Genomic DNA, 144179 nt, shown 5'->3' with positions numbered 1-144179 from the left:
TAAACCTAACAAATGTAACAATGACTTATGACAAGTAACAAATAAAACGATCGCAACAACAACAAGGAAAAAACTCGTAGCCACGTGTTGCGTAATCTTCACGTAGCTTGCTTGATGTTACGCGAGTATCATGCTTGTGACAAAAACAATCATTTTCTTCGCAATACTGTATTGGTTCACCTCTTGCTTTACGTTGACTTGAAGCGAAAACCAATGATCAAAAAAAGATTTAAACGTCCGTTCAAATTACATTTATTTGCAGTAAGTAATGTAACCTAAACGGGGTGGCTGCCATAGAGGTTATGGGGTGGTGTGGCTGGCCACCCCGTAAGTCGGCGCCAGTGGATGCATTAGACATTTGCATTTTTGTAATGATTTTCAAGCGAAACAGAAGTGTTTTGTTAGTTGTTCGAGTGTGTTATTGTTCAAAATACATGTAAAAACTTACATACGAGTTATTAATTAGAGATTAGCATAAATTTGATGCTTTAAAACAAAGTCATATATTATCATATATTTCAAAAAATAAAGTCATATTTTTCAATTTTTTAGGTAAAAAAAATGGCCCTAGTAATAAGTATTAGCACAACGTCACTATTAAAGCAGTTGTAATTATTAGGGTAGGCCAGTCCGTGGTGCATTCCCAGGTCCAACGTCAATGCAGGTGAACAATGGTTGCGATTATTACAATTCAAGTACTTGACATTTCTTGGCACATTTTCTCAAATGATCAAAATATAGTCATCATAACACACATTATTACCTGATTTGTTGCCACACAAGTGTGGATGCGAGCCTTGCATTTCTCATCACGTCGGGAACAACGCCAGTATTTCTTAAGCCCGTCTGGACTATATTGAGCTAGTTGAAACATGTAGCAATCATGTAGAAAAACCTCACCTTTGCGCTGCATACTAATCGATTCCTCTGCCATGATCAAGTAACATCAACTGAGAGTCTAACGAAGGAACTAACCAAAGGAATTTCAGGTCATGTAACGCCGAAACCCAGGTTTACTCTAAACTGCCACTTAGGTTTTAACTTCATCTTTTATGGCAAACGCTATTTGGCAACTGTCTTTTTTTCGTTGACACGTTTTGGCTGAGACTTCATCTCATTAACCTCTATTGGTAATCATGAAAACTGTTATTTTCATGTAAAACACATATTTTGAACGAACCCAGACATCAAAACTCGTCATTTTTACATTGATTCAACGTCTGCAGACGTTGAATGAATGTAAAAATGACGGATTTTGCCGTCTGGGAAAGCACTCAAAGGTAAACACTGGATAAAATGCAAGAATGCAAAAGATACCATATTGTCGAGTTAAACTACAAAATCCTCTAAATAAACAGAAGAACCGGACATACATTTCTCTGTTATCATTTTTAATGTAAAAATTCCTTTTGTGGTCCCTTTGTCTGAAACAAATAAAAACTGTGCTGTTGAAATTTCCGATTGTAGTTTTGGTCTCAATCTCATCAACATGATTCGGAGTGAGCTGTTTGTTACGTAATTCACAAGGCTAATTGTTCTGTGGAGTGACCATTCTGTTGCTCCGGTTTTTTTTGGTAAAGTTATGAATATGGAACGTACCATATCACTGGGGATGTAACCGGTGTCATAAATATGATTTATGATCTCAGTGGTTAGGTCTTGACTCCACTCATCTAAAGCTTCGAGATCAACTATTGTGGAATAAAATACAAAATTCTCTACTGCAAATAAACAGAAGGCGTCGTTGGATTTAGAATTTTGTAATAGTTGAGGATTCTAATATATTCTAAGTTTGCATGCAGACGGCGATGCATGATACACGTCAATTTTATCTGAGCAAACATTGATAGTTCAAAAATAAATTTAATTCGTTTTATAGTTTTAAGATCTCAATGGTTAGGTCTAAACCCCACTCATCTAAAGCTTCGATGATTTCAACTATAAAAGAAGCGATATTACAACATTCTCTAAATAAACAGAAGACGTCGTTGTCCATTTTATGTGAGCAAACAGTTAAATTTAATAGTTCAAACATTTTTCGCTAAATTTCATTTCAATTTGTTTTTCTTTGTCGGAATGCAAAAGAAACGATGTTGGATTACAGAAGGATTATCGTTGGATTTTCAAAAAAATTGCCGAATAGGGAACTAACCGCTAAAGACTGTAGCCCAATAGGGAACTAGCCGAATCGGATCAGCCAAATCGGACTAGCCGAATCGGACTGTAGCCGAAAAGGGTAATAGCCGAATCGGACCAGCCCAATCGGACTAGCCGAATAGTAGCAGACCCACGTTTTAGAAGGCTTTTTAAAATTTCAGCGATGACACTCTGAAAGGCTTTCATCAGACCAATGACGTGCGCTTGAAGAGTCAAATTGCCGTGTAGCTGCTTAATACGCCGCATAGCTAATTAACTTACACCGAACGAGGTTGTGTGGCTTCTTGTGTCACAATGCTCTGGGAACGAGTCGGAAAACTTCTACAGTAACGCTACTAGTTTCTGCTGTGCAAAGTTTCACTACGCTTCTTTTTTCAGGTTTATTTTGCGTGTCATGTGAGCGAATGTGTCGAAGAGCAAGTAGGTTCATCGCCCTCATTCTCACTTTCAGAATTTTCCCTGGGCCTTTTCTTTCTTAGTGTAATACCAAAACTTAACAAATTTTGCTGCATCTTGCTGTAATATCCTACTGGTATCATCTAAATTTTGTAACCAACCTTGCCATCAATATTACTTGGAAATCAAAGTCAGACATTGTGACGTAAGACGTGAACTAACTTGCGCGTGATTAGTGTGGAAGTACCGATACTCCCATCAATTCTTAGCGAAAAATTCACCTTTATTACGCTGATTCAATGTCATCCATCGTTGAAGCAACGTAAAAATCGAAAGTTTCTTGCTTGAATGGAAGCTAAGGGATACACTTTATCCCTTAGCTTCCATTATCACTGTATCCCTACACTGTATGTATCTGATACAGTATTAACATTTTGTAGATGCGTGGGAATTATATTCTCACAACAATTGTTCGTGCCATGCAATGACGATTTGTATCGCTAGTTCCTGCGTTATTTTTCGGCGGACAAATATGACCGATCTAGATGGTACTTCCCGCGGACATCACATACTGTGACGGCGGACATGTCCGCCGTGAATTTCGAGGCCTGCTTAGTACGTAAATGGTTATGCAGTTATGCACGTACCCGCACGCAAACACAGTAAGGAGCGAAATATGCAAGTTAAAGGCGAGAAACATGGCGAAGATAAAGCGAAAAACGAACCGCAGATAAAAGAAAACGGAATGATACTACAATAATATGAAACAACGCAGTAATGTTACAGCATTTAAGGTGTACCAAGATAGCAAACAAATCTCTTCGTACAACATTGCAACAAACTAAATGCAATCACGTAAAGTAACGAATTAATTAATAACACTAACAGTGAAAGGAACGAAAATTAGTAACAACACAAGTATTAATGCCAGGCAGGTCTTACAACTCGTGTTTTTTTCCGGCAGCCATCGTGGCCTACCGAGAGCTCCTTCTCGGCGGCCAAATCTGCATGCTTGGAGGCCAAAATACAATAACGATAGCACAAGTAAATAGCATTAAACTTGCAACAATGTTAAAATGATCACTTAGCGTTGTTGAAGTCTGGGCGACGTCCTGCAATAGAATCGTTGTACCACGCATTAAATGCTTTATCGGGATTGTAATCCGGTTTTGCGGGACCATCTAACGACCCTAAATTGTTTTAACTACTCGCGGCTCAGTAAATTGTTTCAACTGCATACCGCATTTCATAAAACCTGACCATTTTTCCGTTATGATGTTACTATTGAGGGTGTGAAGTCAATAACCCACAGCGTTCTCAACTATTAAGACACGTGTTTTACCCACGGATGTCAACTTTAACCTAGTTCTCCTTTTTAACAATGATTCAATATCCGACAACATTGAATCGATATAAAAACGACAATATTGCCAGCCGATGTAAATTAGCACTTCGGATTAACACTTCATTAAAATAAACATCGGGAATTGCAAACAAGACTTACAGCGCTGGTGATCGCAGCTGGATATATTCAATACAACAGTGACTATGATGCGCTGACCTAATTCTGCGTCACTCTTTGATACTACATATTTTCGACATTTAATCCACGATCATTCTATTGCAAAATTAAATAATTGGCTAGAAGAAACTGGCGGCCAAACTTGTCCGACGTGGAGGTAGCACAGGCGGTCATTCAAGCACTACTGAGCGGCCATGGCCGCGATGGCCGCCGGCTGCTTTAAGGCTTGCCAAGGTATGCTTGCTGCTAGATCTTGATTTTGCTGCCTCTGTGTGACTTTAGACCGGAGATTTGCGGTACATTTTTTTGAACATAAAATTGCCAACCATTTAGGAACAGGCAGTCAAGTGCTTTCACAACAATGGTTTCACCAGTGCAATCGGTGGGCCGCACATGCCAACCAATAGTCATCTTGAATAGCTTCGTCAGACAGCTGCCTTAAAGGGGCAGTAAACCCCTGTGGTCATAGGCATCGAAATAGGGTGGGCAGGGTGGGCGACGCCCACCCTGCCGTGAAACGAGGGTGGGCAAAATATGTTTCGCCCACCCTGTTTTCATGACACTTATGAAGTGTCTGTTACAATTATTTTCGTTTTTCTTAAACGCTGGATTATCCAACCAACAGCAGCGCAACTTTTTGTTTTATGCTATGTCTCTCGCTAAGTATCCGACAGAACAAAGCAATTCCGCAACAACACTGCGTGGAAAAAAAGGGGTAGCCTACTCACTGCATTGTTGTTGTTACGGCAACTGCCACAGCTGGCAATTCCTAGTGAGAGAAAGCCACGTTTGATCTTTTTCCGAATGGTCTCACTTTCGTTACGTCACAATCAAACTTCAGTTCCCGGTCAGCGTAAGGGAATGTGAATATGACATCATAATGAACATGACAATAAAATAACCGATACAAACTAAAGACGTACTGAAACAATTGCTTTTACAAATCAAAATGCGGCAAATCCGAAGGCGCCACTTTAAAGATAACAGGTCACGAGTCACGCGCTTTTTAGGTCGCAAAGGAAAAATAATAGAAGTTTGTTTAGTTTAGCAGCGCTCATAAGATCGCAAGATGCAAGAAAGAAAACATCCAACCTATTAAAGCTTAGCCTAATTGCTGCAGCGACGCTAAACGCAGTCTTTGTGAGAAAGACTAACCAGTAAACCACACTCTTCGAAATTACCGTCGGCAATTGCCGAGGTGGTTGTAAGGACCACAAGATTACAAGAAAAAACTAATTTTTTTAGACTACACCAGACTAGGATGTTGATTCAATCTTACTACTGCTGGATGTTTTATTTGGGTTACTTCCTACTTCACCGGCGCTTAGACACGTGCCCAGCTGGGAAAATCTTTTATAGAAATATCACCCTATTTGCATTGATTTCTACGTCAAATTATTGTAAGCATCTACTTCTTGTTGCGCCTCGCTTTCTGTTATCTCGTCCAGCTGATACAGCATCTGATGATACCGATTCTGACTAGTTTATCAAACAGACTTTGTGTTGCTCGCACTGTCCCAATTGTGCCGAAATTATGTTGGCTTACAAACTTACGTAAATCGAGGCAATCTTCTCGCAGGGAGCTCTTGATATGTTACCTGTACCTGGTTGAGTAATTAACGTTATTTTATGATAATTCAACGATACTAGATGTCGAATTAATGTAAAGCAAGCGTAAATTTCTTATTGGGCATTGTTGTTACGCAATACGCAATATAACCCGCCAGGAAAATTAAATCGATTTGTGCTGACTCGAATGTTGAATCAACCCAAAATTAACTTACTTTCCTCCTCCCCGTGAGTTTTTTAACGTGAATTACCGTAACAGCGTGCGTATCGCGTTACTCGCTTTATCACTACTTTTGGTATTATTACATCACAACAAATCAAACAATGCGTTTGTGATAGACTACTCTAGTATATTTTTCGCTTCTCGTTTTACATGTTTTAGTATAAACTTTTCCTACTAAGTGTTCACAGCAATTGCCGAGGCAATTTCAACTTTTGCGTTTGGCATCTATAGGCAACTTTTTTACCGAAGTAAAAATATGCTAATTTCGAAGACTGAACCATTGCGAATTTGCAAACATATACAAAACACATTCAATGAAATCTGTTTGAAAACTCTCGCCCACCCAGAATTCCTCTTTTCTAAGAAAAAATCGACGCTTATGCCTGTGGTGTAGCGCGTGTCGTCACGCACCACATCCCTCTTGCCGACAGCGCAGTGTGGGTTTGCCGATTGCCTGACTTGGCTTCTCTTGGTTTCTTTCGTGTTGGTTCATTCTCTAGTTTTCAGTTAACAGTGTAGCAGTGCAATCGGCAGTTTAAGTAGAGTCTTGTTTTAGTTTGTCATTTAATACTTTCTGTTAACATTCTTTAAAGCTAGTTTTCAATTGCAGGATATTCACGTTTTAAGTTTATTAAAGCCTACTTTACTGAAATGAGTTTGTTGGTTTCAATGTAGGTCATGTCAATTTAATAAACTTATTTAAGCAAGAATCAGAAAGATGGACAGACATATTCCTCGTCCTAAAGACCTTTCAGTTGATCCTAACTCCGCTGACGTTCCTACTATTTTCAAGTTCTGGTTTCAGACTGTCACTGACTACATCGCTACACTTGAAGAGGTTCACCAGGAAGGAACTCCTAATATCAACAAAACTAGAATAATACGTAGCTTCTTGTCCCCAGAGGTATACCTCTATGTCGAGGAAGTTGACGACTATGATGCAATTGTAGATACTCTCAAGAGAACATACGTAAAGAAGAAGAACAATGTCTACGCCAGGCATTTACTAATCAGCCGAAAGCAAGCCAGTGGAGAAACGGTCTTGGAATACCTTAGAGCGCTGAAACTACTCTCTAAGGACTGCGCTTTTGACGACGTTTCTGCTCAAACATATAAAGAGCAGCTTATTCGGGATTTTTTCATAAATGGCTTACAGTCTCCTGTCATCCGCCAACGTCTTTTGGAAGAGAATTACATAGACCTTCAATGTGCTTCGGAACTGAGCGACAGTATAGAAAGAGCACAACAACAATCTTGCATCATGGGGAGAGCTGCAAACACTTCGATAGCCTCAACGACAAATTATGAGCGAGAAGGTAACAACATGCGTCCAAAGCACAAGGATCACGACGTTTCTGCAGCCACTTCCAAGTCCAAGGTACAAACCAGAAAATCATGTTACTTTTGTAACGGACCACTCCATGACCGTTGGTCCTGTCCAGCACACAAACAGAAATGCTACAATTGTGGAAAACTAGGGCATTTTTCCAAGGTCTGTCGCAGTAAAAGTTCATCAGTATCTTTGGTTTCTGCTGCAGAAAACCTAGTTGCTAACGCGGATTCTCTTAATTACTCGTCAACGCCTTCCAGGCACAGAGGCCCGTTATATTTTGCTGGAGCTCCTAACTGCCTACATCGCACAGTGGTGGACGCTTTGGTAAATGGACATCCAGTTAAAGCCTTGCTGGATTCAGGTGCCTCGGATAACTTTATTGATAGAAAATTGGTAAACAAGCTGAAGGTAAACCTTACGAAACAACCTCACACTGTGACCATGGCGTTGACCCATCACTAGGGTGGATAAAAAAAAATGAATTTTTGAGTTCAGCTTAGTGCATCTGCCAAAAGTTGCAGTTTGGGCTATCTTTTGCATTGGTACTTGAAAAAACATTTTTTGACCTCGTTTGACCCCTATCCAAGAGCTCTCTAGTGGCCGCCGAACCAAAATTCCTTAAATTGGCTATAATTTTTTTTTCTACTGGGTGCAGGCTAGTGGTTTTGGTGTCTATCCCCACTAAATCAAGTCTTGTGAAGTCATTTCTGCAATCTAAAATCATCTATGGGCTAGCAAAATGACATCAGAGCCCTTTTTCAGCAAAAATGCTTAAAAAGCTGGAAATTTATGGAGGTTTTTTTAGAAAAGGGCAAAGAAAAACAAATTCATAATGCTGCTAAAGGCATTTCTGTTAGTATAATACACTGAAACAAACATACAAAGCAAACAATTACCATATGAAGTTTTTCAAAAATGCTGCCTTTGATTTGTGCATCCAATTATCCATAGCACAAAATGCATGACAACGGGTTTAGGCAAGATCAATTTGTGAGTGTTTTGTTGCTCAGTTCACCAACTTATGGCAATTATGGCATGCATAACTTTTTTTGTAGAAAAGAGCAGAGAAAAAAGCAGATAACTGTGCCAATCCAAGCTTCTGCTACCTGTAGTGATGAGCAGATGCAAAGAATAATAGAGTTAGCAGTATTTCTTTGCATTTTCTACTTTAAGCCATGGTTCACTGCTCCTTTGACGTTAGTCTCCCAGCAGTGATTTAATGTTGATGATGGATCGTAACACGAGCAAGTGTCCTAAATTGTTTAAATCATTGGCGCAGTTGTTCCAGGTTAAGCTTGACAACCATATTTGGTACTTGGCAGAGAGACTTGTAGTCTTTAGCTTGTTTAGCCAAGAAGTTTCCATAACTGAAAAAAAAAATCTGCTGCGCAAATCATGGTTAAGTATCAATGGAGTCAGCATCAATGAACTCGAACAACCTCCCAATCCAAAGAGTTCATCATCATTTTCAGCCTGTGAGAGCCCACTGCAGAGCGTAAGCCTTCCCCTTTTCATGCCAATTTACATGATTATGTGCTAGTTGGTGCCAATTGGTTGTATTGCATTGTTTGTCAATGTCGTCCCTCCATCTTACTTTTGGTTTTCCTTTCTTTCTTTTGGTTTCTCGTGGTGTCCATGTTGTTAATTTTTTAGTCAATCTATTGTCCTGATATCTTGCTATATGACCTGCCCAGGACCATTTTAGTTTCTTGATTGTGCTCAATATATCTCGTAATTTCGTTTGATTTCTGATCCATTCGGCAGTCTTTTTGTCTTGCCATGTTAAACCCATCATGATTCGTTCATGTGCTCTCTGCATAGTTCTTAGTTTAAGTGTTAATTTCTTTGTAAGGTTCCAAGTTTCTGCACCATATGTAGCGGTTGGAAGGATGCATTGATCGTAGACTTGTTTCTTGAGAGAAAGAGGCAGTTTTGACTTAAATATCGAACTTGCTCTTCCGAAGGCTTGCCATCCAAGTGATATTCTTCTTTTGATTTCATCTTCTTTATTGGAGTTGGTTGTAATTTTTTGGCCAAGATATATATAGTGATCAACTTTTTCGATATTTGCTCCGTCCAAAAGAATAGAGTTACTTAAGCCTAATCCAAAGAGTTACTTAAGCCTATTATACAGCCACAGACGCAACTAAAAGATTTGTTTGGTCCAGATTCATTTACTTTATTTTGCCTCTTGGAGGCCCTCCCCGACTTTTTGCACTTTCCTTCAAGGCTATTGGAACAAAATGAAAGTTTTACTTCTATCAAGCAGAAACTCAGCTTCTTCCGTGTCACAAACGATGCAGATAAGCGAGCGTTGGGAATGGTAACAAATTATCACTCCGGTAAAGTAACCAAGTCTGAAGAAAAAAAAGGCCATGTGTACAGAGTTGTACAAGATCTACACAAGCAACAAACCATGCTGGCTGGGAGTTCTGCACAAGATAAATGTACAAAAAAAGTTATGCATGCCATAAGTTGGTGAACTGAGCAACAAAATAGTAACAGACTGATTTTACCTGAACTCGTTGTCATGCATTTTGTGTCCATTATTGTAATGCTATCGATAATTGGATGTACAAATTAAAGGCAGCATTTTTGAAAAACTTCATATGGTAATTGTTTGCTTTTATATGTTTGCTTCAGTTTATTATACTAACAGAAATGCCTTTAGCAGCATTATGAATTTGTTTTTCTTTGCCCTTTTTCTAAAAACCTCCATAAATTTCCAACTTTTTTAAGCATTTTTGCTGAAAAAGGGCTCTGATGTCATTTTGCTAGCCCATAGATGATTTTAGATTGCAGAAATGACTTCACAAGACTTGCTTTAGTGGGGATAGACACCAAAACCACTAGCCTGCACCCAGTAGAAAAAAAAATTATAGCCAATTTAAGGAATTTTGGTTCGGCGGCCACTAGAGAGCTCTTGGATAGGGGTTAAACGAGGTCAAAAAATGTTTTTTCAAGTACCAATGCAAAAGATAGCCCAAACTGCAACTTTTGGCAGATGCACTAAGCTGAACTCAAAAATTCATTTTTTTTTGATCCACCCTACCCATCACTTGGTCAAGACCGATGGCTGCGCTTGTTTGCATCTTGAACTCCTCGATAGAACTTATCCAAAGATTTGTTTCGATGTCATTCCAAACTCTTGTGCTGATGTGATTTTAGGCCAAAATTTCTTTCAAAAACACAACCTTTCAGTTTTGTGGCCCCGAAAAACCGCTTGTAATTTCCGCAGCAACACCGAAGCTCGTAGCACTTACCTCAGCTCGCGTGGATCCACTGGACTTTGAATCCAACGGTTGCAAAGTTGTTGAAATGTATTTGTTTGGGAAAAATTGAAGGGCATGCATTAAAGTTTAAATTGAGACTTTTGGCATGACCCATGTCAAATTGAAAAAGATTTTGAAAATCTGTTTCCTTGAAATGGAGCGCCATATTGTGCTGGACTCTGTTGATCCTGGCCACACTCTTGTGGTGTTTACAGACTTGTTCCATTTCTTTTTTATGGTACGATTTTATGGAAAATGGAACAAAGAAATTTTATCAGTAGTCTAGAAGAACTGCCAGATGAACAGTTATATACGGTGCAACACACCGATTTGGCATGATGAGTACCAAATTGTTACAGGTTTAGCTTAGTTTACTCACACAGCACTGGGGAAGAATGCATATTGAGATACCGGTATAGGCCTACTTGTCTAGCCAATACACAATCACAAGTTATTTTCACCTCTGATATTTGCTATTGTGGTTGACGTTGTAACTGAAGGAGTGAGGGAGGGCTTATTGAGTGAAATTTTGTATGTAGACGACCTGGTTTTGACAAGTAATAGTATGGAGGGACTGGAGAGAAAGTTTGAGAAATGGAAAGAAGCATTTGAAACCAAGGGTATGAAGGTGAATCTTGAAAAAACAAAAGTGATGGTGAGTGGAGCAGAAGGAACAGTTGTTGAGAACAAAGTAGATCCCTGTGGAATATGTGGCAAGTGAGTGATGAGAAATTCAATGCAATGCAAGGAATGTGGAAAGTGGGTACATGCAAGATGTGCTAATGTCAAGAGAGCCGCAACAAGATTGGCGAAGTGTTTTGTTTGTGGGAAATGCAGTAAAGGAAGGAATGAAGTGGAAGGCCATGATGATGAGTTCTGCCATGGCATCGAAACAGTGACAGACTTCTGTTATCTGGGTGATCGGATAAATGGAAGTGGTGGATGTGAAGCAGCGGTGACAACAAGGGCAAGATTGGGCTGGGCAAAGTTCAGGGAATGTGGGGAAATGTTGCATGGCAGAAAATTTTCACTAAGGATGAAAGGAAAAGTATATCGGAGCTGTGTGCGGCCTGCAATGCTATATGGTAGCGAGACATGGGTATTGAGAGAGAGAGTGAACTGGCAATCCTGAGAAGAATGGAAAGGTCAATGGTGAGAGCAATGTATGGGGTGAAAACGAGAAGGGAAAAAAGGACTGAAGAATTGTTGGATATGCTAGAGATGAGAGCAGGGGTCCCACTCGGCATAAAATCATAAAAAATCATAAAATTTTGCTTGATATGGTAAAAATCATAAAATAGCATAAAATTTAGACACAATCATAAAAAATCATAAAGTTTAGTTGTGATGGAGAACTGAGCATGTAAAAATCAAAAAATTTATATAGTGTAATGTGTAACAGTTCCAACCATGATAACAGAATAATTATTGTGCAACGATTGTGACGCCGTCTGTTGAATGCACTGATTTAGGATAACATGTGGTTGCGTAATCATGTCCAGCGTTGCCTGTGGAGCTGGAATTAGAAAAGGATCGTAGCTAGATACTTTCATTGCATGTTTTAAACGTCATTAGACATAGGCTAGACAAGTAGACGCTGACAAGATTTCAAGACATTGCAGTTATTGTGGGAGAATGGTGAAAGGATAATTTGACAGCAATGTTTTGGGAAAAAGCGTAGGGTTAGGCAAGGAAACTATTGAGGCCATTTGCAAGCAATGTGTTACTCAGGCCTCGAAATTCATGGCGGACATGTCCTTAAATCTTGAATGGGACTTCTGACATTATTTCCTGCAGTTTTTGCCTCAGCAAAAAAACTTCAAGTCAAACATTGCATCCACCCAGAGATACAAAAGGATTTCAGAAGCATTAAAAGATCCTTTGATTGAATATATTTCATTTGTATCATTTGCTTCTGGTGACTTTGAACAGTTTTTAGTCCTATTCCAATGTGAAGAGCCACTGATTCACATTCTTTACTCAGCAATCTGCTATCTGATCACGGCTTTGTTTAGTAAATTTATCAACAACAAAAAAAACATCATCCACAGAGTCAGAAAATCTTTTGCTTGATGTCACAAAGAACTTCAGAAGCCGTTGAACTTGATTGATGCTGGAACACGAGCAAAAATTTTAGTCAGTGATATTGCAGTCCTTACTGAAGCTGACAAGAAATTTAAATCTGACTGTCTGAACTTTTTTGTGGTTGCTACAAGTTACCTTTTACATCATTTGTCATTCCATTCATCTGTTCTTAAGCAGGCACAATTTTTGGGATGCAATCTCGATCTTTTCAGGAGGAAAATTTTTAAATTGCCGATACTGCGATCAGCCACTTCGGCTTTTTTTTTTATTTTTTCTCTTGATCTTTTCAGGGTACGAAATGAGGGTACGAAGTGTTTAGAGTACGAATTAGGTTGCACCCAATTTTTGTACCCAGAAAAATGAAATAATGTTGGAGCTACAACTTCTATCGTCAATCTAACTTGGACAGTCTCCAATTGCCTTAAAAAGTGTCCTGCAAATGCTTTTGCAATTGATGTACATCTGTTTTAAGAGAAGAGCTTTATGACAAGGCAAGACTGCAGTGGTTATGGTATCAATCTAAGGATATTCTAGATGATTTTTACAAAAAGACTGATCTTGAAAGTAACAAATAGCTACACCAATTCCCAATCTTCTTACTGGACTCAAGCACTAATCAAATATGGTTTAACAGTAACACCCCTACCAAAAGTGTCTTCCTACAAGAGAATTGACTATTATTGGACAAAAATTGGAGGCCTGTTAGATGATGCTGGGATAAAAAAATATCCGCAACTATTTTGTCTTGCAAAATATGTTCTAACATTAAGTCATGGTAATGCCAGTCCTGAAAGAAGTTTCTCCATTAATAAACATTTGATTGATTCACATAGAAGTTCTCTTAAAGAAATCACAATTGTTGCACTGAGAATGGTGAAAGGTGAACTAAATCGGTATGATGATGAGGTAAACTTTCCCATTAACAGAACACTAGTTTCAGAACTAAAAGGGTGCTCATACAAAGTATATGGCTGACCTTGAGCAGGAAAGAAGTCTTGAAGAAAAATTGAGAAAAGAGAAAGAAAGTGCTCAGGCTACTGTTGAAGCCAACAATATGGCAGAAAAACAAAAGGAAATCGAAAAAATTGAAGATGAAATTAAAAAAAACTGAAGCAAGCATTAAAGCTGCTGATGAAATTATTGGAGATGGGCATGCAAAGCTTCAGGAGGCATTGTCAAACAAAGCGTTGGATCGAAAAGTTTTTCAAGCAGCTGAAGCAAGAATTGACATCGCCGTAATCGTAAAAGAAAATGTGAGAAAGTGCTTGCTAATGCTATAGGCTCCAAACTGAAATTAAAAAGAAAAGATCGTAAAAGGGAATTCTTTACCAATTAACTTTGTCTCAACAAGTTAAGTTGACTTTGAAATTGAACGAACGCCATTTTCAGTCTTATTTCTTTTATTTCTATTTTGTTCGTGTTTCAACTGCCTTGCTGTGAGTGTGAAGTAGCCTAAATTATGCTGACTTGCAATCGGTATCTCTCTTAGTTTTTGTTTGCATTTTCTTGATCTAGTATGGCTTAGGTTTTTTGTACTTCAGAATCAGAAATTTTATCATCATCATCCTATCAGAAATTTTATCATCATTATCCTATCATTTTTCAATTCAGTGTTGTGAAGAGGCTGCACTATACTATGAATGGCCGCTATAGTTTTTCATAGGGTCACTTTGGCCACTAGTCGAGTAAGGATCATTGGTTATGATACCTATGGAGGTTTATTTTAAGTTTAGAGTTAAGCCTGAACTTATTTAAAGTAAGGTCATGACTCGGTTCGAGATCTGAAATAGGGCTAGATCAGCTTTGGGTTGCATTAACCATATATAGTGGCCACTCGTATTTTAGAAAAGCCCCTATTAGTGTTAAAATATAGGTCTGTAGCTATTTGAAACTAGGTATTCTACTGTTCTTGCATTTAATTAAGTGACATAGTAGCCAACTAGCCATGTTCTACACCATACGCGCCGACTTCCGGGGGGGCCGGGGGGCGGCGCCCCCCGTAAATTTATGGTTGAGGGGCAACAGAAATGGCTATTACAAGTGGTGTTTCAAAGATAAAATACTTCGCGAAAGATTTAGATCATTTAAACGGACTTAAAGAATACCGAAAACGAAAAACAGCCTGCGTTGCTCTTGCCCGCAAAACAGCAGCTGATCGCATGGCTTTCTCTGAAACGTGAAGTACAGAAGTACTACTGAGATGCGCACAGCACGCACGCTCACAGTCACACACTGCTTACCTTCCCGCGTGTGAGATGCAACTTCAAAGTCAAAACGCGTGGTAGCGAAAAAGCGAATGCGAGGTTGAATAATTATTCTAATTTTACGAGTTATCCAATCGTACGTTAGATTTTTTGTGACTTCAAACATGAAATCGATTTTAGCAAACTTTATCGAGTTGAAACTACGACACACCGAACAATTACGTGAATACAGCTTGGAAATCATACCGTATGGAAATTTCAAAGTAGATGATAGAGTAACTTACGCTGCTAGAATAGTCACATAACTATTCACTGCACTATTACGTAAACCAGCTAAATTAGACGCGCTGTTTTTAACGAGGTCTTCCCGCTGTGAGATCAATTATGATTCAACAGAACGCATTGTTTTGTTCGCAATGTGTGAGAATTAAATCGAAAACCGATAAAAGAAAAGGTGTTTAATGGTCTTGGTCGCAGATATTGCCTGCATTAACGACGTCTCTTACCGCTATTATCACCTAGCTAACCTGACATCATTGTTTTATGCGGCCGCTAAGGTTTGACATCGACCTCAACGATCATGGAATGTTACGTACCGGTAATAACAACGATTATATCTTCCACGCAAAATTAAAAAAATTGATCTCTTAAAATAGCTCTTTCTGCTGTTTTGTCTAGTGAGCTTTGCATATTGCTCAACAAGTGCATAAAGTTTAGAATTGACAAGAAATCATTAAATTTGAAAATTCAGTTTGAATCTTTGCAAATAAACGTATTCAAAACTTTTACTTCGGCCGACAACATTTCACACTCCATAATCTACGTCGGCAATGATTTTGCCGCAGCAAAAATGCGCTAATTTTGAAAACTGCCGAGCTGGTGACAACAGCTTGTCCCGTGTGTAAGTTGAACCTGTCTTTTTGAGGTGAAAATCACTTGCGAAAATCTCGATCTATAGTCAAGTATATACGGTATTCGATAAAAGACTATAAAGACTTTCGATAAAAAACATAAGAGAAAACACTTCGCCGTTGGTAAAGCTTTGAAGGTAAGTAATTAGCAAAACGAGCGAAACGAGGTTAATAAAACTGATAGGGGTATCGGGTTTCCACTCTGCTTGAGATCATGATTTTTTGCGTTTTATTTCGATAACTTCACTGTCTTGATCGTTGTTATTCACTCGCACGAAAAGGAAATGAATCGGCTTGTTTTCCAACTGTTAACAATATCAAAATTTTTACGACTAGGCGTGCTGCATGCGTAAAACTAATCGTTTCAAGCAGCGGTTCTAATAAATTCGGTTTGCGACCTAGGTGTCAATATAAACAAGACGGTAAGCTTAATCAAAGACTATTTCGATTGAGTAAAATAGCGTTATGGTTATGACGTCATCACCTTTCTCGCCCCCCAAGGTTTTTTGAAAAGTCGGCGCCTATGTTCTACACTATGGTATTGCAGCTTCCTGAACAGTTGTTTCGTTTATTGTAAAGCACTATTGCATCACATATTTCACTTTCTTCACACATTACATATTCATTTTCTTTATTTTTTAGGCTGGTTGTAGTAAGAGTATAATAATATAATAACTGATTTACGGCACTCAGCAAAGCAGGGTGATCTAGACATTCAGTTTGACCATTTGAGTACCGGTAATGTTACTAAAAAGTTGGTTTACATGAGCCATGCTAGAAAGATCAAGCCACAGCAAATACTGATTAACAGGTCTGTTCCAAAGGAATTATGATAAGTTAGATTTTTGCAGAACCTAGAAGTAGCCTACTGGTTATTCCCAATGTCTTCGCAAGTCTGTTGTTGCGTTGATTTGATTTTAAAGTGCAGCTTGCTCTGAACTGAGCTAAACAATTTAACCATATTGAAATAATGTAAAGAATAACAAGCTTACAGTATATTATTATATGTTTTGTACTTCCACTCAAAAGCTGTAGCCTATGTTGGGTTTGACGTGATGACTTGCATTGATTGTTTTTCCGTAATCGCTTTTTATCCTTAAATTGTAAAAAGAAATACTTTAAAAAATTGAATATAACAAAACATCGAGCTCTGATGTAAAATCATAAAAAAAGCATAAAATTTTGATGAAAAATCATAAAAAAATCATAAAATAACCAAAAAAATTCATAAAAAATCATAAAATTTTTGACTTTTTTGGCATAAAATCATAAAAAAAATAGGAAACTTTTGAGTGGGACCCCTGTGAGAGAGACCATAGACCAACTGGCAAGGGCAAATGGAGTAAGATGGTATGGACATGTGATAAGAAGGGAGGAAGGAAGTTTTCTTAGAAAGGCACTAGATCTAAAGGTGGATGGGAAGAGGAAACGCGGTCGTCCAAGAAGAACGTGGAAACAACAAGTGAAGGATGAATTTAAAAAAGTCGGACTGAAGGAGGAAGATGCAAGGGACAGGGTGAAATGGAGAAAAGGGATTAAAACAATTGCTGCGCGGAAACAATCGGCCACCCCCACTAGTGGGGAACAAACCGACGATGGACTATGATGATGATGATGAAATTGAAATACATGAGTAAATACTGAGACTGGTAGGTAGGCCCATCGTGCACACAGCACAGGATGCAGCACTGACTAATCATGAAGTAAAAAATAAATGCAAATCTCTGCAACCCTTGACTGTCTGAAACTCTTGCTGTTAAATACCATCAAAACTATACACTACAGTATACGGTACTGTGGCACTGAGGGAAAATAATGGCATTTGTTTGTTTCCTGCTGTTTCCTATCGTGCACACAGCACTGACTAATCAAGAAGTAAAAAATAAATGTAAATCTCTGCAACCCTTGACTGTCTAAACCTCCTGCTGTTAAATACCATCAAATCTATGCAAACACTGCAAGGTCTAGCCCAAAATGTTTAGGTTAAACGTCCAATAAAAACTTTAGTGTAGTCTGTAAAATGATGTAAGCTAGCACCAAGGCTACAATAAACTAAATCTGAACTTCAATTGTAACTTGGAATAATCTTATCCACTGCTGCAAACGCATGCCACACCTCAAACAAGCCAAATATTTGTCCAGCAGTACTCGCATGACGTCACCCGAGAAAATTTTTTATTTCGACAACAGTTCGTGCGGTGTGTGTTCGAATTACAAAACCAAAACTTTGTTTTAAGATTGCGTGAGAACAAATGAGTATTTTTTCATAAAAACAAGTGCAACATGTTTTTGAATATTTCTTTTATGTATTTCAACTCTCAATTTGCATTTGAAAATGGAGTTGTCTGCCCCTTTAATCGCGTGTCGTGCACTGACGTGCAGTGCGTAGCTGGAGCAGAAAGACTCGACAATACATGCGTTGCAACAGCGCACCAGGTACTTCAAGAAGAAGTGCATAAGCTCACTTAAATCCTCGTAAAAATTTCCTTTGTGAGGACGTTGGACGTTTGTGAGGACGTTGGACGTTTGTGAGGACATATCGAACAGGACCACAAACTTTCAATTGAAGGAAACGGCTTTTCAGATGCTAGGCGCTCATGAAGCATGTGGTAGCCTACAACGAAATGAGGCGTTCCTGGTTAACATCCGCACCCGCGGACTCTAGAAGATGACAAAAACCAGAGAGCTCATCACTTGTAGGAGTTGCTGTTGCAATAAGTATCTCATTGAGTCAATTTTGTTAATTGGCTCATAGTGCGAAATACAAACTGGCATAAACGTTGACAACTAAAAGTAGCCTACTTCGGTTATTTTATCTTTAAAAGAAACCCGTTGTGTCGAATAGCACAAAACGTGTGTGGCGAAATGTTTGATGCCAGGCGTTAGAACTTTGATCAAACTATTTTATCGCAGTGTTCAATCCATAAACATAGCAGTTTTTTTTATCTGTTTCTGAACATCTAGTCGGAACATCTGGCTGTTTTCTAGACGTGAAAAACTTTTGTAACAAGTATCGAACAGAGTCAATTTAGCAGAGCAATATTCTTAATTAGCTCATACGACGAAATACAAACTGGCGTAGACGTTGACTGCTAAAGGTTGCCTAGGTTATTGCATCTAAAAAAGAAACCCGTTGTGTCGAATAGCACGAAACGTGTGTGGCGAAATGTTTGATGGCAGGCGTTAGAACTTTGGTACACGAAATCTGGGCAAGCCCACTTGGGCGATACCATCTGGGCGACGACCCAAGTGGACGACGTGGGCGACGGTAGCAAAAGTTTAGCCGTTCGGAACGGTGGTGAATGGCCAAAAAGTGGTTGACAATTGACATAAGTTATGAATGCTCCTTAACCATTACACTGGCCGACACAATTTTTGGTGCCGGCAGTTTTTGAACTGATTTAGACTAACTTTGGGGCGCTGATTCCGAAAATGCAATCAGTTTTTCTCCTTCAGGTGAACTTTTTAAGTTACAGTGATTTTGACTTTTTTGCAATTGCCCTACAAAGTAGCACAAATACAATAGTTTTAATGCTGTCATTATGGGATTACAACCTTTATTATTACTCTTGCACTACATTCTAAAACAAATAATGAAAGCAGACAATGCCAAGACAGTTGTTTTCTGTGTTAAATGCTAGTAGGTGCAAATAAATACAGCATAATGGTTCTTTCTTTTTTTGGGGGGGAATCTAGCGCGCTTATGGCTACAACATCTAGAAGACGTTGTCTCAATAACACTAATAGTTTCTGCTACATCTGTGGTGATTACACAGTACACTCTAGACTTAGAGCCTAACAGAAAACCAATCAATGATTTTTTAAAGCGTGCTTAATGCTTATCTTGTTCACTTTAAAGTGAAGTTGGGGGATCAAGACTTGGGCTCTCCACATTGTTTGCAAAACTTGCAAAGAACATTTACGTCAATAGACGAACAAAAGAAGAAAGGGATTAAGGTTTGCTATTCCAATGGTGTGGCGTGAACCAAAAGATCATAATAGCGACTACTATTTTTGTGCAGTAAACATAAAAGGCATAAACAGGAAAAATAGGACTTCCTTGCAATATCCAAACTAAGCTTCAGCAATCAGGCCAGAGCTACACAGAGAAAAACTTCCTGTTCCTGGATTTGAAGGGTTGCCACAATTGTATTTATTTCCTGACAGCGAAGACGAGCAAGCTTCCACTGACAGCGATTCCACCTTTGCTGAAATCGAATTTCCTCCTTTGCTGAAATCGAATTTCCTCCTGCTTTTTTACCTTGTCAACTTTTTCTCAGGAAGAACTCAATGACTTGGCTAGGGATTTAAATTTATCAAATGAATCTTCTGAGTTACTGGCTTCAAGACTCAAAGAACAAAAAATGTTTTTGAACCAGGTACTGTAATCACTTTCTATCGGAAACGCCATGTCGAATTTTTGCTCTATTTTTCTCAGGAAAATGATATTGCATACTGTAGACTACTGATGAGGAAGGTCTTGAAAAGTTTGGTGTAGTTATACAATCCTCAAGATTGGCGACTTTTTATTGACAGCTGTAGACGAAGTGTAAAATGTGTTTTACTGCATAATGGAAATGTTTATGGATCTATAACCTACCACTTGGACATTCAACAACTCTCAAAGAAAAGTATAACGAAGTCAAATCTGTTTTGGAAAAAAATTCATATTATGAACACAATTGGACTTTTGCGTTGATTTGAAAATGGTTGGGTTTCTGCTTGGAATGCAAGGTGGATACACAAAGTTTCCTTGTTTTCTCTGTTTGTGGAACAGCAGGGAAAGAGATCAACATTAGAAAGGGAAACATTGGCCTATGAGAAGTGAAATGATTCCTGGCGAGAAAAATGTTCAAGCTCAGTCTTTGGTGGAACGATCAAAAATTGTGTTACCTCCTCTTCACATTAATATAACAATAATGATGGTGTTGCAAGCACAGTAATGCTTTTTCACCTTCATGATATTGATAACTTTTGTAGCAAAGTTGGGTATAATGAAGCAATTTGTAAAAGCACTCAATAAAGATGGAAATTGTTTCAGATATACTGTATTTGCACAAAATTTCCAGGATTAACAATTAAAAGGTTAAAAGCCGGCATATTTGATGGGCCTCAAATCAGAAAATTAATCAATGATCCAAACTTTTTTTTTGTTTCATTTTTGTTTTATTATCTTTATCCTGCGTTGCGGAAAGCGGACTTGAGCGCTATGTATCGGTGTACGCCTTCCGACGTAACCTGACCCACGCTGCAGCCGACTGCAATGTCTGTTTCCGGTTGTCTACTTTACTTATGAGTTAAATTTGGTACTACCCATTACTCGAAATCGATCACTGGGTAGAGGCAATTATCGTAAAGTTTCTTGCCCAGAGAAACAACAGCAAGTTCGGGTGGCTGGAGTCGAACATGCAGGTTCTCGACTGCGAGCCCGACGCGCTAACCACTCGGCCACTGTTTCCCCTCTTCTATGAATGAAAAAGAAATGAGTACCTGGGATGCTTTTGTGAAAGTTGTTGGAACTTTTTGGGAAATAAAACGGCATCCAATTACAAAGAGCTTGTGTCTAACTTACTCAGAAGACTCAAGGATTGATGTTAACATGAGAATCAAACTTCATTTTCTGCGCAATCATCTAGACTACTTTCCTGATAATCTTGGCGATTTGAGTGACGAGCAAGGGGAGCGATTTCATCAAGACATTAGTGAGATGGAAGTCAAATATCAAGGGAGATGGAATGCTACCATGCTAGCTGACTATTGCTGGTCTATTAAACGCGACGATGCTTTTGCAATTCACTTTCGTAGATCTCTTAAGCGCAAGTTTATGGCAGACACTAAAGCAAGGTGAAGAATAAAAAGCTACCATACCTATTAATCCTATGTTTGTGTGTACGTTTTTAAGTTCTTTGTTGGCTTGCTGAAATTGATCTATGGTTTTAACAATATATTTGACTCGTGAATAGATTTTACGTGAGCAATTATGCATAAGTGCACTCATGCAGTGGAATCACCGTAACTAGAAAACTAGACCTGATAGACAAAAACTGACTGCATTTTCGAAATCAGCGACCCCAAGTTAGCTAAAAACAGTTGAAATATCTTTGGCACCAAAAAGAAATTGTTTTTTTTATCTGCTAGTGTTATCGAAACTTGTCAGTCGCAATACCGAATACCGATGCTGATGGTGCATTCTGTTGAAACTTTTCGGTATAAGCGACAGGCTGCAGAATCATACGTCAACCACTGCGAAGTTTTGATTCCGTGTGACTTCAAGTGTTAAAATGTAATTAAAAAAGAGGGGGGTTTGCAACACTTTTTAACCTTGAATAAATATCTTAAAATTTATTCAAATATTTTTTTCATTAAAATGTAATGACTGTCAGTCACAATGTGTTCAGTAAACTGCTAAGTGCTGAACTGCTGATGCGCCTACGCAGCACGCAGCGACTAGAGCATTCGGATTAAAAAAACATCAGTTGACTTTCAGTAGCACAACGACCCAACATTGTGACTGACATTCATTAGATTTTAAGATTTTGTACTGTTTTCGTAACATGTAGTTACAAATAGTTACATTACATTAAATGCTACTGCAGAACATCTTATATTATTTCAATTTTTACTGCTAAGTTTGGGTGTACCAGTATTAAACTACAGTTTAAATGAATATTCAAAGTATGCTGTTCATAACTTATATTTTACTTTTCAAGCTCATTCTTGGTAGTTTTGCATGCTTACAGGGTTGCTCTATTGGTGCAAGTCTATTTGTTGGACGTGCTTACTGCTTATAAGTTATTTTCCAAAAAAATACTATGCATCCAACCTTTTGAAGATTTAAACCTACGATTGTGCAACATTGAAGACCATTTAAGTTCACTAACTTGATGTCGTTAACACGGCTGTGTAGCCGAGTGGTGAAAACGTCTGCGCGACGTTCAAAAGGACGTGGGTTCGACACCGCTCCAGAGCACGCGGCTGTGTCTCGGCGAAAGACACTTAAAGGCAAGCCAAAATAAGGGGAGCAGCTGACTCGAAGACTATATGTCACTTCGCTGCTTCCTGTCGTCTGTTGTATCGCAGCTGTGATCGCAGTGTACTGTATGTTATCGCAATAGGCGCAAATAAAAGCATGATTAGTATTATTATTATTATTATCGTTGTGATTTTCAGCACTGTACTGATATCATGTCGAAGTCACGTCATCCAAAGTTTGGCCGAGCTTGTTCGGTGGTCTGACAAAATGCTTTTAAATGGAGATCTAAATGCTTGTGATATTCAAAACGATAATCCTTGCAATACTGTTTCTGAAATTATTAGTGAGTATTGAATTTCCAAACAATATTCACAAAGTTTTGTCATTTCTTGAGGTGAAAGTTATATGAACTCACGAAAGTGATACGTTTTGTTTATATGAAAATAATAATGTGTTTATATAGCGCTGCATTCATCACAGATGGCTAATTTAAAGAAACTATGTAACAGCATTGTCTAAAACAATATAGCAACATTGCAACAATATCGAAGACTAAAATAATTAGTATATTACTATTAACCGGTTGTATGCTGTTTGACTTAGCCAAACTTACAGTACTGTACATTTTCATTAAAATTAGAATTAAAATTTCATTGTTTTGAACGCATCATTATCTTGATTTTTTTTTCGTGAATTTTCTTACCTAGTACGCTTGTAATTGTATGGATGTTTCTAAGCAGCCTTTGCCAAGCCAAAGAATGCATCTGGTCGACCACTCAACTTCTGAATATTTTATATGTTTGGAAGCATTTATTTGATTGCTATCCAACAGCTATCTGTCACCCGCTCGTTATATCGAGTTTTTTAATTTTACCTTTTTATCTTAGTTGGCCCAATTTTTCGAACGTTACACCCAATCAGGTCGCTATGCACCCGAAACTGTTATTTTAAGCTATTTAGAGTATGAGACTAGTGGTAAGCAACCTTTTTCGGTATGTGACTTTATGCCGCGGTCCGAATGACGCGATCCCTAGGCCGCCAGGCACGAATGACGTAAGGCCCGAATGACGCAAAACATGAATGCCGCAATGCATAAATGACGCAAGGCTCAAATATCATAATGCAATCACTTGGTTATTCTTCACTGTTTTTAAAACCATTGTTTTTTTTTGTTATCTTAATACGATAGTAATTTCATCTGCCACGGGAGCAATTTCAATATTTCCACTTAATAAAATAAAGATGAAGCTATACCATACTCTTTCGTGCCATTTTTCATTTATTTTGCCTTTGGTTGTTAGTCTTTTCCATCAATTCTTTAACGTAGCAATTGAGTGAAACGTTTTTCATTCTTTCACTTGTTCATTTATGCATATCAGTTTGTATTCTTGTGGAATGTGGATCCTTCTCTTGTATCATGAACCAATCCTATTCCTATAGATGTTGCTGATACGGGTCTGCTACTATTCGGTGAGTCCGATTCGGTGAGTTCCTAACCTCTAACCCTAAAACGGCAATGATAATTAGGCTACGGTACCCGATAATTCAAAAAAAAAAAATCCCCCGTTGAGGGATCGGACTCACCGAAACGGGCCATTCCGTGCAGGTACACCCCTTCATTTTCTTTCAATGTGAGAAAGCCTTAGTTTTACCACTACTACTATTTACTACGGTACTTCTACTATGCAAATGAAACTACTACTACCGATATAAAAAGTAAAACACAATTGGTTTAACAGAGAAATAGCCAAGTCTCATCTTTATTGTGTTAAACCATAGAGTAGAAAAAAATTTAGTACGAAATAATAAAATCTCGCGTCATTCATGCATTGCGGCGTTGGGACTTTGCGGCATGCGAGCCTTACGGCCTAGTGATGGTGTCATTCGTGTTTGCGTTATTCGAACCGTGGCATAAAATCATGCATCCAACCTTTTTACATGCACGGACCTAATGAAGTAATGATAATGCAGAGGTGGGTTGCAACGATGCTCATGCAGTAATATAAGAGTAGGCGGACTTAACTCAAGTACATTTGAACTTGTATACGTGTTCAAATGTTCAATATGAAACTTATTCTTATATCAGACGTATGCTTATGTAATTATAGTCAAAGAATGCCACAAGTGCGTTTCTGTACTGTTTATTCTAAGGACAACTTGAATTTACTGAACGAATTAATTATGACGTAACATGGCGACACAGCCAATACATAAACTAGCACAAAAGCACGGAAAATTGTGAATAGGCCAAAATAGCATAAATTGCATCATCCAGCTACCATAAAAGCACCTATTTTTAATGTGTCACGGGCCGGATGCAAAGAGCAGTTGTGAAGGTTGTCGCGGGCCGCACAAAATCTACGCACGACTTGGTCCGATCTGCGAGCCGTAGGTTGCCCAATGCCTTTCCTTGATTTAGACGGAATGGCCCGTTTCGGCGAGTCCGTTTCGGCGAGTCCGATTCGGCTAGTCCGATTCGGCGAGTTCCTTATTTGCCGATTTTTTGAAATTTTCGTTTTAACGTCGCTAAACGTTGAAACCGTGCAGAAAAAATAAAATGTCATTCGTCATGTTTATGTCTATTAGTTAGTACTCTTGAATATTTAAAATGATAAGTTTAGACCAGCAAAAATTTGTTCCAAGAACCCAGCTAGCCTAACACAGGGGTTCTTAATCTGGGGTCCGTGGACCCCCAAGGAGTCCGCGGACTAGTTTTAGGGGGTCCAAAAAGGCCCAATGGAAATCTTAGTGTATATTTTCAAAAATGGAATAAATTTTTCAAAAGAAAAGAGATTAAGTTTTAATAACGTTGATGATTTTCCTCAGGTCATCGTTACTCATTGCTTTTTATATTGCCATGCATTAGCATCGAAATCTCTCCCAACAAACTAGAAAGAAATTTTGTCTGGTAGTGTGAAAATCGTTAATTTTATCAGAGCTTGTGCTTTGCACCATCGAATATACAAGAGATTATGTCAAGAAATGGGAGCGGAACATGAAGTTCTCCTCTATCTTGCAGAAGTCTGCTGGCTGTCAAGGGGACAAGTTTTGAAGCGCTTATTTGAACTTCAAATGAAGTTTCTTTTTTTCTAGGAGACAAAAATATTGAACTCTCAAAGCAGTTTAAAAGTGAAGAGTTCATTCAAGGGTTATAACTTTTGGCGATGATTTTACTCATATGAATGAGGTAAATCGTTCGATTCAAGGCCCTGCCGTTATTACTATGCACGCTTCTGAAAAACTTAAAGCTTTTCATGACAAGTTATCTCTGTGGAAAAGGAGATTGGAGACTAACTATTCTAATGTTTCAACTTTGGAAGAATTGATGTTTCAAAATGGAACTGCAGTTTGTAATGCTCTATACCATCTTCTCTGCTCACAGACATGTGCAGTCATTTGGAAGCTTTGCAAAACTCTTTCTGAGGTTACTGCTTAGCCGCAAAGGATATTAAAAATACAGCATGGATACGTTACTTTTTCCTCGTTTAACTGGAATCTATCAGTGATGAGGAGGACCTTGCAAAAGATGAGTTCATTGAACTAAGGGCAATGAAACCATTAGGAATGTTCTTCAATTCGAAAAGTATTGGCGATTTTTGGAGTTTGTTGACGCAAGCATATCCTCTTTTGGTAAAGAAAGCCATGGCTGCTATACATAATCCCTTTTGCGACTACATAGGCTATTTATGTGAGTCAGAATTTTCATCCTTGGTAACTATCAAAACAAGGAGTCGAAACCGGTTGGATGCAAAGGATGACATGCGTGTTGCCCTATCAAAGACGAAGTCACAATTTGATGTTCTTGTTTAACACAAACAGCAGCATCCTTCACATTGATGAAATTAAATCGAAGATATTGAAAAACAATCTGCATTCGCTATTTCAAAACATAAATTTTGTTACCAATTCATTTTAATTTTATTGCGTTATGTCCAATTCATGCTGATCAAAAAAGTTTCTCGGACGAGGCTACAAAGGGGGTCCACGCAAACCAATTTTTTTTTAAGGGGTCCGCGTTAAAAAAAGTTTAAGAATCCCTGGCCTAACAGTTCATTTTTACATTGTAGTAACAGAATGAAAAGGCTAACCAAATGTGTGGCTTACAGCTTGGATTTAAAGGAAATTATCGTGTACCGTAGCCTAGTTATTCCGATCAGCAGAAATTGCCGTTTTTACATCGTTTTAACATCGCCAAACATTGAAATCGTGTAGAAAATGCACAGCCACCAAACCTAGAAAAAAAAGAGAAAAAAGAAAACTTTGATTTCGTCAATTGTAAAATAGACTTACAATTAACACTTGCAAGAGCAACAAGGGCGATTTCACACAAAAGAAATTCAAAAAGTGACAAGTTTCTCGAAGTTTTTACTTTGAGATTATCGCATTCAAAAAATTGGTTGTAATGTCATAAAAGACTCAGAAAAATAAACATTGCAGGAAACCGGCTCAGTGTGACCATGCGGATTCAGAAAAAAGTAAATAACAATAGAGATATAATTAAATGTAATAAAATACAGACGTACTTCTGTTCAAATAAACTTTGTTCAATCAATTTCACTTTCCAAAAGTTTTACAAAAGTTATAAGTGAAATAATTTTATGGCGATTTAAATGCAATTATACTGTATTTTCATCAAAAAGGTAGTGATAAAATGCAAAAAAAAGTGTAGTCAAAAGCTACAGAAGTAAAGTAGTTTTGATGATACAAATTTTAGTACAAAAAATAAAAAGGTCTGGCAGCACTACTTTTAAAAATATAGTTAGTAGGGGAGATGTGGGACCTATCGGACAAAATTGACTTAACTCCTATTATTTCTAATTTTCAAAGCGGTATTGAATGTTCTTACGTGTTTTTGTTTACTTACATTTATAAAAAACTCATACTGACCCATAGACAGCGGTTCCCAATAATAACAGTAATTTTATTTACATATGAAAAAGATGACTCAAATGTCCGAAGGGTCCCCACGGGTGGGGATCTTTCGGACACAGGGTGGGGACCTTCCGGACATAAAAAAAATGAAGTAAAATATCATGAAATAATATTTTTACAGCTTTAACAATTGCCGATGTTTCAAAAACTGTGAAGATCGGCAAAATAAAAATCGTCTTCAGAAGACGATTTTATTTACAGCCCATACAAAGCCAGATCAGCCCAAAACCTAAAAACTTCACGTGGTCGTTTCGTAGTGGCAACTGGGATGATTTGGGAAACACTTAAACAATGTTATTCAACGTAACTGATGCTGCATCTACTTCTTCAGGAAAGTAAAAGCTGTCTTTGATCTTCTGTGATTGTTTCACAAAATTTACCTCGAAACCACCATCTTCATCAGGCCCAGCACAGATTTTTCCGATAAAATTTCTATGTTTTCCCTCTGATGAAAAATCTTTAATGACAGCAAAATCTCCAACTTCCACCTTGTGCTCCATAGAAGTTGGACCACCTGAGATTTCACTTATTCCACTTAAGATAGAATCATCGTCACTTACAGTGTCAGATGATAAGTGTACAAATATAAACTTATTACCTTCGCTGGTGGAAGAAACAGCTCTTTTTGGGCGTTTCGCCGGCAGCTTGTTGCGACGTGAAAGAATAATTTCTTTTTCTGGAGTATCTGTAATTATTGCATTCTTGCATCTATTTTTATTGGAGCGTTTGGAACAGTGGGGACCTTTCGGACAGTGTCTCTTTATCATGTCCGAAAGGTCCCCTGACCTCCATTTTCACCAAACTTACAAAATTTTCTGAAGTGAGAAAGGCGTTTTTATCTAAACTCCATTCCTTCTGAAACTATTACACAAACTTAACCAAACAGCATAAATAAAGTTACAAGAATATTCAAAAAATGTCTCAAAACTCTAAAAGTATCTGGTTCACTATTTTTACTTTGAAGCATGAAAATCACTTTTCTCTTTACAAATTTACACCTCTTGCTTAATGTTTACAAAAACATGTGGTCTGATAAAGAATGAAATCTCGGATCCATAGAAGAAAAAGAGTGCGTCACGGTCACGTGGTATCAGAAATATGCCGCTGTCCGATTGGTCCCCGTGTCTGAAAGGTCCCACATCTCCCCTATAGGTAATTTGATGACAAAAATAACTAATATATATTCTAAGTTTGGATACAGATGGTGACGTAGGATTCAAAGAACCCAATTAGCCTAACAGTTCGTATTTACATTGATTCAATGTCTGAACATTTAGCAGGCCCTGATTTAGACTAAGCTAAACAGCTGGTGATAACCTGCATTTTATTTCATTATATACAAACAATTTTGTTGTTTTCATGGTATTCTGGTTTACTGATTAATACCTAGCATGCATTATTATGCTTTTGTATCAGAAGTGATGATGGTCACTTACTCGACAGAATAGAAATGATGCTAGTCAGGCTCACTAGGATAAAATAGAACTATCTGCCACTGTTACTTTTTGCAGTGAACTGGCAACATACAGAATTAGATAATTTTAACATTTTTATTTGTAGAATCGGTTGAAAAGGGTGTGGACGACTTGGTCAACGAGGCTTTGAACAGAATCCAAACTCGCAAAAGTGCTCCAGTGTCTCCAGCTTCTCCTCAACGGGCCATCAGGTTTGTGTTGGTTTTCGTCTTTGAGTAAACAAGCATTTTATTATTAAGATTACCACGATCACTGACTAATTATTTTCATGTCTATTCAATGTTTTTGTTGGGATGTTGGAAAAATGTATCATATCTGAGTTTAGTTATTTGTGCTTTGTTGCTGTTGTGTGTGCTACCTGTGAAAGTTTATCATGAAAAAGTATTGATGACACGTAACTAATCTAGAATAAGTTTCACTAATTCCCCATTAATCAATTTATACTGAAAAGTTTGGACGTTCAGTGTTCACTGTTCATCAGGATTGTTACCTTTTTTAGCAGTAGTTGCAACGTTCTTCTGATGAATGTGAATAGTAAAAGTAGAAACATAATTTATATGTGGTTTTTAGCATTGCATATGGATTTGTGATAATCGTATCTTATACATCTTGGGCTATAGTGATATATAGTTGAACTTGTCTTTTTCTACAAAGTTTATTGATTCAGTTGTTTGCGTGACGCAAGCCTGACATACATCGGTATGTCAACAAGACATTTATCGACTAGAGTTGGGGAACACTTGAATTTGAATTCCATACAGAAAAGTGCCATTAAAGATCACATTTTCTCGTGTACAGTATGCAAAAACAACGTTTCTATAAAACAATTTGAGATTATGTCCAGAGGCAGGTCTGAGTATCAAACTAAAATCTTAGAAGCCCTGTACATAAAACGTAACAATCCACCTTTGAACAGACAATTGCATGCTTGGGGCTCATCTTTCTTGCTCTCTGTATTTTAAAATTAGTTTTTTCGCGCCTTGCTTTTCTACCACATCATATGATCTGTTCAACACCTTTTGATGCAGTTACTTTTGATTCTCGTAGAGCCTATATCGTTGAGTTTGAGCTGGTCAGAAGTACTGTGCAGTTTTTGTTTTTTCCTGTTTATAGTTATAATAACCATTGTATTTTATTCAGATGAATCTTGCTTTTCTGATGCCTGTATGTAAAACATTGCAATGCTATATGATTTCCGCTTTCTGATTTCTTTTCCCTCGTTTTAACGTTTTTAAACGTTGGATCTTGGTAAATTCTGTGAGATTTAGGTTATTCAACTTTAAAAACTTTCCTTTTATTTTTATTGGATCGTTTGTGGATAATGCAAACACATTATGTCAAGCAGTCGTTCAATCTTTTTGAACCACCTGTATCAACTCTACTTGCATTATGTCGGTTTATTTTTTTCTTCTGCATCTCCAATTTATTTTGCGTTATCAGGCCTCGAAATTCACGGCGGACACCGCGGTCATGTCCGTCGTCACAGCATGTGATGTTCGCGGAAAGTACCATCTAGATCGGTCATATTTGTCCGCCGAGAAAATCGATCAAAATCGTCATTGCATAGCACGAACAATTGTTGCGAATCTATAATTTCCCGTGCATTCTAGCGCGCATCTAGAAAATGTGAATACTGTATAATATCCCTTATCTTCCATTCAAGCAGGAAAACTTTCGATATTTACGATTGGTGACGTTGAATCAGCGTAGCAAAGGTGTGAATTCTTCGCCGATGGGAGTGCCGGTACTTTTACACTAATCACGCGCAACTTAGTTCAAGTCTTACGTCACAATATCTGGCTTTGATCTCCGAGTAATATTGATAAGGCAAAGTTGGTTACAAAATTAGATTATACGATTCGGCTATTATAGCAAGATGCAGCAAAATTTGTTTAGTTTTGGTATTACAGTAAGAAAGAAAAGGCCCAGGGAAAATTCACTTTCGCTCACATGACGCGCAAAAATAAACCTAAAGAAAAAAGCCTAAGTGAAACTTTGCACAACAGAAAATAGTAGCGTTTCAGTGTAGAAGTTTTCCGACTCGTGCCCAGAGCATTGTGACGCAAGAAGCCACACGACCTCGTTCGGTGGAAGTTAATTAGTTATGCGGCGTATTGAACAGCTACACGGTGCTTTGACTCTTCAATCGCACGTCGTTGTTCTGATGAAAGCTTTTCAGAGTCAGTGACTTCGTTAGAATTTTAAAAAGCCTTCTAATCCGTAGCTATAGTTCTCAAATGGCGAAGAATTAGGCCCATCAAGCTAAAGTGATTACTGATTAAGCATGACGATCGATGCTAAAACTGGTGTGTCCGCCGTGAGACTTAATTTGTTCACCGAGATAGCTTGCTCAGACCGGACACGTTTGTACGCCGTCAACAAAAACGAATTTCGAGGCCTGCGTTATGGTAAATTCCAACATCGAATTCGAAAATAGTAGCGACGAAACACTTGATTTCTCGGCATTCGTCATTGACGGAAGGAGGTAGCCACTTAAACAGGACCATTCCCTGTAAGACCTGATGACGTCACCAACCAATCAGAACATGTTTAAGTGACTACCGTCGAATTGTGACCCTTTTAGCATTCAGAGAGTTGACCAAACTTTGAACTTTGTTAGGTAGCTGCAGAAAAAAAAGTTATGGTTTGGGTGGGAATCGAACACACGTCATCGAAGTGACTACTACTGCCTTAATCATCTACGCCAAGCTGTGGATGGCGAAACGTTGACTTTACTTTATATCAGAAATCTTAGCGTTTTTTCTCTGTTTTCCCCGCAACTTCTGATTTGTTGAAACACTGTTCTTGTAACTTCTGATTGGTTCAATGTTTCATTGGTTTTACAAAACTTTTTACGTTTAAGTGCCTACCATGGAAAGATGCGAGCAGCAGATAGCGGTTTGATTTTGTCGATCATTACTTTAAGTGATTGTTTTCTTTGTGTTGTGGTAACAAAATAATCACCTGGTTCTTGTAGTTATTCACTCTTCTCTTTAGTCTTCCCGAGGCTTATGACTAGGGGTGTTCAATTTCGATTATTTGAATATTCGAAATTCGAAATTCAATTTGTTTTCGATTTCCGAATTTCGATTTCGAATATCACAACTATTCACTTCACTAAACTGCAAAATGAGATTTTATTGAAAGAAGCGACATGAAAATTCGCTAGAAAACTCGAAAAAAAGCCATGAAAATTTGCGAAAAAAAGCACAAAATAACGTCTACAGCTCCAGGCCCATGTTGGTGTTTATGAACACAAGCTGATCGACATGGTCACCCGTCATTCGGGATCCCAGCTTCGTGAAGGTCAGGCCAGTTTTTGAAAACGATCGCTTCGCTGGAGCCGAGGTCGCTGGGATCCCGAACACTTCAAGTTCATTTTCACAGCGAGCGATTCACTGCCGCGACATTTCACTGCAGAGTGCAGAGGTTTCGACTCGAAAGCGACATCGAGTATGTTTGCAAGCGCATACAGCTAAACGCACGCTCCGTCTACGTAGCAAATTATGTTGTTTTTGGGTGCATTCAACATCTGATGACATTGAATCGACACAAAATGGTAGATTTTTGCTATGTCCCAGGCAACAAAATCAGTCATTTTTACATTGACTCAACGTCTGCAGACATTAAATCAATGTAAAAATGACAGATTTTGTTGTCTGGTGTTGGATTGTAGCCATAGGCGCCGACTTTTATTTTTGCACGGGGTGGCGGATAGCACAATATGGCAACCTAAACACTTTCAAACTGCATGTTTTTGTTTGATTTTTACTAAGCGTGTTTCGTAGATGCAATTGTCTTTTCACACCTGATTTGTAGCTCGATAATTTACAAAGCAACTTTAAAACAAAGCACAGGAGGTATGTCGTGAATTTTATTGTTGCGTTCAGGGTTGCCAGATTGGCCTTTTTACGGCCAAATTTCAGAAATTTGGCCTTTTTGAAAAGTGTTTGGCCGGACTATTTTTGTTTGGCCGCTTGGCCTTTTTTTGGCCTTTTTTAGTTTCCCGATTGGCATTTGTTTGGCCTTTTTTTCTTTTGATTTTCATAGTCTTTTGGTTATCCCCCTGGTTATTCCTAGCAACAGCGAAAAGTTTTGGTGTAGCGTTTTACATCATGCCCATTTCAAAGACCTTGCTAGCTATGCTTTAACACGTCTCTGCATCCCTGTCAGTAATGCAGTAGTAGAGAGGATTTTTTCATTACTTACTGCAGTGAAAACAAAACCACGAAACAAAATGCAGACTGAGCTTTTGGAAGCGATTTTGCGAATACGAACGGACATGCTGCTGAATGGAAAATGTTGCACAAACTTTGATGCCAGTGCCATAATGATAAGGCGTTTCACATCTGATATTGTTTATGGTGAAACTACCAGTAACAAAATGGAAGAGGCGCTAGCATTCCAAGAAATAAGGAGTGTTCATTGTGGAAGGATGTTGGACATAAATGCAATTGATTTCTTAGCCTACAAGTAATTGTATTGGGTGTAAATATAGTATATATACACTATTTCATATTGCATTAAGTGATATGCCAATATTAACTCCTTTTTCCTCTGCTCACTAGTCACCAGGGTCCCACTGGTGGACGTTAATGGATTTTTAGTCTACAGGATGATGCTTAGCCTAATGTTATATACATATTTCAGTTGTATTGCAATTGTTTCCATACCTATCTGTTTGTATTTTATGGATTGCATTTTTTCAGGAATTTTACAAAGTAATTCTTCTTTAACAGATAACATGTAGAACAATAAAAACTGGGTAAATATCATCTAATTTGTTGTTGAAAGTAAGTGCAAAAACACCACTGATTTCAACAAAGAGAACAGAACCTCAGGTTTGGCCTTTTTTTCTATAATTTGGCCTTATTTGGGGATGCATTTGGCCTTTTTTGTTTTATCAATCTGGCAACCCTGGTTGCGTTGCTGCTCTGACAATTAACATTTGGCAAAAGTATTTTTGCGAACAGCAGCTCTGTCAATCCAACTGTTAATCAACTGGTCAAGTTGTCATGGTAGATCGCAAGTAGGTTTTTATGCGCCTGAGTGCACTAAACGATCGCCTCGCAGGTGGTGGAAGGCAACGATAAGTATATTTTCACAATGCAGACCACGTTTGGAAGCATTAATGAAATTGTTTCATTGCTTTCAAATAGATCAAGCAGTTGCAAATCAGACAGAATGCTCTACCTTTGCATCTATCGTAATGTAGCCACGGGAATTCGCTCCCCACGATTTTTGATAGCTTCTCCCTTCAACAGCGATTACCCTGATCGTGCTAACGCCTTTTGGCAGAGGCGTTTCGTTCAGGCGTTTGATCACTTTCATGCTGGCTGAAATCCTGACTAGACGCAACAAAAAATGACTCAATGGAGGGCTGCAACTTTGAACGCTTTTTCGGTGGCATCTTTAAGCAGAATAAAACTGGAATGTCGGCGAAAACTTTTACTGGACGACTTTTCGTAATTTTTTTTATGATGTAACAAGCAACTCCTATGTCAGACCAATAAATTCCCGCCTCAGACTTTTACAGGACGACTTTTCGTAATTTTTTCTATGATGTAACAAGCAACTCCTATGTCAGACCAATAAATTCCCGCCTCACAGTTTGTCACGCATTGACACGTAATATTACTGCATGAAGTAGATAACAAAGTAGAAATTAAAGCATGAAGTAGATGACAGTACACTCCAATAATAATTGAAATCGGAAAATAATTCAAAATGCAAAATCTTGAGCAATTGAAAAAGGTTGCTTTTATTATTGGGAATTGGCAGGGGGTGTAGCTTTCCTCCAATAGAATCATGTAAACGTGGAAATTTGCAGAACGTTAAAACTGCTACTTTACTAGGTGCACTTTTGAAATAAAACTTAAAAAGTTTCGAAAATTGCACTTTTTTAATGAAATTTGAAATAGATATTCATTTAGGGGGTGAAGCTATCAATCATCGAGATAATTTTATTTCCAAGTATTTTATAGCTGGCATAATTTATAGCGATATTATGAGCAGTTTAAAAATTTTCAAAAAATATTTTTGAAGGACGCAATGGAAAGATCGTATTTTATTGATTAATAAATCCCATTGTAAACCTAACAAATGTAACAATGACTTATGACAAGTAACAAATAAAACGATCGCAACAACAAGGAAAAAACTCGTAGCCACGTGTTGCGTAATCTTCACGTAGCTTGCTTGATGTTACGCGAGTATCATGCTTGTGACAAAAACAATCATTTTCTTCGCAATACTATACTGTATTGGTTCACCTCTTGCTTTACGTTGACTTGAAGCGAAAACCAATGATCAAAAAAAGATTTAAACGTCCGTTTAAATTACATTTATTTGCAGCAAGTAATGTAACCTAAACGGGGTGGCTGCCACCCCGCCACAGGGGTTACGGGGTGGCGTGGCCACCCCGTAACCCCGTAAGTCGGCGCCAGTGATTGTAGCATCGCAACTCGTCCATAGTGATTATTTATCGCGAAGCTGTTGCGGTTTGCATTCAAAAAGTGTTTTCCTGCTGTCGATCGCTAGTTCATCTATTGTTTTATGTATCAATATTCAATACAGCATAAAAAGTTGCCCCCACACAGAAATATGCGTGGGGGCCTGGCACCCACGCAGGCCCGTAGCCAGCCGGGGGCCAGGGGGCCTTGCCCCTCCTGAAAAAGATTTCGCCCACCCCTTGGCAAAATCTCAACATTCTCAAGCAACAGCTACAATTATAATGATTTTGCTCATTTAAATTTTTTCGGCCCCCTCGTAAAAAAAAGTTGCCCCCCCTTGCTCTGCGGTCTGACTACGGCCCTGTCCCCACGACTTAGGCGCCTATGGATTCGGTAAAAAATGGATAAAACTGCGACAAAGCTCAGCCTACACTTTCTGCTATTGCACAACCTAGCTATCTTCATTCTTGAGAGAAGTTTGTGAAATTTGGCATTAAAAATGCCAACCTGGCATCCCTGGTGTAGGACTGGCCGTTGGACCCGCGAGAACGTGTGATAGTCACGTGATCGACGATGCGCATGCGTGGAAGTCTTTTTTCGCTTGCAAAATGCGACAAGACAGATTTCGCGCCTACTCGCGTTACTTTCAACCACGTTCAGCCGAAAGGACTGCTATAATTTCTAATATGTCCGATACGAAAAACAAATTTCGAATATCACCATAATCGAAATCGAATCGAAAATCGAAATTGAACACCCCTACTTATGACTCTTTGCCGATCGGTCGTCCCTGCCGCACATCTTCACTAGCTATTACACCCAGGTATTTTTGATCAATCGGAAGGCGATTTTTTTCTTGTTTTTGCTTATTTCTTTTTTATTGCTGAACTAACAATGGTGATTGTTTTAATCAATATAAGTTTCAATATTTTATGAAATTTTATTTAGATCAAACAAAAGGTGTGAAGCAACCCCCCATCCAAGTTATCTTAAATTTTAGTATGACTGGGTTTGGTTTCCTCTCTATTCCAGCTCATTAGCATAAACGTTTATTTTAAACTAGTTTACTTGATTTTCCAATCTACCTAACCCAATGATGCAAAACGTCATTGAACGTGAAACGTCAATACATACTTGCATAGTTATTTTATAAGTTTGTAGCCCATCATGTATGTCGTCTGGGGAGCCGGTAAAAGATGTAAAATATGATTTATAGAAAATTTCGGTTAAACTTTTACCAAAAGTTTGCAAAATTATCAAGTCAGCAATGGGTGTTTTAAAAAATCTGGCTGTATTTCCACTTTTCAAACATTCATGGATGCGAGCATAGGCGCCGACTTTTCAAAAAACCTTGGGGGGCGAGAAAGGTGATGACGTCATAACCATAACGCTATTTTACTCAATTAAAATAGTCTTTGATTAAGCTTACTGTCTTGTTTATATTGACACCTAGGTCGCAAGCCGAATTTATTAGAACCGCTGCTTGAAACGATTAGTTTTACGCATGCAGTACGCCCAGTCGTAAAAATTTTGATATTGTTAGCTCATAATTAGAACAGTTGGAAAACAAGACGATTCGTTTCCTTTTCGTGCGAGTAAATAACAACGATCAAGACAGTGAAGTTATCGAAATAAAACGGAAAAAATCATGATCTCAAGCAGAGGGAAAACCCGCTATCAGTTTTATTAATTTCGTTTCGCTAATTACTTACTTTCAAAGCGTTGACAACGGCGAAGTGTTTTCTTTTCTGTTTTTTTATCGAAAGTCTTTGTAGTCTTTTATTGAATACAGTAGGCTATATACTCGAGTATAGTTAGAGATGTTCGCAAGTGATTTTCACCTCAAAAAGGCAAGTTCAACTAACACGGGACATGCTGTTGTCTCCAGCTCGGCAGTTTTCAAAATGAACGTGCTAAAAATCATTGTCGACGTAGATTACGGAGTGTGAAATCGCGTCGGCCCAAGTAAAAGTTTTGAATACGTTTATTTGCAGTGATTCAAACTTAATTTTCAAATTCAATGATTTCTTGTCAATTCTAAACTTTATGCACTTGTTGAGCACGGAATGGCCCGTTTCGGCGAGTCCGATTCGGCGAGTCCGATTCGACTAGTCCGATTCGGCGAGTTCCCTATTCGGCGAGAGCCTTTTTCGGCGAGTGCCCTATTCGGCGAGTTTTTGAAATTTTTAAAAGGAAATTATCGGGTACCGTAGCCTAATTACAATTGCCGTTTTTACATCGTTTTAACGTCGCTAAACGTTGAAATCGTGCAGAAAGGAATAAAAATAAAATGTTTGAACTATTAAATTAAAATTCGTCATATCAGTTCAGTTAGTTTTATTTCTGACCATCATATCAAAAACAATACACGTCAACATAGCAAAGGTCGAGAAAAATGTAAAAGCGACAAAACGCGAAGTTAAAACGTGCTTGTGACCGAAGTAAGTTATTGAGTTGAAAGAAATTTGGCACGGTCGCAACACCTTCGGAAAAATTTAAGATATGAAGGGTAAATAAAACAAAGACAATGTTACAAAAAAAATCATGTTTATGTCTATAAGTTAGTACTTTTGAATAGTTAAAATGATTAGTTTGGATCAACAAATGTGTGACCTACAGCTTAGATTGAAAGGAAATTATCGGGTACCGTAGCCTAGTTATCCCGACCAGCAAAAATTTGTTCCAAGAACCCAGTTAGCCTAACAGTTCATTTTTACATTGCAGTAACAGAATAAAAAGGCTAACCAAATGTGTGGCCTATCGTTTTAACGTCGCTAAACGTTGAAATCGTGTAGAAAAGAAAACTTTGCTGACTAGGATACGTTGAAACTGAAAAACATTCACAGAAGCCCTACGATACGTTGCATTTTTAAGATAATGTATCCAGACGTTGAATCAATGTACAAATGAAATGTTATGCTAAATGGGTTCTTGGAACAATTCGAAAGGCTTCTGTGAATGTTTCTCAGCTTCAACGTATCCTAGTCAGCAAAGTTCTCTTTTCTACACGATTTCAACATTTAGCGACGTTAAAACGATGTAAAAACGGCAATTTTTGCTGGTCGGGATAACTGGGCTACGGCACCCGATAATTTCCTTTCAATCCAAGCTGTAGGCGGCCTACAGTAGGCCACACATTTGGTTAGCCTTTTTATTCTGTTACTACAATGTAAAAATGAACTGTTAGGCTAACTGGGTTCTTGGAACAAATCGAAAGGCTTCTGTGAATGTTTCTCAGTTTCAAAGTATCCTAGTCAGCAAAAGCTCCCTTTTCTACTCGATTTCAACGTTTAGCGACGTTAACACGATAGGCCACACATTTGGTTAGCCTTTTCATTCTGTTACTACAATGTAAAAATGAACTGTGTTCTTGGAACAAATTTTTGCTGGTCGGGATAACTAGGCTACGGTACCCGATAATTTCCTTTCAATCCAAGCTGTAGGCCACACATTTGTTGATCCAAACTAATCATTTTAACTATTCAAAAGTACTAACTTATAGACATAAACAAAATTTATTTTATTTTTTTTTGTAACATTTTCTTCATTTTATTTTCCCTTCATATCTTAAATTTTTCTGAAGGTGTTGCGACTAGAGATGTAAAAAAACGGTTTTTTTTGTTTTTAAAAAAAACGAGCTCGTTTTTTTTGTTTTTTATCGTTTTTTTTGTTTTTTATTCGTTTTTTTTGTTTTTTTTGTTTTTTTTACCTATTTTTTTATTAAATGTCACAATATGCAGCAATTAGGGTGAACTCATTGCAATAGCGTCTCTTTCAACAAAAAAATAGTCTCATAACTCGTATAACATCTTTCAAATGAGACAATATGTCTCTCAAGTCTCAACACACGAGCCATAAAGGTTTCTCATCGTCTCAAATAGTAACACAGTGTCCTATGGTTGGCACATCTCAAGTATTGTCTGTAATTTGGTTCAGCCAGTTGTTAAATGCAGTACCACACTCGTGTACAGTTTCGAAGCCACCTGGGATTTTGGTTAATGGGCATGTTACGTTAGGACCAGGTGGTCAGGGTCCTGTTTCTCTACTTCACAAAGGCACTTTTCACCAGCACACCATTACCAGTACAACGTCAAGAGATTGTTCCAGTTGATGTGCATTTGGTGCAAACGTGATGAAAATCACACAAGCGGTTCTCGAGTTATAAGTGAAATAACCTTAGCCACTAAGTGGCTTTATAGATAAGGAGCAATAGAAAAACGGCCATATCTCAAGAACCGCTCAACATATTTACATAAGTTTTAGCTCTACCCCCATGTTTTATGGGGTGGGCTATCTGTTTATGAATATTAAAACAAGTTTTGGCTACTACTTTTTGAGCTAAAAAGAAATTAACCTCTTGTCGTTACGCACCAATAAAACCATGGTGCGTAAATTAAAAAAAAAAATAATTGGGTAGAAGAAAGATTGATGACAAGTTTGGCAAAAGCAGTGTAGTGCTAAAGTCCCAACTTTTAGCCCAAATCACATTTAAATGTAGTGAAAGATGGAAACGTTTTGATGTTTTTTTATTTTCCCTGAAGAGATTCAATAATCCTTTGTGACGTCATAGTCATGTTTGTTTTCCCTTAATCACACCATTGTGCTGTCATAGACATGTTTAAAAGAAGTATGGTTATTGGTTGCACTTAATCCATCCAATTTGAACTAGTTTGCAGAACTTTGAGACTTTAGCACTTTTTTTGTTTTTGCCTAACTTTTCGTCAATCTTTCCTCTGCCCAATAAAAAAAATTAAAGTTTGCATCATGGTTTTATTGGTGCGTAACGACAAGAGGTCAATTTCTTTTTATCTCAAAAAACAGTAGGCCTAGTTCTCAAATAAAATAAGTTTTCATCTTTGATGTTTGTTTTGTATCTTTATCCTGCATTGTGGGAATATGGGTAAAACTTTATTCTTGTCAGGAAAAGCATTATAAAGCATTTATTCACTATGTGAACACTGAGCAGTGCTGAAAAACTCCACTTTAAAGGAAAAATTTCTTCATTCAAGGTTGGTAGAATGGTAGTTACTAGCAATAGTCAACATGGGTGGTGGGCATTTGAAAGGAACATTAACCTAAACCTTTTCTGACAAATGCACTAACTTTTGACAGCTAAAAATATCAGTGATAAGGTCTCTTGCATTATATGTCCCAAATAATCTGCAAGAAGCATCAATGACGAAGTGTCCAATCCAAGATCTTACAACACACGAAAAGAATACTTCTGTTTCAACATTTATAAAGCATATACATCGTTGGCAAGCTATCAGTTACAAAACATGTTTAAACAAGCTATTGGCAATAGCTTGCATTAGTAAATTACCACGTCCACAAACAAGGTAAATGTGTGTACTGAATACTGCCACCTTGTTTTGTCAAAATTTCGTCAACCCATTGTGTGTGTACAAGAATAACCAGTACCACAGTATACTAACATCATAAGCTAACTTCCATAAAAGGAAAAAGAAATTAACTCATCTACATTATGTCATGTATCAAATTTCATTAATTCAATGTTTGTCAGGTCTACTGCCACAAACATGCCAGAGAATGAAGAAGAAAGCGAAACAACATAGGTCCTCATAGGACTATGCAAGAACATATGCTGCCAAACACAAACACTTAGGAATTTCAGCACACCAATAAAACTATTTTTAGTAATTTAATGTTTTTCAAGAGCACTATAATGAAACTAAGCTGTAAATTGCAAAAAAATTGCAACTTTTTCAGAAAAATATGAAAAAAAACAAAAAAAACAAAAAAAACCAAAAAACGAGTGTTTTTTTTGGCTCAAGTTTTTTTTGAAAAAAAACACGTTTTTTTTTAAAAAAAACGGTTCGTTTTTTTTGCATTTACATCTCTAGTTGCGACCGTGCCAAATTTCTTTCCATAGGCGCCGACTTTTCAAAAAACCTTGGGGGGCGAGAAAGGTGATGACGTCATAACCATAACGCTATTTTACTCAATTAAAATAGTCTTTGATTAAGCTTAGTGTCTTGTTTATATGAACAAATAGGTCCCAAACTGAATTTATTAGAAGCGCTGCTTGAAAGGATTAGTTTTACGCATGCAGTACGCCTAGTCGTAAAAATTTTGATATTGTTAGCTCATAATTGGAACTGTTGGAAAACAAGCCGATTCATTTCCTTTTCGTGCGAGTGAATAACAACGATCAAGACAGTGAAGTTATCGAAATAAAACGCAAAAAATCATGATCTCAAGCAGAGTGAAAACCCGCTATCAGTTTTATTAACCTCGTTTCGCTAATTACTTTCAAAGCGTTAACAACTGCGAAGTGTTTTCTCTTCTGTTTTTTATCGAAAGTCTTTATAGTCTTTTATTGAATACAGTAGGCTATACTCGAGCGTGGCCTAGACTCGAGTAAAGGTCGAGATGTTCGCAAGTGATTTTCACCTCAAAAAGACAAGTTCAACTAACACGGGACAAGCTGTTGTCTCCAGCTCGGCAATTTTCAAAATGAACGCACTAAAAATCATTGTCGATGTAGATTACGTAAGTGTGAAATCGCGTCGGCCTAAGTAAAACTTTTGAATACGTTTATTTGCAGTGATTCAAACTTAATTTTCAAATTCAATGATTTCTTGTCAATTCTAAACTTTATGCACTTGTTGAGCAATATGCAAAGCTCACGAGACAAAACAGAAAGAGGAGATCATTTTTTTATTTTTGCGTGTAGGATATAATCGTTATTATTTTCACGTAACATTCCATGATCGTTGAAGTCGATGTCAAACCTTAGCGGCCGCATAAAACAATGATGTCAGGTTAGCTAGGTGATAATAGCGGTAAGAGACGTCGTTAATGCAGGCAATATCTGCGACCAAGACCATTAAACACCTTTTCTTTTATCGGTTTTCGATTTAATTCTCACACATTGCGAAGAAAACAATGCGTTCTGTTGAATCATAATTGTCTCACAGCGGGAAGGCCTCGTTGAAAATAGCGCGTCTAATTTAGCTGGTTTACTTAATATTGCAGTGAATAGTTACGTGACTATTCCAGCAGTGCAAGTTACTCTACCATCTACTTTGAAACTTCCATACCGTATGAGAAAGCCATGCGATCAGCTGCTGTTTTGCGGGCAAGAGCAACGTAGGCTTTTCTTGCTTTCGGCATTCTTTAAGACCGTTTAAATTATCTAAATCTCTTTCACGAAGTGTTTTATCTTTGAAACACCACTTGTCATCACCATTTTTGTTGCCCTTCAACCATAAATTTACGGGGGGCGCCGCCCCCTGGAAGTCGGCGCGTATGTTTCTTTCAACTCAATAACTTACTTCGGTCACAAGCACGTTTCAACGTTCGTGTTTTGTCGCTTCTACCTTTTTCTACGCCTTTGCTATGTTGACGTGTATTGTTTTTCATATGATGGTCAGAAATAAAAACAACTGAACTGACATGACGAATTGTAATTTAATAGTTTAAACATTTAATTTTTATTCCTTTCTGCACGATTTCAACGTTTAGCGACGTTAAAACGATGTAAAAACGGCAATTGTAATTACGCTACGGTATCCGATAATTTCCTTTCACAAATTTCAAAAACTCGCCGAATAGGGCACTCGCCGAAAAAGGCTCTCGCCGAATAGGGAACTCGCCGAATCGGACTAGTCGAATCGGACTCGCCGAATCGGACTCGCCGAATAGTAGCAGACCCTGTTGAGCAATATGCAAAGCTCACGAGACAAAACAGAAAGAGCTGTTGAGATCATTTTTTTTATTTTTGCGTGTAGGATATAATCGTTCTTATTATTACGTACGGTAACATTCGATGATCGTTAAAGTCGATGTCAAACCTTAGCGGCCGCATAAAACAATGATGTCAGGTTAGCCAGGTGATAATAGCGGTAAGAGACGTCGTTAATGCAGGCAATATCTGCGACCAAGACCATTAAACATATTTTCTTTTATCAGTTTTCGATTTAATTCTCACACATTGCGAAGAAAACAATGCGTTCTGTTGAATCATAATTGATCTCACAGCGGGGAAGACCTCGTTGAAAACAGCTCGTCTAATTTAGCTGGTTTACTGAATATTGCCGTGAATAGTTACGTGACTACGTATTTCAGCAGCGTAAGTTACTCTACTATCCATAGGCGTAGCCAGGGGGGGCGAAAGGGGCCATGGCCCCCCCCCAAATTTTCAAAGTTTAGATTCCAAAGTTGAGCCCTTTGTTGAAAATATAAAAAATTTGTAGAAACATGTAACGTTTTCCAAGAGATCTGGCTATTAACACACCCAAGGACTTGTTTTAGACACACAGAAAGATACCAATAAATTCTGCAAATCGTAAATCGCGCAAAATTTACGCGGTTTACGTTTCTTTTAACTAATTTGTTGAACCAATTTCAGAATGACTTACTTCGTTGGGTTTTTGTGTAGCTGAGTTTTTGGTGTTCTCTAATTTTAGCCGCAGTTTTTTCCCGTTCGTGTGTAAGAGCTACCTTTAATAAGTTAATAGCTGTTTATCTGCTAATAAATTTCATACAAATATTACCTTAAAAGTGTTTCCAGAAAGCGCTATAATCCATTATTTGAGTGTAATTTTGCAAAAAATTTCCGGGGGAGCATGCCCCCGGACCCCCCTAGAATACGCGTGCCGAAGGTACGCTCTAACCCCCCACCAGCTTTATTGCTTCCCTTGCTCAACCCACCAGGATACGCCACTGCACATCAGGTGACGATGGCTCAAATCAAACACTTTGTCGTTCTCTTCAATTCATCAAATATTTGGCCCCCCCCAAAAATTTTTTCCTGGCTACGCCACTGCTACTATCTACTTTGAAATTTCCATACCGTAATACCGTATGAGAAAGCCATTCGATCAGCTGCTGTTTTGCGGGCAAGAGCAACGTAGGCTTTTCTTGCTTTCGGCATTCTTTAAGTCCGTTTAAATTATCTAAATCTCTTTCGCGAAGTGTTTTATCTTTAACAAAACACCACTTGTAATCACCATTTTTGTTGCCCCTCAACCATAAATTTACGGGGGGCGCCGCCCCCCGGCCCCCCCGGAAGTCGGCGCGTATGGATGCGAGGCAAACTTTTTCTCTTGACTTGATTATTTCTGATGATGTACAGTATCGGTATTGGTGGTGTTTCTATGTACAAGAACTGTAATACCGCCACTTAAACCATGCAATAAGCTACCAAGGTAGAGTTGAAGTTGTTAACCTTTTAAAAATAAACTTGAGACTTTGAGTGCAACACAAGCAGATTGTTGACAGGATATACAGCTCGTCAAACTAAGAATCTTTAGCCTATTCTATGCCACGAAATGAATTTAGTTTGTTTTATAATAGTTAATACCCTTTTTTGAGCTTTAAAATGTCACAAAAAGGTAGTTCTGGCTATGTTAACCTAATCTATCTAATGATGTTAATTTATGCAATGTAATGTCGATTTGCAGTAGGCTACCACTCAACTTTTAGTTTCCAAGTTCATGAAGGAAGTTGGCCGTCCTTTAACTTGCATCCTCACTGCTTACCAAGTCTCAATACGCTATGAAATCGGCTTTATTTGGCAGATAGATTCAAATATTTTCCACCTTGTCATTCACAAGTCACAACTGACTTCCTCTTCTGAAATTCCCTCTGTCATTCAGTAGTTAAAGGTTACATAAATATGTGTCAGTACTTGTGGTCAGAGTGCCATTTAAATATGTTTCAGCTTATGCAGTACGTACCTGCCTGCAATCAACATAGTACGGCACGTGTTGATTGCATATTTTTAAATGTTGTTTTCATTTTGCATCACTGTGTTGAACTTTTTATGGGAAGCTGCACAAACAACGTTCTTCTATTGTTTTAAATCTGTCTTTACTCTTTAATACATCAAACGATGATCGTTTTATACTAGTTCAGACTGGGTTTGACTGTATATTTATTAAAATTATTTTTGTTCTAGATTTGATTTCAAAACACATGAAGAAGACGTTGATGATCCTCATAAGCCTCCTCTAATGAACCTCTTCACTCATGGCACCCCTCCCATTCCACCCAAGAAGAGGGGAAGCTTGCCGTCTAAGCCAATTGGCATTGTGCTCCCTTTTAACCATGTAAAGGATAGCGTAAGTGAGGCAAAAGTTGGTCATGTTTTACCATTACATGTGCGTCGTTCACCTAACAATTGAAACTGATGAGTTGTCGCTGTGTCGCAATGTCTCGTTTTTGAGTTCTTCAGACTAGTGTGCGAAGTTCGGTGTGTTGAATGCAACACACTGACAGATACGAATATCGACAGCAGAAAATTTTTCATATTTCACCAACAATGGTTATTGCTTGGTCGCTACTTGGAGATGTGGCCTGGTTTGTCATATTTTGCAGATACATATTGATTACTGCTTCTGTCTGACCGAATTTTTCTAAGATTTTTTTTTTACGCTTTGCTGACGCGTCATGTTATGAAATCTTTTTGTTGCCTTGGGAAAGCAGTAAGAGAAGAGAAAAAGTAAGTTAAAACATCTAATCAGACTGTTGAGTGGTGAACAGTCCGACTGAAATTTTGTGAATCAAATTGTCTTTTGTTTTTCGATGCCTGGTAATGTTAAAACTCATATTGTCACCTGGGGATGACTGTAAAGAAGACGTTAAAATATAATTTTTAGAAAATTTCATATGGACAATTGGCCTGCAGCTGCTAAAAGTTGGCAAACTTGGAAAATTCTGCAGAATTTGACAAATCAGGCCATATCTCTAGGTAGCTATGTGGCTTGCAACGTGATTCCATCAGTGGATGTAATTTGCGTGTAATTTGTTATATATATATATATAATGACTGAGATTTTGAAATTTTCTCTTGTTGTATTGTTAGTTTTGAAGTAAGTATACACAAATCGAATGTGGTTGATAGATTACTCATTTATAATATGACTGCATAGTGCATAACGTCATCTCGCTCTTTTGTGAAGCATATCTCATTGGGCTACGGAAACCTCATTGCTTACTTTCGAAGAGATTTTCTCTACATGCGAGCCCAAGCTAAGTCAAAGTATTGCCGTCCATTCTACTGATGTGTGTTTGCAATCTTCGTAGATTAAACACTCAAGGTTTAAGCCAACTTTAAAATTGTTAGTTATAGTGGTTTTGAGTTCTTCTATGAAAGTTTTTAAGTTTATAGTTTTAGTTAAAGTTTACAAAATAAGGTACTTATCTGCGTCATTTGGACAAGAATAAATTTTTGACACAGGTATCCTTCTAAACATTCAGCAGGAAGTAATGGCTTTTCTGTACAATTCCGTAAAAGATACATAGCACTTGAACGTGTCATACCAAATATTTTCTCAACATGTTTTAACATAAAATTTTTATACTTCATCTATACTTCATACTTCATCAAACAATACTTCATCTTCTTGTGTTCTATACGTCCAGGCACCTGTTGACTGTCTCTCACAGTCAGCATCAGACTTAAGTTTTCAGTTATAGTTGGTCGTTTCACTTAACCCATGTTTTCATTACTACCGCTTCAGACTCAATCTCGTCATCCATCACCAGTCTACCCAGACAGCAAATCAGTTTGTTTTATTTTGATTCTACATGTACAGATGCTGAATCAACGTAAGAAAGGACTGATTTGCTTGCTGGCTTACGATTTTCATTGGTTTACTTTTGGAAGAACTTCTGTGGTCAATGGTCATAACGGGTTCATAAAAGTATGTTCATGTCGATTGGAAGGTTGATAGCATGAGTGAAAGCACGCCCACTTACTTCCTTGTGACACTCTTGCTGTATTACAGTATTTAAACACGTTTTTTTTGTTAAGTTTTTTTTTGTCCTGTGTATGTATTTCATCTTGTATAGTAATCTCAATACATACTCCAAAATTTGCGAAGGCCAACATTTTAATCACGAAATTAAGCGGCTGGACAATGGACATGCAAGGCAAATGGCGTGAATGAAGTTAGATTCTTCGTTGCCTTTGCCAACATAGAGAACTAGGTCAGAGGTATAACTGTAGCACCCGACTGATGTGCCGTTTTTGTTCAACATTCTGCACAGTAGTATACTCAAAAACGAAACTCACCTCTTTCAGAGGATTATAAATTGCTAAAGCATCCTTGCTGACAACATGCATGTTACGGATGGAATCTTCGGCATATCAGTGTCCATTGTATGTACTGTCAGTGATGTTTGCTTAATGCTTAGTGAAAAATAAATTTTTCTACAACACAGCATGGAGTCTATTTAAATTACAGTTGCATCTGCAGAGGAATTATCCACAAAGTAAAATGTTATATCACGTCTTTGTTGCTTATATTTTATCATTTTTGTGTAGACGAAAGAAACCACCGGTCCTGTGTTTGGTGTCAAAGGCCTGACAAAGTCTATGGAGTCATTGCTACAGCATCGTGACGTCCACACGCAAATCCCATCCCATGTACCTGATGATCCTGGGGATAGAATCAGTTTTTGCTCCAGTAACATCAGCACCGATACAACTGGTACAGGTAGGAATTTTTTTCTTAAAAGGAAAGGATTGAATTAACAATAATATTATGTCCATCCATTCGTTGCCATGACTACAAGGTTTTGAGCAGTTCAATTCAAGTAGTGTGTTGGGTTTTCACGTTGTAAAAACGATGTATATATATCGTTTGAAAGCTAAAGGAAATGGTATTTCATCCAATAAGGCCTCGACGGTCAATAGAAAAACCGACTTCATCAAATTATCACGATTTCAAGTCCATCTTGAGCGTGATTATTTAAAGCTTTTTTCGCAGTAAGGAGAAGCAATGATAAAGAAAGTGATTCTAGTTTTACTGAAAAGAAACTATAAAATTGAACCAATTTAAATAATACTTTTTTATTGTTTTGAAATTAGCTGCTCTTTGAAATCTTTTGTATGCTTTTAAAATTACATTGCGATACATACTAACTTTTGTTTTGGTGACAGGAATCTTTGACAGAGTTGTAAAACCTGCACTTTCCGTCCTTTTTTGGAATGCTTGATCACTGACCACAGCCTCACGACTGAATGCACCCATAATATTAGTTGATGCTGCTGTCAATAACTACGAGCAGGCTGTTCTAATCTTGGCATTTGTGATTGTTTCTCCACGTTCAACCATTAGTTAATTCAATATTTTATGTGTAAAAACATTTAATTTTGATTGAAGTTTTGTTGTAGTTAAGAATGAACTGTAATAGCCTATGCTTGTCTTCAAAGAGAACAAGCTCGAAAATGCATAAGATTGATATCAATTATATATTTTTGGTGTTTCGTTTTAAATTAACTGTGCTAACTCTACTTTTATAATAGTGATTTAATTACCGTCTGCTTTTTGAACATTTAGATAACTCGGAATTGTTGATGAACGGTGGAGAGGCGAGTGAAATTGCTAAACACATTCTCAAATGGCGTAAAATAGGAGTGAATGATTTAGAAGAAGAATCTACATTTCTGCAGCCCCTAGGATTCTTTCATGGTCAGAATATTTTACCAACTTCTGCTCCCGAGACTCCATGTCGGGATCGCCCGGTATCTTACCCTAATGTGCTTGTGCCTATCAGGTGAGTGTCAGTCAGATACTCTTCACTGATGTTAAGAGTTTTGGTTGAATTACGCTGAGGATTTTTAATGCATCTATTCCAGTGGTTCTCAACGGGGGCGGTACCGCCCCCCAGGGGGCGTTTTGATTTTTCAGGGGGGCGGTATGATTAACACGGCTTAAGGGGGGCGTTTTGATTATTAGGGGGCATTCTGGTTTAATCAATCTACCTCCCAGCGCAACGATTTCGTCACATCATTTTCTGGATAATCTACTCTACATGCTCGCACAATAGCCAAACAATTTCTCTTACACCATCGTCGTCTTTGATTGACCAACCGTTTTGTTTACGAACACTATCTATTTAAAGTTTAAATTCAGTAATTTTTCAGTAGGCTATATCACAAAATCTGGTGAGTTCTATTATGACGTAACCACTACTACCAGTATACTGTTTTCATGCTCGCAAATATATATTTGCTTTTCGTAATTAATCGTTTTTGTTGGGGGGCGGTAAAATTTCGCCAGTTTATAAAGGGGGCGTTGGGCCAAAAAAGGTTGAGAAGCATTGATCTATTCTATTAAGATTGTGTTTGGTGGGCATGAGTCGACTGCTCCCCCCTGTAATTGCATACCTTCACTCAGCATTCCTAAATTTAAGCGTGTGACTGTTCTAATTTTGGGAAAGAATCGTTTTCAATGCGATATCAACGATTGTTTATTTCATTTGATTTTGAATCTTTTGTTACTGACCTCATTGTTAAGCTAAAGATGAATGCACCTCGATTGCATCAATGAAAGAAGCAATGAGGTTTATCTGAGACACAATTTTTGCCGCGGCGGATTTTGAAGTAAAATTAACCGTGGTCGAAGTGTTAATTGTGTGTGATATATTCAAAAGCTTTTTGCTTCCAAATCATGTTTGAAATCAGTGAGCGATATCTTTTTAAGAATTTATTTCGGCATGAAGATTGCAACTTGGAACACACGAACTACGCTTGGGACTCACGACTTTCTGCCACGGTCCAAATGACTCGAACACGAGTGACGCCATCTTTAGGTCGCAAGGTCCGAATGACGCAAGACCTGAATGCCGTAAGGCACGAATGACGCGAGGCCTGAAGGCCAAAATACCCGAATGACGCGACACTTTCTTATTTCTTACTAAAGTTAATTGTTTTATTAATAGTTCAATCTGCGATGGCTGCTTGGGCTCGCAGTCGAGAGCCTGCATGTTCGACTCCAGCCACTCGCACTTGCTGTTGTTTCTCTGGGCAAGAAACTTAACGATAATTGCCTCTACCTAGTGATCGATTTCGAGTAATGGGTAGTACCAAATTTAAGTCATAAGTAAAGTAGACAACCGGAAACAGACATTGCTGTCGGCTGCAGCGTGGGTCAGGTGTATGTCGGAAGGCGTACACCGATGCATAGCGCTCAAGTCCGCTTTCCCGCAATGCAGGATAAAGATAAACAAACATACAAACATACAAACATACATACATACAAACATACATACACTACTGTATTAAGCCTAGTAGATTGCTTTGAAGTTTGCTCCAACCAAATACTACTCGATTGACATGGCAAAGTTTACATATACAACTATCCTAGACAACAGCTTGCAAATTTTAGAAGCCAACTTAATTAATAATTTTTGTTCACATCGAGATCAAGGAAGACAGAAATTTTGTTCTGATATCAGAAAGAAGAGCCAAGAAGTTTTTCTGTGACGGAACAAAAGTAAAAAATGTGTGGTTGATATGGAAATTTGTAATTTTTTTGCCTGCTTTAAGCTATGCTTTTGTTGTTCGAATGTTGCAGAACAAAATTGCCTATGACTAAATATTCTTCTCAAGTTAAATTTCACTGTTTGACTGTTCGTCCGAACCTAATTTTGTTTTCGAAAACAAAATAATGTAACTGACCTCCACCTCCAGTGTGGTTCCTGAAGCAGGGAAGAAAGAGATTAACTGCGGGAGGCCAGACTTGCACTTCGAGTTTGCCAAACGTTACTGATAAGGCATGGACTTCTAAATACTAGCATCTGGACAGGACACGATTCTAGTATTTAGAAATCCATGGATAAGGTAAGATTTCTCTGCAGACGTATCCACTAAGATTAAAAAGCAACAAACGAATTAGTGGCACCTTCATCTTTATTTTGTTAAGTGCAAAAAAACAAGTTTTTAAGTTTTGTTTATGTAACAAATAAAAATTGAATTTGCTACTGTAGCAAATGAAATTGCTCGCGTATTTAAAAAAACAAACAATTACTTTTGGTAAAAACCCAGTTTCGCGTCATTCATGTAACGCGGCATTCAGGCCTTTTGTCATTCGTGAGATGAGGCATTCAGGTCTTGAGTCATTCGTGCCTTGCCACCTAGGGATGGCGTCATTTGCAATTTTGAATTTGAAATGTAATTTTTAAATTAAGATGCTTTTAAAATTGCAAACAGAAGTACATCGGCAGGCCCACAACTAATCATTCTAATTACAAGGTTAAAAAGGTACTTTTTGAAATTTGGGGAGGAACAGTTTGGTACTGAGATTAAGTTTCATGATTTAACTATGCCTGTTGTGGATCAAAAGCCGGCGTATACACAATAATGTTCATTCCGATCAAAATGTGCCGATCTAGTTTTGTCTCATTTTTAGTAGAAATATTTTTCAAAAAAAAGTGAGAACAATTATGTTCTCTGTTGTGGGCTTGTTCGTGAACAATTTGCATGACTTTAATCGCATGTGATTCACGGCAGACTTAGCTCATCTGACGGGGAATCGTCTTTCTTGAGATTAAGTGACAGCAGCTTAAGTAACAAATGGCCGTCACCGCAACATGCTAGCTTAACTGGATGCTTAACGGACAGGTTGGTTATCTCCAGTCCTTGGTTCATTGTAAAATCAAGCGTTTTCACTTGGATTAAATTTAAAAAACATAGTTAAACCCCCTAACCAGCTACTTCTTAATAATATACATATTACATAACTACAATTTTGCTCAATTATGGCTTGAATTGAACCGCATGCTTATTGGTCAATGCTCATTGCTCAATTGCTCATGGGTTGTTCGATATACTGTACAGTATCACTTTTATAATTATAGAAAATCTAAACTTGCTAAGTCATGCGCCACTTCAGGTTTCATGCTAGGTGGCCTGACAATCATCAGGCGCAACACTTATTTAAGTAGAAAACTACTTAAATAAGTGTTGCGCATGATGATTGCCAGACCACCTAGCATACAACTTTAGGTAGCGCGTGACTTAGCCAGTTTAGATTTTCTATAATTATGTTAGCTGTGCTAGCTACTTGAGCACTTTGCAATTGCTAAAATTTAACATTGGATTGTATAACTTTTGGTTTTATGTGTATGTATAAGTTTATTGGATGTTATATTTATGTATTTTTTTGTAAATTAGGAACGTATGCGTAGGGTGTACCATTTTCCCCGACTTTTAGCAAAAAGCCTGAACTTTTTTTGCTTATGAGGTTATCTTAGAAAACAACTTTTGCAAAGTTTCATTTTGATTGGACAAAGTTTAACCCCCCCCACCCGGCCATTTTCTAAGAGGACTAACGGCATTTTCTTCACATTATCGCCACTAGATGGAGCTGCTTACAAGATGCAACTGCGTATTTACTTTGGAAACATACCCCTCTTCATTCTGCATAATTAAAAAAAATTTACCTGAATTGGCTAATGGGAAGCAGAAGTATGGGCAGTTTTGTACTCTCTCCTAGCGCAATACTGCCTCTAGTGGCCAACACATAACAACAATTATCTCCTTAACTGTTCATCCAATTGAAGCAAAACTGGTGTCTAACCCCCCATTTTCGAGGGTGGTGAGTTCAGTTTTGCTGCTAGTTTTAAAGATTCTAGCCACTAGGTGGCAGAAAAGTTGCTTTTTGTAACTAAAGTTTCCTTTTATGTATTTTAGGTATTACATTAAGACTAAATTGAAGGTGAAATTAAATGGTGTTGATTTGATCATAATGGATGGCACTAGTTTAAGGGAATATATACTTGGTACTGGTCCAACAGATGATGAAAAACAAATAAATGGAAGTCGACTACCCACAGAATGTCAAGTTATTTTATGCTACCTGGCTCACCATCTGACCTCAGCATCAAAAAGAGATGCTGCAAACAAAACTGTTGAAATTGTGCTTCCATTCTACTATAAAGCTAATGTACCAACACTTCACAAAAAAAAATGGCCGAGGCACTGAATTGGCATATTATGGCATATTATGCCAAAGGGGCATATTATGCCAATTTAAAGCTTTTTTTAATAGTTGTATGCAAATAAGGTAAAACTTAAAACACAAGATCAAAAGTAAAAGCACAAGATCTTGTGCTAAAACACAAGCCGTGGCACCACCGCGGCTGACACAGTGACAAATTAGTCTAAAACCAAAAGTCCCCAAAATTCAAAATTAGTTGTGTTCAAGTTTGGCGCTTACAATAAATAAATTCCAAAATACGCCACAAAACCAACCAACTTTGGAAATTTATAGAGCAGCAAGGGGAACTTCAAATGGGCAATATTAGGTGCCAAAGGGGGCATTATTACATCAGTATGAGTGACAATGGACGGATTTGGAAGTCCTTGGCACTTGAAGATTCAAGAATCCAATCCCAACTCAATGTTGTGTCATAATAGTAGGTTTTAGTAATGAAAGGCCACCGTGATTGAGGACTGGGGTATAAGGGAAGGAACATTACATCATAATTTGGGTTTCTGAAAAATTAATGAAGGGTTTGCGCAAACTCTCCAAATAGGCTATCATAATTGATAATAAGATGTAAAATGTAAACCAAATCATTTGTGTAGTCGTACAAAAACTATTCGACAAGTAATGTGCAACCTAAGGGCGGTAGGCACTTTAACATTCTGATATCTCATTGAACCACGAACCATCAACCAATCAGAAGCTACGCTGTTCATGACATCATCAAGGTTGCGTTTCTCGGAACAAAGGAAAAATGCAACTTCCCACCACTGCTATTGCGCTTGTTTGTTGTGTAATTACCAAAAAAAGTTTAAAGTAATAATCAACTCTCTGGCTGAATGCTGAAATGGTCACAATTGGACGGACAACCTAACAGCTGATGGTTCGTGGTTCGGGTTCGTTCAATTGGATATCAGTATGTTTAAGTTCCTACCCCTAAGGGCGCTTGTCGTTTGGTTGAGAAGCTTTTGCCAGGCCAAGACTACCCAGGTACCAAAAATGTATAATTTTTTATCGTTTTTACGTTGCTAAACGTTTAAAAAACCCATGTAACTTGGTTGTTTTTAGTAAGCTGGTTCTATCAGTTTATGATTTAATTTCCACCTTTCATTGTAATAAACTCATCAAGCTTAAATAATGTCAGAGTAAGTAAGCTGCGCATTGCGCAACGAACTCCCACAGCCACAGTTATCACCACTTGCTGCTGACCAGTCAAAGAAAACATCTAGATGTCTTTTGATGTTGCCTATTTGCGTCACATTTTTGTGTTTTTTTTTATAGTGATACTTGCTCTTGCTATTTCTGTTACGTTTAGATGATGTCACGTCATTATGCCAATTTGAGATATAATTTAATTCATGACGTTGTATGGATGAAAAACTTTTACAAGTTTTATAGGCCTACTCTGCTGAGAGTAAAAAAGAAACACAAATGATAAATATTGGAGAAATTGAGTCTCCTTACACAACTTAAGAATCGAACAACGCAAAACTGCTGAAACAAAACGTTTTGTGTAAAAGAATCACTGTAAGCAACCAATGTTAAAACGTGCGCGCAAGAAGTCATGGGAGTGTGACGTATCAAAAATTTGAACAGGTTGTTATTTTTCTACATCAATGTGACGTTAGCTACTATTTAAAAAAAAATTATATCTTTGCTTCTGTAGAAAATCCGCAGCAAACGCCTTTTTTACGTGTTTATTTGTTTAGTATCGGCCAAATTTTGCCGATACCGATACTCAAAAAATGGCCGATATCACCGATACTGATATATCGGTACATCTCTAAACAACACCAAACGAACATTAAATCAGCACAGACAAGAAATTGTAACAACCTTACCCTTTATGCAAATTTATCTGTGTATTAGACTAACATTTGATACCGTACTGCAAGTATATTCTTATGAATAAATGATGTTATTGTTCAGGAAAAATCTTTGGAAGAGGTCAATTGTTGAAACTTTGCCGCTTTGTTAAATTTGTTGTATTTTGTTATATCCCATATATCCCTTGTCGATCAATATCAGTGTTTGACAGGTTTGGTAGTCATTATGGAACATTTTCAGGCATTGTCAAACATTTTCAAGAATTGTCGAGCATTTTCAGGGGTTATCAGGCATTGTAGAGTAGCTACTTTCAGGCATTGTTGGGAATTTGTAGGCATTTTCTAGGACTTCCAGGCATTGTCGATCAATATCAGTGTTTGACAAGTTTGGTAGTCATTATGGAACATTTTCAGGCATTGTCGAACATTTTCAGGGATTGTCGAACATTTTCAGGGATTGTCGAGCATTTTCAGGGGTTGTCAGGCATTGTAGAGTAGCTACTTGCAGGCATTGTTGGGAATTTCCAGGCATTGTCTAGGATTTCCAAGCATTGTTGATCATTATTAGTGGTTGACGGGTTTGTCAGGCATTTTTCGAACATTTTCAGGGGTTGTCTAGCATCGACAATGCCTGGAAATCCTAGACAATGCCTTGAAATTACCGACAATGCCTGACAACCCCTGAAAATGCTCGACAACCCCTGAAAATGTTCGACAATCCTTGAAAATGTTCGACAATGCCTGAAAATGTTCCATAATGACTACCAAACCTGTCAACCACTGATATTGATCGACAATGCCTGGAAATCCTAGAGAATGCCTAGACAATGCCTGGAAATTCCCAACAATGCTTGAAAGTAGCTACTCTACAATGCCTGACAACCCCTGAAAATCCTCGACAACCCCTGAAAATGTTTGGCAATGCCTGAAAATGTTCTATAATGCCTAACAACCCCATCAACCACTGATAATGATCGACAATGCCTGGAAATCCTAGACAGTGCCTGAAAGTAGCTACTCTACAATGCCTGACAACCCCTGAAAATGCTTCAAAATTTCCGACAATGCCTAACAACAAGCCTGTCAACCATTGATAAGTAGGTAAAGACCTTTTTTGGAGCTGTAGTTCCAGGACAAGCTGAAGTTTTATTCAATTAATCTACTGAGTGTTACCAAAATGAAAGTTACTGCTGGCTACCGAAAGATGAGCTATAGCATTTGGTAGCCTAGCTATGGTGTGTACCAAACATTAAAATTGTCTTGGTTTGGCGGTTGGATCCGTGATGCTAATGAAGCTGTCTCAGCAGGGGGGAGGATGCCGCCTGCCCACAAATTTTCTCTGGATGGTGGCAATAGTGCCCTTTTAAGGTCATGCAAGCTACTGCAAATTTTGCAATACCGGTATAGGCTAACAACTTCTGCTATTCGCTTTTAGCCAAATTATAGGGCCTATAGCCTACAGTAGGCCCACACAAATTATCCCGTGGACACATTTTATACTTTGCGGCAGATTGTGATGCTATGAATGTGAAATTTACCTTTCGTTTCTTGTTCAAGCTATTGCAATTATTCATTATTAATTATTAATAGTTCCAACGATCATGAAACAGAAGTTGCATAAGCTACGTGAAGAAAGATTATTGTCTTGATTTTTCATAGTAGGCTATTCTGTGACAACTTGAAATGTACGCCAAACAAAATATTCCAAAGGAGCTCAAAAGCCACCACTTGCCAAGCCCAAACCGTACAATAATAGCCTACCATTGATACGCTAGCCAAGCTGGCAACCTTGATTGTTGATTGTGTCCATAAAGTCAGTCGAGCGTGACGATAATTCCACGATTGCTGAGTTGCATATCTATATGTAAGATATCTATGGTTTAACAACCTACTAACTAATTTTGCTTTTTATACAAACTAATTGTCATCTTTACCACACTGACTAAAAATTTCTTTCTTACTCCATTTGATTATACAGTAGAACTTGGATAACTCGTCTTCGGAAAACTCGTCAGTTTGCCCAAGTCGTCAATGATTGTGTTTCTCGGCAGTCGAGTGTAGCAGGAACTCAGCGATAGACACGTGTTTCGCCCATTAGGCTGGGCTCATCAGTGAGTAGTCAGGTAGTGCTGACGCCAGGAAGATCGCTCATTTTCAACAGTGCATATCCTTGGCGACAGTTGGTTTCTTGTTTTCGTTCCACAAAGGTAAGAATTCAATTAACTGACAAATGCAGCGGTTGAGAACGATGTGGCAGGAACTAGTGGTGCGGTACTGATGAGCCCAGCCTAATGGGCGAAACACGTGTCTATCGCTGAGTTCCTGCTACACTCGACTGCCGAGAAACACATGTTTTTGGAAAAGTCTTGATGGCTAGTGTGGAGGCTACACCGGTATGGTTAGCGAAACACAATGCTCGCTGTTCTATAGTGAGTAGTCAGGTAGTGCTGACGCCAGGAAGATCGCTCCTTTTCAACACTCGTCAATGATTGCCAGGTCCCGGCAGAAAGCCTATCTTTTGTACACAATCAAGTTCGGTTAAGTGGTCATCGCATAATTTGTCAATTCGATTATGTCGTCACTGTTTTTCTTCCCCTGGGACGTAAAATTCGTCTAAGTTGTCATTCACCCAAATGCTGACGTGGCATTTACAGACTCTTTCGAGAAGAAATTACTGCGCTAAGACGTATGCACGCACACACTCTATCGGGCCAGACGCACATGCGTGGAGTATGTTGGTCTGGTCGATTACGGGTGTGCGCGCACGTGCTCTGTTGCCGATAAGAGAAGCGTGGTTCGGCACGTGCGTGGCTCAAGAGGAAGAAGAGCCTGTGCCACCTCCATCTACAAAAGAAGCTTTGCAGATGGTTGGAAATGTCCAGCACTATATGTTATGCCAAGAAGACAGTGGTGAATTCGCAAGCTCACTATCACAAATGATGACTACTTGGTTGACAAGACACTTGCAAGCAAAACGCAGTCAAAAATATCTGTGTTCTTCAGTTAAGCTGTTAAGTGCGTTATTACTGTAGCCTACTTTATTGTGTAAGTACCGTAATTAAATTCTTTTCTTGCTTTCCTCTTCGTCTCACTTTACCATTATCGCATTTAATTAGGTTGCGGAGCACCATGAAATTAATGCGACATGAAACAATGGCAAAATTTAGCTGTTTGCATTGGTCGTCAGTTCGCGTAAGTCGTCACTTTTTCTATTCCCCCTGGGGTGACGAGTTATCCAAGTTCTACTGTAATTCTAATTTTGCGCCGTAGTTGCGTGAATGCTTTTTATATGTTACACTTACAGTACTAATACGAATTCTTGAGTGTTTTGCATTCAAAAAGATTCAAGTTTGTATTTAACCTGTGCAAAGTGTGCATCACTGATAATTTTTCCCTGTGACATGATCCCATATACCAGTTGGGGCAGATCTAAGAGGATAGTGGTCACGTTTCCTAAAAAAACAAAATGAGGCAGATTTTCCTTTTGCATTACTTACACACTGATGTAAATTCCTTTGATGTTGGTCTCCATCCTTTTTTGTAACGGCTTGGTTGAAATTGTGGTGTCCGTTTGTGTGCAAGTTTTGACACCTAACTACTGAGAATAACGTAAACATTTCGAATGATGTATAACTGTAGCTCGCACAGCCACCCAACCCAAACTGCGTTCATTTGAGAAGACGATTGGACACAACAACATTTTCGTTCAGCCTCAAGCGATATGATATTTGTTTTCTGGATGCTTACACGAAATATTAAATACGATCGTATGCAAGATTTTTTGCTGCGAATGAGTTTTCTCAGAATTTCACTCATCAAGAAAGTAACAAAAATGTTCGTCCCTGTAGCTTACTTATCACATCGTTTGCACTTAGTATGCAGATTTCTTAAAAGGTGAATCACCAAAATTTTTGTTGAAACAAAAGTAGCAATTTCATTGAAATGCACTGTTTTAGATATTGTTTGCATACTTGCAAAAGCTGCATTGAAATGTTTTGTGTCCTTCGTGTTGATGATACCAGAATTTCATTACTTCGTTGGACTTGTAGTTCTAATGTGTGCATGTGTGATTGCAAAGACTACGAATAAGATTTTCTCTTTATTTTCAGTATCGTAACACAATCAGAGCATGTTGTAAAGCCGCAAAGCCGCAAAATTTGGTTTGAACCGAAGTTGTGCTTTTTAGGTATTATTTAATTTCAAAATAACCACAAAATTTTCTGGAATGTTAGACCTATTTTGATGTATATTCGGCCACTAATTCCTAAAAAAAGAATCGTTTTTTCAATCAGCTCTAGTTATTGATATATGATATACCTCTGGTGACTCCAGATTTTACCGATTTTTTATTTACCCGAACAAGACTAAATTTCATTAAACTTTGTTAATTTGTTTGAAAAAAATCACCAGTTAAGCAACTAATTTGAACGTGTAGACTAGACATAATTCAGAAATTTTTTAAACCAAACTGATGACATTTTTATTTAACAACTAATAAAATGTTTTTACTGAGCGTTAAAATGATTGGGGGGCACGTGCCCCTTAGACGCAACGCTACTGCTAGTAAGTAGGCCTATGCATGCCTACGCCAGTAGGTGGTTCGCCTGTAGTCTAGTTTTGCCTTTATCATGCAGCCTCGCTTGGCTAATAAACAACAGAAACATGGTTTAAAGCAGGCGAGTAATTTAGAAATTTCTGTACCAGCCACATGTTTTTTTACTTTTTTATTTCGTCACATAAAACTTCTTGATTATAAATTCTGACATCAAAACAATATTTATTTATTTCTTGATCTCCATGTGAACAAAAATAACACTGAGCTGCGTAAATGTTGAGGTTTCTAAACTGTTGACGGTTCCTGGTGTAGGCTACTTTTCGATGTTGAATCCGAAGATACACTATACAGGCAGGGTCACCAATATAATTAACGTTACAACTTCAAACAACTGTATTTAACAAATGGTGGACAATTTTTGAGTAATAAACATATAATATCATTATGACTAACTGCAGACAGCGCACACCTTTTCGACCTTCCGCCCTCCTCAGTGTAGTAGGTACACTGGTATGGCCATGGAGATATATATATACCTCCATGTGACATTTTCCAATTTGTGGAACCTAACCTCCAAAAATGGTAGCCTACTACTGCCAACCTTGCCAAAGTGCTCAAACTGCAAGCAGTGAGCTTTTGTTCAATGCATATCAAGGTGCCTCCAGTAAAGTGCTCAATCGATGTAAACCAAGAGCGTCTTGCATTTGAAATTTTTGAGAGCTTCATGGCTTTGCGATTGAGAATTGTGACGTCACAAAAATGATTCAGCAGTTGAATAAAGTTTTGATGACATCACAACGACAGCATTGTGCGTAATGATGATCAAAGATAGCATAATTAAAAATGTGATGGAGAAACAACTTGACCTGATGGAAAAAGACTGATTTCATTCTTAATTCAATGCAAAAAAATTGATTCAGCAACAGTCAAAACATCTTAAACACAGCTCAGTGTAATTAATATTGTCATTGATGAAGAAAAATAGACAAATCAATGTGAGAAAGCCATAGTTTGACCGCTGTTACTATTTACTACTTCAACTATGCAAATGAAACTACGGGTCTGTTACTATTCGGAGAATTCGATTTGGGGAGTCCGATTCGGAGAATTCTCTATTCGGAGACAGCCTTTTTCGTAGAAAGCCTTTTCCGGAGAATTGTAAAATCACAGTGGCATATGGGTATTGAAAGGAATTAGCTTACAATAGAGCAGTGCTTCGCAACCTTTTTCAGTTCGCGACCCACTTTTTATGCAAGTTTTATTGTGCGACCCACAATGAGATGTGAAATCTTTATTACGGCATCTTTACTACTGGCGTGCGTACTGAAATAGTTAATGCGACACAACACATCTAATTGTTACATTGTTGCATAATTGTTATGTAATTTCCCGATCTAATAGAAAAAAGGGCGCACAATTCATAAAAATCGAAAGTCAACAAATGAAGTGAAGATAAGAGTAGCGATGGCGAAAGCGCAGTACTGTTCAAGACCAAACTGCAGCTTGTGAGATCCATAGCAATGTCGGTATTTTTTAGAAAATTTTAACATTCAGTAACATTTAGAAATGCTTCGCAACCCACCTGAAATAGCTTCATGACCCACCGGTTGGGAAGCACTGCAATAGAGAAATGAATGATAATGAATGAAACGATTGATTGGATTGTTGATGTTTGTAATGCATTGATGGATTGGATTGTTGTAAAGAGTAAAGACCATCTGTATGCATAAGCTGTGGAAGTAGTTTTCAAACATTTTTAGCCTTGCAGCCGTTTCGCAGCATACACATTCTGGGCTATAGAATCGACATTGTTTCAACCACCTTCTTTGCGTCATGTTTATGTCATTTGTCATTTCATTCATTGTTTAAATAAGCTTTTTGTTGATTTTGTATGATATTTCAAATATATCTCATCCAGTGTTTACTTTTGAGTGCCTTAAGCCTGTAAGTTAGTATTTTAAACAGACTATTAAAAATATTTGTTTTACATCAAAACTACCTTTTTCACAAAAAGATGCTGTAACGCAAGACAGTTAAAGAATTTTTGATGTCAGCAAACTTTTGGATGTAATGTAAAGGCAAACCAAACGTGGTAGCCTGTAGGTTTAATCAAAAGGAAATATGTTTGCAACCGCCTAATTGGTTAAGTTCAACTTCGGTACTGTAGCCGAGCTCCCGGTCGCGAAATTTTTGCCTCATTTGCATATTTCTGTAAGTGTAGCCCATTACTGGTTACCGCGAGACGCGCGTAACTGTTTTTACCGATTAACTGTTTATACCAGTAACATTTTTTTTCCGCGGTCTTCAAAGTCAGCAGCCAATTTTCGCCCTCCAGGTCCAAATCTAAACATTGAACTTGAAAAAAACGTAGCCTGGAGACACACCTAGTCTAGTCAAGTTTAAAAAAGTTGAGAAAAGAATTTGATTCTGGTCACTCTAAAAGTAAGATTTTCCGAATTGATTAAGAATTAACCCTAACCTTACTTTTTTTTGAAAAGCTTTTGTGCACCGCAAAAATTAATTTAAAGAAAAAAAATTGACTTTAATGGACGTGGAACCGTTGTCCTCACGAACATAAGGCAAAAGATGAAACCACTGAACCAAACACGCCAACGAAAAATGTTTGCATTCACACTGTATTAATATAAACTCTATGCAAAGTAACAAAAAGTTCGTGGGAAAAAATGTTTGCCTCCTGGCCAATTGTCATTTTTACATCGTTTCAACGTCGCCAGACGTTGTAATCGTGTACAAAAGAGAACTTTTGCAGACCAGGTATGATATAGGTTGTAACTGAGAAAAGCATTTACAAAAGCCATTCGATTTGTTCAAAGAACCCAAGTAGCCTAACAATTCGTATTTACATTGATTCAATGTCTGAATACGTTGAATCACTCAGTTGGCCTAGCCTATCGTTTTTCTTTACATTGATTTGACGTCTGAACAAGTTGATTCAATGTACAAAAACTGTTTTGCTGACTAACTTACAAACTCTAAGTGTACTGTAAGTTAGCTATTTTCGCCTGCCTTGCCTAAGTTTATCTTTCGCTATGACACTGCATATATTGGTGGTAAATGCAATGTCAATTATGTAATTTTTGCCAAAAATAACGTTATTGATATCGTATCTCAAAGTGTGGAAGAAAAAATCCGAGGTCAGATTTGGATTCAGCGTCCAAAAATTTTCTAAATCAGTTCATGGAGTTCAAACTGCATGAAAAGAATTTTATTGGTTGGTGGCAGTGATGTAAAAAGATGTTTTGATATAAATTTTAGTTTCTGTTTTTGGGTACAAGTTGAGGAATTTATATTTGAAACTGTTGCTGTTGCTTGGTTTACTCATGTCTCTTTTTTTGGCAGCCCCGGTTTCAATCATTTGAAAACTTGTGACGGAAAAAGCTCTTCAAAGTATTCCCTATGCAGCAGTGGCTACGGAGACGTTGACCAGCCTCCTGCATTGCCGGCCAAGCAAAACAAGTATGTGTGATTGCTTGTATGGTGTTTACAGTGTTTAATATAGTAGCCTTAGTGTATACTGTATAGTTATACTGGTGATTGAGTGAGGCATATGCATGCTGTAGTAGAATAATTAAAGTAACTTGCGTTCTTCTGGTGACTATTTACTAGGTTACCTCCTGATGTTAAAGATGATAACTAGCTTTTTGTATTTTCGACGTTTCGTCAGTCAGCACGACTGACTTTATCAAGGTGGCTAAAACAGGTTAACACAACCTGTTCAGCAACGATGGCACAACACAAAAACATACTGATAAAATGAATAAAATAAAGCAGCAAGAATCAGAGTTAAAACACGCAACAAGATGACTGCAGGTTTATCTGAATACAGTGAATGCCTAAAACCAGTAGGCTACTTTCCAACAGCGTAAATTTATCTATCTATAGGGCCACCGTCAAGAAACGTTGAAAAGACATCAGACAAAACAGAAAAAAGGATTAGTAATTACAATGATAGAGAAAAAGCTCTGAGCAAAGGAAAAAGTGAAGGTAAAGTTAAAGTAATTTTTTGTACACAGAGGGGAAGTTCTGACCATCTTTCTGGTTAAGAGCATGTTGTGCTTTCTGGTTTATGTACCACTTTTCTATCAACAATCTTTTTGTATAATCCTTTTCAGTTTTAAGAATGGTAGCGTTGGTCCAAGTAATTTTATGGTCTGAATTTATAGAGTGTTTGCAAAGAGCGGAATGCTCCGGACGTTGAAATTTAATAGCTCTTTGATTCTTGATTTAAGATCACATTTTGTCTGTCCAATGTAGATTAAATCACAGTCATGACACGGAACTTGGTACATCAATCCAGAAACTCCTCCTTCTTTCATGGGGTCTTTAGCCGAGGGAAGGTATTTACCTATTGTCAGATAGGGTTTCATCGCAACCTTTATTCCTATGCCATTGAGGATACGCTGAATTTTGTCAGATACCCCCCTTATGTAAGGAAGACAAGTAAAAGATTTATAAGGAGGAAGCGAAGGTTTCGGTTTGGGTCGCTGTATGCTCGCAAGTTTTCGTGGAAATCCGTTGAGCATTGATTTAATCTACATTGGACAGACAAAATGTTATCTTAAATCAAGAATCAACAAGCACCAAAGAGCTATTAAATTTCAACGTCCGGAGCATTCCGCTCTTTGCAAACACTCTATAAATTCAGACCATAAAATTACTTGGACCAACGCTACCGTTCTTAAAACTGAAAAGGATTATACAAAAAGATTGTTTATAGAAAAGTGGTACATAAACCAGAAAGCACAACATGCTCTTAACCAGAAAGATGGTCAGAACTTCCCCTCTGTGTACAAAAAATTACTTTAACTTTACCTTCACTTTTTCCTTTGCTCAGAGCTTTTTCTCTATCATTGTAATTGCTAATCCTTTTTTCTGTCTTGTCTGATGTCTTTTCAACGTTTCTTGACGGTGGTCCTATAGATAGATAAATTTACGCTGTTGGAAAGTAGCCTACTGGTTTTAGGCATTCACTGTATTCAGTTAAACCTGCAGTCATCTTGTTGCGTGTTTTAAGCTTGATTCTTGCTGCTTTACTTTATTCATTTTATCAGTATGTTTTTGTGTTGTGCCATCGTTGCTGAACAGGTTGTGTTAACCTGTTTTAGCCACCTTGATAAAGTCAGTCGTGCTGACTGACGAAACGTCGGAAATACAAAAAGCTAGTTATCATCTTTAACATCAGGAGGTAACCTAGTAAATAGTCACCAGAAGAACGCAAGTTACTTTAATTATCAAATGCCTGGTGAACAGTCTCACTCTGTTTTTACTGTGGTAGAATGTTATTCTGAATATTACGTGTAATTTTTTAGTTTGTTGAAGTTTCAGGTTACTGTTTAAGTTCAGTCAAAAGGACAGTTTATTACATTCCGCTCTAGAAGAAGTCAGCCGTATCTGAATGGGAAAATGTAAACTATAAAGTTTATTGCGTAGCAGACAGCAGTCTTAAATCATGTTTCACCTATTCATTTGGGACATTTTGACTCATAACTCATATTTATGTTGACTCATAAACCCTTGGCCCCGGTGTCCAATGAGAGAGACATTCATCCTCCTGTCGGAGTAACAATCTTGCAGCTAAACGTTGAAGGCCTTACCAAAGCCAAATGCAATATCTTGGGACATCTCACACAAGACCATAACGCAGGGGTCCCACTCGGCATAAAATCATAAAAAATCATAAAATTTTGCTTGATATGGTAAAAATCATAAAATAGCATAAAATTTAGACACAATCATAAAAAATCATAAAATTTAGTTGTGATGGAGAACTGAGCATGTAAAAATCAAAAAATTTATATAGTGTAATGTGTAACAGTTCCAACCATGATAACAGAATAATTATTGTGCAACGATTGTGACGCCGTCTGTTGAATGCACTGATTTAGGATAACATGTGGTTGCGTAATCATGTCCAGCGTTGCCTGTGGAGCTGGAATTAGAAAAGGATCGTAGCTAGATACTTTCATTGCATGTTTTAAACGTCATTAGACATAGGCTAGACAAGTAGACGCTGACAAGATTTCAAGACATTGCAGTTATTGTGGGAGAATGGTGAAAGGATAATTTGACAGCAATGTTTTGGGAAAAAGCGTAGGGTTAGGCAAGGAAACTATTGAGGCCATTTGCAAGCAATGTGTTACTCAGGCCTCGAAATTCATGGCGGACATGTCCTTAAATCTTGAATGGGACTTCTGACATTATTTCCTGCAGTTTTTGCCTCAGCAAAAAAACTTCAAGTCAAACATTGCATCCACCCAGAGATACAAAAGGATTTCAGAAGCATTAAAAGATCCTTTGATTGAATATATTTCATTTGTATCATTTGCTTCTGGTGACTTTGAACAGTTTTTAGTCCTATTCCAATGTGAAGAGCCACTGATTCACATTCTTTACTCAGCAATCTGCTATCTGATCACGGCTTTGTTTAGTAAATTTATCAACAACAAAAAAAACATCATCCACAGAGTCAGAAAATCTTTTGCTTGATGTCACAAAGAACTTCAGAAGCCGTTGAACTTGATTGATGCTGGAACACGAGCAAAAATTTTAGTCAGTGATATTGCAGTCCTTACTGAAGCTGACAAGAAATTTAAATCTGACTGTCTGAACTTTTTTGTGGTTGCTACAAGTTACCTTTTACATCATTTGTCATTCCATTCATCTGTTCTTAAGCAGGCACAATTTTTGGGATGCAATCTCGATCTTTTCAGGAGGAAAATTTTAAAATTGCCGATACTGCGATCAGCCACTTCGGCTTTTTTTTTTATTTTTTCTCTTGATCTTTTCAGGGTACGAAATGAGGGTACGAAGTGTTTAGAGTACGAATTAGGTTGCACCCAATTTTTGTACCCAGAAAAATGAAATAATGTTGGAGCTACAACTTCTATCGTCAATCTAACTTGGACAGTCTCCAATTGCCTTAAAAAGTGTCCTGCAAATGCTTTTGCAATTGATGTACATCTGTTTTAAGAGAAGAGCTTTATGACAAGGCAAGACTGCAGTGGTTATGGTATCAATCTAAGGATATTCTAGATGATTTTTACAAAAAGACTGATCTTGAAAGTAACAAATAGCTACACCAATTCCCAATCTTCTTACTGGACTCAAGCACTAATCAAATATGGTTTAACAGTAACACCCCTACCAAAAGTGTCTTCCTACAAGAGAATTGACTATTATTGGACAAAAATTGGAGGCCTGTTAGATGATGCTGGGATAAAAAAATATCCGCAACTATTTTGTCTTGCAAAATATGTTCTAACATTAAGTCATGGTAATGCCAGTCCTGAAAGAAGTTTCTCCATTAATAAACATTTGATTGATTCACATAGAAGTTCTCTTAAAGAAATCACAATTGTTGCACTGAGAATGGTGAAAGGTGAACTAAATCGGTATGATGATGAGGTAAACTTTCCCATTAACAGAACACTAGTTTCAGAACTAAAAGGGTGCTCATACAAAGTATATGGCTGACCTTGAGCAGGAAAGAAGTCTTGAAGAAAAATTGAGAAAAGAGAAAGAAAGTGCTCAGGCTACTGTTGAAGCCAACAATATGGCAGAAAAACAAAAGGAAATCGAAAAAATTGAAGATGAAATTAAAAAAAACTGAAGCAAGCATTAAAGCTGCTGATGAAATTATTGGAGATGGGCATGCAAAGCTTCAGGAGGCATTGTCAAACAAAGCGTTGGATCGAAAAGTTTTTCAAGCAGCTGAAGCAAGAATTGACATCGCCGTAATCGTAAAAGAAAATGTGAGAAAGTGCTTGCTAATGCTATAGGCTCCAAACTGAAATTAAAAAGAAAAGATCGTAAAAGGGAATTCTTTACCAATTAACTTTGTTTCAACAAGTTAAGTTGACTTTGAAATTGAACGAACGCCATTTTCAGTCTTATTTCTTTTATTTCTATTTTGTTCGTGTTTCAACTGCCTTGCTGTGAGTGTGAAGTAGCCTAAATTATGCTGACTTGCAATCGGTATCTCTCTTAGTTTTTGTTTGCATTTTCTTGATCTAGTATGGCTTAGGTTTTTTGTACTTCAGAATCAGAAATTTTATCATCATCATCCTATCAGAAATTTTATCATCATTATCCTATCATTTTTCAATTCAGTGTTGTGAAGAGGCTGCACTATACTATGAATGGCCGCTATAGTTTTTCATAGGGTCACTTTGGCCACTAGTCGAGTAAGGATCATTGGTTATGATACCTATGGAGGTTTATTTTAAGTTTAGAGTTAAGCCTGAACTTATTTAAAGTAAGGTCATGACTCGGTTCGAGATCTGAAATAGGGCTAGATCAGCTTTGGGTTGCATTAACCATATATAGTGGCCACTCGTATTTTAGAAAAGCCCCTATTAGTGTTAAAATATAGGTCTGTAGCTATTTGAAACTAGGTATTCTACTGTTCTTGCATTTAATTAAGTGACATAGTAGCCAACTAGCCATGTTCTACACCATACGCGCCGACTTCCGGGGGGGCCGGGGGGCGGCGCCCCCCGTAAATTTATGGTTGAGGGGCAACAGAAATGGCTATTACAAGTGGTGTTTCAAAGATAAAATACTTCGCGAAAGATTTAGATCATTTAAACGGACTTAAAGAATACCGAAAACGAAAAACAGCCTGCGTTGCTCTTGCCCGCAAAACAGCAGCTGATCGCATGGCTTTCTCTGAAACGTGAAGTACAGAAGTACTACTGAGATGCGCACAGCACGCACGCTCACAGTCACACACTGCTTACCTTCCCGCGTGTGAGATGCAACTTCAAAGTCAAAACGCGTGGTAGCGAAAAAGCGAATGCGAGGTTGAATAATTATTCTAATTTTACGAGTTATCCAATCGTACGTTAGATTTTTTGTGACTTCAAACATGAAATCGATTTTAGCAAACTTTATCGAGTTGAAACTACGACACACCGAACAATTACGTGAATACAGCTTGGAAATCATACCGTATGGAAATTTCAAAGTAGATGATAGAGTAACTTACGCTGCTAGAATAGTCACATAACTATTCACTGCACTATTACGTAAACCAGCTAAATTAGACGCGCTGTTTTTAACGAGGTCTTCCCGCTGTGAGATCAATTATGATTCAACAGAACGCATTGTTTTGTTCGCAATGTGTGAGAATTAAATCGAAAACCGATAAAAGAAAAGGTGTTTAATGGTCTTGGTCGCAGATATTGCCTGCATTAACGACGTCTCTTACCGCTATTATCACCTAGCTAACCTGACATCATTGTTTTATGCGGCCGCTAAGGTTTGACATCGACCTCAACGATCATGGAATGTTACGTACCGGTAATAACAACGATTATATCTTCCACGCAAAATTAAAAAAATTGATCTCTTAAAATAGCTCTTTCTGCTGTTTTGTCTAGTGAGCTTTGCATATTGCTCAACAAGTGCATAAAGTTTAGAATTGACAAGAAATCATTAAATTTGAAAATTCAGTTTGAATCTTTGCAAATAAACGTATTCAAAACTTTTACTTCGGCCGACAACATTTCACACTCCATAATCTACGTCGGCAATGATTTTGCCGCAGCAAAAATGCGCTAATTTTGAAAACTGCCGAGCTGGTGACAACAGCTTGTCCCGTGTGTAAGTTGAACCTGTCTTTTTGAGGTGAAAATCACTTGCGAAAATCTCGATCTATAGTCAAGTATATACGGTATTCGATAAAAGACTATAAAGACTTTCGATAAAAAACATAAGAGAAAACACTTCGCCGTTGGTAAAGCTTTGAAGGTAAGTAATTAGCAAAACGAGCGAAACGAGGTTAATAAAACTGATAGGGGTATCGGGTTTCCACTCTGCTTGAGATCATGATTTTTTGCGTTTTATTTCGATAACTTCACTGTCTTGATCGTTGTTATTCACTCGCACGAAAAGGAAATGAATCGGCTTGTTTTCCAACTGTTAACAATATCAAAATTTTTACGACTAGGCGTGCTGCATGCGTAAAACTAATCGTTTCAAGCAGCGGTTCTAATAAATTCGGCTTGCGACCTAGGTGTCAATATAAACAAGACGGTAAGCTTAATCAAAGACTATTTCGATTGAGTAAAATAGCGTTATGGTTATGACGTCATCACCTTTCTCGCCCCCCAAAGTTTTTTGAAAAGTCGGCGCCTATGTTCTACACTATGGTATTGCAGCTTCCTGAACAGTTGTTTCGTTTATTGTAAAGCACTATTGCATCACATATTTCACTTTCTTCACACATTACATATTCATTTTCTTTATTTTTTAGGCTGGTTGTAGTAAGAGTATAATAATATAATAACTGATTTACGGCACTCAGCAAAGCAGGGTGATCTAGACATTCAGTTTGACCATTTGAGTACCGGTAATGTTACTAAAAAGTTGGTTTACATGAGCCATGCTAGAAAGATCAAGCCACAGCAAATACTGATTAACAGGTCTGTTCCAAAGGAATTATGATAAGTTAGATTTTTGCAGAACCTAGAAGTAGCCTACTGGTTATTCCCAATGTCTTCGCAAGTCTGTTGTTGCGTTGATTTGATTTTAAAGTGCAGCTTGCTCTGAACTGAGCTAAACAATTTAACCATATTGAAATAATGTAAAGAATAACAAGCTTACAGTATATTATTATATGTTTTGTACTTCCACTCAAAAGCTGTAGCCTATGTTGGGTTTGACGTGATGACTTGCATTGATTGTTTTTCCGTAATCGCTTTTTATCCTTAAATTGTAAAAAGAAATACTTTAAAAAATTGAATATAACAAAACATCGAGCTCTGATGTAAAATCATAAAAAAAGCATAAAATTTTGATGAAAAATCATAAAAAAATCATAAAATAACCAAAAAAATTCATAAAAAATCATAAAATTTTTGACTTTTTTGGCATAAAATCATAAAAAAAATAGGAAACTTTTGAGTGGGACCCCTGATAACGTGACAGCATTGCTTCTGCAAGAAGCCCACACCATCGAAGTCAAAGATCAGTGGATATACCCTTGCAGCATGCACCAATAGCAACATTTATGAAATAGCCGCATATGTGAGGAACTCCGCTAAGTGGATACCGATTGCTTCATCCAACCCTGACTGTGAAGTTAAATGGACAGCCACTGAAATCGAAGGCACAGCTGTGATCAACGTGTGTAAACCACCAAATACACGTCTGCAAGCTAACTCCATTCCCGCCTTTGCTACACCATGCATGTATGCGGAAACTTCAATTCCCACACCACATCCTGGGGCTACCACCACTCAAATGCAGACTTCATAGCGCTTAAATCATGGGCAGCTGTCACTGGTATCCAGTCAATGTTCAACCCAAAAGAACCAGACATTTTTTGTCAGGAAGATGGAAAACAACAACTAATCCGGATCTGGCCTTTGCCAACCTAAAAGGACCTTTACCAAACCGTACCATCCTTATCCCCTTTTCTAAGTCCCAACGTAGACCACCGCTCATCACCCCTGAAAACCCATTCAACCCAGTCCCAAGCAAACCTGTAAAGAGGTGGAATTTTTGCAAGGCAAACTGGACCAAGTTCACACTCCTGGATGAAAAGAAAACCCGTTACCTCCCAGAACCAACTTCTGACGGGTGGAGAAGTCTTATAAAGCCTTCTGCAAAACCTTACTCATGGCAGCAAAGAAGTCCATCCCCTGTGGATACCGTCGTCAAATCGTACCTTCCTGGGACGAAGAATGCAACAAACGCTATGATGCGTTCCTGGCCTCAAAAACCAGTTAAGAGACATCCATGACTGCATCGGTTGGAACACCTTAATGTTAAACGTAGACAGCATTGGGAAGATACAGTACAAGGCATTGACTTCACCCACTCAAGCAGAGCTGCATGGAAAACTTGCAATCGCCTTACAGGCCGCACCTTCAATCCTAAACGATGCCCTGTAACCGTTTACACCATAGCACAACAGCTCCTAGCCAATGGCCAATGTAAAGTGACAAATAAGAAGCACGCCCTTGCAGTGAAGCAGGAATGCAGCAGGTACTGGACGGAATGTCCCGTTTCGGAGAATCCGATTCGGAGAAATCTCGATTCAGAGACAGCCTTTTTCGGAGAAACCCCATTTTGTGGATTTTTTGAATATCCAACGACGCCTTCTGTAAATCCAACGGCGTCTTCGGTTTATTTAGAGAATTTTGTATTTAATTCCACAATCGTTTCTAGCACTAGTTGCAACGTTCATCTGATGAAATTGAAAGTAAAAGTAACAACAAACAAGATAGTTTATACAACAAACAAGATGGTAGCTAGATGGTTTATTATAAGTTTTTACGTAATTTAACGTGGAAAGTAACCGCTCACACATCATTGGCCAATTTTTTAAAATATTGTGTGTTTTATTTTTTCTTGCCTTCAATCGCACTGCAGTATATAACCTTGTGAAATTTTATTTTGTATGTTATTCGCCCTGAGGATGCGCATTGTCATGGTGCGCGAAACGTCAGTGAAGCAATAAACCATCTTGTTTGCTGATACTTTTACTTTCAATTTCATCAGATGAACGTTGCAACTAGTGCTAGAAGCGATAATTGTCCTGATGAACACCCAAACTTTTCAGTATTTAATTCCACAATATCGTTTCTTTTGCATCCCCGACAAAGAAAAATAAATTGTAATGAAATTTAGCCAAAAATAAAATACGAATTAAATTTTTTTTTTGAACTAATAAATTAAAATGTTTGCACACATGAAATTGACGTACGTATCCTGCGTCGCCGTCTGTATGCAAACTTAGAATAAATTCGAATCCTCAACAATAAGAAAATTCCAATCCCTAGTTTAACAAGTCAATACAAAAACGCCGGAGATGATTCAATCGGTGTTAAATAACAAAACAAACAAAAAATAACAGTTTATGCGTCCATTTGAAAATTATGGCGGATTATTATATTATCAGGTAGGGCGGTAGGCTATAAAAATACTTTAATCTTAATGTTAAGCAACAGAAAGCAAGATTGTTAAAACTAACTTTTAAATTGGGTGATCATTCATTCATTTCTCTAAGCTAATTCCTTTGAATACATAATTATATATATGCCGCTGTGATTTTACAATTCTCCGAAAAAGGCTGTCTCGAATAGCCATTTCTCCGAACGGATTCTCCCAATAGTAGCAGACCCTGCTCTGGAACCCCCCAAGCGCAGATGGCCATTTGTCAGCCCCCTTCAGCATCAGAGAACTTGCATCTGTCATCAAACAAGTTAAAAGAGAGAAAGCACAAGGGCCCGATAACACGGAATGGCCCGTTTGGGAGAGTCCTATTCGGAGACGGCCTTTTTCGGAAAAAGCCCTTTTCGGAGATTTTTTAAAAATCCAACGATGCCTTCTGTTTCTAAACAATTTGTATTTTAAACTGGCACTTAGGTTTTAAATTAGTTGATTATGTCAAACGCTATTTGGCAACTGTTTTTTTTCGTTGACACTTTTTTGCTGAGACTTTATCTCATTAACCTCTATTGTTAATTGGGTTCTTTGAACAAATCGAATGGCTTTTGGAAATGTTTTTCTTAGTTACTACCTATACTTAGTCAGCATAAGTTTCCTTTTGCACAAATCGTGTACAAACGTTTCGGAGAAATGTTTGGAAACTGCTGCCATAGCTTATTGCATAGTGCATACAGATGGTCTTTACAACAATCCAATCTATCATTACACTGGTCAACAAAATGAGAAAAAAATTTTTTGGCAGGACATCTAAGAGTGTTTTCTGAGGTTTTCAAGGTCGCTGATTACGAATATGACATTGGTTTTGCCAGATTGACTCTAGTTTAGAAGATACCTATACCCCTAGATTAGCCCAAATTAGTGTATTTACCTGTAGTTACCCCCTAAACATTTCACCAAGAAGTACGTAAATCTTATCAATTTTGTTTGATATGGCATAATAATTAGTAACGAAAGCTAATTTAAAAATTACTGTAAAGTCCTACGTTCCGTCCTACATTTTGCTCCTGTACCAATTGGACATTCTCCCAAGATGAAAGAGGAGTATGATGCCATCAAACTTGTCCTTGAAAAGCTTGACTACAATACCCATAAGTAGCTCATCTGTGTTGACATAAAAATGGTCAGTTTTCTAATCGGTCAACAAAGTGTTTATACCAAGTACCGTGTCCTTGCTCCCAGTGCTTGTGGGACAGCAGGACGAGAACCCAGCACTGGCGCAAGAAAAACTGGCCAGAACGCACCAGTCTTCAAGTTGTGACAGCCAATGTAATCAATGAACCTTTAGTTCCCATGGATAGAATTGTATTTCCTCCTCTGCACATTAAATTAGGGTTAATGAAGCAGCTCGTCAAAGCATTAAACAAGGAGGGGAATTGCTTCAAGTACATTTGCAGTCAATTTCCAGGACTCTCCGATGAAAAGCTTAAAGCTGGTGTCTTTGATGGACCTCAGATTCGAACGTTGATGAAAGATTACGGATTTCACCAGTCAGATGAACAGCAATGAACTCACTGCATGGAACTCCTTCAAGGATGTAGTACAAAACTTTTTGGGGAATCACAAAGCACCGAATTACAGAGAATTAGTTCGGAAGATGTTATCTGAGCTAACATGAGCATTAAAGTTCACTTCCTATTCAGCCACCTTGACAGATTTCCTGACAATCTGAGTGATTACAGTGAAGAGCAGAGAGAAAGGTTCCACCAAGACAATGGAAGAAAGATATCAGGGCAGATGGAATGAGCACATGATGGCAGACTATTGCTGGAACTTGTTGAGAAACTGCCCAAAAGTTTCTCACAAGCGAAAATCTTACAAGAGACATTTTTTCGGGGCAAATTTAGTTAATAATTTTAATCTTATTGTATTTCATACCATTATTTTCAATTTACAATGAAAAAGATAATGTGGTTCCTTTTATCTAAATTTTATAATACAAGCTTGATTGACTGATTTAATGCAACATTTTTTAGTGTTTTATGTACTTACACTACTGTACGGTATATGATTGTGTATTTTGTGTAGCCTATATGACATCGGTAACATCAAGTTTTCAAGTATGACAAATTTAATATAAAATCCCTAAAAATTTCGTGATGTTGCTGCATTTAAACTTAAAACTGTCTTTATTGTTCACAATTGACCATTAAATTGCATTTCTGAAATATTTAATATTGTTAAATCGTTTTTTTGATCTTGCGCATAAGGCTCAAATATGGGATTTTGGTCAAAATGACCCTATGCGATATCTCCAAAACTAGAGCCAATTCGGGAAAACTAAGGCCATATTCGGAATCAGCGCCCTTCAAAACCCCCAAAAACACTCTAACTTTGTCTGCCAAAAAATTTGTGTTGACCAGTGTTATCATTCATTTCTCTATTGTAAGCTAATTCCTTTCAACATACATTATACTGCTGTGATTTTACAATTCTCCGAAAAAGGCTGTCTCCGAATAGGGAATTCTCCTAATCGGATTTTCCGCATAGTTGCTGACCCCCGGGAATATCCCTCCACAATTCTTAGGGCACTGTTGCCCCAAATGTCTGGCATGATTGGAAAGTTTCTATTCTCTTTGTCTGACCCTTCAAGCCATAACTAAAATCTGGCAAAAAGCAACTGTAGTGGCACTACCTAAACCAAACAAGCCAGCTGATGATCCCAATATCACTACTCTACGTCCCATACAAGATCCTGGAACGGCTCCTGCTAACTAGACTCGAGCCAGTTGTTGATCCCCAGCTACCAAAAGAACAAGCTGGATTTCGGCACGTACGCTGTTCGACTCATCAAGCAGTCAACCTGACGTAGGAAGCACTAACAGATGACATGGCCTAAATCGCAGACTACCTGAAACTGTGGATGTTGAAACTGAGCCTGGCAAAGACCACTGTCACACCTCTTCACCTTTGCAACACGGATTCTATCCCCCAATTGTCAGTCTCAACGGAAGTCCACTCTCACACAACCTGGGCTGTGTCCCACCTACCTAGGAGTGAAGCTTTACCGACAATCAATCTACAAACACAATGTTAAGCTATCAGCACGCAACAATTTGCTAAGATGTCTAGCTGGAACATCCTGGGGCGCTAGTACATCCACACTCCGCACAAGTGCTCTTGCACTTGTTTACAGCACCTCCGAATATTCTTCCCCCACTTGGTGCCGCAGCGTACACACTTGCAAAATTGGCACTGCCCTCAACACCACCATGAGAATAGTTACTGGTTGCCTGCTTCCAACTCCCACTGACTTTCCTGCTAGACTTCGTAGAAAAAAACACGTACGCAGTCTGGTCCTACTAGGTATGTCAAGGGTTAACCACCTCCTCAACCAGATTGTCCTAAACTTGCACTCCCAAAAGCCCCGGTACTTGAAATCTCGACCCCCGTTTTCCTGACATGCTGCAGCTATCTGCAAATCCAACTTCCACATTTCCGAGATTTGGAACAGTGAAGGGGAGAAGTTGTGAGACCAACCCAATTCGCAGTCCTTCCCAATACCAACACTTCACCCAGAGCAAAACTACCTCCGAAGGAATGGGTGAAGCTCAATCGCCTACGGACTGGGGTGGGCCGTTTCAACAGGAACATGTTCCAATGGGTCCTCGCCGATTCACCATCTTGTGCGTATGGCTCAGATTCTCACACTGCGCACCACTTTATCTATCATTGTCCTGTACATCGATCCCAGGACAGATATGTGGACCTCACAACACTCGATGAACACACAATCCATTGGCTGCTGCACCTGGATGTGATCTGCGGCGGCCTCAAACGCATGAAGAAGACCTATTTATTTTTACGTAGTAGAATGGTAACTCTTAGCACTGTTTTGTTAAACACGAAGAACTACGTTAGTTTGCTAAAATGTCTTACTGTGGTGGGTGATTTCGGGGTTGCTAAACGTATCAAAAAGTTAATTACGGTAGTTTGTTTTCCTTCTGGAATTTCAGATTTACCACTGCAAGCAGCATAGTCCTGGATGAGGTTGACGGGATTCGCAATGAAGATGATGAGCCTCCACCTCTCCCTACCAAGAAAAATAAAAGCAAGTTAACTACTTGACAACACTTTTTTTTTAAATAACTTTACTTACTAAAAAAGGACAAATACATTGAAAGGTTCAAAATTTATTTCATTGTTACTTGGGTTTTGATGCATACACAGGGCTGCGATTTTTGCCTTTTTCGGTGACGAGGTCACTCGACACGCGCCATCACTATTCGACAAACGCCGTGCCTTACGAAAAAAGAAAAAAGAAAAAAAAAGGAAAATAAAAACGAAAAAAAAACTGAGAAAGGACTAAACGTCGTCAGGTCGAGGAACAATCGGGGGGGGGGGGGGGGCATCACGTGATGCAATCATAAGAATGCTGACTTACGTAAACTTTCTTGCGCCAGGTAGGCTACTTTCAAAGCAAGGTCTAAAAGTGACGCTTCACACGAGAAACTCCCAAGGCGTCAGCGCCGCCATTTTGAACACTGAGGGAGAATGCTTTGATCGAAGTTCCAACGCCTGGCATCAAACATTTCGCCACACACGTTTCGTGCTATTCGACACAACGGGTTTCTTTTATAGATAAAATAACCGAAGTAGGATACTTTAATTGTCAACGTGTTTGCAAGTTTGTATTTATGTCTGACTTATGCACTTGTTGTTCCAAGCTTGCAGAAATGTTTTGCAATGTGAATAAGGAATAGTAGACAGATAAACACGGTTGCAACTTGACTTCCATCAACTAAAAGGGTTTCTGTGATTACGTAATGGGCGATTTTGCATTTGCATTCACTAAAGCACACAACCCAGCTGGCAAAACCCGTCGTTTTTACATTGATTCAACATCTGCAGACGTTGAATCGAAAAAACGAGAAGCGAAAAATATACTAGAGTAGTCTACCACGAGTCACGACCGCACTGTTTGATTTGTAGTGATGTAATAATACCAAAAGTAGCGATACGCACGCTGTTACGTTAAATAACTCAGGGAGAAAAGTAAGTTAATTTTGGGTTGATTCAACGTTCGAGTCAGCACAAATCTATTTAATTTTTCTGGCGGGTTACATTGCGTACCCAGACAGCAAAAATCATCATTTTTACATTGATTCAACGTCTACAGACGTGAAGTCAATGCAAAAATAACGAATTTTGCTGCCTGCATAACAATGCTCAAGAAGAAATTTACGTTTGTTTTACATTAATTCGACATCTAGCGACTTTGAATTATCATAAAATAACGTTAATTGTTCAACCAGGTACCGGTAACAAATTAATATCTCACTGCGAGATAATTGCCTCGATTTACGTTTACACTAACATAATTTCGGCACAATTGAGATACTGCGAGCAAACACGAGTCTGTTTGATAAAGAACTAGCTGTCAGAATCGGAATCTTAAGACGCTGTATGGGAGGATGAAGCTGTCGCATCGTCACTGGAATACTTGAAGACGCAAAACTGCCCGTTCATGAACGCGCAATGCCATATGATCAGAAGCATTATTTTTCTTTTCTGCCGAAGAACCGTTTATCTAATTTCGTATTTACTTTTTTAACTTGACCCCGTAGCTTTTCTAATTTCGATTTGTTTCCGTCATAAAATTCTTTACGAATTTTGCAAAATACCACACTAACTTTTCCTTCTCTTTGATAATCTATAGCAGGTAAATTCCACTTTTTAACTGTATCTTCTTTCACGATGATTTATATTCGCAACGACACCGGTAAACAATAAGCATTCGATGAAAGAATAACATTTGCGTAACAATTAAGCCAGTATTTATAAGGTTGCAAACTTTTTACAGTTCACAAGAGCATTGTCAGCGCATAAAATAACTTGCGTGATGCTCTGGGCTGCCGCGTGTGACACGCGATGAAGAAGCGCATAAAATTTCGTTTGATTAAACACAGCATACGGCAGTTGTCGCAGCAATCCAAGGTGTGTTGATTTGGCGACGGCAATGTTTTTGCCGTCGTAGATGGAATCACTCAACCAGCGTGCGATTAAAAACTTAAAGTAAGTGACTCTGATACCACACAACTTGTGCGGTGACTCGCGACCAAACGCTTATAATCTGACTCTTGTGACGTTATATTACTATTCGACAAACAAGCGTAGAATTTTTGGTCGTTCGACAAGAAAGAAAAAATCGCAGCCCTGTGCATACATAGAACTTACAACGTTTGATTTTTAGTTAACAAATAACACAGCGTTGATAATTCATGAACATTGTAATGCCGAAAATCTGTTTTTTTTTTAGCAAAAAAAAAGACAAATAAATTGGAAAATTATATTACAAGTATATGTAAAAACCATAAATTTGAAATTGATTTTAAAGGGATACTAAAGGAAAAACCTGACTTGGCGATTTTCCACGTTCTTTGTGTTTAACATGCTACCATAAAACGATTTTGAAAAAAATTTGGCCCCATTGCGGTCTGATCACCATTTCGCGCGTACTTTTGTCTGAGCTTTCAAAACAGGAATGGGTTTGAGCAGCGAAGCGTGCGATTATACAGTCTACGTCACCAGCGACTAGCAATCAGCTGATCGGGCAAGAGTTTTTACTGCGTGAGTTTCAAATGGCAGATCTTGTTCTTCAAACAGTAAATCAGCCTTTTTTACATAAATTCAACGTATTCAGGTCTTCAATCAATGAAAATGTAAAAAAAACAAGTTTTTGAAGGCAAATTCCACAAAGGCATGTGAAACGATTTCAGCTAGGCAATTCAGAAGATGTAGAGTAATCAGCATTTTTTACATGGATTCAACGTGTCCAGACCTTGAATCAATGTGAAAATTCTTGGAACGCAACACGTCTGAACTTTCCAACCCAACGCGCGAAAAGACTTTTGATAATGCTACTGCTAGTCGCTGGTGACGTAATTCTCGAGCAGTTTTTCCACTTCATGGTCATTTTGCAAAAAATAGAAAATAGATGAAACACTGGACTTTGCGCCTTGCCAGCGCCATTGAAAACAATTTTTTTCATTAATTTTTTATGAAATGTATTCTTGAGTGTTCAGTTTACGCATTTTAATGCTTAATTCCCGTTTGAAAATTTAATTTAATATGCCTTAAAAAAAGGCGACTTTCTTGACTTTAAATCACCCTAGTTGTAATGCTGCATACAGGTGAAGCCTACTCCATTTAACTAATTTTATTAAAGTGAAAGCAGCAGGGTTGTAAAAAAACGTTTTATTAAATAAAGCCCAGCCCGCCCGGGATTTACTGGGCAAAAACGGGCTTTTTAGTGGAAAAACTGGGTTTATAGACAAAAATGAGTCTATCACATAAAAATAGCCAAACATTGTTTTTTGCAGAATTTGTTTATTTGATTAAGAATAAATTGACCATTATATGCAATAGCTTTTCATGTGAAAAATCATGCTTCTAGGCAGTGAGTTGCTGTTTGCTAAGTCTGCTAAATGTAACAAGAATTTCCGTATTTTTTTTTTATTTCTAACAATTTTTGCAAAACTAACATTAGAAAAGATAACAATTTTTTTATTTTTTTTATTTTTTATTATTTACTTGCATCAGGCACTAAAGAGACAGGCCCATACTCATAAACACAACATAAGTCACAGAACACACAAGGTTACATATATAAGCAAAACTTATGCGTACATAGTCACGTTATAGTGAGACGCATAGTCAGAAGAAGCATAACACTCTGAGGTAAAAACTGCAACTAACCACGTGTTAGATGAGACCTGACAGCGGTTGACAAAATTAAATATACGATTTCGGAATAGGGCATGAAACGTAGGAATATGATGGTATGTCTGAATACTACTAATGCTAACACGCCTCGGTAATTTATGCAATGTTCGAAATGCATTATTGTAAGCCACACGCAATCCTGATGAATTTCCAAACTTTGCAGTGTTTATTTGATTAGTTGTTGAAAATAACATTTTTGAAAGTTTTGAGAAAAAGCTTTGTTCCATCACAGGTGATAACTAGTGACGTTCGGTGGCTTAAACCGTTGGGAAAGCAACTTGGAAATATGCTGCAGCAAGGTAGTAGGCACGAAGGGCGTAACCGTCGGGCGAAGCCCGAAGGCAACACTTCCAGCAAATTTTTGAAAAACACTTCCAGTTTGGTGTGCTCTGAGAGCATTTCCAAAACAAATCAAAAATAAAAATCTGTCAAATTGTGCTTCGCCTATGTCGTGATCATACATCCCGTTAATGTTTAGAAGTCATGAACAATCTTAATTTTAACGTTGCAAAACCAAAATCCAGTGTTAGACATGGAATAATAGTTGTCTAAATATTAAATTCGTCATGAATGTTCATTCTCAGATATTCAGTTAGGCCTACATTACAAAAACTAACACTTAGGCCTAAACATTACAATCGCAAGCAATTTGTACAAAAAGCTGGATAAGTTTGCCTCCTGCGTATAGAAGCTTAACGAACTAAATATTGCATCCGCACCTGAACGTTCATTGGCGAAGTAACGTTATATCAACGCTGTAAAAAGGGCAAAGGCATGACTATGAAAGCTAGTAGGCTAAAGTACATGGCGAGGAGACATCAAAAAACAGCAACAATCTTTTTGCCTTTATGATGCTGTGCTGTGTATCGTGACGAGAGACCATTCTGTGCGTATGACGAGATAGTGTAGCTATTGTACGCATTGACGTCACTGGGAAAGCAACTCTAACCATAACACATCTGATTGGCTAAGGAGCTGGTGACGTTTTGCAAAACGAGTGAGGATTGGATAAAACGAAGGCGTTTTTTGACGTTTTTGAACGTGGGGAAGCAACTTTGAAAGTTGATTTCCCTGGAGAATCAGTGGTTGTTTCTGACAGGAGCGTTTGCGTTAGTTGGCATTTATAGGCAAGACGTGCGGTTTGGTGAGGACCTAGACTACTCACTAGCATTACGAGTAATTCTAGTCACGAACACAGTAATTTTCAAGTTAAAATAGACGTGATAAAAATAATAAGTTAAACCTAGAATTCAGTCATTATATTTTGCAAATTTTTCTCTCAGGTAAGCACTGCTTTCCTTGCTTTCCCTCACCGATCGTCACTGGTGATAACATAAGTTTTTTTTTTGAACAGCTTTGAAGTTTTCTCAAATTGGAACGGAATTCATTATCTGGCAACACCAGTTTTGTCTGGGCTGCTACTAGAAAGAATTAACTTTTTATTTTATATCCAGTCGACATGTACATGCAAGTCTTTGCTGGGGAACAACCTCAACCTCCCCCCATGTCCGATATGTACAAAGAAACTGAACGGAGATATCTACCCCCTACCCGAGCCACATCGCCCCAAAGCAACCGACTGACCCGCGACCAGCAGACCACTATGCCCCATTGTTCCCCAAGGTCCAATAACGTTGAAGAAAAATTTCCCAATAGGGCTTTAAGCCGTCAAGGACGGGCGTTTACTTTCCACGGCACGCACGGAACGCACAGCTTTTCTTATCCTGACAAAATACAACCAGACTCAGAAGCATCAGGAACATCAGTTGTAAGTGAAACTTTGTCTTGTTTAATGTGTTGAATTGATGTTTTTAAACATTCTTTTTACGCCGCAAACCAGTGAAATTTTCCCAGCTTATGAATTGCTTGCCACATATTCCGATGTAATTGTTATCTAGTCGGTGTTGAATTTCACCTCACAGCTGGCAAACGTTCTGTTTTGTGTTTGGACTGTGTGTTATTTATTATGCACTACTTGGTTAAGCTCGCAATAGCATTATCAACAACTTGTGCGCTGCTTAGTTAAAGATGAAGAAAATCAACTCATTTTAAATAATTCCTTTAGTTTGCACATGCTTCGAGACGATAAATTGTACATTGTAGTGATTCTTTCAACGATTGTGCCACAACCAACTACTGTTTTGATTTTTCAACTAACAACTTGATGTTTTCTCCTTTTAGCCCTTTTCCGGTAGCGGAAGAGATTCCGACACGTCATCATCATCTGGTTACGAAAGTTTATCTCTTTTATCATCTGAATCCAGTTTGTACTTCCTCCAGGAACAGGGACAACCCACCCTTCAGCCCGTCCCTGAAGACGTCCCTGAGTTGCCTCCTAAGACGAGACCGGTATCTGATTTGAAATATTTTATTCGAATCGGATTCTTTTGACTATTGGTGCCGTTTTTGTTTTTAATTTGTTTTTTGGAAGAAAGTTGTTACTTCAGACTTTTGTAAAACAAAGTTAAGTAACTGCAAATCTTTTCAAAGGAAATAAATCTTCTAGTTTAAGTTCCACACAATAATTCTGGAAAGATCTGAAAGATTTTGCTTGTAAACAGCATTTTGTTTCTGAGATAGCCACAATAACTTGTTTTGTTATTAACCTTCACTAACGGTCATGCATGCTTTTTGTTTGTTTTATATTTTTGTAATTTTTGTTCAGTCTTTCCGTAAGAGAACTCAAACATCACCTCCCTCAGCCCCAGCTACGTCACATTTGCAAAGGTTTCACCCAGAACAAACTGCGGAAGGACAAAAAACATTTTCTGACAGTGATTATGAAGAAACTGCTTTTCGTTTTCCGCCATTTGACGGATACTTTCCGTTGGAAAACCAACCCGACCGTCCGCCTCCCATCCTACCCAAAAGAATCAGCAAAAGTTATCTGAAGACTGCTTTAGATCAACAAAGGCAACGTGGTGACTCTGCACCTTTATATCAGCAATCTTCCCGCGAAAATGCCGTCTTAACTCCAACCCACACGGCAATGGAGCCTGTGAACCAATCAACTCATTTATATCCTAACTCTACAAGTGGAGATCGATGGGGCTTAGACCACCATACTCTTCCTTTTCCGAACAATAATTTCAATCTTCCTCCTTTACCCCAGAAAACAACATGCCAAATACCTTCGGCGTTGCATCCTTCTCTTCATGAGGTAGATCTTGATTTACCTTGAGAGATGTTTTTTTATGCATTTACAATAATAATTAAATGTAACAACAATTTTAACGTTGGAATGCAAACAAACCATGCATTTTATTTTTATTGTTATTTTTATACAACTTTATGTTTTTTATGTTGTATGAACTTGAAAAATTAGTTATGAGCTTATAACTTAATTTAACAATTACATGTTTAGTTAACATTGAAAACAACAAAAAATATTCTTACTCACTCAATGTTTTGTTTCATTATCGTAGAGAGCTATACCGGTTTCTCATGATTTTCGACACAAACCAACACCAAACAACACCAACCGTTCCATCTCCTTAGACAGCCATGATCAAGGTAAAAAGTTATTCATCATCTCGAAGCATAATCTAAAACTGCACTAGAAATTTAGAAGTTACGTTTTGTGTTAGCATCATAGTGATACACCAAGTATACGTTTTATAAGAAGTTTTATTTAAGATCACGCGATCTTCACCATCAAGCGCAGTTGCCAACTTATGCCTGGTAACTAGAAATGTATGGAAAATCGATATCCGTAATATCGGCATTTTTAGAGTATCGGGATCGGCGTCGGAAAAATTTGGCCAACACTATGTGGCCGATACTAGTAAAAATGTAAAAAAATGCATTTGCTGCGAATTTTTTAGTCAGCAAGGACATAGATTTTTTGAAGATGGAACTTACGTCAAACTGATGTAGAAAATGACAACCTGTTTAAATTTTTGATACCTCACACTCCCATAACTTTTGCGCTGGCCTTTTGGCATTGCTACTTGCAGTGATTCATTCTTTCATTGAAACAAAACATTTTGTTTCAGTTTTGCGTTGCTCGATGCTTTAGTTGTGAAGAAGACTCGTTGGAATGCCTGCTTAATCTAATAAAAAAGAGCCCAAAATGTAGATTGTAGAATGTAGATACTAAACTCATGTTCAGCAACCTATTTAAAGTATATATATTACGATAAATGATATTAATACCACAAAAGAGTGCTCAATGCCAAGCGCAATACTATGCAGCGCTAATTCCTTTGAACTACATTAGTTGAGCACTTTGGATTAATGCTACTTGTATACAGGGTGAACAGAAAGTTCTTGCACCAACTTATAAACGATTTATTAATAGAAAATAAATAAAATTTCATCAAAAAGGTATTTTCAATGGGATCTTACAATACTAGAAATAAATTTATTTATTTATTTTCAATGTGGCCCTTCACTTGGATAACTCTCTCAATTCTTTGTCGGAAGTTTTTGACCGAAGCACGTAGCGTATCCTGGTATATTTTAACTCATTCCCGCAGGAGTGATTGCTTCAGAGCATGAATACTTGGATGAGCAACGGAACAGGCCTTTGCCTCCAATAACGACCACACACTAAAGTCCATGGGATTCGAATCAGGCGATGAGAGAGGCCACATTTCTTTGTTTCAAAATCTTGAAAGTTGACGGGAGCACCAGTCCCAAGTCTTTCTTTAGGTGTGGGATGGGACATTGGTGCTCCATCTTGTTGGAATGTGAAGGGCTGAGTTTTGTAGTGTTTCTTTATCTCTTCAAGGGCTGGAACCATAATATTGTTGATGTAGCGATATGAATTGATTTTAACCTCTTATTCCACAACAATCAGACGAGATTTTAAAGTTTTGGAGATGGCGGCCTATACCATGACAGAAGACGGTTTTTGACGGCGGTAACTGTTCTCACAGAATCTTTAATATCTGCTGAAGACTTTGCATAAATTCTATCATTCTGATTATTGAGCTGAGCTTCAATTGTGAAGAGAGTTTCGTCTGAAAAAATGGTCTGTTACCTGTAATGCCTGCCTTCAGTTCTCTGAGAAGAATCTATGCTCTTTCATATTTCTTTTGCTGTTGGAGAGGTGTAAAGGACTGTCGTTTTTTCATCTTGTAAGGAGACAACTGAAGATCCTTTTCCACAATGGTTCTCATTGAAGTGTTGCTCACATTCCCGTCTTTGACCATTTGACGGATGGATTTGTTTGGGATTCTTGTCACCCTTTCTCGGACAGCCTTAACCACTTTCTTTGTTCGAGCAGTGCAAGAGTTTCCACTCCTAAGACGATCTTCATATGTACCTTTTTACAACATGGTAAACGGTGGATTTAGCAACTTAAGAACTTAATGAACTCAGTTGGTTTTCCCCACGTGATGGAGCTGAATGATGGCTTCTTTTTGGCTCATCTTTTAGACCTTAAAAATGCTTACGGTAATATTAAACCTAATTTTTAGAGAGTTTATCAAGATACTTAGCATATTAAAAGGCATATAAGTGACATTCAATATGTTTAATCATAAAATGAAGAACAGTTTAAGGAATTTCTGTTTATCCTGTATATACTGTCTATAAGACTCTATAGTTTATAGCAGTGGTTCTCAACCGCCGGTCCGCGGACCGGTGCCGGTCCGCAGAAGATCTTACTTTCTGCAAAGCTTATTTTAATGTGAAGTCATTATCATATTGTAAAATTGTGATCGCACTGCGAAACATGCACAGCTGTAAAACTGACATATCTCCACGTAAAATTGTTTGATAATAAAGTTGAACTTTTTGATAACCTAATTCTGTGCTGTTGATAATGTTTTTGTGACAAATTGCGTGTAGTTTTCAAAAAGTTTTGAAACACAGAAACACATAACCAAATAGGGAATTTTGTTCTTGATTGGAATTAGATAAATTTTAAGTTCCGGGATAAAGTCAGGCCTGCAATAGAAATTTGCCAGAACCGGAGTTAGAGAAAGCAAAGATCTCGTTTTTCACAGACTATGCGGAAAATAGCGCTTCGGAATGGAATGAAGACAAGCCGATTTGCTGTGGAAAATGCTGGTGAAATGGAGTGGTGAAAAAAGTAAAAAGAGGTGCTGAGCATTGTGAGTCAACACTTGAAAGAGTTGGCTAACATTTTTGACGATCATTTTGCGTAACATGAAGATCCTCGACATGGAAACTTTTGGATAAACAATCCATGCATCGATGATGTCAACACATGCGACCTTAATCTTCATGAAAAAGAAAGTCTGATTGAATTACAATATGTTGTGCTTTTACTTTGCAGTCCAGATTCGAAAAACATCATTGTCACACTTCGGGTTATCTCTTGCAAACGAATTCGTGCCCAACTTTCAAAACAATCGATTTGATTGTAATTGTTTCAACTAGCTATTTAGAAACGACAATTCTTTTTCATCTCTAGCTTTAATTAAAACAACGCAAAGAAATCGCTTGGATGCCGAAACAGAGCTAGGTGTTTTAGAAACTTCTTTGATATTTTGTTTTCCCCACATAGGCTACTGGCAGCGTAACCAGGGCCGGATTAAGGATACTGTGGGCCTAAGGCTGTTTACTAGAGAAAGGCCTATTTTTGCAAACCAAGCTACAAAAAGTAACAAAAATACATACATGAAAATTTGAAATTATTTACTGCAAAATAACATAAACATAACAGAAAAATGGCTACTGATGGCGCATAATTGGTTTTGGAAACAAACACAATTTTGATTGTGAAGCAGATGGAACAGATTTTGGAAAGAAAGAAATGGATAATAGATACCTATGGTAACAATTTACTTAATGACACTGTAAACCAGGGGTTTCCAACCTTTTTTCCACCGCAACCCCCTCGAGCAATCAATGTAGTATCCCCCCTAGGGTGGTCCAAAAAAAACTTTTTTTGTAAATGTTAATGTCTCACCTTAAAATATTCTTACCATTGATGAGAAAATGACATATGCGAATTTTCATAAAGATTGGTTGATATTTAGAGGTTGCTACCGGGGTTCAAAGTTTTGTCGTTTGCCCCCATTTTAACGTTTCGAGAGGATATGATATGATACGGTACAGTAAAAAATACGGTACAGTGCCATGGTATATTGCAATAAAAATACAGTTTAATAATTACTCTATAGTTTGTTTATAAACTCATGTGTCTGTATTACGCATTACACTAACTGGTCTACATGTACAAAATGTGCGACTTTGTATAAGGTAAAGGTGAGTCCCATACTTGAATACAAGCATCGAGGGATGAGGTTCTCATTATACTAAGCCTTCGGCACTAACGAGAGTAGGGTGGCCAGTTTCTTTCTCTCGGCCGCCTTTACTTCAGCAACTACGCCCACCCAATATATTACACCCTGGGTAGAGGTGGGCGTGGGCGGTGTTTGTCAACAACCAGTATAAACCGGGAGTCAAACCAGGATTGCATAATTGGAAAGTGAGCGTGTCACCGCTGCGACTTTGTATACTTGTGTTTTAAATTCAGAGACTAAATTGGACATTCATTAACAACTTTAGAATACAACAAATAAACTACATGTACAAATGTACATGATGTAAACTAATATACATAGTACATGCATACAGGAATTATTGCGCGAGGGTCTTTCTACTGCAGTCTGGATATCGCTGAAGGTGATCGGCGACAACACGCAAAAGATACTGTTTTTGTTCTTCGCCAAATGTGTGTAATGTGTTGTATTCCGTGATCAACGCCACTCCACGCTCGGCAATGTCATTTACAACCTTCATTTCACTCACAATTGCTCTCGCTCTTTGATACGCGTCATTGGTCTTCCAGTTATCTGGGTCTATCTCCAAAAATGATAAAGACAAATTCAGGGCCTTAAAATCGGTTTGTATTTGATGTAGCAAAATCTTTCCAAACAAAATCTTCCAAACAAAATCTTACAACCTTCCAATGAAGGTTGTAAATGACATTGCCGAGCGTGAAGTGGCGTTGATTGATCACGGAATACAACACATTACACACATGTGACGAAGAACAAAAACAGTATCTTTTGCATGTCGTTGCTGATCACCGATATCCAGACTGCAGTAGAAAGACCCTCGTGCAATAATTCCTATAATCCTATACGTATGTACTGAACAATAAAAACTATTAATATTGTACTACAAAAAGTGCTCAATGCCAAGCAAAAAGCCAAGCAGAGCGAATTAAATCAAATATTGTTATTACTCTCTAAACCAGTGGCTCCCAAACGGGGTGCCAATTGCAATGCTCAAGGGTGCCGCGAGATATTTTAACTTTAACTCGTTAACTTTAACTTTAACTAATCCACGGTAAGCCTTTGTTTTCTCGCCCAGGAAAAACAGCGTGAAAGAGATTTTGACTCGTTGCTGTTTTTTCCATAAAAACGTTTGAAACACATCATTATTGCCAGGTTTCATGATTTTATTTTGCGTTTCACGGCGCACAAAGTCAAATTGCAGTGATGGATTATCGGATTGTGTGACCCAGCACGATTATAAAATTGCACGATTGTTTGCGAACCATTATAAAATAGAAACTTTTGCATGGGGGATACCATACCTGCCCATACAAACACGATAGCCTACATAGCTAATCGAGAAATAGCTAAGTTATAATTGATTTGTTCTTTATACTTATATGAATATATTTTGTGAATTGCTTTGCGATTACAATTGGGTCTCCAAATTAGGAGATTTTCCGTACAAACGAACATTAAAACTAAAAAACGAGAACGACTGCTTATAGTCGAGGAAGAAATGTGGGTGGCTTTGTCGAATGTGCCTCGAGATATTAAGGGACTTTGGGCAAGAAGTCAAGCCCAAATTTCACACTAAATTTTGAATAAATACATTTATTTACGTGCGCTATACTGTACAACTCATTCTGTGTTATTTCATACAGTTACTTGAAATACAGAAATCTCATAAAATTGACCCAGTTTAGCCAGGGTGCCGCAAACTATTTATCTCTTTGATAGGGTGTCGCAAGGTCAAAAAGGTTGGGAACCACTGCTCTAAACCCTTGACAGCCTGTTTTAACCTAAAATGAGGACCTTCTGATGATTACCTTTTTAGGGTGAAACAGGCTCTCAAGGGTTTAGACAGTGGTTCTCAACCTTTTCTGAGTCATGGCCGCCCAGACTGTGGCTCTAAGAGACCATGGCCCCCTAGAGCAAAATAAAAATGTATTTGTTTAAAGAACAACGAAACGAAATCAATAAAAACAGTTAACGAGTGATTAAATGATTTAATGCTTTCTTTTTCGTAATAGACTACGCTAGTAAATCAAGCGTATCCTTAATTGTTACGTTACAATCACAAAAGATGATGCAACATGCAGTGAGATAGAACATACGATGAAAAAACATGCTTTTAGCTAGCTTTATGATACTAATACCTACATGAGTGTTTTTTGTGTCACAATTCTGTTATAATTCATCAATACATGATCATTAATGAAGCTTTTTATCGTGGCTCCCCTGAGAACGCTCTGTGGTCCCCTTGGGGCCGAAGGCCACGGTTGAAAACCCCTGGTTTAGAGGGTAATAACTATGTATGTACTATGTATATTAGTTTACATCATGTACATGTAGTTTATTTAATGTCTTCTAAAGTTGTTATTGATTGTCAAATTTAGTCTCTGAACTTTAAACACAAGTATACAAAGTCGCACATTTTGTATATGTAGACCAGTTAGTATAATGCGTAATACAGACACATGAGTTTATAAACAGACTATATAGAGTAATTATTAAACGGTATTTTTCTTGCAATATACCATGGCACTGTACCATATTTTTTACTGTACCGTATCATATCATATCTGTATCATATCCTCTCAAAACGTTAAAATGGGGGCAAACGACAAAACTTTGAACCCCGGTAGCAACCTCTAAATATCAACCAATCTTTATGAAAATTCACATATATCATTTTCTCATCAATGGTAACAATATTTTAGGGTGAGACATTAACATTTACAAAAAAAGTTTTTTTTTGACCACCCTAATCCCCCCCTTCCATAAAAGTATTCAACAAAAGCACATGTAATGCAAAATTTACCCAAATTTGATTCATGCCGACATCCAGTTATGTTTAGTTTGGCTGTTCCAACGTAAACTTCCGAAACGAAAAACGTTTTTTGCGATGTTATCACTGCTTTTATTACATTTCCTCCGATTGTTATTTCCATTTTCTATCAAGCTTAGTCAGATAATAAGAGAAAAAATAATGAAAATAATCTACGTTTTCGCACTTTCACAGGTTGAATTTATTGCAATCTTTTATGGATTTATTTAAATCAATTTCAGTGAGATGGTTGGTGCTGCATATTTTTAACTAAGTTTATTAAATTTGTCAATGCGTGCACCTGTTGTTGAAAGAACTTTCAAACAAAATAGCCATCACGAATTTTTTTCAATGCTGTTGATAACGATGCTGAGAAATCTGTATTTTGCAAAGGATTCCACATAATTTTGCTTTTTTACTATAGCGTTGTCACTGGTTAACTTTAGTCTGCACAAAACAACGTAGGCCTACATTCCTACAAGAACTTGGTGAAAAATATCGATAGCTTTCCTATAGTTAAAGCCTTTGCAACGTCTGAAAGCTTAAACGATATAATAACCTCAAGTAGAGGAATGGGCGATTGCGAAAAAAACAGTTTTTAATCTTTTCTGGCAAAAAAGAACTGAAAACAATACACTAGAATTCAAGCGCCCAGGGAACCTCCGAAAAACGGCTCGTGACTCCCAGGATGAAAACCCTGCTCTAAACTCAATTTCGGTAAAACTGGCGCCTACGTGGTTTTGGATATGGGCTCTTCATAATGTATTGACTCAACTCAGTCATTCGTTTTTAAGCAAAGACTGTACTGTATTGGATCTGTATCACTATCAGCCTTACAAAAATTGAGGGCCGAATTTTTCCAGGGCCTAAGGCTATAGCCTTATTAGCCTAATGGTTAATCCGGCCCTGAGCGTAACAGTAGCAAATTTCCCACTGACATTGATTTTGTATGCAAATGGATTGACATTTTTCTGTTTGAGTTGATTTGATTGCTGTTTTATTCCAATTTTTGTCCTGAATACAAATCATATGCTAAAACCTTGCATTATGGTGCGCAACGACAACTTTGGTTAACAAAACGTTACAAATATTCATTCTATTCACTACGATCTTTGGTTGCCGGTCCCCCACTGTTAAAAAGTTGAGAACCACTGGTCTATAGTATATATTTAGCACTGACTGCAAACAGTGGCACCCTTCAGTTACGTGTAGGTATCGATCCGACGTCTTTTCGAGTTGGTGTGAGCTCACTCTCCAATGAGCTACGACATTGAACATAATTAATTAATTACGTTACCTCGGTGACCAGATAAATGGAAGCGGAACGCAAAGCAGATTACGTTTGGCATAGTTCGGAAAATGTGGGGAAATGTTTTATGATAGAAAATTTTCATTAAAGATGAAGTGAAAATCTAGTTGTGTACGGATTGCAATAAATAATTTTTGACTTCGAATTTCAGTGAAACAAAATATCCATTAGTTCAGGGTTGTAGAATCGGACGAAAAATATGCGACTCCGACTCCACGCTTTATAAGTGGCTGAATCCGATTCCGGCTTCAGTGTTGCCAGATGTGTTTTAATTTTGTCCTTTTTCATTTTTTTTTAGAATTTCTTTTCATTTAAATTGTGAACAAAATTGATACGGCAACTTCCACAAAAACTGACAAGAACAATCACTTTTATTCTATTAATATTTAGAGCGCAATAAGGCAAACCGGGGCGTGTTGTCACAAGGGGCGTGTTGTCATAGCAATTTTTTGTACTTGGACTGACTGCTTCCAGTGGCGCCGGCAGAGTGTTTTGGGCATCACCTTTATAATTTTTTTTATATTATTACATATTGTTATTTTTTTTTTAAATATTTGGATCCCAACCTGAAGTCAACAGTCAACTCAAGTTGCAAGGGGGGGGGGGGTAAAAGCTTTCTCTTTTATTTTAAATGTATTTTGTGATTTTATTCACGTACTTCGCCTGCTGCTTGTCACATGACAATTGTTACCGGCTGTTCAGCAGATTGGCTCTTGCTTGGTTCTTGAGTGGTGGCAGTGCATACAGCAGTGGGTCATTCAATGTTTCAAGAATATAATGTAGATTTAACTCAACGAAGTCTACTAAAGTAATGCAGTAAGTAACCAGTGGTTTGATGACTATCTCTGGCTGTAGTATTCAGAAGCTAAAGATGCCACATTTTGCTTTCCCTGTCGAGTTTTCGTATGTTATAGTTTATACTGAGAAAGGAACGCTATAGAATATGATTGAGGTGAAGAGCACAAAGGCGCCAGGGTTGTCGGTATTTTACCCAACCCAAAAAAAACCGGGTGGGTTTTTTTAAAAAACCCACTTAAAAAAAACCAAAAAAACCCATAAAAAAACCCAGAGCATCATATTTGTCCAGTTTTTATTAGAAAACTAAAAAAATGAACAAAAACACTACAAGGCACTTAAAACAAACTTTAAATTAGGACTTAAGGATGTGATTGTGAAGTAAATTTCCAAGAATAAACTGAAAACGTAGTAGATATTGTATGATACAGTACACAAAAATCAAGTAATGCCACTTTGTGTATACTACATTAAAACTCATTTATGCAAGAAGGCCTTATAGTTAAACTGGTAAAAGTACTACTCTACTGTAGTCTGTATATATGATGTGAAATGCAATTTAGGAGACTATTTACTGTTTCAGAGCATTTGCCTAAATGGCCATTGGCCACGCAATCGTTCAATTGCTCATCCATTACTATATATAATATAAGTATAAATGATAAAAAATGTTTAAACATGATGGCATAAATGCTCCTTGCCTTCAAATCTAAAGCAAATGATGCAATAATGTGATTTCTACCACGGTAGCATCAACTTGGTATAATATAGAAATCAGTGGATGATGCAACTCACAGTACATGCTTGCATAACTCAATAAAATAATGCACTAGGGCTGTTGTTGCTTGAATGTTGCATCATCCATTAATTTCAAGATCAAGCCATCTTGATCTTGAAATTAATGGATGATGCAACATTCAAGCAACAACAGCCCTAGTGCATTATTTTATTGAGTTATGCAAGCATGTACTGTGAGTGAAAGGCACTTCATTCGTAAAAAGTAGTTTTGAGGTGAAATAAGCATGAATCTACCTTTTTTTGCATCTTTTTTAAAAAACCCAAAAAAACCCGTTTTTTCTCAACCCTGAAAGGCGCTGAATTGATTGGAACGAAACACGAGTAATCAAATCAAATATCAAACGTTTGTACCTTCTAGTAGACAAAGTTTATAGTCCAGTTAATATTAGTTAAAGTTTATTCTATTAAACTGCAATTATGCTCCACGGTTTTAAATGCTTTTTTATTCTTAATGTTTCTTTATCTTATCCACGAAGATTTCATGCGCAATATAATGACGATAAAGTTTAAAACACAACATGAGTGAACAATTATATTATATGCGTATCAAGATGCAAAAAATGCAGTATGACGAAATAAGGTAACTAAAGTCAACATGTTTCTACGTTTATTAGACGTTAAAATACGTTTCACTTGTAGTAAAATTCTTTTTTCTTTCTTTTATTTCTGAAGATATTGCGTTGCTTATTGCCTTTAAATTGGAAGACTTGCGTCCCCGTGAGCAAGATTGTGCATTTTTTACATCGATTCAACGCCCTACAACGTTGAATCGATGTAAAATCAGACGATTTAGTTGGCTGGGGTTGGCGTTTTATTTGATTATTTTTACTTTCAGTGAAGCTTGTTTTTACGTCTGATAAATGTAGAAACATGTTGACTTTAACTGTATTGTTCCGTCATACTGCATTTTTGGCATCTCAATAAGAAATATAAAAATTGTTCTCTAATGTTGTGTTTTAAACTTATCGTTTGATATTGTGCATTTTCCTGATGAAATCTTCGTGGATAGGAAGAAGAAACATTAAGAATAAAAAATCATTTAACACCGGCTGATCATTTATTGCAGTTGAACTACGCCCGGTGGCGTCACAGTATATTTATTCGATTAACTTTTATTAGCCTCAATTCTCACAATGTCATAGGCTACGCAATACGCATGTGACCGCCTCTGCGTTTGATATATCTACTATGTTTTGACATATGTATTTTCCAAGCATGGAAAAACGTTTTCACAGCAATTCAGTACAGTATTTGATAATTTCTCTGTCAACTAACAGACTAGTCAAAATGATGAGGCATATTTCACTAACAGACTGTTGGATAATCAGAAAGTGCATTTCTAAAAAAAGCTACGCAGAATTTCGCTAGCCATGGCAGTTGCAAGTCCCATACGAAATCAAACTGTTGATTTATTTTGAATTTTATTTTTCAACAGATCAAACATGTCAAAAATGTGGGACTGTTGGTAGGCTATATTGCAGTAGACCATGGATCACCAACCTTTTTTGCATGCGAGCAACTTTGGCACTAAGGAGAGCTGTGGCGGGCCGCACTAATAAAATTTTAGGTAGGTGGACTCTTATGCTAGAAAAGAACGCATTTCGTACCCAGTATCCAGCGTTACATGTTGTTCATATTTATGTTAGAATACCGCAGCAACAAAATTAATCGAACAACGCTACTGCCAGGCCAAGCTCCTTTTACAACACTTTTGACTTTTTTAACAATGCCTGATAAACGAGGCCACTTGTTTTGCGCACTTATAGTGAGGCGAGCGGTTTCATCAGAATATTCATCGCCAAGCAAGAGTGGTGTTGTCACTTAGCTTCACAAAAGATATCTTGCAGTTAACAATTTCAGTAAACAAGAAAATGTTTGACACATTGCAATATAGGCAACAATAGTGACCGGTAAACATATCAGCGAAAAATAGGCTCCAATATCAAGGAGAAAGAAACCAGGCACCATGGAACAATAACGCTTGTGGTAATCACCGAAAAATCGTAATTCTATCGTAATTCATGAACAGTCTTCCCTCTAAAAAAGCAATGAGTTGGTTTTTCATCCTTTTTGTGAGAGTCTCTGAAACCGTCTTTCTTTGATTAATTATTAGACTTCACTTGTCACTTGCGATGCTTATCAGCGTGGCAAGAATTTGTTGATTAACAACATTTTGCAATACTTGCTTCGACAGTACATGCTTCGGTAGTACATGCTTCGGCAATACTAAAATTGGAACGATACAGAGAAGAGTAGCATGGTACCTGCGCAAGGATGACACGCAAAATCATGAAGCGTTCCATATTTCTTAAAAAAAAAAACATTTTGCAGTACTAAGCTAAATATTTTCATAATACAATCAAGAAAAGTCTTTAAATTTGTATATAATATTTTGCCAATTTATTATAAATTGAGTTGGCACACCGATCTATTTTGTCGTCAAAACCTTGCATAAAGAGAACACTGCTCGTGAAACACAACAACGATGAAACCCACACTAGTGTTTACATGACATTTGCAAACTTAAAATAAGCAACCCTATGCTCACAGTCACATACATTTTCGAAATTCAAAAACAGACATTTTAATCAACCACTGGGACAGTGTGGCTGGACATCGCATTGGAATAGCTTTAAGCAACCCCCACCTAGAACTATAATCTGATTGGTCGGTAGGTGGAATCGTATGCAAAGCGAAAATATGCTTCCCGGAAAATATTTTTTGCCTTCGTGCTCTTTAACTCCTCAAGAAAAGTATTTTTGGTTATAGGCTACTTGTACGCTGATACCTTTCGCGGGCCGCAGTGATACAGCGTGGCGGGCCGCCAGTTGGTGACCCCTGCAGTAGACAATAGCAGTAGAAAACAAGAGAAATTAAATAATATATCACTGTCTTGCACCAGTGGCGTAGCCAAGGAAGTGGGGGGTTTTGGGGGTTTCAACCTTTCAAATTGAATTTACGGATGTTAATACATTGTTTGCAAGAAAAGCTTTAGCCTATGATGTAATTTCACGTAAAACTGTGCAAGGATGCAAGCCATCTGTAGCTGCTGAGATCGCTTGTTCGATCTAGATCAGTGGTTCTTAACCTTTTTTTCCCCAGCGCCCCTTTTCAGAGATTTCCATAGTCTGGCGCCCACCATAATATAAGGGCTGTAGCCTACTAATGACATTTTCTTCCAAGACTATAAGGCTAGCCTACAGCCAGTAGTAATTAGTTATTAGTTAGTAAGAAAAAACTAGTTTAAGCCGATGTTAGTTTTAATACTAAAAAATCAGCACAGATGTGCCTTAAGGCTCTTAACTTAAAAGTCTTAAGGCACATCTCTGCTGAGTTTTTAGTAGTTAGTAAGAGTTACACTAATAACCATTATTGACTGACTATTATTATGACCAGTCCTTATGGTTTGCTTGCACTGCCTGCCCGCTGTCCCTGCCAAAAGCTGACCACAAAATGCCATTTACTTACTACAAGGAAAGGGAAACAATGCCCATTATCAACAACAAAGGCCATGCACAACACCATCCGACGTCCACGCTTGTCGGATGGTGTTGTGCATTGTGCTGTATAGGCCAACATAGAATGCTCTGAGAGAGAATCACTACTTCCCTTGTTAAACACAATCTCTATACTGTATATAGCTCCTCATCCTCGGTGGATTCTCGTACCCCCAGCAGAACTACTAAAGCAAATTTGCAGTGAGGAAAATATCGTTACACCTTCTGAATGTAGCGCCCCCTATAACGCCCCCTGAATATTTCCGCCCCTCTAAAAGTTAACAGCGCCCACTAGGGGGCGGTAGCGCCCAGGTTAAGAACCACTGATCTAGATTAACGTCTAAACAGCTATTCGTTATACAAAACTTGAATATATCAGAAATAAAGTAACTTCATTGTCTCAAAGCTTTTTGTTTGACACTCATATCAAGATGTATGACGTCTATGACGTTACATTTTCTAAATTTTGGGTTGACTTTAAAGCATAAAAGTTAGTGATTTCCCGGAATAAGATCGCTTTTTGAATCAACCAAGGAGAAGATTGATAAATAATAAAACTGTAATAATCTCGCAAAAAAAGCAATCAACCTATGTCTCTATAAAACAAAGTTTGCCTAATTTTAAACGAAACTGCATTAAAAGAGCGAGTTTTGCCAATACCAAACATTCAAATATCTCAGCCTGGAATTAGCAACAAGACATAGAGACTTAGCTTTATTTCCGAAAAATGCCGAAGAAAACATGATCTTATCCTTTTGCTATGCCACCGGACAGCACTATTTTACAGGAATATTCATACCCACAATTTTGTTGAAAATGCTCTCAGAATGCATCAAACTGAAAGTAATTTTTCAAAATTTTCTGGTGGAGGCTCCCCAGACCCCCCACCGATAAGTATCGCTTTAGGCGAACACGCCATCAGGCTTTGCCCGCCGGCCGTCAACACCCCCTCCTTTCAAAATTTCTGACTACGCTACTGTCCTGCACTGTCAATATTTTCCCCCCCCATTGTTGAAGGTCTGGCAGCGCCACCGACTGCTTCAAGTCTATATTTGTAGCACGTGCTTCGTTGAGAGTCATCTTCATTTTGAGGTTAGCAAAGTCAAGAAAAGACAGCAGGTTTAGCTTAAATTAAATTATTATCAAAAATTTGGTCATCAATGTAAATTTCACTAACTTTTCAAAATTGTGTGACGCTTTCGTAAGAGCAGTCTGACCGCAAGTATGAAATCAGTTTTATAGCTTATTATGTTAGGAGTATAGCTGACACTTTAGAAGTTAATAGCGTGCCTTTTCTGGCCGCCATTAAAACTTTTGGCTGACTGCGTACGTTGGGGCGAGTTGTCACAGCTGTGATGATGGTCACAGATTACGAGAAGCAGAAGCAAAATTTGGCATAAACTACCGAATCCTTGGTTGATATGTGAAGGCAAGGAAACAAGACCCAAAGCAGTTGTTGAATTAATTTCAACTTGTTTATAAGTGTAAATTCCACGTAATAAAATTTGATTTTGTAACGCAAACCGGGGCGTGTTGTCACAGGTTTGGGGTTTTTCGATTTGTGTTTTTGCTATATACAATGCAAGTGATTTGGTTATATCATTCGTACACTGTCCACTTACACTTCCTTTTGCCACTAGTTAAACTTTTTAACCGCAAAAGGATTTCAAGAAAATTAAATTTTTGTAAAAAAAAGAAGTGACAACACGCCCCGTGCTGGGGCGTAAACACCCATAAACTTCATACTAAATCTCCACACAACCGTTTCAACCTTTCTGGTCTCATCAGTAGAGCTGAGCGTTGTAGTATATTTTCAATCACCGCGCTCGCAACCATGAACTATGCACTATGTCGAGCGACAGTGGCCATGTCTCCAGATAGAGTAACACAAAGATTAATTCAGGAGTGTATGACTTTTTTGGTAACCCAACGAGAAAACAACATTAATATCTTATTTCAAGCTAGGCTAGAATTTAATTTCGAAGATCAGTGAAGTTTCACTGCGTGTTAATCATGTCACAATGAAATAAGCAATATTTTGAGAAAGATGGTTAACAAAAATTTTAATGTTCATTATTTAGTATCAAGCCGGAGTCTGAGTCAACCTCTTTTTTGAATGACTCCAACTTTGGACACGCCAAAATTCTTCCCACTCCACGACTCAAACTCCACAGCCCTGCTTTAATTTATATGTGATATACACAGTCAATTCCCGTATCAAGAATAAGTTAATATGATTTTTAAGATTTACGTCAGCTCTGGAAATCTGTAAAAAATACGGTTGTGGTATGGAGGGCGGAGGCGCAACAAAATCATTTGCTGATTGATTTAGTAAGGATTCATTGTTTTCATTTTTAGCAGGGCTGTGAAGTCAAACGAAAAATATGAGACTACCGACCCAGATGTCAGTGTTGCCGTATTCTTGAGGGTTGTCAGTCTTTTTTTAAATTTCTTGTTCTGTTTAATTTTTTTTTTAATTCAATGTCAATTAATTTGTGATCGAAATTGAAACAGCAACTTTCACACAAACTGACAAGAACAAACACTTCTATATTCTTGTAAAGTTTTAGAGCGCAATACGGAGATCAAGAAACAATGTTTAAAAAAAGATTGTAAACAAAAATTTTATTGTTCAACATTTTGTATTAAGTTGGAATCGAGCTTTTTTACGACCCCAACTCCGGACACGCCCAAACCCCTCTGATTCTACAGCTCTGATTTTGAGTGATTAGACTCGTTTTCAATTATTCCTTTTAGACTTTTGAATGTGGTAAGGATGGTAGACATCATGTGTCTTTTCAATAAAAAGTGATGTTTGAAATTTATTTTTTGTTCTTGCTCGTCATATCTCTTCAAAGTCGTCTATCTTCAAAGTGGCATTACAAAGAACAATTTTGTAGCACAACATGCAGCATTTTAATGCTATATTTCGTGATCACCATTCATGACTTTGTATTCAATACATACTTGTATATTTTCAAGTCTTTTCAAATACTAAAACTTTTAAATAACTGGAGTTTTTTGAAGACCAACGTTTCGTTACATGAACGCAAACCTAGTAACGCAAAAGAAATAGCAAAGAGCAATTCTTGTTAGCATAATAAATCACAAAAATGTGACGCAGATCGGAAACATCACAAGGCAAAGCTGCCTGACTTGTGAGGAGCGTGCTTATTACCGTAGGAGTTTGTTGCGTAGCTCATAACCTACTTATGCTGCAATGACTTTTTTAAAATTAAGTCACAAACTGAAAGAACCAGCCCGCTAAAAATGACCAAATGCCATCTTTATGTAAAATGGTAGCGACATAGTCACGGTGCTAAATTATCCATTTTTGCTGCTTGGCTAGTATTATCAAACCTGACAAAAGCTTCAATCAAACGACAAGCGTCCTTAGGTCGAACAGGACTAGTCGAATAGTTTTGTATGGTTACAGAAAAGATTTTGTTTAAATTGAATATCTTATTCTCACTTATGAGAGTTTGCGCAAACCCTTTATTAATTTTTCAGAAACCCGAATTGTATTACGTACTGGACAGTACTATTGTGACACAACAATGCAGTTTAGTTTGGATTGATTAAATGTTTAGTAGAGATAATAAAGCACATGACTTGGGAACTGCGATAGATCGGTACTTGAAGATGACTTGGGAACTGTGTTCCAAAAGCTAGTGCAATTTGCTATTACCACAGCGTACTCGCAGCATAAGGCTAAAGTAGGTCGTTAATATGTACATTGTGAAGAGACGATGAATCTTCACAGATAAATTATGCCAATTCAAAGCCATTTTTAATAATCTTATGCAAATACAGCAGCGGATCGGTATTGGTGAAAATATTTGTCTTGGTACATCTCTAACTAACCCTAATCTTACTTTAGAGAGAATATTACACTGTTCATCAATGCAATAATAATCGCAAGGATTGACTAATGTAATTCGCTCTGCTTGGCTTTTTGCTTGGCATTGAGCACTTTTTGTAGTGTTAATAGCATTTACTGTTCAAGGATTGACTAAATGGAAATCTTTGGATTTATTATTAAATGTATGTATTTAGCGTAACATGAAGCAACAACCTACTTTATTTCCACATGTGTTCTGTGATTATCTTCACCACTTGCAACAAACTGTTAAGTGGTGCAAGCGATCAACGATGGTTCGATTATATCAAGGGTGTCCAACCTTTTTCCCAGGCGGGCCAGATTTGATGCGGATGTGCCCGTGGGCCAACAGTCTCTGACAATCTTGTTTTGCGTAAAGAAAGACGCATATAACAATATTGATTAGTTTATGTCAATTTCATACAACAATGCAATATGCAGGTTTAACTATTTTATTTTATTGCGTAGGTATCAATGGGATATGATAAGCTAGGCTTTGTGAGTTATCTGCTTTTCTATTATAAATTAACATATCCAGAAATTTTCTAAAAAGTAGCTGTGTTAACGTCAGGGGTATCTATAACTACGGGATTGGAAACTCTATTCAGTGCTATACATCAGTAGGGTCATCAGTCAACACATTACTACGACTACAGAAAGATTAACAAAATAAAATACCTTTGAAAGATATACAAAATTCGATTTTACAATAATAATACAAAATTTACACTCACATTAAAATTTAATTGATTCCTAAAAGAACATTTACGCTGCTAGAAAAAAAAAACGATGAATCCAAAAAATGAATGAATGCAACGAGTCCAAAAACCGCCCACTGTTGCTCTTTAGCATTTTGCGTACTGCAAATCGGATCAGAAGTAAATGAAGAGTGTTCAGCAATCAGTGAAATATACTGTTGTATCATCAACTTGTTCACAGACCAATCCAGTATGAAACCAATCCGTTAACAATGTCATCAGAACTAAAACCAATAGTCATTCTGGAAATTTTTTAAGGAGCAAACAAAATACAACATGACTGCATTAATGGAATACAAACAAATGAACAAACCAGGCAAGCGTGGGCCTTACAATTTACAACAGGTGAATTGATTGTTACACTTTTGGCTGTTCGTTTAGCCTACTACTTGCTGCCCTTTGAGGTCAATTTATGTGATTGTTTATCACAGCAGCGCACAAAGAAAAATGACCCTACTGGTACTGGTGTATAAAAGGGTTTTCAGTTCCACAAAGTTTCCAATCCCGTAGTTATAGATATCCCTGGTTAATGTGAAGCATGCAACTGACGTCTTGATTTCTGTACCCAGGTGAAGTCTGGGTTAATAGTAGACAAGTCTAAAATATCACGAAAGTGAGAGTCACTCAGCTTTGGTCTCAAGCGATTCTGGTTAGTTAGTTAGCCTAGTTAATGCCCAGTTTTGCATCTTTTGTTCGTCCTATTGCGAGGATTAGACGTCAGTAGATTTCGATCCGCCTTAATGGCGGCTTCCCATGTACTTTTATTTTGAAGATTGACCGCGAAAAGGTTACCCTTTCGGGGGTCGCTCCACATCACTTCTTTGTTTGTCCGTCCGCGTGGATTACGCCCTTCTAGTTCCATCAACTGAACCTTCTTAGGCTAGGAGTCCCTTTCCATTCGTTGTGCATAGCCATACCAACGGAGTTCCCTCGACCATATGACCTGTTCTACTTGGTGGATGCCAAGCCTTCTTAATTCTTTACTTGATTCTCTGTCCACCGGTCACTTTGACCATATCCATTATCCACGTCACCACAACGTTGTCATTATGGCTCAAACACTTGATGTCCTCCGCAGTGACTGGCCACGTCTCAGTCGTCTCACTGGTATAAATTATTACGTTTCTGACACACATGTTATACACTTCTAATTAGGAAGGGGAGACTGCTGTTTGTCGAAATGGGAAGGAGCTCTCAGAAATCCTTCCATTCGTTCAAGTTAATAACTGAGAACGTCTGCTCACACGAACATGTTAAACCGCACAAACTCTGGATTTTCTTTGCAAACTTTTGCATTTCTGGAAATTTGTCTTTATCTATAGCTGCTGGTATAAAGGCACGAGAGAAAAGATGTTGCTGTCGGCTTCGCAGAGAAGCTCAATTAGCTGGAGCCTCATCAGGGTTCAAACAGAAAGAAGTGAATAGCAATAAGTTCTTTACACTTGCAGTAAAATCTCGAAAGCGGTCGTTGAATTTGCTTGCAAGAAAATATATGTATGCTTGACTGTATCACACATTACCATCCTAGTCTCCAGGAAATATAAGTTGATTTTGCAATTATAACGCAACAAGCCTTCTAACATTTGTTACCTGACTTTTTTTTGTGAGAAAATATTGTCTTCATTAATGTTTATGATTTCTGTTTGTCTGCGGGCGAAAAATAACACATTAACAACAAAAATAACACAAAAAAATAAAACGTCTGACAGTCTGACTTTGGGCACCCCTGGGTCTAGATTAGATAAATGCTGGCAATAGTTACTGCATAGAACAGCAGCAATGCCTTAGCCAGCGTTCTCAATGGAAGGGTTATCAATAGAGGATGAATATGGCATCAATCAATCCACTAGGAGTATAAATAGGGAACCTCGACAATTTACGTTGCTGTGGACGTTAAGCTCTTGCATCTGTTGTTTTTTTGATTGTTTGAAAAGCTTATAAAACAAATTTATTCTAGCGACTAGCAACACGGAAACAGATAACTCCGATGTGAAAACGCTTGCAAAAAAGTCTCCAAAGACCCACAATCATGGCGCTAAAGATGGGAGCTGTGAGTTACCCCCAAGTGACCCTGGAAATTTACTTGACCTTGTTGATGCCACGGCTTACTTGAGCTTCTACCGCCACACCAAAGACGGGGTACCTGAAGTATGCACAGGATGCACGGATGCTCTTATAGTTTATGCTGCTGAAGCAAACAAGAAAAGTATGTATTGGTAACCTTATCAAAATATTTCAAGATGCGTTGGAGTATCTTAAAAAGTTTGAGTTTGGAGGTTAACTACTGTTTTTAATTTTTTTGTGTAAAATGAACCTTGTTATGTAGATACCACTTTAACTTTTCAGTATTTGAGTTTTCTCGCTTTCATGGGATTTAATTTTTTTTTAGCATTTTTATTTTTTCCTTTTGGAAACTTTATCTTATTATACCTTTCCGTTACTTTCATCACATACGATTCTACACCATTCTGTCTTTTGCTGTTCTCATCTGGGTGATGCCAGTCTTTTCTTCAATGTCATTCCGCCATTTTCTTTTCGGTCTCCCACTATTTTTTGCCTATGTTGATGTCCATTCTGTGGTTATTTTGGCCCATCTGCTGTCTGTCATTCTTGCTACATGTCCCGTCTGCGTATTTGTAAAACTTACTGTTGCACGGCACCATAAAGCAAAATTGACCAATCAGAAAGCAGCAAGCGATTCACACTTCTCCCAGGAGGAGAAAATTTTTCCTGAGGAGAATGAAGTTTCCCTGACCAATCAGAAGGCAGTAGTAAAAGGTCGCGAAAAGCAGTGGTTGAATGCAACTTGCATTTTAGTAATTCAGTTTGACAATTGAAAGTATTGTCGTCCTGAATAGAAAGTGCCACAGCTTGTGAAGTTTGTATGAAATATGTCGTTTGGTTATGAAAATTGTGTAGTTTTGAGCGACAATAAGGATTCGAAGGAGGTACGAGTAGAGGCAAAAACGGAAGAGGAGTGGGAATGTTGGTTGCAGGAGTACAGTAACAGCTCAAATACTGCATGGAATGTTAGGACAACATACCCTAATATTAAAAGATTTGCCTATAGAAAAGACTACGTATGTCAGCACAACCAGGCGTTCAACAAAAGAATGCAAAAAGTCAACGCAAAGTAAGTTGTTGCAGTTAGCCTATATAATTTTGTAGGCTATAATCACTCGTGTAACCTTGGCTATTTTTGAGTATATATAGTTGAGTTTTGTTACAATAGTTTTTAGAGTTTTCACAATCAAAGGTCAAAAAACCTTCACTGAATTTGAATAGCTCGCAATATTAGCCTAGAATAAAAAGTACATAAAATTTAGTTGAAGATAATTGCAAGGGAATTTAGCCTGCCCTGCTTCCATTTCATTTTTTCATGTGTAATATGCTCCATTTTTGTTTAATTTAATAGGTGCCCTGCAAAGATGAGTGTTTAAGATCAAACGCATCACAACTGATACCAAAAAGAAAGATCCAATGGTGTCCACTTTTCCTTGTTTTGTTACTTTTTGGGGGGAAATACATGTGCTTTTTGCGTTCGGAGGTTCTCGTGGGTTTCGTTTCGAGTTGCTATTCTTAATTGGAAATAGAACGAAATCAAGACAGAAGTGTTGTCTCATAAGCAAATGTTGAAACATTGAACGTGTTTCAGCCGAACAAACGCAAAGTTGTTTAATAATTTGTGTAGACACAGCATAGCTAGGCCTATAAAACGTGGCGGAAGACCAAATCCGTATTTCACAAGTGTGCTGTGCTTTTAGATGACCTTCAGTAAGTAGCTACTAGGAGGCTATACTTTCAAGCCTTACATGGATTTGAAATTCATACGTAGGCTGTAAGCAACATTGGATAAGTTGACAACCATTGCAGCATTAGGCCTTCGCCATTAGGCCTTCGCCCATTCTGGAAACTTGTAAGGAAAAATACTTTTACGTTTCAGCAGCAAACAACACTTCAAACTTACTGCAAAAGTCAGGACTAACATGGGTTTTAAAACAAAGTGTTGATGGGCAGCCAAATAATTGCCTAATTTTAAGTGTTTCACACTTCATCCACGGTTGCCAGGTATTCTTTAAATTCTCAGATATATTGCGATAAGATTTAGCTTGATACTTGCAAGTTCAAATTAGACCAAGAATTCCAAAATTATGATCCATTAATAACAAAACAGTAGCATTGTTCCAAACAAAAACCATGCCAATCGAAGCAAAATTTGTTGTTTCTGATTGGTTTGAAAGTATATTCTTCAGAAAGAATTCCATTTCGTTTCATTTCAGCCTAAAGAGCTGCATTCGACAAACTCGTAAACAATAATTATTTGTTAAAAAAAAGGGGCGATTACTTTAAACCCGCATCAACGTAAAGTCAATCAAGGATCTGCGTAAAGCAGATACAAAAGCATCAATAAATTTGAGAAAAATGTGAACACTGTAATATTAACGACGACCTTTTAGAGTACATGTTAATTTAAACAGAAACAGAAAATTATTGGTTGTGGCTGTTAAGCCAAGACCTTTGAAATTCTTCTGTTGTATATCGTTTTCATGTTTCCCATGCACAGGTTTCAAAGGAAGAATTTCAAAGGTCCTGGCTTAACAGCCACTACCAATAATTTCTGTTTCTGTTTAAATTAGTATGCGTAGGCCTACTCTAAAAGGTCGTCATTAATATTACAGTGTTCACATTTTTCTCAAACGATAATTATAATTGACTTATGTTGCTTCCACATCATACAACTGCATAGCATTATCTGCAACTCCACAATAATACCTTGCGTAAATTGTGCACCTGGCAACTCTACTTCAAGCTCAAACATCACTCTTTCTCGGAGAAATTTTCTCCTCTTGGGAGAAGTGTGAATCGCTTGCTGCTTTCTGATTGGCCAATTTTGCTTATGGTGCCGTCTAACAGTAGGTTTTACAAATACGCGTCCCTCCAATGCCACTTTAGATTTGTTGTTGTTTCAATTACATTTATGATATGTGTTTTGTTTCTGTTTCTAACTTCATTTCTAATCTTGTCTTCTATTTATGTTCAATATTATTCTTTCCGTGTTCCTTTGCGCTGCTGCCAGTTTTATTGTTTGCTGTTTTGTGAGTGACCACATTTTTGATTCATATGTTCATCATCATCATAATCCATCGTCGGTTTGTTCCCCACTAGTGGGGGTGGCCGATTGTTTCCGCGCAGCAATTGTTTTAATCCCTTTTCTCCATTTCACCCTGTCCCTTGCATCTTCCTCCTTCAGTCCGACTTTTTTAAATTCATCCTTCACTTGTTGTTTCCACGTTCTTCTTGGACGACCGCGTTTCCTCTTCCCATTCACTTTTAGATCTAGTGCCTTTCTAAGAAAACTTCATATGTTAATGTTGACATTTGATAATATTACTCTACCGTATCCATACTTTTTCGTTTTAAGCTAATCGGACTGTTCTTTCTCCTTAAAGAGTGCTATATTGACGAAATCCTCTCCAACCTGATGTTATCCCTTGGATAATCTCAGTTTCGATGTCGTTTCCTGGTGTTATCATTTTCCTAGATATTTGTATTGGTCAACCTCTATCTTTTTTCCCCATCTATCAAAATACCCGTTTTTGGTTTTTCCTTGCTGTCTCGGTATACAATATTTTTGTCTCTTTCTTGTTCGTCTTCATTCCATCTCGTTTCCCTTTCTGGTTCAGTTCCTCTTGAAAGCGATTGTTGCAGAGTGTGTTCTGGCTATGCAAAAAGGATGATGTCATCTGCAAATCTGAGATTGATCAACAATTATCTATCAATGACAAGTCCAGTCTCAGATTTCAGCCTCTTAAATGTCTCTTCAACTGCAACTGCAAACATAACAGGTGAAAGAGTGTCACGTTGGCTCACCCCATGCTGGATCTTCATTTTTCCACTTAACTTCTCTGTTCTGATTTGTGCAGCGCCATTTGTATATATATATATTTTTGACAATGTTCACTATTTTATCTGATATATCATAAGTTTGAATTGCATTAAAAAAAAAAAAAAGTGCTTAATGGAATCAAATGCCTTCTCATAGCAAATGCCATAAAGATTGGTTTTTGGTATTCATTCATCTTCTCTAATATCTGCTCAACTGCTTGCAGGTGATCAATGCAAGAGAATCTTTCTCTGTAAGCTGCTTGTTTATGGAGCTTGTTTTCATTTAGACTGCTGCTTATTCTGATTTTGGTAGTTTTCATAAATAGTTTGTAAATGGATGAAATTAGGCTAACGGGGTGATAATTGGCAAGTTCTTTTTTTGTTTGCTTTTTTATTGAAGAGAGTAATTATGGCATTCTTTCACTGTTCTGGTACTTTTTCTGTTTCGATCACTTTATCAAATAAGTTCTTTAACTTTTCAAGAAAAATATCACCTATTTTTACCATCTCTACTACTATGTGGTCTTCTCTTGGTGCTTTATCATGTTTCATCTGTTTGACTACTTTTTCAACTTTGCTTTTCAGAATTGAAGGAAATTGTTCAACTGGATATTTTGTGACAATGTTTTGTGTTTGATCATTGTATGATGTTTGGTAGAAATCAGCGCATCTTTCGCTTACTTTTTCTCCATTTGATGTTTCTGAACCAACTTCATTCTTCAGTTACAGTCTTGCTCTCTCGATTTCCGATGTTGTTTTTAGATGTTTCTCTCAACATTTCTCTGCGTTTTTTCGGCGTCTGTTTAATCTCTGGTTTGATTTTCTCCTCTTTTCTTTCGCTCTTAACTATTTCACCAACTTTGTTTACGCTTTTTTTAATAATACTGTTGAATTGTTTTGTCTTTCCATCTAAATGTTTGACGCCACTTTCAAGTACAGTATTTCAAAACGGTATTGCAACAACAATTTAGAATTCATCTATCTTCTGAAAGTTTCTTAATGTCAATCTTTTGATATTCTCATCATTTGATATTCCCTTGGACCAGGCAGTTATGCAAAGCTTTTTGGCATATTTAGGAATTGCACCGGCACGTGCCTGGTCAGCACGGTTTACAATCTCATTTATGTACTTCGTTTCTGCTTAGTTTTTGCTTGAGAGTAACACCTATGCATTTTTTCCTTGTAGATTTGATCTACTATGAAGCTTTTTTGACAACGTACCGCACTTTTATATCTCCCATGGAACTTACAGAGAAGCTGCTGTACAGATATCCTTTCAGATTGAATGTCTAAAATTTTAATCAAGACTGTTGTTTCTTTTTATGTTGTTTGTCAAAATAGTTTTCCATTTTGATGGAAATTACTGTAGAGTACTAATTTCAAAGAATTTGCTTTAAGTCTTCAGTTTTGGTTACAGCTGACATGCTTTTCCTGCAAAGGGATAAAAGGCGCATTTTAAGAAAACTGTCTTAATTTAACTAGTCGTCTGTAAAAGAAACGGTTATTAAAAATTTGTGGTGTGCTCGTAGAGTCATGAGCTTAATACAAACACTCACAAACCGAATTTGATCACGTTTGGTTCCCCTTTGGCAAAAACTAAGTTGTTGCATTGTTACAATGTAAATAATTCAATTTTGTAGTTCAAAACTATTGATCATGACATAGATGTTACATTTCAACAATAGTTGTTAAGAATTGTTTTGTGCAAAAAATGTAATACCAGTTTATTAATTTAGATTAAGTGAAATTTCGAACGAAAGCAGGAACCCTCCTCCCACTACACATAACCTTTTTCAAGTTTGTTTTTCATGGAAGAGCTACAGTATTGAAATATGCACAGTGCACAGTTCTTTTAAAGTTTTATAGAATCAACACCTCGTTTTTATCTGTTTATCTGAGCTTTATGAAAACATACTGGATGCGATATTCAGCAGAAAACGTTTAACCGCTGTCATCAAGATTACTGTACACTGTACAGTATAATACTGCCATTATTCAAATTCAGATAATATAATTTTATTTATAACTATTCCATTGCAAATAAGATAGAGAAAAACTTTGTTCCGTTGATTTTAATATTTATGAGATTAAATTTGAATAATTGGCGTTTGATAAACTAATACTGAAATAAACTATGTCAAATTCAATTTTAGATGCAACGCAATTCCAGGGGACAACTGGACTTGGGAAAAGTACATTTTTAACAACTTTACTAAATATGCTTTGTTGTGCAACTTCATAAAATCTGTTAAAAAAACCAAAGTCTTTTACTTTTTTTTAATTCCTTGACTAGCATTCACGCAAAGAGCGTTTGGTTCCGAAGCCGTTACTGCAGGAGATAGGAGCACTAACAGAACAAGTCGGAATGCTTTCTTCCTTCTTTTAAGAGTAGTAGACGAATTGAGGTAAGTTATGCTACCCAGCTAACGAAATTTGCCGTTTTAACAAACAAAGAGCAAACCCTACACTCAGTCTAAAACAGCAGGAAAAATTGCGGAGTGGCGACCATGCCGTTCATGTCAAATGGGCACAGCTAAGTACACATGTTTAGCCAGTTCAAGATGCTTGTTCAATTTTCTATCACTTGTTGTAGTAACAATGCCACTTAAATGACAGAAGTTTAGTGGAATGATTTTTCAATGTATTAATTTTAGCTGTAAGTCAGTTAATGTTTGTTTATATTGTTGTTCAGTCTAGTGGACATCACTGATGAACTCCTGACCATATTGATGGAGTTAGTCTATCAACTGCTATGCCGTGGTGAGCTTATGCTTGCCAAGCTTCTGCGAAGCAATATTTTAGCCAAACACGAACACAGAAAAGGTCAGAAGCATGACAACCTTGCTCTTCCCTTGGCTACATTGAGCATCTCATCAAAGTATGTTATTTCGTGATACGGTACTCCACGTCTTCAATTAAGCACTCCGAAATTTAATTGTTTCATTTGTTTTACTTGTCTGAAGATTTAGTTTGTACACCGTGGAACGTGAGACAATCAATGTGTGATTATTAGGGCCCGCAAAAGTCAATAAAGTCAAAATTTTTAAGGACCTTGTCTGCCCACGAATCAAAGAATAAAGTTGTTTTTAGCACCTAGGGGCTGTTTCTAAGAAGTTTATAGGTCAAAATAAAGTCAAAATTGACAATAAAGTCAAAATTTTCAATAAAGTTAAAATTTGGCAAATTATGGCTTTAGACAAACTTTTTGTGTATCTTGAGAGTAATTTTGTCAAAATCCTCGTAGAAGCGTTGTAAATCAGGAACTGCGACACAATTAAACCATATTAACCCATAAAAGCAGGAAATATGTCACAATTTCCACTTGGATCAGCAGTAACTTTTATCGCAAATTGTCCATTGTTTATTCATTGTTGCGTATTTAAATAATTCTTATAAATATAAAACACCTCCTCTTCACAAACGTGATCTTTTCGAAGATCAACAGTTTGGATTTTAGGAATGTCCTACTGACATTCTGTAATACAAAAGTGCCTAAGCAAGCTAAATCGTCTTCAGATTTACAGTAGACCTTTGTCGAGATTTTGCTGATGAATTTAATTTACCATGCGGAGAAAATCGAGGCAAAGTGCCCTTTCCATAAGGACAAAATAACACAGGCTTCCTTAATCTATCGCCAAAAAACACGACGCACTTTTTATAATCCATAAAACACCGTCGCATTTCAACAATATATTACGTTTGGGTCTTTATGTTTGGGTCTATGTGGCTGTCCATGTCAACCGATTACTTCAAGATGCGATCCACTGTTGCTTGACCTCGAAGATTCTTGATGTATGCTTGTTACCATATCAACCTATCAAGTTGTCAGTATCGAACAACCAATGATGCAATGTCTTCACAGGGTGATGAGCATACACGACTTCAGCAGCGAGAAGATTGCTGAGCAGATGACGGTTCTTGATCTGGAAATGTTCCAAAGGATCGAAGTGAGCAACTGACTGAGTTCATATTTCGACTTATGTCCAGTTGTCCACGTGTTGTTGTTTTCAGCTGTTAAGAAGTTTAACTACTTGAGACTGAGAAGCCAGCAATTCGTAGAAGTCTCCCAATGCTAATTTTCAGTTTAACAACTTATATTGCAGATTGAGTTTTGGGTTTGTGAAAAAACTACAATGTCGGTGTTAAACTTTACGGTTTGGTACTTTTTTAGCGCGTTGTAATATCACTTGCTGCAACTAGTACTACAGACCAGACCAGTAGTTCTCAACCGGGGGTCTGCAAAACGTTTTTAAGGGGTCCTTGAAAGTTTCCGAGTTTCCAGCATAATTAATAAATTAAGACATTTAAAAATTGGTTGTGCCTTATTTGTGTGTTACAGTGATTCTCAAACTGTGTGGTTATGCCATGGGGCGTTGTTTGAAATTTCAAAGGGCGTTGTACAAAGGTTTGGTTTTCTTAACTACAAAAAATGTATATAAAAGAGTTAAATCTTTTATAAGGTTATGTATGTTTTGTTTAACTTAATTCCTTTAAAACTGTAGCTTCTGCAGGTTGTTGATCAAGGCTTAACCTTTGTTCGGCGACATAATTTTACAACACTAACAGGCGGCTTATTGCTTATCTATATTTATACATAAAAAATTGTGTTGTATTCAGCAATTTATTGGCTGCTGCCCAAGCCTTTGCTTTTGGAGGCTTTGTGTGATTCCATGTGGAATCAATCCAAGAACCTAAGCATTTATCTGAAATCGCGATATGCAACAGAAGAATTTCAAAGGAAGAATTCCATAGGTCCTGGCCTGACAGCCACTACCAATCATTTTATTTTTCTGTTTGAATTAACATGTACTCTAAAAGGTCGTCATTAATATTATAGTATTTACATTTTTCTCAAATTTAAAATCATGACTTCGTTTGATACGAGTTCCTTTTAATTTGTAGATGGTGCCGTCTTGATCGTATAATATAATTTTTTTATTACGGTAGTTTCATGTATTTGCAGTCCAATGTTTAATACAGCAGATTCTACTAAGTGTAAAAGCTTTTCGGCATCAGTAGTGGTGTGACATGGCAAAGCAACGTCATCTGCAAAGTTTGCGCAAGTGATAAATGTTTCAGAATATCCATGTTTTTTGTTTCAATATGAAACCCAAATGTAGATTTTCCTCAATAGCTATCCTCAAGGCATAATCAAGCACAATAATAAACAAATATGGTGCAAGGGTGTCCACTGTCCCCTTGTTGTGCACCAGTGTGGATTTAAAAAAAAATTCTGTTTGACCATCTTCGGTAACAACTTTTTCTTCTGGTATTTTGGTACAAGGCTTTAATTGCACCAACCATTTCTTTGTGGGAGAGCCTACCATATGCTTTTAGAATGTTAATAAGGGGGAGGATTAATTTTATTTTCAACTTTAGCTCTGATTTTAAGATACAACAGGACATTATAAGATCTCTGCCTCTTTCGCTCCTGTAAGACTGCAAGTGTTTGCACTATTTCCTCTTCACAAGGGAAGACCAGCTGCTTCCTCAACTTGGAAATCATCTCTGAAGAGTACAGTGAGGTTCTGAATCATCTCTTGGGATACCTCGTTGGCCTAGTAAAGATCTCTGCGGACATCTGCATCATGTTAGTGGGTGACTCTCTGATATTGAATTTCTTGCCTTAAGAATGTCTTTAGCTCAGGTGGCTTTTAAGAAGCAAGAGTTTTTACTTCATGGACAGATGTAAAGGGCCCCATGTTTTTTTTTTACATTTCACAAGGAGTTGGTCAATAAAATCACTGGCTCTCACTTTATTTTGTAAATTCTCTTTCAGCCTTTGCTTTTTCTTCTGTTTCTGCTTATTGCTCCAGGTCACCTCCATTAAATCTAGTTGTTTGAGAGTAGTAGTGGTTGACCGCTCAACTTCATTGATTTGTTTTTCTGATAGCATAAGGTCATCTTTGATCCTCTTTGCTTTGAAAATCCTGTTTGAGTATTTGGCCGATTGTGAAGCAAGATAACTAAACTTGGCCAAGTACCTCTCTGCATTCAAGTTGTTTGTCGGCAGGTTTTTTCGTTGGTCTGATACCAGTGTATGGAGAGGAATTGCTCGAGCAGCATTAAAATCAACACCCCAATACTCACGCTTGCACTGCAGTTCTACTCCTTTTCCAGCCTGGATGCACATCTCTCCAAGAAGAAGATGATCAAGATCGCTTTGTGGAGCATTGTCTTCCATTTTCACATGTGTCCATTCTACATGGTAGTCCCGGAGGGTGTGTGTCTTTTTTTCAGGAAGGTCACTGTAGAGCTGAGGAAGGATGTCAATTAACAAATCCTGGTTTGCTCGTTCCACACAGTTAGGGAAGGGCATGGTCACTCGGTATGTAAAATTTGCAAGTGCTTTGAATCCTGTCATGATGAAATCATGCTCAAGGTAAATTTTACAAGCTCGAACAAGATTATTCAGCTGGGCCTTGGCAAGTAACTGCTTCATGCACGAAAACGGAATACTCCCTCATGGGCTACGAGCTTTAAAAGAGCTGCCAGAGCAGTTTCAACCACAGATTTGTTTTGCCGGAAGTAGACCTGCAATGCTAGCTCTCTCTTTACAATGAGTTTACGAAGACCAATTTTGTTTCCGAGAGCAGCAATAGCTGCGAGATTGTCTGTATCAAACCGTTCACATGTATGGGATATGATAGGGTAAATGCTTTGATGCAAGTTGTTCTGCAACACCTATCTCAATCTTGATATTTTTGCTTGCTGCATCTGTCACGAGGGAATCAGTCTGCTGCCATAGACGTACTGCAGTGCAGCTAGGGTCATCGTCAGATTGCATTGTCCATTTTCATTTGTCTCTCGGTGGTACGTATAATCATTCATATCTTTTGGCGAAATTTTTGCAGTGAAATTACCAACAACAATAGTGACATTATGGGCTGGAATTTCGTCTATCGTATTGTTCAAGGTTTCATAGAAATCTTCAACTTCATTTTTTTGGGCTGCATTGGTTGGGCTGTTGCAATTCAGAATAGTCGTTTCTGGGTTTCCATTGAGTATTACTTTGAGCATTCTTAAATTTATGGATGCTACATGTAGTAGGGTCCTGAGTGCCTTGGGACTAAGCAGTATTCTATTGCCACCAATTTGTGCTGTTTCCCGAGTTCTTGATTGCCGAACTTGAGAGAAGCTGCCTTTCTCAACATTTTTGTAGCGTATTCTAGTGTCAGGGTGATAAATGCGGTGGTCTTGAATATTGACCACATCAAGAAACATGTAGTTTATCTGTGAGTGCCGTTAATTCATCTAAATTGTTGCAAGTTTGTGGTGCGGATGTTGATTGTTGAAATTTTGCTTGTCTGCTTGCGCTTGAGTAGTTAGTTTCTTCCATTAGCAGTTTTTTTATCAGCCCCAGCCTGGATTGCTACTGGTAGATGCACTCCTTGGTAATCTGCGCGGCGAGCGATGCGGTGTGAGGTCTGGTTTGTCAAAGTTTTCATGGTGTCTTTCAGTTGCTGAAATTTTTACCAGTGGGCACAACCCCTACTGGTTTTGGATGGCCAATGTCTATTGACTTATAATGAGCTCTTCCGCTCTTTAACAGATCTTTTATTTGATACCACATGTCCTTCTTAATCCAAGTTATAGTGTGGGGTGCCAGCTTAGTCGCTGGCGATCCAAAGTAGCCTAACATCACTCAAAATGTACATTTGTCAAGTAATACTCAGACTATAAATTTATTGTAGCAATTCTGACTGCAAATCAAATCAAAAAGTCTAGTTTACCAAAATTTGGAGTTGACCCCAAAAACACCTTCAAAAACAATTTTGGGTCGGTGCCCCCCAGGGGGTGCAGGCACACACCCCTAAAGTTCGAAAAACCCCAATTTTATAAAAAAAAATTAATATCTCATTAACCACAGACGATAGAAAGTCGGTTGATGGCTCAAAATCATCAGAAGGTACAAGTTCATATTACTTAAGAGAAGTGTTTTTACTAAAAGCACTACGAAGTGGTCATTTTTGCAATAATGTAATTTTAGTCGTAAATTTACGTCAAATTTGGTCGATTTTGGAAATTAAGTTAATCTTTGTGCTTAGTATGTGTCATAGAAGTGAAAAATCAAGCAGATTCATTGTCATTTAACTACATGAATATCATAAAACGGTAACTGTAATGCAGTGTTCGCTCTAAGGTGCAAAGTTGAGAAATTATTTGAGCAGTTTTTTCCTTGATTTGAAAAATGTGAAGATAGATTTGTGTGAAATTTTGGCATATTACTTAAAAAATTCGTGTGTTGAAGTAAAAGTATGGGCAAATTTTTTCTAAAGCAGAAAAAAAATACGTTGGGCAAACTTGTACTTTAATCTACTTTGGGCAAATACTTACTTTACAATTTTCTTAGCGAAGAAAACTGCTGTAAGAAATGCACTTAACTACAGTGAGCTGATGTAAAAATGTTCAATTACGTGTAAGTTATACGACCAAGTTCAAATTTATCATAAATCAAATTTCAGCAAATTGTTCATCAGACATTAAATTGATTTTTGGTATTGAAGCACGGCATTAGCATACGAGACTTAATTTTTTGTCTGATCATGCCATCTCGTCTGTGAAAACCTTCAACGCTTGCAGCAGCTTCAGTTACCAAGTGCACATGCCTTTCCACTGCCTGGTTATGGCAGGGATGGTTTAGCTCAAGTTTATCTGTCATAATTTGTTGCACAGCTTCATTCGTCATGTTCCTGACTGCAGGCGGCTCGTGAAAATCGGAAAGGTCCAAACTTGACATATCGTAATATGCTTTGGCTCCCGCATTTAACTTCGGAAGAATGAACATTCCTATCTTAGCAGAACCACTTTCTTGATGGATGCTTTGACTTCTGCTTTGAAGAATTTTGTTTATTGCAGTGATACGAATGCTTCGGTCATCATCTCCCAGCATTGCCAAAATTATCTTTTCATGGTGGGCAAAAAAAGCACTGTTTTGCAAAACTTTAAGTCCAACGTTGTTTACCAGTACATTTGGAAAATGAGAAATGGCATTTAGCATAAAGAAAAAAATTTTGGACCCGTCTGTAATTCTATGATGATATTTGATGCGGAACCAACCGGGAAAATAGACTCGAACAAGGTATTCGGTCAAAGTGCGCAAATTCTTTGAAGGCCTCTTCTTTGAAACGTAATAACGTAGGATTCGACATCCTAAGGTCAACCAACGGGAATGGCATAATCCACCAACTTCAAGGTATTTTAAATCCTGTGTAACAACGCCTGTCATAACAGCTTGACACATTTGCATAGCATAACACTGATCACTGCTGAGACTTTCAAATACTTCATCAGAAAGAATAGGAAATTCGTCATTTAAGATAGGCAGAAAATTCGCCACAGCCCAAGCTGACACTTTTCCATTCAATTGCTTGCCAATTGTTCCAGAAAACGATTCTGGACCACTTGTTGAACCATCTAATTCTTGAAATATATGCCTTAGAGGGAGCTCATTGAGATGCAGCAAGCACAGTAGCACACCACCCATTGCAATTGACGCCCAAGCTTTTTTTCAAGGGAAGTAATGAAATCAGATTTTTTCCCTGTCATAGTTGCTGTTCCGTCTGTCCCAATGATGTTTAGCTTGCTTTCCATTGCTGTGCCTTCAATTGCACCATACACGGCTTGAGCAATTTGTTGACCAGTTCCATTTTCTGGTGTGATATGCGTGATGGAAAATTCAAAGGATTCACCGACAACTACATAGTGCTCTTCAATGATTCTGGTTCGATGATAGTTGCTTCCTTGTTTCACACTGGTAATGGTGGCATCCTTTCGCCCATCAACATAAAGTCCATCCACAATATCGAACTGCAATTCTTCTTCCTTCTGAATTTCTTCTCTGTACTTTTGTCGTTCTCTCCTTAATTTACTTCGGTCAATAACTTGTGATTTATCAATGTCAGTTACTATACCAAATGCTTTGAGAGTGGCAGCAGCAATAGCAGCACCTGCTCTATCCGAAATTCCAAATCTTTCACAAGTTATTGCTACTTCTTTTAGAGATGATCGGTTTTGTGTGGTAGATGTGGTTGGCAATATTGACAAAGCTGAAGAACCTCCCTCACTCTTACTTGTTTCACTGTCAGTGTCTTCCATCGTTACGTTGCTTATCTATTCCAAATTGCTAGCACTTGTTGAAGGAGTATTTGATTCAACTTTTTCTTTAGAAGCAACCATTTGCATAAACTTGATATCAGATGGAGCTAATTTTTCAACAACATCTGTGCATTTTCTTTCTCTCGGCCCTTTTTGGTCTTCATAAAAAAACGTAATCAGATTCTACCATTCGCAGTTTAAATTTCTCTTCCAGGATACGTCTTTGACCTCTGTCTTCACAAAAAATATCAAATAGCTTGTGTGAATCTTCCAAAAATATCGTCACTTTTTGTTCAAAAGCAGCTCCAACTCTTCTTTTTTTGGGAATTGCATCAACTTTTCGAAATTCTTCAACAAGAATATACAAAAATCAAAATTTTTCAACTGAATATACAAAAATCGACCAAATTTGACGTAAATTTACGACTAGAGCTTCGGTAGAGAGTTTGTCTTGTTGAACCATAGGCATACGAAGCCGAGCAACGTGATCAAGTTTAGCATCTTCAAGTTTATTACATTTACATAAACATAAAACTACGCAACAAATTAAGTATCGAACGTTTTCGACATCACAAGATGTCCTCTTCAGGAATAACATACATACAAATTAACTACATCTGAAAAAAATACAATGGTTAACTAAATCTATAAACAGAAAAAGACAAAAAAACTACACAGTACTTCTGATTAGCTCAAACTCAACGATATAGGCTCCACGAGAATCAAAGGTAACTGCATCGAAAGGTGTTAAACAGGTCACATGATATGGTAAAAAGGCAAGGTGCGAAAAAACTAATTTTAAAATACAGAGAGCAAGAAAGACGACTTGTATGCTTGAGAAGATAAGGTTCTCATTATATTAAGCCTTCGGCACTAAGGAGAGTAGGGTGGCCAGTTTCTTTCTCTCGGCCGCCTTACCAGATCAGCTTCAGTAAAATGTGATTCTCGCACGTTTGCATGACCTTTAGGTCGCCATGCATCTGTCGCATCATTGTTGGTATATTGACAACTTCTTCAGATTCCGGAAGTTCTCCAGTGGGCCAAAGATCAATCAGAGGATTTGTCACCTCATCTCACCCGTTTCACAGAGCACTTTAATAAGATGTCCTTCTGGACCCGCACGATCATCTTGACTCAACAGAAGCCACAAGACAGGGAGCGACTCCTCAATAAGTTCATCCGGATCATGCGAGTGAGAACCAACTCTTCTTTTATTGAATCTGACACACCAACTGACAAAAAGTTGACAAATTTTTCATCATTTACCTTCAGGCAACGACCAATGCTTACATACTCCATCACCGTTAACGCAATGTTGTGTTAATATAACATTGAGTAAGTCGCGCAGGATCAACCTGATTAAATTCTTCTGAGGTGAATGAAAGTTATGCAGTTTAAAGTACAATTTTTGCTAAGGATGTATTTATGTATGCTATATTTTTATTAAGAGAAGGTTAAGTTTTCAAGAGTTGTGCATAACTGTTGAATATGTAATAAATCCATATAAAATGAAACCTAACGTTTTTCTCTAGACAAAAGTTGATTCAGAAAACAACTATACAAAAGTGATAGTTTATGTTTCCATATCCACAGCATCTTCGCAAGTTAAACAACTTCAATTCCTACCTGGCTGTCCTATCTGCGCTAGACTCTGCGCCTTTGCGACGACTTGATTGGCAGAAACAAACCAGTGAAGGATTGCAGGAATATTGCCGTTTGATTGACAGCTCCTCATCTTTCAGAACATACAGAGAAGCATTGGCCGAAGCCTCGCAGCCATGTATACCATATCTGTGAGTTGCTTTGTTTATTAGATGATTTTGAGCAGATAAATTTGAAGTTGTGCAAGTGTTTGCATGCCTCTATCAACTATCTTTAATGGTTTAGTTCTTCTCATACTTAAGTGGCAACGTTTTTATAACAATGTACACTTGTTAATTAAGAAACAGGGAAATCGGACCATACAACTTTTATCATGCTGAATTTGCGTTGATTATATGGTATATAGGATAGGGATGATGTGTTTCTGCTATGCCAGAGACCAAGACAGCATTGAAACTTGATAAAACCACCCTGAAGCGCCATTATGAAGGCCACCTTGAAATCACTGATGACCTCCCAATTGTAGAGGTTGTACTTCAATGCACTCATCACGATCTTGATGTTTTGATATTCTTCCTTCGTATAAACTGAGTGAGCCGGAGGAATGGAGAGTTACTTGTTTGTGTTGTACAACAATACAGCTTCGAAGCTTCTAGATGAGCTGTTGACGAAGAGCCTGCCTCCAAGGATGGCAAGAAAATGCACTTCCATATCATGGCAGTAGCCTAAACTATCTTTAAACGCGTAGAACACCGAGATGCTGCGGCGTTGCTTTCTTTGTAAAGTATAGTGTGGAGCGTTGTGTCAGAAAAATGGGTTTCGTGATTTTTTTGTATTAAAAGCAAGTTTTTTCTTTTAATGACTTCAAAATGATATGGAGAAACAAAAAAATCAGAGTTTCAGGTTTCTAGCCCCCCTGCAGGTGGGGCGAGAGAAGCCCAATCGCGGGGGACCCCATTTTTCTAATAAAAATATTATTGCACGTTTAGTAGAAAAGTTTATTATGGATACATTTAATGCATTTTAATTTCTGTAAACCATTTTCCCCAGCAGATAAGTTATATTAAAGGTTAAATATTATAATAAACAAACAAACAATTTTTCACGTATAAATCCAGTTATCTCATTAGCTACTAAAGCAAGCAAGTACAAAAAGTAAAACTTTTTTCTTATCAAGTAGTTTTCAAAGATATGCTTAAAAATTTTCTTTCTCAGGCTGCACACAAATATATTTCAACTTTTTTCAAAATATTTTTCTTTTAAGGTTACATTTTGTTAAAATTATTTACCATTATACTAATCACACTACAAAACAAAATCAAAGTCATCAAATGAGAAGGTAGGTATTTCGTTACCTTGTAACAATATAGTTAGTAAAGATAACCATAAGAAATATTGTGCATAACGTTTTTTTATCGGTATTGGAGTGTTAGTCGTCCCATAAACAGCTCTTCATAATTGAACTCGCCCTTTGATGACGTCATAGTAAACATTACCACTGCACTACCAATACCATTATAGAAAGTCAGTCCAAGTCCCATAAACATGGCCTCATAATTGAAGCTCGCCCTTTGATGACGTCATAATGAATATTACCACTGCACTACCAATACCATTATAGAAAACTTTTTTGTTTTTTGAAAGTTACTAAAAGGCTTATTTTTTTTCTTAAACTTGACTTTGGTCGACAAGCTTCTTTGAAATAGAAATCAGCAGCAGACCATTACTTCGCAAAACTAATCTGCGAGGTAGCCTATAGAATAACACAAGCCAACACCCATTTTTTGTCAGCATAGTAAATGCCATTCTAGGGTATACTGTATTTTGGGTGCTGAATTCAAAAATCACATCAGATTTTTTGTATCACATCAGGTTTTTATGATATCTGAATGCTGTGTTTGGTGAAAATCGACTCCTGATCTATATTGGTAGACTATAGCGTTTCAGGGAATTTGACCCTTTTTTTGTCAACAAGGTCTGCGATAAAGTCTAAATACACTGGAGATACAAACATAATATTAATGAAAACATTGAGGTATTTCATGACATTTTTTTTAAACTTTTTATTTTATTGAAGTCCGTGGTAACTTGAACCCAATTGTTCAAAGTTTATCTGCTAACACTAAACGTTCAACGCCCTTTTTTTTACAAAAGAACATTGTTATTTTTTTTCGTGTTAAGAAGTAGGTTTGGTGGTTGTGCAAATCCCCAATGCATATTTTAAACGTTTTGGTTTTGCCATCTTTTCCTTTTGTTGGTGCTACAGTTGTGTTTGTAATGTCATTCGCTATATGTTTGCGCCAGCAAAGAAAAATAAAATTGAATAGACACCTAAAAATACGTTCAATTCTACAGAGAAAAAGGAAATTCACATGCACATTTGGGAAACGTTACTCTGGGACAAACTTTCGCTTGCATGATTTTCGTGAATGTTGTGAATGGCTTTTGGACTTCCATTGATCTATCGTCTTAGGTTTTCCACACAAGCTTTACATGCAGTATGTGGAGCCCATGATTTGTCCTGATCACCTAGGCGAATTTTGAAGTATGCAAGATATGCTTGTTTTACAAAATTTGTTATGGTTTGCCTTCGGTTAAGAACAGCATAACTGCCACATATGTAACAAAAAACATCAGGGTCATTTTCCTACTTTCTCCTTGAAGATGCCATCCTGCTACTTATTCACACCACAAACAGAATTAACACCTTGCTAATATGAAAAAATCTGAATATCTAAAAATTCAAATAGGAATGAGTTATAGACATTAGACAAGTTTCTCATAAGCTTTAATCTTCACATTCAGCAGTAGCTATAGTGGACTCCTTACAAAACGAAAAAGATGAAACCGATGTTATATATCAAACAGTGGAGTGGTACTAAACATTCAGGCGAAAGTGAATGTAACCATGCCTGTTTATGGACAGTTCTCAGAAGGTACATTAGTTGGATGATCTACCATAGACAGGTGTGGTCCACTAGCCGGAAGGTCCACTATAGTAAGACGGTCTAGGTGACCTTATTGACCAGCAGACCATCTAGCTATAGCTATAGGCCCCCTATAAGGGCCTTCTGACTAGTGTACCTTCTGAACGTAGGTGGGTCACTCCAATGGTCATGGCATCATACATTTCCAAATGTTACAAGATAAAATCATTTCTATGTTTATGACAAATTTTCAAACACTATTGCCTCATCAGGTCTTTATAAAACGGTAATAGTAATAGAAAATTCGGCCAAAAAGCCAATATTATGAGAAAAAATATCATGCAAAATTTCAAAAACCTGATGTGATGGGTAAAATCTGATGTGATTTTTGAAAATCAGCAGCCTCAATATACCCCAAATCACATCTTACATTGCAGACACAAATCTTTTTTTTTTTGTTGACCTGTGTAATCTAAGATAAGACTTTACAAATAAATTTATGAAATCGGCTAAGAGTTCAAGCAATTTTACGTTGAGTTAATTATGGATGATAGGTTGTATGCAGTTAAAGGCAATTACATATATTTATATCATATAGTCGAGCAAATGTTTATTCTTAACCTTGAGAAAAAGCATCGTTGGTGAGGTTCAAACTTTGATGACGTCATGTTGGTGGGTAACTCAAGGCTTAGGCCAACCATAAACTGAGTTGCTTGTATTTTAAAGATGCTTACAGAAAACATTTCGAAATTATATGCCTTTGAAGGAAGGTTTTGAAGTTGTTCGTTTGTCTCGACAAAATCATCTTTTTAACGTTAAAATTTTTCTATAAAGCATGACGTCATAGGACAATGAAAGACAAATAGACATAATAATGTCAGAAAAACGTCGGATCTCTTGTGAAATATTTTTTGGTTAGTTGGTCTATTTTGAATCTTTATCCGCCGGCTGACAAAGCCTCTGATAGGTTATTCCTGGTAGTTTCGCATACTTGTAAAGCTTTTGATGCAGGGCCGGTTATCGTGATTGGCAGAATAAAGTTTCCGCTTGTTGAAGTATTGCTGCAGGAAATCGTTCCATCATTTAGGTGTTGCTAACTGGAGAGCAGTCCTGAAGTGCGTTGCTTAAACGCACACCCCAAAAGGTAAATCAAGCAAAAGTAACTTTTAACACGAAATAATCACTAAAGTACACAACGCCCCCTACTAAGTAATTTGAACACTGTCATCCAATAAGTCCCATTGCTTTATTTTAGAAATGAGTAGCTCAGCATTGGATTTTCAGTTGGAGATGATTTACGTGTGTGCCTTTTTAAAACACTTTCCAATTATACTCGTGGAGAAGCGTTAATTACCGGTATTTTTTTACTATTATTACAACTTTATTGCAGACAAAACTTTGTTCATAGTAACCACACAAAAACGACAAAACAAACAAACCAGACAGTATGATCAATTAATGATCAAGATAAAGAGCCTGCTGATAATGTTTGAAGTAGTCTGATCTGCAAAAACAGTCCGAATTTATCTAAAGACATTATCCGGCTGTTGGCGGAGTTAACACAGCGCTGAATAAAGGAAAACATGTTCTTTTAAAAGTAATAATGTTACAATCAATTAGATGTTCACCTGCGCTCACATAATTGGCAGATTATGCAGTCTAAACGAGTCATTGTAAGCCACTGGCAAAGATTAAAACAAGAAAGGCGATCTTTATGCCACAGTTGCGAGGCACAAAAGGACGTACAGCATGAACGAAACAAAAAATTCTTATCAGTCGTTGAACATTTATAAAATCGCGATTCTAATTTGTTGGCAATGCAGTAAAGTAAGCGCATTTGCGCAAAATATCCAGATAAACACCTAAGTGCTAAACTGACAACAAAGACATTTTTCTCACGCATAAGCGGGACCTGTGAGTCGAAAAAGTTTAAAATGTTGAGGATAAAATAACGAACCAAAAGATGTTTTACAATTAAAAACAATGTCATGTTTAGAGGCATAAATAATCGTTACAGCACTTTAGAAGATCTTGGAAACCACGCAAACGTAAAACTGCGATATTTCGAACTTCAAAGGCCGTGCCCCACATTTTTATGACGTCACAATGACTCAAAATTTTAGAAACAAGTTGTTACAGTACTCAAAACTTCACCACATCAGACCCCAGGCTTTTTGAAAATCAAAAATGGTGAAAATATGAAACACCCTACATAACATGCAATCAAAATTTATTTGTGAATTACTTCAAAAATTAATATAGATTACGTGAGCAACATGATTAAATACAGTAGATATCATGACACTTGTCCGTGTTCCCTTCATTTTAAGGGGCTTGATTCTTCAAGATCTCACTTTTATCCACCTTGGGAACCAGGATGAGCTTGCTCCTGGAATGATCAACTTCCGGAAGAGATGGCAGCAATTCAACATTCTGGACACCATGAGAAGATTTAAACAAAGGTGATGATTGTAGTTAATTTGAAAAATTGAATATTTTAAAGCAAGGGTTCCCAACCTGTAGTACGCGTACCACTAATGGTACGCGAAGTTTCAGGTAGTACGCGAGTAGCTTCCGTTTTGTTTTTTTTCACAAAAACGTGGATTAACAACTTTATATTTTGTTTATCTGATTTTGTTTGCAAAAAAAATTTCCCGACGCTATTCTTATTGTTACGTAACTATTCTTGTTGTTTCGTATCATTACGATCTTCAAAATACAGGTCATGTCAATTGTCAATAAGGAGCTCAGCAGGGTTGCCAGATTGATAAAACAAAAAAGGCCAAATGCATCCCCAAATAAGGCCAAATTATAGAAAAAAAGGCCAAACCTGAGGTTCTGTTCTCTTTGTTGAAATCAGTGGTGTTTTTGCACTTACTTTCAACAACAAATTAGATGATATTTACCCAGTTTTTATTGTTCTACATGTTATCTGTTAAAGAAGAATTACTTTGTAAAATTCCTGAAAAAATGCAATCCATAAAATACAAACAGATAGGTATGGAAACAATTGCAATACAACTGAAATATGTATATAACATTAGGCTAAGCATCATCCTGTAGACTAAAAATCCATTAACGTCCACCAGTGGGACCCTGGTGACTAGTGAGCAGAGGAAAAAGGAGTTAATATTGGCATATCACTTAATGCAATATGAAATAGTGTATATATACTATATTTACACCCAATACAATTACTTGTAGGCTAAGAAATCAATTGCATTTATGTCCAACATCCTTCCACAATGAACACTCCTTATTTCTTGGAATGCTAGCGCCTCTTCCATTTTGTTACTGGTAGTTTCACCATAAACAATATCAGATGTGAAACGCCTTATCATTATGGCACTGGCATCAAAGTTTGTGCAACATTTTCCATTCAGCAGCATGTCCGTTCGTATTCGCAAAATCGCTTCCAAAAGCTCAGTCTGCATTTTGTTTCGTGGTTTTGTTTTCACTGCAGTAAGTAATGAAAAAATCCTCTCTACTACTGCATTACTGACAGGGATGCAGAGACGTGTTAAAGCATAGCTAGCAAGGTCTTTGAAATGGGCATGATGTAAAACGCTACACCAAAACTTTTCGCTGTTGCTAGGAATAACCAGGGGGATAACCAAAAGACTATGAAAATCAAAAGAAAAAAAGGCCAAACAAATGCCAATCGGGAAACTAAAAAAGGCCAAAAAAAGGCCAAGCGGCCAAACAAAAATAGTCCGGCCAAACACTTTTCAAAAAGGCCAAATTTCTGAAATTTGGCCGTAAAAAGGCCAATCTGGCAACCCTGGAGCTCAGTTGCTTTGAAAAGTGGTAGGCCTACAACTCTGTGGGACAGTGGGCGCTAATTATGTCAAATGATTGCTCTTGATAGATATCATATACTGTTTTATAGCTTAAGCTACAAATATCGTTGAACAATGCTAGTTGTAAGCTAAAAATAGATCGGAATAAAATGTTCAGTAACAGTTACAAGGAATGTTCTCCAATAAACTTCTGGCTCAGTATGGCCTCTTCATATTCAACGCTAGCTTCCCATGCTGTTCCACAGCTACTGATTTTCCCTTCCACGTGGAATGCGAGCAGGGATTTTCAGTCATGATCAACATCAAGTCAAAAAATCGAAACCGACTAGATGCGCCCGGAAATGACTTTCGATGCGCTGTTAGCAAATTTACACCGCGCATCGACCAGTGCTTTACTTAGTGTTATTTTAGCACGCCAATATTATTCTTCTGAATAAAATATGACTCAATTAGATTAGTTGTTCTGCAAGAGGTGGTTTGCTTGGCAGTACAGAACGTCCAAGTGGTACGAGATCGTAGAAAGGTTGGGAACCCCTGTTTTAAAGCATATCCCCAACAATTCAGGATAGTCCTTATTTGCCATCTTTTGTTAAAAACGGGCGCCTTCTAAAATAGTTCTAAATTGGTTAAAATGGAAATCCTCAAGCTTTTTTAAAAATTAATCGACATCTAACGTATGCTCAAGGACCTTGAATTTTCTCCGCATATTCAATTGTCGGATTTCTTTCGAACATGTTTATTGTGATGTTTATTTCACGAACATGTTTATTGTGTACTGTCGGCTGCATAGCCGAGTGGTGAGAGCCCTGGAACGGCAATCGAACGGGCGCCGGTTCGACACCGCTCAAGAGCATGCGGCTGTGTCTTTGGCAGGACACTTAAAGGCATGCCTGAAGGTGGACATGAAGATTGGCTTCCTTGCCTTCCCGTCCACTTAATCTAAATCTTCAACCACCGGGTGTAAGCCTGGATACGACAAAAAAAAAATTTGTGCACAAGTCAGTTGTCGTGGTGACCTCCGGTTGTCTTTACGCAATGGCACTCCGATTGTTATTCAGAGTTTTAGTGCAATGTTTGCATACTTTATGAAGAATCCAGAACTTAGCTTAGTCTCCCAGCTTCGTGTCAAAGTAATAAGCTTGGCAACCTCTTTTGATAAAATCACTCAAATCGCTGTGTCTGCATTGTATCCCTTGCTTGTGTTTACAGCTTTTCTGAACAACAACCAATTGGACTAGACAAATGCAATTATGACATCACAGTTATAATAAACAGTCCTAAAATGAGTGATTTTATTTATAGAAGAGCTTTTGGGTAACGATTTTAAAAATTCTTATCGAACACCTGGAAAACTAGAGCCAGCTGGAAAAAACTAGAGGCGTATTTTCGGAATCAGGACCCTTGAAATATTCTAAAATGACTCTCACACTTTGTGCCAACTTTATTTGTTAGCCTGTGAAGGGTAATGAGCTGTGGATAAACTCGGATAAACAAACACAATTTATCCTCCAAGTAGGCTAGTGGCTGAGCACCGTAAGAAACTGCCTCACAAATTAAAGCTGCACTTATTGAAAATCACAAGGCCAGAGTATTGTGAATACGTGAAAAGAAATAACCGCTAACATTTTGTGTTGTCTTCCTCTTATAACACTAATTGGACTCAGCCATGTAAAATTTTGTGTGTATTAGCATACCTTAATCGTCGTTTAAAACAAAACATATTTTACATTAAGTGTTTTTACATCAAGTGGAACCAATGTAAGAGCGCCCGTGCAATTTCATCCAACTTAAAGTTTTAGCTACATATAAGGACCACCCTAGTGTCCCATAATATATAGAACTGACCTTCCTTGAACACCTTCAAAAGTTTAACGAATGTAACATGACCAAGCGAAACACTTTTGCTTTTTGTCCAACTGTTGATTTGCAATGATTATATGTAATAATAGTTTCATAGACATTGTTTGGCAACATTCGTCAAACAGAGGCTTCAATTGCTTTGTACCGAAACTCTTTAAACCTTTATATTTCTTCTTTCATTGATTGTTTTTCAGTCAATATCCGTATTCAAGAGATCCAGATATTATTCGATTCTTGGATGGCTTTCAGGAGTTTTTATCAGAAGAAGCTCTTTGGGATCTGTCGCTGACGATCAAAGCAAGACACAGCCGCGCTAAAAAGGTGATGGAAAGTTACTAAAAAAGAAAAATGAAATTTACTGATTTTTTTTAACTGGCTGTCCGTGAATAATTCCGTCCACTAGATGCCGGTAAAAGGAGAGCAGTCCTTGAAATGCGTTACTCGAACGCACATCTCGAGAACTAAACCAGCCCTGCTTTCTTCGTGCACACAGTCAGGCGCTTAACCAGCTAAGCTACCGGGGCGACTTCTTCCACAATACTGCTCAACAGTAGATGAATTATGCTGTAAAAAGGATACTGTAACCATCACTCATTTTATAAGATGTTAACTTCCATAGCATGTGATAGGAAGCATCTCCAGCGTTGCTGGTTCAACTACTTGTTTTTTTTACTGTGACAATTGTGTTGAAGTGTGATTGTCGATCTTATTTCTTGGAACTATTTGACAACAAATGTATAAAAATAAGTACTGGTTGTAGCAGTGACTCATTTGATTTGGGGGGAGCACTCCAGAAGCATCAGTACTTTACTTGACAAGAAAGTTTAACCTTTGTAGGCAATTTTTAGTCTATAATTATTGGAATTCCACCCATCATCTAATAAACGCATCTGTAATAAACCTGGCCATAACCACCTTTCTAATTTGGCCTATTTACAAACTCATACGATCTGCTACACACGAAAATGACTCACAACAGACGAAAATGTGACTTACTTTTACTCTACACCAGGGGTCACCAAATGGCGGGCCGCATGCGGCCCGCGGAAGGTATCAGCGTACAAGTATAACCCAAAATACTTTTCTTGAGGAGTCAGTGAGCATGAAGGCAAAAAATACTTTCCGGGAAGCATATTTTCGCTTTGCATACGATTCCACCGACCGACCATTCAGATTGTAGTTCTAGGCGGGGGTCGCTTAAAGTTATTCCAATGCGATGTCCAGCCACACTGTCCCAGTGGTTGATTAAAACGTCTGTTTTCGAATTCCGAAATTGTCTGTGAGCATAGGGTTGCTTATTTTAAGTTTGTAAGTGTCATGTAAACACTAGTGTGCGTTTCACCGTTATTGTGTTTCACGAGCAGTGTTCCCGTTAAGCAAGTTTTTGTTAGCAAAATAGGCCGGCATGCCAACTTAATTTATAATAAATTGGCAAAATATTTTAGATAAATTTAAACACATTTTCTTGTTGTATCAAGAAAATGCAATACTTCTGACAGGTGTTGGTTGTATTACTTCTGGTTGTATTATGGTTGTATTTTCATAAGACAACTTCTGGTTGTATTATGAAAATATTTAGTTTGGTACTGCAAAATGTTGTTAATCAACAATTCTTGTCATGCTGATAAGCACCACAAGTGACAGTTGTCTAATAATCAAGAAATACGGTTTTATAGACTCTCACAAAAAGATGAAAAACCAACTCATTGCTTTTTTAGAGGGAACACCGTTCATGAGTTACGATAGAAACGTTTTTTCGGTGATTTCTACAAGCGTTTGTTTCATGATGCCTAGTTTCTTTCTCCCTGTTATTGAAGCCTATTTTTAGCTGATATGTTAGCAGCATAGCAGGTCACTGTTGTTGCCTGTATTGCGATGTGTCAAACATTTCTTTGGTTACTGAAACTGTTAATTGCAAGGTATCTTTTGTGAAGCGAAATGACAACATCACTCTTGCTTGGCGATGAATATTCTAATGAAACCGTTTGCCTCACTACAAAACAAGTGGCCTCGTTTATTACTATTAGACATTGTTAAAGAAGTCAAAAGTGTTGTTAAAGGAGCTTGGTCTGGCAGTAGCGTTGTTCGTCTAATTTTGTTGCTGCAGTATTCTAAGATAAATAGTAACAACATGTAACGCTGAATACTGGGTACGAAATGCGTTCATTCTAGCATAAGAGTCAACCTACCTAAAATTTTATTAGTGCGGCCCGCCACAGCTCTCCTAAGTACCAAAGTGGCCCGCACGCAAAAAAGGTTGGTGACCCCTGCTCTACACCATAAAAAGGTCAATGGCGATAAAAGTTTATGAAAATTCTGCAAATATATCACAGCCTTAGGCATAGGCGTCGACTCGGAGGGGCGGCGCACCCAGTGGCGCCGAGAGGGGGGGAAGTCGGGCCAGTTTCCCCCCTAGCAAAACATTGTAAAGGAAAAACGAGCAGTTTTTTTGTTTTTGCACTTTTGAGGGGGGGCCCATTTTTAGTACTAAAGTAAAAATGTACCTACTAAATAATCAACAAATTCTTAAATGAAGTGCGTAGTTCCAAGTATTTCTCAATCATTGTAAATGTCACTCTCGATGCTTCTCATCACGAAAAAATCATTTTCGTGTTAAGGTAGGCGATGTTGAACATCTTCAAGACGTAAAATCTGAAACTGAAATGAATTCTGTATCACTGAACGGTTTCGATTGTATTGATAGTGTCAACTTGAAAACTGAACCTTAACTTCAAAATCTGCGTTGGCCAGGCATAGGATGTTGTATCCAACATAAGTTATCTGGGAAAGTTAAAGGTATCAGTCCAAGCACGATTAAAGAAAGTAAATCCTGTATATTTTTTGTTTATGGATCATCATCAGTCATCATCTCCGCCTGCAGCAGATTGCGCATCAACATGAGTTATTTGCTTCCAAGAGTGGCGATTTTGAGCCAGCTCGCCCAGTGTCGCCAAGTTGAGTCCGGTCCATGATTGGATGTTGTTTTGCCATCGTTTTGGTTGTCTGCCACGTTTTCTTTTTCCTTCTACTTTGCCTTCTGTGCAAACTTTGCTGATTCCGAATTGTGATCTTTTAGTGTGGCCGAACAGTTTTAAAACTTTTGATTTTATTAACTTATTGTTGCAATTGGATGTAATTTTGTCATAGTTAAAAGATCTTCTGTTTTCGTGTGGTCAAGTAGCCTTTTGTTGGTCTACTTGGTCATGCTTCTCATGATGTGATTTTGGAAGGTAGTGAGTTTTTTCTTTATTTAAGTTTTTTGTTTATGGATGTTGTTGCTTTAATCTAGTTGGAATTCATAATGTTGCCTACAGACAGCGTTGTTCAAATCTCTTGTCATTTTTGGAGTAATTGATTATTATCTGTAAGCTAGTGGCATCTTTAAAGTTATAGCCCAGTCCATGGTCACCTAAAGATACGGTCTGATTTGTCACATTTTGCAGACATTTCCAGGTTTTTCTAACTTTGGGCGAACGTTTAAATAAATTTTTCTAAAAATTAGATTTTTACGCTTTCTTCATTCTTTTCCCAAGATGACACAATAGGTTTTAACATCCTCACATGTTGAAAAACAAAGAAAATTTGATTTCGAAGATTTTAGTCAGACCGTTAATTTTCAATAACAGTCTGATTTTGCGTTTTTCAACTTACTTTTTCTCATTTGCTACTGCTTCCCCACGGCAACAAAAAAGTTTTATGTCATTAGGAAACCGCAAAAAGTAAAAACATCTCAAAAATGTCAGTCAAGCACTAGCAGTAGCTGTAATCAAAATCTGCAAAATGTGACAAATCAGGCCGCATCTCCAGGTGGCCATGCCCAGTCAGAGGAAAAATTCTGAAAAATCTAAAGAAAGCTGTCCTATCATCTTGCAAAGAAAATTGACTTCGAGAGGGTAATCAAGGCGTGGTGCAGTCAAACCCAATGCTTTACATTACCCTTTTGCAATCGAAGCTCTAAAGACGTTTCTTAAATGCATCAAGTTGGAACCAACAAGAGCTTGATCGGAAGCTGAGTCAATGCTAAAGTAGCCTACAACTAGCAGTTTTAAATTTGTAACTGCTTTGCACTATGTGGATTACGGTCCTAGACAAGATTCACTGATGAATTTAATGAAATTAAAGGAAGATGTAATCTAAGTAAAAGAAAGCTGAGAAGAGTAGGCTACTACTCGCAAGCTAAAGTTGCAGCGGCAGTTATAAATTTAAAAGAAAATGTTTTTGTTTTCCTGAGGACAGAACGCTTTTATAACTCCACTTAACGAGCTGAATCATTCGAAGGAAATGCATTCTACCGTACATTGCAAAGGATTCGATAGTTGTTGGAACTGACAAATGTATCAACAAACTCAAACATATCGTCGATGAGTTTGAAGCTCCATGAAAATTTCATCGTATGTCTGTTGTGCAGTTGCGGGCATGTGGGACAAATTTAAACCATTTGTAAGCTACATCAATGGCATTTTTCAAGACATTTTGGATGAGTTCAGTGGCGTAGCCAGAAAAAAATTTGGGGGGGGGGGCAATGAATTGAAAAGAACGACAAAGTGTTTGATTTAAGACATCGCAACCTGATGTGCAGTGGCGTATCCTGGTGGGTTAAGCAAGGGAAGCAATAAAGCTGGTGGAGGGTTAGAGCGTGCCGAAGGCACGCGTATTCTAGGGGGGTCCGGGGGCATGCTCCCCCGGAAAATTTTTGCAAAATTACACTTAAATAATGGATTATAGCGCTTTCTGGAAACACTTTTAGGGTAATATTTGTATGAAATTTATTAGCAGATAAACAGCTATTAACTTATTAAAGGTAGTTGTTACACACGAACGGGCAAAAACTGCGGCTAAAATTAATAAAGCGTAAATTTTGCGCGATTTACGATTTGCAAAATTTTTTGGTGTCTTTCTGTGTGTCTGTCCTTGGGGGTGTTAATAGCCAGATGTCTTGGAAAACGATATAAATTTATACAAATTATATTATATTTTCAACAAAGGGTTCAACTTCGGAATCCAAACTTTGAAAATTTGGGGGGGGCCATGGCCCCTTTCGCCCCCCCCCCCCCTGGCTACGCCTATGGATGAGTTGGTACTTTTGACAGAAAGCCACACAGCAAACTTCAGCTGCAAACCAGAACGAACCACCCCATAATCTCTACACAAGGAATCATTGATTGCAACTTTCGAAAGGTTTTTCCAAACAGTTTTGTTATGATTTTTTTTGTGTTCCGATAGCTACCTCCAACGGTTGCGCTTTGAGAACGTGGTTTTAGCAATTACTGAAATTTGTAAAGAATTGTTTGCGCTCCGGTAGGCCTATGACTCAAAACCGATTGAAAAGCCTAACTATACATGTTGTGCATCAATTCAGACGCCGCAAAATTTTATCATTTGATGCTATGATTCGTAACTTTGCATTGCAAAAAGTCCAAAAAGGGTTGAATTAAATCAGGGATGTCCAAAGTCTGGCCCGCGGGCCAACTCCGGCCCACGAGACGTTTTTGTACGGCCCGCGCCTGTTGTTGTACAATGTGTTATTTTTGGCCTGCAGACACACAAAAATCATATAAATTCAACTTGCAGTTTTCAGAAAAATTATTGTGGCTGTTGGCCCGCGAACACTTATTATCAAATCTGGCTCGCGTGGGAAAAAGTTTGGACACTCCTGAATTAAATGCTTGGTTGAACTATTTTCGTTGCCTGTAGGCCTATTGTGTGTTTACAAAGCTTTCTAGACAAAATAGTTAGCCTCAATGGCGTTTTTGCTGCAAGTGTAACCCAGTGATTATTATGATTTTTACATTAAACGAAGTTCTTTTTCTGCTGAGGAAAGTAGGCTAATTTCAGCTTAACACGAACATGCAACGCAATATTTGCTAAAAAATATTATGGGGCCCATTTTTCGTATTGTTTCCCGACCAGTGCTGACTTCTCTCGGAGGCCCTGGGCGCACCCCCGTGAGTTTAGCTCGGGGTGGCTGCCCCCCCGCAAAATATTTTTTAAAAATCCTAAAGCAAATGTTTGTAAGTTCAAATTTGCCTTAGTTTGACCTTCATTGCGGATCGATCTCAATTACAAGATCTACTTGTTGCAACAAGAGCGCTGCTCCTAAGATAACAAAAGAAACAGAAGTACGGTAGCTGATAAACGCCAGCATGGTGCGGTTGAAGCATAGTAACAATGATTGAAAAACGTTTTTCTTGATTTCTTCTGCTTTGTTTTTTCTTGGGAGTGTCAATAACGAGGTGCAGTTTGCTCAGTTTAGTATCTACGTGTATTAAGAGCTAAAGTTCAAAGTGACTAGCATATAATTCGAAGTAGCCTACAGGCCTCGAAATTCGTTTTTGTTGACGGCGGACAAACGTGTCCGGTCTGAGCAGCTATCTCGGCGGACAAATCATGTCTCACGGCGGACACACCAGTTTTAGCCGTCGATCGTCATGCTTAATCACTTTATCTTGATAATAATTCTTTGCCATTTCAGAACTATAACTACGGTTTTAGAAGGCTTTTTAAAAAATCAGTAAAGTCACTCTGAAAGGCTTTCATCAGACCAACGACTTGCGCTTGAAGAGTCAAAGCGCCGTGTAGCTGGTCAATACGTCACGTAACTGATTAACTTCCCCCGAACGAGGTCGTGTGGCTTATTGCGTCACAATACTCTGGGCTGGAGTCGGAAAATTTCTACACCAACTCTACTATTTTCTGCTGTGCAAGTTTCACAGGCTTTTTTTCTTTAAGTTTATTTTTGCGTGTCATGTGAACGAAAGTGAATTTTCCTTGAGCCTTTTCTTTCTTACTGTAATACCAAAACTTAACAAATTTTGTTGCATCTTGCTGTAATAGCCTACTCGTATAATCTAATTTAGTAACCACTAACCAACGTTGCCGTATCATTATTACTCGGAGATCAAAGCCAGACATTGTGACGTAAAACTTGAACTAAATTGCGCGTGATTAGTGTAGAAGTACCTGTACTCCTATTGATTCTTAGCGAAGAATTCACCTTTGTTACGCTGATTCAATGTCATCAATCGTTGAAGCAACGTAAAAATCGAAAGTTTTCCTCCTTGAATGGAAGCTAAGGGATACAGTATTCACATTTTCTAGATGCGCGCTAGAATGCGCTGGAAAATATATTATTGCAACAATTGTTCGTGCTATGCAATGACGATTTATATCGCAAGTTCCTGTGTTATTTCTCGGCGGACAAATATGACCGATCTAGATGGTACTTCCCGTGGACATCACATGCTGTGACGGCGGACATGTCCGCCATGAATTTCGAGGCCTGAGCCTACATTATAAAGCTTGGCGATATACAATGGCAGATGGACGCAAACAAACATCAATGCTAACAAACAAACATCAGCATTTTGAATGTAAGCAATCAGTCGGCTAGAAAGTTTGCCCCCCCCGGCAATTTTCAAAACCCGGGGCCTATGGCCTTAGGCTACACCTTTTTTGATACAGCGACCAAACATGTTATGTTAATCAGCGTTATACAATAAGTTTCAGGCAGTATCGTCATTGGCTCGCAAACAAATCTTCAAATAACTACCGACAAAATAAAGTTGGACCGTATTAATCTACAATTTTGCAATAAGTCTACTTTGTTGAAAACAAAGTTTGATTGCTTTTGCTGAAGCGTGATCAAATCGCTATAAACTTGACGTGTTTGACGCGAATAGAGCAAAGAACATCTTTGTTTGAGAAGTTTCACTTGAAAATAATATCAAGGCAAAGGAATTATGCAACAGAAGCACAAGTTTGAAATACACCGCATTTTGCTTGAAACACACTTACGCGAAACTACAGGGTGTTTCAAAAATTTGACATCATTGTACAATGTACACTTGTACAGTCTTGTAACTTTACCAATTATCGCTTATACGATCTCAAATTTTAATCGTATGTACAGATACAACATAAAAGTCTATCTTTTAATTTTCAGGCGTTTTTCTTTTTAGATGTAGAAATGCCATACAATAGCGTAGAAAAAGCATTTGTATACTATGGAGTATGCTGTAGCGTGCATTTGCGCAACGATTTGGAAGAAAAGGGCCAGATGGAAAGCAGATTTGAACATGGCATAAAAAGTTCGAACAAGAAGGTTGCTTGTGCAAAGCAAAAAAAATCTGGCCCTTTTCTTCCAACCAAAATTACATCTTATTGAAAAGCCAAGTTAGCCTCGTTAAATTAAAGCGAATAGTCCAACACACTGTGAAAAAACTGTAGCGTATTAAAAATCAGATTAGATACCAGTACAAAAATAGATCGTCAATTGAAGCAAGTGGTTTACCTAGGTCGACAGTATCGTACTTTTGCTTTATACAGCTCAACTAGGTCTATATAAACAACAAAAGCAGAACATAAGCAGGTAAAAAAATTAGAAATTTCTATACTAGTCACATTTTTCTACTTTTTTTTTGCTTCGTCAAAGAAAATTTCTTGACTATAATTTCTGTTAGGCCTATCACAACATATATTTATGTCTTCCTTAACCTTGATTTAAACAAAAATACAGTAATCAACATTTTTCGCTGATAAAGAAAAGCAGAGAATAACTCACAACTTTCCACTTTCACTTTACTACTGTCTCACAACAATAACTCACGTTAGAAAAAAAATACAAAGTGGCAATACAACGATAAAAAAGTTTAGATATCACGCACAATAGGCGTGGTTAACCTCCAAACCAACGAAAAAAAGGAAATTGGTGACGCAGCAACTTATAAAAGTACGGTTATTCTTAAAATTAGTAAAGTCTGCACGTCGCAAAACTGCAAACTTTTTTTCTAGATGACAAACGAACAAAATTGATATGACCCAAACACGATAATGATGTCATAAATGCGTTTGTAAATTTTTGATTGGTCACAAAAACACTAAAATTAGTGACGTATTCTTGGCATATCACTGCTATTTATCTAACGTGCATTCTAGTTTTCAAGACAGAAAAGTTTCAAGTGCATGAATTGCGCCAATTATGTGACCCGAACCCGCTACAACTGACACTTCATAATTCTGACAAAATTTTAAACTAACGTTATAAAAAATAAAATGTAAAATAAAAAAAAGACACTGCAACTTCAAAATGATCGGGATGTACTTGCCCCCCCCCCCCCCGTGCCCCTTAGACATTACGCTATATCAATGATTATTATTGGTGTCTTGCAGTTGCGGCACGTTAGTGCTGCGTGTGCGTTAGTGCTACGTGTGTGCTGCGTTGCTGCACCGCACCCACAAAAGCTTTCACAAAAAAAATCTAAAATATGTTAGCCTTTCTTCTGCCCAAAATGTGTTTTGTGTTCTCTGCTCACAGAATTGCTGACTGTTATAAGTGTAAATTATATTTAAAAACCCTGCGTGTTCAAGGAAATACTTTGCACAAGGTTACAATAAAAGAAACAATCGTTTGTGATGTCGAAGAGCCGCAAATTTTTTTTGAATTGCCATTGCAAACGAATAGCAAAAGGTTTTTTTGAGCAGGATGCTATCCCAAGTGGAACGGTTGTTGACGTTTTAATGATAGCTTGAAAAAGCTTTAATAAAAAGTAAAGCTGATATTCTTATTATTAATTAGTTAAAAAGTTTTGAAACTGCAGATCGTTCATATGTTTCCGTCAGGTAGGGTACTCAAGATTCTGCAGGAGCAATGATAGGCTGGCTTTACAGCTTTGAGTTTACATGGAAATGCATGTTAGACACTTTAGAAATCACTTGTTTGGCTTTAAACTTTGCAGCTGTTATTTATAACTGACCACTGACCGGTCAGGCCTACCACCTGTTGCTTGTTACTGTAATGAATAAGAATTCATCATTATTTTATTTAATAATATTGTACTAACATTGTTTCACCATGTGAGTTGCATCACCCTGCCATGCTCAGATGCTGTAACAACACAATAGCTAGTCTTTGCTCTAAATTGTTTGTTGTGACATAAATATTATTTAATAGCGGCCAAGCTTGATAACTTTGTTCACATTTTTGTTTGTTGATCTCCCCTACAAAATATTGCACATTTACGAAACTCTTAAATAAGCCAAGTTTTATTTTAAACTTGTATCACAATTTAGAGCTGAAAATACGCTCAGAATGCACCTAATCAAATGTAATTTTTCAAAATGATGTGGGGGAGCTCCCAGCCCCCCGCTGTTGTAATGGCCTTTGGCGAACACGCGGCCGGCCTTCACCCGCCCGCAGCTCCCCCATTTCTACAGTAGAACTCACCAGTCGCCACTGGTGTCTTGTATATCCCAAGTTCAACAAAACTTTATAATCAGGTCAAGGCTTTGTGCTCGTCTTGTCTATTTGGTTCATGATTAATTTTACTCTGGAGTTACTTAGGTAGACGTGTCTGTGTGACGAAGTGAGTTGTATTACACAACTTATGTGTGCAATTATTGTCTGTTTAACTATCATAAACGTATCTGGCTAGTTCGCGAAACAAAAACTAAATTATCATTTCTACAAGCTATTTCAGCTTTCTTTTAATTTTTTAGTGTATTTATTTGTTTATTGTCAGAAATGTCCGCACCGTTGCAGTTTTTAACGTATGCATCAACTCTTTGTTTCAGGATGATGATCAACAGACCATGTCGTCAGCTGACCAATCAACGGACGATATTTTGGAGTCGAGCAGCACACCTGACGATGATCAGCTTTCTCTGCGCACTGATGCGAGTTAAATGAAATTATTATTATTGGTTTTATTTTCTTCAAATGCTTGTGATTTGATTGCAACAATTTACTTCTGCCATGCTTTCATATTATTACGTCCAAACACGCTAAGTTGGTGATGGCATCAATAAGCCTTTATGCATTTGAAACATCCCAGCAGAAAATCGAGTTTGGTAGTCGTTGAATCAATGTAAAAACGGGCTAATTAGATGGCTAGGGTGACGTAGCCTGTGGTAGTTAATGTGCTAAAATCGATGTTAACGTCACGTGTAGCATTATTAGATGATATTTCAACATAATATCCACCATTCCCACTGAACAAACTAATCTCCCACTGTTATCATGTTTATAATGTTAGTAAATTTTTATTACTTTGATGTTGCTTTGTATTTATAAGTTTTTCTGCCACTGGTATTATTTCAACCGGTCAGGTTTCTATTATACTCAGTCACTATAGTCAGCTCCTCATGTGCTAAGTGCCCTGAGTGCTGAGTCAGCATCAGATGTTCAAGTAACAGCTGCACGATGAAACTATTTGCACCGTCTTACCACTCGTATGTCCTGTAGTTTTGTATTGTGCACATTTTCGCCAAACACATCGCTATTTTTGTTATATTACGTCGGTTGAACGGACGTCTCGACCTTTCATTTGTGTTTTAATATTTTTATCGCCTATATCCAAACCACTGAAGTCATCCCTCATCAACATTGCATTTTAATATTTTTCTCAGCTTTTCTTTCTTTTCTGAGCGACAGTTTGAACGAGAGTTAGCTGTTGACCAATGCGTTGTAGCTTCTTCTTTAACATCTTGGAAAAAAACAACATATCAAGCTGCTTGATCTCGATACGCAGTTTTCCAGTAATATTTTATGTACTGTTTAATGTTAATTCGTATTGATTTAATCTTAATTAATGTTTGTTACAACTTATATATCAGTATCAAGAAATGCATAACTGAAATCTAAACTCAAGAGTTTGCATGTCCACGCCACGTAAAACCATTGATTTCGCCCCAGCATATTTTTTGCTAATTCTGACGCATGGCGAAGAGAATTTATGCAGCGTTTCAATAAGTAATTTCAAACGTTAATATGCAATCAGATAGGCTATGGGCCATTTTCACTCAATTTGCTTATTGTTTTTTAAGGTTTTAGAAAGCTTTCCTATTTAAAAAGCCCCTGGTAAGCTTTTCTTGGGCATCATAAAATCGAAGTTGTCAATAAGCTCGGGTTTTAAAGTTAAGTCACATTTGAGGTGTATTTCATACATCCAGGGATATTTCAAAGCCTCTTATACAGTAGAATGTGACCGAGGCCAAACGTAGTATGCTACTATTATTTATTTGTATCTGACATGATTGTCCGGATTCGAACCCCCCCCCCCAAAAAAAAAAACACAAGAATAAAAGACGCACGATAGGAGACAAAAAGCAATGGCACAAAAGTAACTGGAAGACAATTCAATAGCACCAGATAACATGCTGAGTAAAATATTTCGTGACATAAGGAAAATCCCTTTATGTAAACTATTTTTGTCACCGGTGTCATCTGGCCTAACTTGAATAATTTTTTGGGTATGTGGTTTCAACCTCATCTCTAAGAATTTTTCTATTTCATGGGAGAATGAGATTTTTGTATGTTGCCAATTTTAGCGAATTATTTCTGCAGAATCATGTCAGTTCATTAAACTTGAACATTTCAATTGGTAACTCTCCACTGTCAGCATTTACTGTCCTTTTAATTTGATAAATTAAGTTTAAATAAGAATGATGTTGGAAATTTCAAATTGTAATCGGAGATAGATGAACCTAAAGCACTTGACCAGTTTTGAAATATTCCTTGAAGTATTATTCCTATCAAAATTATTGATCACATGTTTTAAATCCGGGTTAAAACTCATGGATTTTATCAAAATATCGTATTACCCCATGTTCTTATTACGCTTCTCATGTGACTGGTGATGTAGCCTATGTCTTCAACTATGTATAATGACGGTTTTGACAGTCTCTCACAAGAGCGTCATATGATTTATGAACAGCCCGTGGTTGTTTGGGAGAAGAATAAACTTCCTATAAATTGGGCTCTTGCTATGTTTGAATCTAGCTTATGTGAGAGATCTTTTTTGCTATTTCTGATATATATTTTTTTTATTGGATGTTGTATGCAATGTGTTGTAGTTATATGATGCATGGAGTTGATTTAACAGCTAAGACTAGGGTTGTAAAAATACTGTATTTTTGGTTGTGCGTAAAATACATGTATTTTTCGTATTTTCAACTCCATACAGCTTCTAAGTGCTAACCTCGTATTGCGAAATTGCAAGGCAGCATTCTTACATCACAAAGCTTAAACTTGCTTTGATGTAAGTGAACTAACATTATGCTGAGTAGCCTACCACGCGGCCACTCAGAACAACGTGGTGGGCGGTTACACATGTCCGCAATAGAACAATGACCTAATTGTGACCTAGATCGCCTGTGACATCACAATATATAATATCTGTAGAAGGCTATAAGGCATGGCGTACTTAACAGAGGCCAAACCAACGTGCGTGCTGGAGTCTAAACTGGAGGCGAACATTTTCATTGACATATTGCATTGCAAACACAGTATATTTAAACCTAAAACGATTATAATGAAAATTTTGCTTTTAAATTTCAAAATGTAAAATACATTTTCATCCATGGCATTTCATATGCTTGACATAGTCTATTCCAATGAATAGTTGTTCCCGTGTGTGTTACAATAATAAAAACAATTACAGTAGATGTGTAAGGTTTTAACTTTGAAGTTATTATTTTTTATAGAGCTGATTCACAAAAATACAATGTACCTACATGGTCAAAACTACTACATGAAAGGACTGTGGCCAGTAGCGCAACCAGGATTTTAGTAAAGTGGGGGGGGGCTAAACCAAGCCCCCCTGGTTGCGCAACTAATGTGGTGCTACTTTAGTTCAGATAATGAACGAAAAAATTATCTGTTACGACAACTTTAAATAATATCAGTGCAAGGACTTCTCAGGAATGAAAATGGACATTTAAAGAAGTTCTATAACAGTCCTTACAGAAGTCTCAACAACAAAGAAAAACAAACAAAAAACAAGTTTTTAATGCACAAGTTTTAAAATCTTTTGTTTTACTTCCTTTTCTGATACAGGTAAAAATAGACAACAATAATTTTTAAACTTTAATATTGGCCAATGTAGCTGCATACTTTTTGTTCACAGATAACTGGTATTGATCTGATATAGAGTGAAAAACACGACATAACGAGGTTCTGCAACAGTGGTTAACAACTTCATGAAACATGATATAACCATAAAGTACCCATTGGCAAACTGTGTCACCTGATATATGTATAATTGTATATATATGGTATATTTCTTTTCAGGATTTCGAGGTAAACGAAAAGTTGTTTCTTTGTTTGCCTCATCATAATTTCCATGGCAATTAGTCACACAACATTTTCTACCCATCTTAATTAAATATCAAATAACCTCTTAACATACTTTGAAATATACATGAAAATGAAGATGTAATGAAAACTATGCCTGCACTAACTATAGGCTACACTTTGCAATGGCACAAGTTTGACAAAATTCACAAATGATGCTTTGAGACCGCATAAACTGACCAAATTCAACTTATCAAACTTTAAGCAGCAAAATTTAAATGCACAGTTTTTATAAGAACAATCTAAACATGTTAACGTTTTGCTTTTTTTTTAAAAACTTTGCTGGTCTCAAAATTGGAGACTAAATTTTTATTAATGCACACAAACTTAAACGCGTTTGTTAGACTATTCCTTCTTATACCACATTAGACTATTCCTATTTATACTACATGCACAGTATAGAACAATCGGGTATATTAGACTGCAACAAAATTTTAAAACCAGGTTCGAAAATGAAAGTGTCTCTTAATTCCTGGGTGCCTTCATGCCACATTTTTGCTGTACTGTTCTACAGTGTAGCAAAGTATTAGCCTGCACAAGTCTAGCCAGACTAAGCAATTATTTTTCTAAAGTAGAATTTCAAAATGCTGCATAGGATTTCTAGATTTGTCTGAGCCATGGCGACCTTGAAATACTGACCATGCAAGCAATTTTAGGCTTAAGAGCTGAAGGCTGACACTGCAATCATGCGTTTAATATACTACAGCTCTACTAAAAATAAAAACAGCTACAACAATTTGGAAAAAAAAAACAAAGCTAGCCTCAACAATTCCCATCATTCTCAAAGGTACCGTACAGTACCGTAAGTTACTTTTCACACAATTTCATAACACTTCTGGGTGTGCCCTCAAGTAGCCTAACATTATTTTACCAAAACCGACGCGGCTACCGGCATTCGCTAGCTGGCCTTCAGCCTCGGTACTCAATATTTGTTTGCATGGCCAGTATTTCAATAAATCAACATTTCATTTATCCAAATATCCTACCCTAAATAACATTTCAACAGCAAGCACCTTAAAAACTACCGCAAAACCTAATTCAATTATTGAACACAATATCAGTGTTGCCAGAAGTTTAAAACAATTAACTTTTTAAAGGAAATGCCATGAAAAGAAGTGCAATTTTCAAAACAAAGCTGAGTAAAATTAAAAAAATTGCTCAATATATAAATTATAAAAACCGCAGATAAAGCTGCTAAATGAAACGTTTAGTAAAGTTTCATCACATAGGAATTATATTAAAATTGAAAGAAAAAAAAAGTATTTTAAAAACTAAGACTTTTCTGCGTTTTTGAAAAGTAAAGATAGTTCTTGTAGATTTTTCCTGTTCAAAGAAGGGTATGTTAAAACAATTGTGCAAATTCAATAACAGAACAACGGGACAGTACCGATTAAAGCACACAGATATCTGTTGGTGTTTTCACACCTGGCAACTCTGCATAGTTTTAGTATGCTTGCGCAAATGGCGAATGAATATACAATTAAAAATTGATTTTCTAGCAAACTTTTTCATGTAAGATAAATATTTAAGGTGAAAAACGTTCACTTCAACTTTTTATACATATCTTTTCAATATGGTATGTCAAAGTCATGAAAACATGTTCGCCTCCAGTTTAGACTCCAGCACGCACGATGACATGGCCTCTGTTGAGTACGTCATGCTATAAGGCCATTGCAAGTAAGGTATTAAGTACAATCACTAAACGTTGATAAACAAGAATACACAGGGCTCTAAAATCCGCAGTTGGAATGGTTGGATTGTGTAAAAGTCCTCATTTGTTATAAAAGTAATTTGCGTTCTTCTGGTGACTATTTACTAGGTTACCTCCTGATGTTAAAGATGATAACTAGCTTTTGTATTTCCGACGTTTCGTCAGTCAGCACGACTGACTTTATCAAGGTGGCTAAAACAGGTTAACACAACCTGTTCAGCAACGATGGCACAACACAAAAACGTACTGATAAAATGAATAAAGTAAGCAGCAAGAATCAGAATTAAAACACGCAACAAGACACCTAGAGGTTAAACTGAATGCAGTGAATGCCTAAAACCAGTAGGCTGCTTTCCAACAGCGTAAATTTATCTATCTATTGGGCCACCGTCAAGAAACATTGAAAAGTCATCAGACAAGACAGAAACCAAGGGAATTGGCAATAACAATGATAGAGAAGACGCACTGAGAATGGAAAAGGTGAAGTTAAAGTTAAAGTAATTTTTTGTACACAGAGGGAAAATTCTGACCATCTTTCTGGTTGAGAGCATGTTGTGCTTTCTGGTTTATGTACCACTTTTCTGTAAATAATCTTTTTGTGTAATCCTTTTCAGTTTTAAGAATGGTAGCGTTGGTCCAAGTAATTTTATGGTCTGAATTTATAGAATGTTTGCAAAGAGCGGAATGCTCCGGACGTTGAAATTTAATAGCTCTTTGGTGCTCGTTGATTCTAGATTTAAGGTCACGTTTTGTCTGTCCAATGTAGATTAAA

At 37.6% G+C, this 144179-nt stretch overlaps 2 protein-coding genes, 1 long non-coding RNA gene and 1 other non-coding gene across 4 annotated transcripts; all 4 read left to right on the top strand.

The window, feature by feature from the left end:
• Positions 1-51768: 51768 nt before the first annotated feature.
• Positions 51769-77890, top strand: LOC145765521 (uncharacterized). Its single transcript, XR_014288579.1, has 3 exons — positions 51769-51882; positions 62990-63106; positions 76561-77890. It is a non-coding gene; the product is annotated as an uncharacterized LOC145765521 (long non-coding RNA).
• Positions 77891-81788: 3898 nt separating this feature from the next.
• On the top strand, positions 81789-108574 carry LOC145788483 (uncharacterized). The gene is made up of 6 exons (XM_082600247.1): positions 81789-82097; positions 82511-82678; positions 82995-83489; positions 83755-83842; positions 103353-103601; positions 108468-108574. The coding sequence occupies exons 1-6, from the start codon at positions 81789-81791 to the stop codon at positions 108572-108574; spliced, it is 1416 nt and encodes a 471-aa protein (XP_082456373.1).
• Positions 95463-95569, top strand: LOC145765735 (U6 spliceosomal RNA). Its single transcript, XR_014288617.1, has one exon. It is a non-coding gene; the product is annotated as a U6 spliceosomal RNA (small nuclear RNA).
• Positions 108575-109415: 841 nt separating the features above from the next.
• Positions 109416-140395, top strand: LOC145788482 (rap guanine nucleotide exchange factor 1-like). The gene is made up of 9 exons (XM_082600246.1): positions 109416-109473; positions 109575-109686; positions 109974-110159; positions 111144-111228; positions 118398-118571; positions 118973-119172; positions 124239-124370; positions 127763-127889; positions 138138-140395. The coding sequence occupies exons 1-9, from the start codon at positions 109416-109418 to the stop codon at positions 138246-138248; spliced, it is 1185 nt and encodes a 394-aa protein (XP_082456372.1). The 3' UTR covers positions 138249-140395.
• The last annotated feature ends 3784 nt before the right edge of the window (positions 140396-144179 follow it).

This window comes from Aplidium turbinatum, chromosome 2 (assembly GCF_918807975.1).
Source record: "Aplidium turbinatum chromosome 2, kaAplTurb1.1, whole genome shotgun sequence".
Classification (NCBI taxonomy): domain Eukaryota; kingdom Metazoa; phylum Chordata; class Ascidiacea; order Aplousobranchia; family Polyclinidae; genus Aplidium; species Aplidium turbinatum.
Note: the sequence above shows the minus strand (reverse complement) of the source record. Positions and strands in the feature narration are given on the sequence as shown.

Coding starts and splice junctions, on each gene's coding strand:
- LOC145788483 (XM_082600247.1), top strand. CDS start 81,789: ATGTACATGCAAGTCTTTGCTGGGGAACAACCTCAACCTCCCCCCATG. Junction 83,490..83,754: donor TGCATCCTTCTCTTCATGAG/GTAGATCTTGAT, acceptor TCATTATCGTAG/AGAGCTATACCGGTTTCTCA. Junction 103,602..108,467: donor TGCTGAAGCAAACAAGAAAA/GTATGTATTGGT, acceptor TTTTCCTTGTAG/ATTTGATCTACTATGAAGCT.
- LOC145788482 (XM_082600246.1), top strand. CDS start 109,416: ATGTCAAATTCAATTTTAGATGCAACGCAATTCCAGGGGACAACTGGA. Junction 109,687..109,973: donor AGAGTAGTAGACGAATTGAG/GTAAGTTATGCT, acceptor ATTGTTGTTCAG/TCTAGTGGACATCACTGATG. Junction 124,371..127,762: donor ATGAGAAGATTTAAACAAAG/GTGATGATTGTA, acceptor ATTGTTTTTCAG/TCAATATCCGTATTCAAGAG.